This window comes from Cinclus cinclus, chromosome 3 (assembly GCF_963662255.1).
Source record: "Cinclus cinclus chromosome 3, bCinCin1.1, whole genome shotgun sequence".
Lineage (NCBI taxonomy): Eukaryota > Metazoa > Chordata > Aves > Passeriformes > Cinclidae > Cinclus > Cinclus cinclus.
Window position 1 is genome coordinate 96552883 of NC_085048.1, and position 144179 is coordinate 96697061.

Consider the following 144179-nt stretch of genomic DNA (forward strand, 5'->3'; position numbering starts at 1 on the left):
TACCACGCTGCTGCCATGTCACCTCTCTCAGCTGTGATTCCTGATTTCCCATCACTGGGTTCACTGGAATGTTTCACTGGGATGTACCAGTCTTACCATGATCTCTTTGATCTCTTCCAAAATGCAATGTGGCCTTTCCCCTGGGAGACATCGTTGCCAAGGTTGGCTGGCGAAACCAGCTGGGAGCTAATCCCAACCAAAGCACAAGCTTCCCACATTGAGTCTGAACACTTCTGAAAATTTGGGTATTTAAAGGCAGATCAGACTGAGATTTGCCCTGGACAGAGAGCTGCATCAATATCCCTGCATGATCCATCCCTCCCTTCAGATCTTCTCTACCTGTGGTCAGGTTGGCACCCAAATTGCCCCATGGACGCCTACCTCCTCACACTCAGCTGACCAATGGCTGGTAGTCCTCCTGATCTGGCAACATCCTCCCTCAGGGTCTGTGCTACAGAGATTAAAAATGAATTAAGGAAAAGGATTATTTAAATTGTGTCTCGGAATATGAAATTGCACAGGCCATAATCCACTTTTCCATCTCAATAACCCCCTGTAAAGAACCATTATTATTGTTTGTCCTCATGAATTCTGGCAGGGCTGGGATAAACTCAGTCCTTGCAGCCATCTGCCCCCACGTTGCAGTAGAAATGCACAAACTCATCATTCCTTTGGGCTCCTGATAGCCCTTCTCCCCACCCCACAGGGAGAAGACCCCCCCATGTTTTTCAGCCACAGGGAGCTAGGACCAGCTGTGGGCACGCCAGGTATCCGGATCTCCCTTGCTTTTGGGGCCTGTCAGATTCACTTGATGATCAGTGGTTATTTCATGAGGGTATGCGGAGCTGCTGGGACTGCAGGCAAATGATAAAGGTAGGGGTTTTGTGTCCCGGGGTTTAAAAATGAAAAGCAATTTCAGCAACCACTGCAGGAGAAGGATGTGCCTTGTGAGCCTTGTCAGGAGATGTGGGGCCAGGGGAGGAGGAGTTGCTGTGGCAGCTGAGTTATCAGCAGAGAGGACGGATGGGAGCAGAAAAATGTACTTAAACATCTCTGCCAGGACCAACTCTTTCAAATAAATTAGCTTGCTCAGGAAATATGCAGTGGGCAGACCAGCCTCATGGCTATGTTTGAACCATTCCTTTTCTTTGTTTGCTGTGAGGCAGAGCCTGATCCCAGAGAGGCCAGGGATGCTGGCCAGTGCATTCATGTGGTGTTGGGTTGGGTCTCTGAGCCTCAGCTAGTGACATTGCTGGGAACAGAGAGGAGGTGGCACCCCTGTGCCACTCCTGTCTCACTCCAAGTGAGAGCCCAGAAGGACTGATCCAGTGGCATGGGTGGACTTTGCAGTGACCACAGAGACCTCACAAACAAGAAGTAAGAGTGTGATGGGAGAACATCCTCCTGTGGTTTATGTTAAACACACCAAAGTTTTACACTGAAGGTGGGAATGAGAGTATGCACAACACAGATGAATGCCTTACCAGTGTCCTGGGCCCAAATCACAGATCTGACCACTGGTGTTCACCTCCTGGTCCTTCTCCAGGAGCCTGTGCTCACAGTCAGGGCTGCCAGCATCTCCAGACTGTGCCTGACTGCAGAGCTCCACTTGGGGCACCAACACAGCGACTGCTCCTGCCTGAGTTCCTCCATCCCTGGAACTCTTCTCTCTGACCTCTTTCTTCACTGCCCCCAAGACACTGCTGCTCCTCAGAGCTTGGTAGGATCCTCCTCTTAAGGCTTGGTTTATACCAGCTGGAGCAGATGGGAAGTTGTATTGCTCCTGTAGGTAACCTCTACCTGACTTCCATGGGGGAAAGCTGTTCTTCAGAATCACAGAAAAATACCAATGAGAAAGCACTTTCTGACCAAGCTTTTCCAAACCATAATAAAACATGGAGGCTCCAGGAGGATCAGAGGGTGCAGCTTTGATAAATCTAATTATATAAATGATATAGAGTGGTAAATCTACCCCTCTACAGTTTTAGTATCTTCCAAGTGGTAGGCAGGGCTTAGAGCTCTGAATCATGTGAAGCCAAGGACCAAAACATTACTGGGGATGTGGCAGGAATGCACAGCCATTGGGGTCATGGCCAGCCTCAGGGAACGGGCTGAGTGTTCAGTCTCTGCTCTCTGCCCTGGGCAGGCAGGTCCACCAACACATCTACAAGAAGGCAGAATTTGGCCTAGGTGATGCCTGGAAAGGCTGACTTGCAACAGAGACTAGACAGAGCAAAAGGAATAAAATGGGTATTTATTGAAAGGATACTCCTTGGGCAGTGCAAGAGCCTGGCTGGGGCTACACCCAAATCAAATCCAAGATGGATCCCAGTCACAAGTTTTTACACTTTTATAAGTTTTGGTTCATCCACACACCGGGGTCAATTGTCCAACCACAGCCCCAGGTTATGAAGTCTCAGCCCCCTGGCTTGCCCCCTTTCCCTCTCTATTGTTTATGTTTTTTTGGGTAAGGGGTGTCCTTGATTCTCTAGCTGGGAAGGGATTGTTTTGTTTAACCACCCTGTGAGGAGAACTTACCAACACCTACCATGAAGTTTCTGAGTTACACACCAAGCAGCAGAGAATCTGAAAAATATAAAAGCTAAACCCCAAGGCATCACAGGGCACAGTATTCAGGATCTTAAAATGGTAAATGATGGTGTGGACACGAACACAGCATGGGGTAAAGGGCCACTGTTTGCCCACTCTGTCCTGAGCTTCCTGGCACCACAGGCAAACAAATTCACTTACAATTTGTTATTATAGCATAAACCAAGAAAACAAAGAGTATCTGCTATTCACTTCCACCCTCTCCAGTTCCCTAAAAATAACTCTCACTAACCATCTTTATCCATGCAAAGCAGCAGAAACACCCCTCCAGCTGTCGGCTCACCTCAGTGTCTCCAGTCTGACGCGGGGTGACTGTGGGCCACTGCTGATGAGCTGCAGCTTCCCCACTGTGGTGACAGCTGGGGGACTCTGGGGTGGCACAGCTGCTCCTGAAGGCTGGGCACAGAGCATGACAAAGAAGAGCCTGGCCCGAGTTTCCCCAGCGCTGAGAAGCAGGCACAAAGCTCACGTCTGACCAGCACCCATAGCAGGGCTCTGCACGGGGAATGCAAAACAGCCTCCATGTCTGGGACCAGCCAAGGACTACCCTGACCCTGAAGGCAATCAAGCATTTTTAGTGGTTCTCTGCCCTAAAGAGGAGGATAGATCCCATGAGTGTTGAGATTTTAGGCTCAGAGGGAAAAATGATGAAAAAAGGAGGCTGACTTGACAGTAGAGTGGTTATGGCATGGATTGGGGGTCTCCCTCCTCCTTTAGGCAAAACTCAGTATCCAACACCACAGCCAAAGTTTGAAAGGATTTTGTGTTTTCTGAGGAAATGACCATCTGAACACAGCATCACCACATCAGCCAGAGCTGGAAAGGCACATCAGGGCCTCCTGACCTTGGCTCCCCGAGCTGCCCGATGATGTCCTTCTGCAGCTGAGTCATATTTTTAGGTCCTTGTCCCTGCTGATTCATTAGTGGAGCTAATGTTCTCCAAACTGCTGGGCTTCTGACCCTCGAGGTGTGTACGCCATGCTCTCCTGATAAATATAGACCACTTCAATTACATAACCTGTCTAATAAGCAGCACCCGTCCTCCCTGCGGGCAGGCGGGAGTGGGAACACAAATGCCTCTGCCAAGGGTGTGAATGGATGCCTCTTTCTTCATTTTATTTCCATTGTCTTCTGTTTTCAATGACTCCCTGCTGCATCATCTTAATGAGTGACTCAGTGAGGGTCGATGGCCCTGGAAGTACTCCAGGTTCAGGGCGACCTCTCCACTCCGCCCGTCACTGCTGGTGTGTGGGGCAAGGTGCCCCTTTCTAATTCTCCCCTCTGCTCAGAGAGACATGGTAGAGTGGTAGGATTAGGATTTGGAGACACCTAAAAAGTTGGCTTCTTTTCCTGACTGGATGTGTCAGAGCATTTGGCAGACGAGGTGTAACCAGAGGGGTGAAATGGTCTGTCACTGGAAAAGGCACCTGGTTTAGCTAACAGAGCAGCAAAAACCTGCCTGTGGTGCTGTGTCAAGGTTGAAAAGTCCATGTGCTTGGCAATAAAGATGACTGGGTACCAAGGAATGAGACATCAGCAGAGTTGGGCTTGTGATCATACAAGATGAACCTCTGATAACTTTAGGACTTAGATGTGACTGCAATGGCTGAGTGGCAAAATGCAGAGTAATCATTAAAAAGAGCATTCAACGTACAGTGTGAAGCACATTATTAATAGACTTGACAAATGCATGCACAAGTGGGATGATTTCTTTTTGGGTCGTTGTTTTTAAATCCTGGCCTCTGGTTCCTCATGGAACCAGCAAGATCCCCATGGAGAGGACCCTGGGAAAGGAGGTCTGCCCCACAGCAGGAGGTTTCTTTCCTTGAGCATGCAAGCCTTGCATCATTTAGAGAGAGGAGTTGTTCCCATCAGCTGCACCCATGGTTTGGCATTGCTCAGCCAGGCTGGCTGCAAGCAGTGTCATGATGGCAGAGGGATGTCAAGACAGCTTGAGTGATATTTATGACAAGGACCACTCTACCTATATTTGCTGTTCCTGCTGTGCCAGCATCCAGCATGTCCTGTAAATAACTTTAATAGCTTTTATGCAACAGCAAGGAATGATGAAGCTAATTCAAGATAAGGTGTTTAACCTCCCTGGTTTTATTCCTGTCTTTATCTGATCTTTTCCAGCTTCCCTCACTGTTGGATTCAGGCTGATGCAGGGCAGAAGGCTCATCCCAAAGCGGTGGAATCTGGTCTGACCTTCCCATAAGAAATAGCTCTGCTTTTGCACCTGGACTGTGCCTCTCCTGACATGCTGTGGCTGCCACTGGGCGCCACCTGAGGAGATGTCTCCAGCCCTGCTGAACCAGCTGGGATGCAGGAGGTGTGTGACATGTGCCACTGGGCAGTGGCAGAGCCAACAGTAGAGCCCAAGGTCCACAGGCCCCCCCGTGGGGCCACAGACCTGGGGCTGTCCCAGCCTGCAGCAAAGGACACCAAGCCTCATCACTCCTTGTCTGCAGTGCCCTCATCTACCTCCCATCATTAAATGATGCAGAAAGTCTGCTAAGGACTTTTGTGCTAGAAGGACTCAGCAGGAAGCAGCTAATACAACCTCTCTTGTTCATCCATGGGACTGATGTCCAACGGGTAATAAAACCACAGGCTCCTTTCTCATTAATTCCTAATTATGCTCTCTCTCACTCACAAAGCACTTTCTGTCATTAGCAATGGAAAGCTGAGAGCCTGGTTTTAACCTTCACATGTTGTGAGGAGGCAGACCTGAACACCTTGCTGTGATCTTGCATAAAACATCTCCTTGTGCTGCCTCTCAGGGGCTCCTGGAAAAGAATCTCCTTTTCCCCAGTGCAGGCAGAAAGCAAAACCTCTAGAGGAGCACAGCATCTGTAGAGAGAGGCTGGAGATGGGGGTGGCACTTGACCACAGAGTGACCACAGGATCAGGCTTGCCTTTGCCCTGCTGCAAGAGCTCTGTGATGGACCACAGAGGCCTGAGCCAGCTGCCCTGCCCCTGGTCACTCATCCCAGTGTGGGAGTAGAGAAGGAGACCAGACTATTGCGAGAGCTTCAACACCTTAATTTAAAGCCAGGCTGGGCATGAAGACTGAGGCATGTTCTAAGACCATGCAACATCCTTCACATGGTGCAGGTGCAGGAGCAGGAACAGTGAGAGAGCAGAGACCACAGATGAATACCAGCCCCACTTCCAGTTGTGCCAGACAAAACCCCACCAAATCAGTAGGATTAACTCCTGGGGGGTGGATGTGGCCCAGGCAGGCAGCTGTGTTACTGCAGCTGGAATATCTGAGCCAGTCCTCACTGCTGCTGGCAATGTGGAGTTTGCTGCCATTATCCTGCTGCATCTTGCACTGTCCTGCCCACAATGGGGGGACTTGCTCCCAGCCAAGGCCTCGAGGGCCAGGAATAATACCTGGCCCAGATGGATACGCAGCATCAAACCCACAGGTGAGTGTTAGAGCCTGATGCCAGACACAGCTCTGGCTCATAGTAAGGGTGTCTGTGCTCTGTCCCTACCCTTGGCCCATATCACTCACAGCATCTCTGATGAGAGCACCAAGGTCACCTGAGGGCTGTTGGTCAGCAAGTCCTTTCACAAGTGCTCCTCTCCAGCTTCCCAGCTGCTGGCTTAAGCTCTGGGATCTTGTGGGATGATGTTCCATGTCCCTTTGTCCTTGTGTTGGCCATGAGGATCTCACATTCTTTGTCCAGATGAACCAGGTGGCAGGTGCTCACACAAGAGCCCAGGGTGGATGAGGAACTGGATCCAGTCCCTCTCCTTGTGTGTCTCCAGGGACAGACAAGTGCAAGGAGCTTGTAGTGTCAAGCAGTCCTTGACTCCTGCTTTGTGAACTTGGCCAGCACAGCCTGATCTATGTAGGACACACACAGGACAGTGGCTCCAGGACCATTATTCTCCTGCTTCAAGCAACAGAGAGTATCCTAAAACCTTCTTCTCTCTTGCTCCTGGGAGGGAGAGAGAAGGAAGGCATAGAGCCATAAAGGAATCAGAAAAGTTTTGTTTGCTGCCAAAAGAGGTTGTTTAGAGCATTTCCTTTAAATGCGGGTTCTGCTCCTTCAGGAATTGTTGTTAAGGTGTGTGAGAAGCAGCACAAATTCAGATCCTGACCTGCTCATGTCCAGGACTGTGCATATTTGTCTGATCCTCAAGTGCTGGAAGGTGTCCCTGCTGTGACCTTGAGACCAACCCACTGACAGATGATTTGTGCCCATCACAAAACGCCAAGGAAAGCCCTGGGAAAGTGGGGACCTTTGTTTCGGTAGCTATAAAAAGGGTACTTGAGTGAAGTGAGTTCAGAGCTGAGCTTCAGAGAGCTCTTTGAACAGCACTGGCAGGGGGTGCAAAGCTGTAGGAAGCAAACCTCGGGACCTACCAGCAGGCAGAACAACTGCACTTGAATAATTTCAGTGGATAGTCAGGAAGGGAAACTAACTGTGCCAGTGGGGAAGGGGATGATGAGGCAGCTTCTTGCCAGGAAGGTGAGGGAGCACCTGGCTACCAGGCAAAACATGGATTGCATAAGGCAGCACTGTTACAAGTGATTTTGCAAGCTTCCCTGGAAAGGTGGGTATCTTCCCAGCATGGCAGTGGGAATCTGACTGACAGTGAGAGATTATTCAATCCTTAAAGAACTCAGGGTCTTGCACAACTGCTCGGAAGAGAAGCAGGAGGAGGAATTTGCAGGTCCTTAAACACAGGACATCAAGTGAGAAATGTGAGCACAGAGAGGAGACAGGACCCTGAGCAGCCAACAGGGACACACTGTTTTGTTGGCAATGCTGACGCTAGTGGGCAGTCAGGTAAGAACAGAGACAGGCTCCTGCTGGGGCAGTCCTATAGTCCTGCTGGGAACATCACCCTATGGTAGATGTTCTTTCTCCCCTCACTTTCTCAGAAGATGCTGAAGTAAAGAAGTATTTCAACACAGACCTTTTCCTTCAGCCTCTAAGACAGGATGACATGCTCCCAACACCTTCCCTAGCACCCCTACCCTGTTATCCTTAACATTTCTCCCCTCTTTGGGTTCAGTGTAAATATACATCCATTCCTTTGGCTCACTGGACACCCAGAAGTTCAAAGAGCAGAGCAAGCCTTGAAGGTAGGGAAGTAGTGCAGAGGGACAGAGGGCAAGACTCAGCAGTGATGTTAGTCCCAGGTTACAGCTCTGCAGAAAGCTGTGCTTCCTGCTCCTCGCACAGCATCTCCTGGTGCTCTTACACCATACAGCAGCTAATCCTCCTCTGCCACCTGCCCTGGGGATGCAGAAGCAGTGCTGAGTCCTGAGCCTCTTTAGCTCTTCTCTCTGGTTAGGCTGAAGGTGCTTCTCTGCTGCCTGAAGCTGTGGGTGAAGGGGCCCTTGCCTCCTCCCTCAGACAAGCAAGATGGAAAGAAATGCAGGGAAGAGGCTGCTGACCACCAGAACCATTACACTTAGTGTGCTTGCACATCTGCCTCTTCCATGCAGCCCAGCACTAGGCATCTCAAATGCAGCAAACACTCTCCCCTCTTCTACTGAGGGCAGCAATGCCCACCAGAGAAACAGTCCTCCCAGACGAAGACCTCCAGAAAAGGGGATGACAAACCATCTGGAGGCCCTACTGTAATAGAACAAAGACATCTACTTAAAAACTCATGCACTGATAGCCACTTCTGATAAAACTGCTTGGCCAGCAAGGACAGAGGCAAACTCTCTCCCCTCCACATGCCTCAGCCCAAACCCTCTAAGTTGAGAGTCACCCAACCATATTATATATAAACACAAACCGTGCTCACTGCTCCCAGGAGCATTTTCTGGTTAAGCCTGCTTACAGTGTAATTCAAAGTTCTTATTTCCTCAGGAAATAAGACCACCTTTTCCCCATTGTATAGAACTGCAAAGGAGGGGTTTGAGGCAGCTGGAGGGTGCAAGCTTTTTTCCATTAACAATGTTATCTGTAAGTACAGGTAAAACAGAAATACATTTTTTCATTGCGTATTTGTGAGGAAACCAAGAGGAAGAGACAAACACCTTTCCAGAGTGACAAGCCATTCATTTTGACTTTGGAGAAATGATCTGAATGCTCTGAGCATACACAGACATGGCCAATATATTTTCCAGCTGCAGAAACTGCTATCAGGGTTTCTGTTTCCTCTTTCTGCCATAGCATACCTGCTGGAGATGTGGGTAATTCCCTAGGGCTAGCACAGCAAGGCTATTCTCACTGGGTAATAATGAGGAGGTGAGAAACACAGCCCTTCTGCCTCCACACTGTATTAGCAATTAAGCAATGGAGAGAGAATCAAGGGACCTGTGACCTGAAGTTACATTAAAGAAAGGTCCTCTAAGAATGTGAACCTTGCCATAGATTGTTTCTTGTGTCAGTAATTACATGGGAGGTAACAGGATACAGCTAAAATGGAGGACTTAACCACCTACCACTACCTAAGACAGGTTATTCTTCAGCAAACCTGGTTAAGCAGCACAGCAAGACTAAAGCTGAGCTGTAGTTCTTGAACACTCAAAGGTTTCCGTGTCTCTTTACATAAAGAAGCTGGAAGGGAGAATAGAGCCAGCCGCTCCTTTCTAGCCTCCCATGGAGAGTTGGGGGGTTCTCCCCCCTCAATAGCCACAATCCATGAATCTAGCATGGAAATAGACACCAGTCTGCCCAAGCCAGCCAGCCATACGGTTGAAGACAAGGTTTGTTTCTTACAGGTGCAGTAAAAAGAAAAAAGCAAAATTAAACACATGCAATGCTTCAGGTCTTTATTGTTGCTGTAGAGTAACTGGTACATGGTTAAAACATTCTAATAATATCATCAGTGAAATCTGAAAACTAAGGCTTTCTGTAGGTTTGTAGTGTCCTGGTGTTTCCTTTCACACAGTGCACATATAAAATCAAGTTATTAAAATACAGATCTTTTTTAACAACACTGATTGATGCAATGCAGAAAACTAGGAACTACATTTCCTATGATCAAGACAACACCTTACAGACCAGCTTTGGGCCTTGCAGCTTTGAAGTCAAGAGAAAAATGTCTTGGTCTGACATCCTGCTACCCAGATGAGCCCGATGACACACACACGGCAGTATTTCAACCTTCTGTTCTGAGCAGAGAGACAGAAACCCCCTGATGCTGATGATGAAATAGTTGATTGAGCAAAGGGGAGCAGCATCCTTAAAGCACAGAGCCTTGATCCCAAACAATGTATGCAAGACCCAGCAAAACCTGTAGGCCCTACAGGCAGAGTTCAGAGGGGCAGCTGCTGGGACTACAAGAGAAGCTGAACTGGGACAAACCTGCTGCTGAGTGAGATGAGACCCAGCGCCAATCCATGTCCCATGGAAGAGGGCTATGTGATTCCTGGCATATTAGCACCTTCATCCCAACAGCATTGAAAAAAATTCCCAAGTGATTTACCCAGCACAGAATCACAGAATGATTTAGGTGAGAAAAGATCACTGAGTCTAACTGTAAACCCAGCACTGCCAAAACCACCATTAAACCATGTCCCTAAATGCCACCTAAAGTGATCTTTGAAGATGGGGTAGGAAGGAAGTAGTCTCCAAAAAATATAAGAATCAGAACCTTTTGATTAAAAAGCTACATTTTCACCAAAGGGAAAAAAACACATTCACAGAAAAATTTTCCCCCAGTTCCTTAATCACTTTTTAAACAAAGAAGCTTCTCTATCCACAAAACTTTCAGTTTTCATTCAACATTTTTCCTATCTTGCATTTCTAATTGACCTGGAAAATGATGCATACAATCTAAACGTTTATATCAGACACAAAGCCAACACCCCTCCCTGTGAGAGGAGGAATCTTCACTTACCACTCACTCTGCATCATGGAGTTGGGAATTGCAAACACATTACCAGCTGACAAGTAGATTATTCTTTCTCTTTGATTCAAACATATGAGAGAGGAAGATGAATTACAGATTTTGCAGGATGTTTTTACCACATTACAGTAGGTTACATGTTTGGCTGCTGCTGGGAAAAAATCCCTTGTAAGGCTAAATGATGGATTGCATTGACTTCACTTTCAGAGCCCAACTTTAATTACACAGAGACATAAATCCAGTACCGTGCCATGACCAAGACTCACACTGATGTTCCCAGAGTATTTGATGACACCACAAAGTTCTCTGACCGACCGAGAAAAATGCAGCTGGTAGTTTATGGCACCCACACATGGAACCTGTCCTCTGAAGTCATTCCTGAAGATGATGTTAAGGCTATTGGAATAGGCTGGCTATGGTTACTCCTGGTATGAAAGCACAGCCGTGGCTCAGGACAGACTGGAAGAAGCTGGAAAGTCTCCTCTGCATTAACCACAAATGAGGTTTTTAGTTTTTCCCTTGCAGTGGGTTACCTGAATGTGCAGGATATTAGCTGAAGAAACAACAGGCTATGGAGGTTTAAGCTGAAACCATGCCTGTGATATCACAGAATTACTTTAAAAAAAGACCTCAAGGCGCAGAAATTACATCCTTCACTCATGACAATGCAACACCAGTTGTCAGGTACACAAATACAAACATGAAAAATCATTAAGAAACATAACCCTAAATAGAAGCCTACTTTTATTTATTTTTAAGAAAAAAGGGATTAAAAAAACTGGAGTAAACCAGATGGCTTCAAGTACTTTGCGCATAATAAACAATTAGATATTATAAGCATAGATTAAAAAAGACTTGTCACCTTGCAAAGGACAGTTGAATAGAGGCTGGTGATTCATTCAAAAAATGGTCTTTGAAACAAACACATTAGACAGCACGCTCAGTGTTGTAACTTAGAAGCAAACAGATGTGTCCACCATGCTGACCCAGCACTTGGGATACACAGCACAGTACGAGATACATTCTGCACGCTGGACTTCCACATTTCACAGCAACACCACTCAACAAATGGAGCCAGCCATCTGGGTCCAGCTCAAACAAGCCCTCATGCAATAAAAAACAAATATTTAGTAAGTCAGGAAGGTTTTGCAGCAATAAAATTGATCGAGTTGTCTAAAATTTTGGAGGTTGCAACAATTTAACCTGAAGTGTCTCTGAAGTGCTGGCAATGTTTTTGTCTTTTTCAACATGAGCTTGAGCATTACTTTTACTATATATGACAAGGGGTACACTTGAAAGTGCCATGTCTGAGTTTAAGTGTTCAGGTTTTCTGAATGTCATGAAAATAAGGGAAAGTACCAAAAGTTGTGAAGAAGGTTGAAAAAGTAACGATGTCATCAGGCAAACAAAGCCAGTGTGCAAAGGGAAGATGCAGCTCTTCCCTGTGCTAAGTCTAAAACTCAAATCCATCTCTTGGAGAGAACCAAGGAGAGAACCATTGCATTTCAACAGGTCTGTCTGACATGCATAGGACAAGCAGTCTTCCTGCTTAGGTACATGGGCACGTGAAATGCCAAAGGAACCAAAATTAATACTAAAAAAAAAAAAATTAAAAGAGGAGGAAAGAAAAGGTATTTAGCCTACTCTGAAAACTAAAAAAAAATGTTTTCAACCAAAGAATGTCTACAAGGATACCTTTTTGAAAAACATTTTCCAGTTACTCAGGGACAAACGGCTATTTTTGCCTCCGTGAGAAAAAAATACCAGTAAACCAATAAAAAACCAGCTCCCCTATCCTGTAGCTCTACATACTACAGTAGGAACAAGTCTCCCACAGCTAACAGGGAGACTAGAACAATATGAAACAGTGAGATATAAAACTTAAGTCTATTAAATAACCAGCAAACACTTAAATGGAGGCAGAGTGAGCACTGTACTGCTTTCTGTACTATGACACAAGACTGCAAGGCTTAAAAATCCTCCTGAGTGACCAAGCCAGAATAGCTGAATACTTGGTAGATTCAGTAGTGTTTGGAAAAGCTTATGCAAAAATATTACTTTGAAATAAGTTTGAGTATTTGAAATAGAAAAAAGAAACAACAATCTCTCCTTCAACTTTCACCTACCATCAAAACTTAGCAGTTTTCCAAATTTGTTGCTTACTTCACACAATGTGACTGTAAAGAAATCCTACATCTGTCTCTCTTCGCTGAACTGTTTGGGGTTCTACATGAAACTTCAGTGCATGTCACGTTTATTAACGTCCTTATGATTGTTCAGCAATCCAGCAATTTGTTTCTTAATGACAGCAGAATGCAGCTGCTAGCTGCTTGTGAGAGCAATGTCGAAATTACATTCAGAGATTAAAAACTACCATTTTCACGTGTAGCAATAACTAACATTTTTCTTTCTCTTCACAGAATCATGTGCAAATGTCTAACAATGGCGATAGTAAAAGACAACTGTCATGCAAAAATTGTTCCCTGTGCATAAAATTTGCAGGGCATCTCAAAACCACCCTTCCTCTACCCCGGAACTAATTGACTTTTACTTTCGTGTCATGAAATTTCTGTTGCTTTTTAAAATACTGGTGGCAAGCGAGTTCAATGAGTTCCAGCCCACCAAATATCTTTTGCTGCACAACGAAAAAGACGATCATGGCTGCAAAGTACCACTGTGCAAAGCTGTAGAGGTACAGCAGCACGAGCATTCCCACTGGGAACACAGTCCAGTACAGGAGCGAGGCGCACTTCACCGCCAGGACCCTGAGCTCGGATTTGCAGGGCGGGACAATGCTCTGCCCTGCTGCACTGAAGCATTTTCCACCTTCGTAGAAGTGTCGCAGTCTCTCTTCTTTCTCTTCCCAGCGCTTCCGGCACCAAAGCTCCAGCTCCTCCTTAGAAGTGGGCACTGTCTCTATGGGGTATCTCTGGACATGGAAGTGAATCTCCCTTGGGAAGTTTCCTTTCAAAAGGTGCTTCTCTGTCTGAGGAATGTTTTGGGGGTACGCCACAGTTATGTCATGAATGGCATCGAGATTGTCGCCTAGAAGAAAGGTTTGGAGGAAACAAGATCAATACAGATCATGCAACAGTCAGAATACTAATCTGCTTCAAGACACGATTGAAAACTGTCAAAATTATGGCAGAAAACCCAGAGACACATTAACTATGCAGACTGTGTTGCATCTGCTAGAATATCTAAAGGCTGAAAGGTCAAATTTTCCCAATCACTGCCTGTTCTGAATCTGAACAAAAAGCTTTGGGAACAAGATTATACACAGTGCAAACTAATGCAGAATTACAATAGTAAGAGAATTAAGTCAAATGTAAAGGAGAGAAGAGGCACATCTGGTCTTGGATAAAGAATGCTGTATGTGAATTTGATGTTCAGCTGTTTGGGTAAAGGAAGCATAGCTAACCATTCAAACAGAAATTGCAGATTAGAAATTCAAGGGGGGCTACTGATGAAAAATGCCCTACTCTTCATTAGCATGCCTGATTGAGCCAAAATTTTTGAAATTTTGAAGGGATGTCAGTACTACCAAAGCAGGGCTTGCTAGAGCATCCTTGTACTAAATGTTTTTACATTTTGCACTTTCTAAATACCATCTTTATCCCCCAGCGTCCAAACAGACATTCTTTTTAGATTTCATAAAGTAAATTCTGCTAGTGTAAAACTGATCTAAAAATAGGCAAGTGGTGCACTGGATGTTGCATAACTGTTAAGTTCTGCCAGCAGTGATTTATGTTGCTGTTTTTATTTGGCTGGCTGGCTCAGGGCAAAATAGAATTGGAGACTAAAAGCTGTCTCCAGTTGCAGCAATTTAAGACTTTTGTTCTCACAGATGATGCCACTTCTTGCAAAGATGATCAAAACCTACTCTTTAGTCCCACTCTTCATTTTAATTTCCCTTCCTTCCCTGGCATTTTGGTTTTCCTTTACAGCCCTAAAAATGACAGGGCCAGAATAGAAAGTTACTTTAAAAGGCCATGCTCAAAATGATGTATCTAAAGTTCAACTCCAAATATCACAAGAGGGGGAAAAACCCTATTCAGCCTTTCAGAGAATTTTATAATTGTGCTGTCTTGAAGCAATCTGTCTCGGACAGTTTTGCGGCAGGTTACTTGGGGTTTTAAAGAGATTTATATGGCTCTCTGGAGGTCTATCAGAGAAAAACTCAATATTCCATATTTTGTCTAGCTCTGGGATCACCTCCAAACTGAGTAGAGAATCCCTGTTCTATTCGTTCTGCACATGTAAAACCTTTCAGATCTCTTTCAAAGAGATGCCAAAATTGATCATGTCTTAGAATCTCAGCCCTTACAAAAGGAAATAATTGCCAGCCTGTTGCCCCTTAACACAAAACATTTTACTTTTGAGAACAGCTTGCATTTGAACTCCCTTATTCCAAATATTTCTACTATCAGATTTAGAATCATCCTGCAGGACAGACATCTATCCCTTAGTTCCTGGCCCAACTAGGGGAAGGGCTTCTACAGAAACCTCCAAGACATTTCCATCTCTTCCAATCTCCTTCCTCCTAATCCTCCATAGCTCCCCAGGTCTAGTGGAACATAAAACCTACACCCTTACCCCAAAAGGGAGGCTAGAAAAGTCCAGCCTTCCTGATATCCTTGCATCAAAAAAGACTTACATGAAATGAGTTTTTGGCCAGATGAGTTTCTTGCACATTTTGGAGTAATTCATGTCTGGGCAGCTAAACTATCAGTCTGCCAACTACATGAACTACTAGAAAAATCAAGCTTTACACTTAAGGGCCACTGGCATACAGACCACAAGTAATAAATCATCAGATCTGCTTAAGACAAAGATTTTCTGACTCTGGGCAAGCAGGACTGCACTTACATAGCTGGTCTGTTCTCTTTAGCAATGCAGGTTTATTTCTCCCCATGAATTCCTGATCAGAAATAGGAAAGCTTCTACTCCTTGCCTAGGGATCCATAGCATCCCCAGACAAGATACCTTCAAGGAGAGCCTCCCACCAGACTGTAGATGGTCTAGACTACATTATGGCTTCTTAGTAACTCAGAACAAAGCTCAAAGAGATGCACAGAGGAGGGTGGGCATTACTGTTTTGACACTATGTGTGGGGAAATCGAGGGAAAGAATGATTACATGGCCTACTCTGTGTGTCCACCTGGAACCAGTGTCTTCTAATTCCAGCTGCAAGGGTCACCTATGAAAGCATTTTACACAAGAAGAAAAGAAACTTTAAAAGTGTAATTAGCATATCTGAAAGAATAGAAGTATCAGAAAGAGAGAAGACCACGATACCAGGTTTCACATGCAAGAGGCCTCCTTGCTTGGGTCATCCATATTTAACAGCTCCACACAAATGGCAGACTGCAGCTTTAATTCCCTGACAAGGCAAGCTATGAGACAATCTGCTAGAAAGAAGAAAAGTCACCAGAGCAGACAAAGGTAGACCATTCATGAGACGGGACAAAATTCCCTTAGGCTAGGTTTAATCAGGCAACTCTGAACCTGCATTCTTTGAGCATCTTTACTGACTCTTTCCCTGTGAAGTTAGACTGTTGTCTCTGAAATCTGGAGATATTTAAAAACGTGTGTTTCAGATCCATAGCAAAGTGTCAGTCAACCAGGAAATTGAGAAATCATAAGTAAAGAAGACACTGGGCAGTCACTGACTTAAGGATGTTTTCTCCACCTGAATTTGAAGATCTCCTTCAACAACCTGTTTCTGCTCATTTTGGAAAAAAACAACAAACAAAAAACCCAAAACAAACCAACAAACAAAACCAAACAAAAAACCACCCAAAACCGTGGGAAACCACACCATTCTATGTCTCTAGTGGGTCAAAAAAGAAGTAAGAAAACACGTCTGTTAACAACTCAGACAAGCTGCGGAGGACAAAACACTTCTGGCAATGTTTTCAGAGACATCTAAGGGATCATCTTTATCCTCTGAGTATCCATGACCCCTTGAGGAAGGAATGAAGGACAAAGGAAATCAAATAATGTTCAGGGATTTGCATCTGAAATCTAATTAAGCTAAGAAACTACCATTTAGGCTAAAATGTCAGGCAGATAGCCCAGCTCCTCGGGACAGATGGAAACACCAATTTCAGTACCTTTACAGTCCTGTGACTATCTTCCTGCAGTAGTAGAACTATGTATCCTTCATACTCAAGAATAATATTTTGTCCAGTGCTTTATAAGAGCACCTCAGAAAAGGAAAGCTTACTGCAGTGCCCAGGAGTGAATATAAAGTTTATTTCTAAATATTGTTAAGCAGCTGTAAACTGTACAACATGCAGACGATGATTAATCCATGTGGCAGACTCCATTTTGGGATGACAAAATGCCTCAAAAGCACTATTCTTTAACTTACTGAACTTTCTGTGCCCAAATCAAAGTTATTTGTATTTCAGCTCTGTTGATACATGACATTACTTCAGGCGACTACAATGCACAACTGGCTGCTTTGGGCACTGGACTCAGAGGTGGCACAGAGAGAACTTGACCAGGCTCACAACCAAAATATCAGCATCAGAGAAAGACACTTTAAAGAAAAAAATAAACCACTTCCAAGGAAAAATGAGGATGTTTTCTTTCACTACACCAGTTGCTCCATCAGAATTTTTAACCTGCAGCATCTGGTAGCCCCGTATAGATCAGTTTCTGCAACTCCCTGTCCCAGCAAACCTGAGCACACATTCCCAGTATGCTCACACACAATACATGTGCACTATACACGGGCACAGCCAGCCAACATCTTTTACCTCATCATCTATTATAAAACTTTACAACCAAGAGCCTCTTTCTAGGTTCAAAATAAAGATGTTACACGTAAACTGAGAATTACTTTTAATTCTGTGTTCAGTAATAGCATGCCAGCACAGTATTTTAACTCTAGGGGAAAGAACACATCCTGAATGTAAAAGGTAGGATAAAGTGATTTTCAGCTCCTTCAAACACATTCAAAAAGAGAATATTGCAGTTTAGCTAGAATTGGAGACAACTGTCAGAGGTGAAGCTCAGCCCTAAAGCACAATCACAAGTAAGCTGGATGGACCCAGCCCCTGGTCTGGTCCTGGATGGATGGATCCATTCCCTGTGCTAAAGCCTTGCTTTTGAGCTCAAGCATAGCCTGTTCCTCAGTTCTGACTCACACCAACCAGAGCGTTGCTTGCTCCTACCCAGCGATGCTGAGCAAGCTCACTGTGGGACAAAGGGGTCTGTACAAACAGGGACTGGAGGGCCAAAATAATGACTCAGGACAGGAGCTCTGAAAGCCAAAATGACCACCAGTGAGCTAAAAAAGAGGATGGCCCCATGCAATGAGCTGCTCAGACTCTCAGCAGCCTCAAAGGTGAATTTAAGTCTCATTGGCATTAACAGGGGTGACTATTATCCATTTCCATCCCTATCAAGGATCTCAGCAGTCCTAATTTATCCTACTTTGGTTATAACTGACATTCTTTTAAACCACACAAAGATTATCCTGGCTCTTTCACTGCCCTGATTCAGCAAAGAGGATGGTTAAGAATAGTTCTTAACCAGGGTACATCACAGAACAGCATCTGATGAGCCACCACGGGGAGAGGCACATGGAGATGCTCTCACAAGAGAATAATCATTCTTAAATTAAGCTGCTCTGTTGAAAGTGGGACCTACATGTGAGGCCCTTGTCCATTCCACCTCCTAGCTTAATATAACTGCTTTCTGCTGCAAAGTGACATATGTGTCCCTTCATTGCACAGCTCCAGATATTTCATACATTTCCAGGCTTCCATTAAACACTGGCTGTCACTTGCCCACCTATGCCTTAATATCCTCCACCCTATTCACATTTTCTTATGAAACCCGACAGGAGGAGGCCTGGCATTTCTGTAAATAAACTGATCAGCAAGGTAATGAAAGAAAAGATGGAAACATGTAGAAGAAAACTTGTCAGGTTATACAATAGCTGAATACTGTATGTTAGCCTTAAACACAGATACACCTTTGGACATTTAAACAAAAGCCACCTAAAACTGCCTGCTGAGAAATATTACTGTCTTGGCTCACGAGATTGGAGTGATTTTTCTTTGAGAACACAGTATCAGGAGGGAGCAGCTTCAAGGATTTACAGCTCCTCCTGGGAAGTATCATGCTTGTGAGGATTTAAAACTTCAGGCAGCCCTCTTTAAAGCAGCGGTGTCAGCTGGGGTTAATCTAAATCACTTTCAACTCAGTAAGTATTGGAAATCTTTTTTAGGTAAGTGTAGCAATCAAATAAGCAAACAAAAGAAGACAGAATGATAATGCTGCTTTGATTAACAGAGAAGAGTGATCCTGCATACCAATTCTTTCTATACCTATGTGGTTTTCCACTGGCATTGTGATACAAGGAGGGAGGGAGATCTTCTACCTGCTGACACTAAGGAGTTAAGGACACTGCACCTCTGGGTCCTGAGGGTGGGAGCCAGGGGAAAGGACAGCTCTGTCCGCTTTCTGCCACTCAGCAGGAAGGAAATGTGCTCTGGATGCTGCATACAGGAGTAAAGGACTACTGGAATCCCATACCAGGTGCCTCCAGCCCAGACAATACAAACATCAAGAGATATAAGGGTATCCTCACAGCTATCAGCAACCATTACATGTGCTTAATTCTTTTGCTAAATACATTTAAATCACATCGTTTTGCAGCCTGATGCTACATCTCATTAATATGTCAACAATACCACTAACTGAAGCTGCTGAGAGGGTGGTGGTGGGGAGGGAGATCTGCTTTGACTTTGAAATCTCTGTAAATACCTCATTTAATTATTTTAAGACCAGATGGAATGTTATAATCATCTAATCTCCCAAATGACATAGGAGCTTATGCAGAATACTTTAGGTTTTGCAATGGGATATGGTGAGAGAGGCATCCTTAAAGCTTTTACCATGAGACAAACAATTCCCCTAATTAATCAGGGGGAGTGTATGTGTCTGTGTGCATTATTTTTGTATTTCTACTTCCTTACCATGTAACTTGGCTAAATTAGAGAGCTATCTGCTCACAGAGGTAAGTGGTGGTATGATCTGTCAAACTCGTAAGTTGCTCCTGAACAAGCTAAATCTACTTAGTTGCTGAAATCTCAATATGAAACATGGCTTTTAAAGCTCAAATCCCTTTAGTAGAATATCTTCTAATATTTCAATATTCTTTTCAAAGCATGGGTGCTATGACCAGTAGAATTTTCAAAAATGGCCTCATTAAGTCCATACACAGGCATCTAGTACTAACATTCCTACTTGCTTCTTGTTTTTCCACTCTTACCTGTGACAGAGCCCGAGACTCTTGCACCCCAGGCTGGTGTCTGCTAATTGGCTCCACCAACTGCATCCTGGGCTGCATCTGAAGCAGCATGGCCAGCAGGTCAAGGGAGGTGATTCTCCCTCTGCTCCACTCTAGTGAGACCCCCGCCTGGAGTGTCGCAACCAGCTCTGGGAACCCCAGCATTAGAAGTACATGGATCTGTTGGAATAAGGCCAACAGAGACTGTGAAGGTGCTCAGAGTGCTGGAGCATCTCTGCTACAGAGAGGCTGAAAGTGCTGGAGCTGTTCAGACTGGTTGTTCACCCTGTGGAGGCCTTAGAGAACCTTCCAGTAGCTGAAGGGGGTTACAAGAGAGCTGGAGAGGCACTTCTTACAAGGCATGCAGCGACAGGACAAACAGGAATGGCTTTAAAGTGAAGGAGGGTAGGGTTAGATTAGATACTAAGAAGAAATTCCTTACTGTGGGGGTGGTAAGGCACTGGTACACGTTGTCTCAAAAGAAGCTGTGGATGCCCCATCACCTGAAGTGTTCAAGGCCAGGTTGGATGGGAATTGGAGAAACCTGATCTAGTGGAAGGTGTCCCTGCACATGGCAGAGGTCTTGGAACTGAATGATCCTTAAGGTCCTTTCCAACCTAAAGCATTCTATGATTTTATGATTCACATTTATTGCTTGAACATGTCTCTCCCCTTGGCCTTTCCATTGACCAATTAATAAGGAGGACTGCAGTTAAGCGTGCCACCTCCCTTCCTGCTCTCCAGACCAAATCAGATGATTTCATATGGAGTAGTCCAGTTATGTTATGAGAGGTCAGTACTGTGGGAGACCTGCCATCTGATGAAGAAGTATCTTATACTGATCTGCAAGTTAAGATGTATCAAGTGCTAAACTGATCCTTAGTTTGTGGATTAAACTGGACAAAAACGCTGGGCACGGGAGTTAAAGCAGAACACATCAGATTTAGCTCAGAATTACTGCAAGCATTGTTTGTACAGCTGCGCTTTACAGGATACATACAAGTATGGGTTGTGGTGGTGGATTTCATGCATTTCAAAAAGCTTACAACCTCCATTAAGGTTTTACAGCCTTGCCACCTCTCCAGACCTGGGGTCTCTGACCCTGCTGCTGTCAAAATTCACAGCCAACTGGTCTGAAACATCTCACGTGGTTCCTGTCAACATAGGCTGCCTGTTTAAAAGAGGAATCTCTGTGCAGATGTGGGAAGAATGTGCATGGTAAAGGGGGGATCCAGCCACAGCAACAGGGAATGATCTAGTGGCTCCATCCACAAGACTGCCCAGGAGCTGCTGCTCCTCAGTCTTCCTGACTCTGAAGGGTTATTTTACAAATTGCAAATGAAAAGCTAGTTGAGCTATAAATAAGACACAAAAATATGTGAGAGAAAGAAATGAAGGGATAAAAGGGTTGGAATAACAAGTTATTTTCAGTCACTGGAGATGACCAGGCAAAACTGACTCACCACTCTTTACTCTATCATTCCCAAACTATATTTATCAAATCCAGATAACAAAAATGCCATGTTTATTCCCTTGCCTGCATATCTGCTCTCTTCCAGCCTCCCCTGCTACAAGTCTTCTCTACACATACATAAGGGATTTGGTTTTCATAGGTGTGTTACAAGTTAGGTAGAAGAAGACATTGCTGTTTCTAGGCTTATATTACACCACTGGTTTTTCAAACAGAAAAATGATGTTTCATGTAACAGAGAGACACTGTCACACTGGTATGCAACTTTTCAACTCTTCTGAGCTCAAACATGCATTTCCTGGCAAACAGCCAACTAGCTCAGATGAGAATCACAATTATGCTTGAAATGAAGATAATTGCTACACTTCAGTGAAATCTTTTCAAAAAACATCATGTGTACTCTACCTTGTCACAGTAAGATGTCTTGTTAGGTAGGCAAATGTACCTAAATTAGGAAATGGCTGAGTTATTTTTATTTAAAAAAAAAAAAGCTAAACTAGTCATCCAGGTATTTCTGGAAAGCTAAGTATCATTGCAATGAAGCAAAAATAAGATACCCTTAAAATAAATCATACACAGACACACAGAGCTTATTCTTATCTTTAAAATAATGGACTATCCACCTAATTCTTCTGTTACTTGTTGGGCATTTCAAAACCATGGGAATCTGGGAAAGAAATAATCCATCCCTGTACATTTCTTTGCTGTTTACTTGAATGAACAATCTCTCTCCAATGCAGATGAAATTAAGCATCAATTTCTACAACAGAAAACACATTCCTCTTTGAGATTATCCAGTTCTACCAGAATCCAGCTGTTATATCTGCAATTTCCACTGCCATTTCTGACTGGTCTCACTGAGCTAACAGTAAAACAAAACACTCTGGAACAGTTTACATACACAGCTGTCATACCAATGATGCTCAACATTGCAGGATGTTACTGCTAGGTAAACAATGGAGCTGGCTTAAACCCTGGAATTTTTGGAGAAGAAAAGTACATTTTTAAAGATGCAAGCAGTAGCAGTATGTATGAACTGCCATGTTGTAGTACATCAGCATATGTACACTTTCAGGATCCCAATTAAAATACCAGGGTTAAAGAGGCTATACTTCCCAATCTCCCTGGTCTTCTTTATTAGATGTTATTTAATTCCCTCAATTCTTCCAGAAGCCTTGCTCATGCTCTTTTCAAATGCTTCTGTCTCTTTTCTATGGTTCTATGATTTGTCAGCATGTAAGGTAGGATTTTTCTCATAGTTTTCTCATCATTTTTAATAACTTTCACATTGCATTACATAAACATTTTGCCAAACCTGTAGACTGAGCATGCAACTTATTTTGAGCCTTGTCTTTGATAAAGTCATTACAAAAAAAATACTCACAGTGAGTCACTATGAGTAGAGGAAATGAGTCCACCACAGATACTCAGAAGGAAGCAGCTATGGCAGTTCTTGCTTGGGAATAGATCAAAGTGCACCCCATCTCCTCGGAAATGCCATGGATTCTTAATGTCCATCAGCCCTCACTTCAGGCCAGTGGAAGGACGGTGCTATCACTAGCATAACACCATCCACAGCTGCATTGCAACAGCAGCAATAAGCAAATAAATGATGACTATTAGAGAAAAGACATTTTATTCTTGGCTTCTAGCACATTACAAGTATTCTTATTTATAATTCAGATATAGAGGTCGGCTTCCTTTCCTCACATTGTTCTGTGTCTCTCCCTTTTCCCAGTCGCTACAGATGAGTACCCTTTGCTTAATTCAGTGCACTTTGCTCTCTGTCCTCACTACCCACATCCAACCGCTAGAGAGAACTCTTCAGCTGTGCACTGACCTGACACTGCCTCCAACCCTGCCCCTTCACACTGTCCCAGGCATCATCACTCTCGGGCCTTCAGCAGCACCAGGAAGAGCAATCTGGAATCAGCAAGTGACTCTGAATCCATGCAATACGACAGACTGGCCAGATGATATATCCAGTACCATTACATTTGGGATATACGACACTGAAAACGCATTTTGAGATATTTGATGTTACAAATACGGCCCATCCCAAACCAAAAACACTAGATGAAAATGTGCCCTGCACCAAAAATAGTCTGAACTGGATATTGAAAAAAACACCTGCTAGCTGCCACCTCAAATATTTGGATGGAGTGCTTCTGCAGATGTCCTGAGTCGATCTCTTGCACGCCTCACCAATTTGCGCTATTGCCATTCTTGGTCACAGTGGTTTGTTTTCACTTCTGTGTACAAAGCAGGAGGAATGCAGAACTGCACCAGCAGCCCCACAAGATGGGATAATTTCAGCACGCAGAAAATAGTGATGCTTATAAGCTCTCTCCAATGGATATATACACTATATATATATACACTATATATATATAGCCATATCACGCTTTAGTTTAATCTTGATTTTGAAATCCAGGACAAGAATTTTGCTCTGAAAACATTTCATTCTCTGCTGTTAGAAGAACTTTTGTCAGGAACATCTGTTTTATTATCTGAATTTTCAGCTGAGGCATATTTACATAGAAATGAAGTCATCTATACATCTCAGGAACAGAAAACGGTTTGGGGTAGAAAAGCACTCAAGTTTCAACTCAGCAGCAAAGCCCTAGTCATGAAAGAGTCAAGAAAACAGAGCCTCTAACATACTTTCATCTTCCCTTCTTTATTGTAACCCTCTAGATGTAACTCAGCCCTTTGAAATTCAACTCTAACACTGCTAATTCAATTTCCATGTTTTTTTCCCACCGCTGGCTGGCCACACAAACCATAGAGCCCCCTGAAACAAATGCCTGCACAAAACAGGCATTTAGACCCATGGCTGCCTGCACCAAGGTATGAACTTATAGCTCCCAATCCTCTGGTGCTAAAACAGTTCCCACCAGACCATGATACACACAAGTGAACAAATCTTATTAAATTTAATCATCCCAGTACTTGGGGGGAGCCATCTTAATCAGAAAGGGATTTAATGAAAAGCTGCAATGCCAATGAATACTCTTTAATTATGACTGACTAATATTTATCCAGAAAGAGGAATTTGTTTCAGGATTAGTCTGAGACCTGGAAGAAGCCAAAGACATCAATTTAATAATGGAATGCCTAATTAAAGTATAATGGAAGCCTAATTGTGATATACTGCTTTGTAGCGCAGATGATTTATTTAGGACAATTGCTTTTCACTGGGCTCATTAGGGAAAGTTAAACAAAACATGATAGTAAAAAAGAAGAGAGGAAAACAAACACGCTGGAACTTCCAAGATGATTATAATCAACTGCTGAAAGACTGTGACATATTTGTCAGATAAAACAGTGCCAACCTTCCGTAGGCTGTGATCAAACTTTCTAAACAGGATAATGATGATATAGCTTCTTTCCTCCCTAATGACACAGGATCAGACCCAAACTCTACTGCAGCTACTTGGTGGAGCTCCTCTGATGGAAATGAGCCATAAAGTTGAAGGGTCTGATGGCCTTTTGGATCCTCCTCATGCAGAAAAACCTCACATAACAAAAGCACTCTCCCAGCTACTATGGAAGGAGAAAGGAAAACCAGTGCAGACCCCTACAGCCCTTCCTACCTGTAGGAACTGACTACAGGACTGATTGTTCCTGATCAGGATGCACTTCTTTAAGAAGGGATGGCCCTACAAGTACCCATGGCACATAACTGAATGTCTCCTATTTTTGTTTCCTAAATAAAAAATAAAAAGCCTCCCAACCCATTCTTGCAAAACCAAACATCCTCCTGATGGCATCCTGGTGGCACTGGCATGGTGGTCCCCACAGAATACTGGGCTCCCTTCACTCCAGCCAAGGTAAGGACATGAGCTGTTTATCCTGCAGAACATTTCTACTGTCAGAGCAGTGTTTCTTCCCTTCACTGGTAAAATTGTAGGAAAACTGAAGGAAGTGCTCCTCTACCCAGCAGTGCCCTGCAGAAAACATATAGAGAGGTCCAGAAGCAGATGAGCTTTCTCTGACAGTGACTGCTGGAAGCACTGAACAATCCCCTCAGCTCCAGCTCAGTTATGTTTAACTGGTAATGTGAGAATGGCTATACCAGCAGAAGCTGTCATGACAATACCATAGAAAAGAGAAAGGGATGCTACATACCATGGGATGTGTGAAAACACAGCACCATGGCCTTACAGATGCATGAGGGATTGCAGCAATTTTAAATGCACAGCAACAAAAAGATCTGTCTCCAGTGATAAAATAATTTGCTAATGTTTTTTCCTACTATTTCCTACTGCTATTCATAGAGATGCTTAGAAAAATTACAGTGAAGTCAATCCCTTAAATGAAAATGAATGAAGACTGCTAGGAGTGCCTGGACAGCCATTTCTGTGCCCAGACAGAAGCTGAATTTTGGGCACCCATCTTGTACTTCCATATATGTGATGCTGTCAGCCTGCCAGCCAGAGAAGTAAAAACTGAATTCCTTTTGCAAGGACAGCGAAAGAGTCAGATACAGGCCAGTGGTTCATCTACAGATCTGTTCTCAGTATCGCAAGAACACGGCTAAGAGAGACCATTTTTCCCAGTATGGCCCAACTGAGCCCACACTGAGCCAATGTGCTTCTCTGCTCAAGGCAGAGACAACCAGGTTTAGGGTCATTCTCTATGCCTTGTACCTTCATATTAAAGATGTGTACAGCAGCAGTCAGCTGGTTTCTATACTGATCAGAAGGCCAACCAATGCTGGCAGCTGAAGTCACAGATGAGAAATGTTGTAAACACTTCTTGTAGAGGCATCTTTGAACAGAAGTCTAAAACTGGTTTCCTGAAACATCTGCTATAAACTTCCATAGCTGAACTCCAGTGGAACATTTAACTCCAATGGCACTGCATGCTAGAAAGCTCTGAAAGCACTCATCACTAATGTTTTAAACATTGCCTTTTAACACAAATATGGGTATGTACATAAGTAAACCGCAATGAATAGAATCAACTTAGGCAGTTGAATTTATTTCATAGGAATTATAGAGACAAATGGCCTGCAATTTAAAAAGCCCATTGTTGTCACTACACAATTGTTTTCCTTAAATATTTTAACTCAAGGAAAAATGTAGCCCCCTAAATTTCACACAGTGCATGGAGAGGACAATGCTTAATTAAGGGGAGAAACTATGTGCCACAACAGAAAATCCTTCTGAGCAATGTTTTCCACAAATATATTTTGCTATCCCTAACACATTTGAGTTCAGAAACACATTCCCTGAAAACTACCTGAACGATTAATCTATCTGCATATTGCTCCCCTAAGGCTTACCACTGAAAGCACAAAAAGCATCACGAAGATTCTCATTCCACAGCCTCCTCCACTGGGAGATCCCAAGGTGTACAGAACAGCAAACAGATGGGAAAAACACTGGGAGGACATCCAAGAAAACTCCATGTTCCTCAGCAGAATGTTGCCATTTTCCCTCAAGTGCTCCTGAACATAACCCTGTTCACTGCAAACAACATTTAGCCTTGCTAAATTCTGCCTCAGTGCCCATGGACAAGCTATACACCATCTGCACAGCCTTCAGGGGAAGACTGCTATTCCCACTCATACTTGGCCTATGGACACAAACAGCTGTGGAGAGCTTCAGGCAGGAGGGAATGGTAAACAGACCTCCTGAACAGCACTAAACACACCAACACCTCTGCTCTGGAGGAATGAGAACCAAGGAAGAGATCCAGGCCAGGTCTGGTGTAAAACTCAACTGCCTGTAGGGAGGCTCTGCTGTGCAGACCTCTGCTGTTTGCACCAGCCAGGTGCAAATGAATGTCTACCATGTTCCATCCCAGAGGGAAGGGAAAAGGCTGTCTTTACAAACGGGAACAAAGACGTTGCCATTGGGTCACAAGACAGGTCAAAAAAGGTGGTGAGAGAGTTGAAGTTTATCTGAAGAGCATAATTTCTCTACTGAGGAACAGTCAAGCTTTTCAATAGCTGTTGAACAATAAACTGCTAGTTAGTCTTCCAAAAATAAGCAATGCGGTAGGTGATGAAAAATCCAGTGTAGCTGGGCTGAGCAAAGATAGTTTAGCTCTAAGAGGTAATTCTGGTCAAAACTCTTCTCTTTTTTGGACAAACACAAGACAAGGGGAACACCTTTTGAAACATGAAATACATGGAATGCTGAAATCTACGGTCCACCACTCAGTATATTTGCTGCCTAAGCAATGGTGACACAAACTACCTCCCACCAACTCTTCCATCCGCCCTGCTTCCAAGAGCACTAAATCAAATAAACACGCCAAACAATAAGCAATCACAGCATGAATATCTCTGGAACTACACACACTTGGTGACTGAGACAAAAGAAATGCAAACCAAACAGTAAAATCTCTCATTTTTATTCTCCCAATGCCATATCAATCCACAGTCATGAGCTCATGAAGTGATGACAGCAACATTAACTGTGTTGTTCTATCATGGAAATGGCCTTTCAAATATCCAGGCTACAACAAAATTTGTTTGACCATCTGATGACAACTGTCCAAGCACCTGCAGTAAGTCATGTTTAAGTGGCCTGCCACTTAAACCAAAGTGATAAATTCTTTGATTAGTTTATAAAAGACACTTTGTAAGACAAATCAAAACAGTGTTAGAAGAGTGAGTATGCTGCTGTAGTAACAGCTAATATCTCAGGTTACAAATGCAATATTTTTCTAGATCAGTCTATGATCTGAGTAGTTGTCATAGTATCACCAACTGCAGACATGAATGAATAATTCCATCCACAGAGTAAAACCCTGGCACATTTTGGCATTTTAAATTGACTAGTACATTGAGTTATGGCACTGCCTGCGATGAAATAACATTGTAGGCAAAAGACCCAAGATAGAAATGAACTGGCTACTGTCCATCTGCTTTCACAGACTTTTAAAAAACTTCTCCCTCAACACGAAGAGTGAAAAATTAGGTACCAGCATGTTTTTAGACTCATTGGTAAATCCTTTTACTTAATCTGAAATAGGAAACTTATAGAAGTCTGGAACGATAACTTTATTCACACCTTTTAAGCTATTTGGGCTACTTCTCATTTACAATTGCAGAGCATGGCTCTTTATTGCTCCCCATGCTACACATCTTCAGAGAAGTAGCAGAAATGTACACAGTAGTAGACTGATAAAGCTACATCTCCACTGCTCTCCTGGCAGTCTCAGGGCAGGCAGGAGGCCAAATTAACTACCTGCTCCTAGTCACTCATGGAGAGCACCTCCCTGGGGCAAGCTGCAGAGAAATCCCACTGAGACCCTCAGAAGGAAAACTTCGGATGTGTCCAGTGCTTAGCAAGGAAGCCCTCCTTAATTTGCTGTATTGGGAGCTGGTTGTCTTTGTCCTCTGCAGCCAGATTAACACCAGGCAGACCCTATACATCGTCCAAGGTCCTGCGCAGAAGGGCCTTGGCACCACATGCCAGCGGGGCCTCAGTGGGATTTGCACAGCATGTAAAGGGACAGATCTGCCAGGGCACAGCAGGAGGACCGTGCTGCTGAGTGTTGTCACCTGCCCAGACCCAAGAGTGCCATCAGAGCCCTCCGGCTGAGCACGGCATTTCTAAGCCGGCAGCTCCACCAGCGATGCGTCCTGAGAAGTCCAGGAAGGCTCCAAGGTTTGGATTTACCATCTTTAACAGGAGCAAACAGCTCATCCGTCCATAGATGCCACAGGCACACTAACACACAATAATCATTCACACAGCACTTTGAAAAATACCCAAGAGTGCTTGTACTCTTAAAAAAGAACTGCATGCAATAAAAGGGGAAAAGACCAGATGAACAATTACCTTCTCTTGTTTTCCTCCACTGAAAACACACTTCTACTGCCAACAGCTGAACTCAAACTATGTTGTACAAATTTGAAGCACACAACCAGAAATGTATCCCCTAAAGCAAGATGAAGAGGACTAAATGCTGAGGATGTACATATTATCAAGGAAGAATTTAAAAATTGAGATCATCATCATTTTGTTCTGTCTTAAGCAGGACCTCAACTAAAAATGTTGATACTATAGCTGATTTAGGTGGCTGCTTCTGATTTACCAACATCACTTTCCCTTCATGATCCACAGTCTGAAAATGTTAGCCAGTAACAATACCTGTCTCATTTTTAAATAGTGAAAAAGGGAACCAGTAAATGCATGATGCCCTGAATTCCTGACTCTTAAGTATACATTCTCAAAGGGCTGTTTTAAGAAAATATTTACTTTTTGGTTGTTATGGTGATCATCTTTTCACAGCAGTTCATAAAAATAGAGATGGCTAAAAATAAAAATCCAAAGGAACCTAAGGCACTAAAAAGGAATATGGCATGCAGATTTGTCTGCTTCAGAATAAATCTGCATATAGTGTCCTGCAGCAGCACGTTTTACAAAGGGAATTAAAGCCATGAAATTAACATTTTAATGAAGTAGAGGGACCATTGACGTCAGGACTACTCACTGATTGTTGCTTCCAGGTGGCCTAATGAGATGAAAATGAAGTTTATATCTTCAGCTAGTCTAAGCCAGCCTTGTTTTGTGACTGTGATTGAATTTAAATGAGAAGATGCTGCTGTGTGCAAACATGTCTAGGCTAGTAAGTAGCCTTATCAAATCTAGGCATAATAAATGCTTGATTTTAAATATTTTATGTTAAGAAAAGGGATTTCAGTCTTCCTTTCACAGTTCAACACAAATGCAAAGCCCAAGTCTTCATTAATTGTATAGAATGCCATAGCTTTCGTGCTGGCTGCTCCAGGAATTCCCCATATAAAATTTTTACTGCAATATGTGCTCATTTATCTATCCAGGCACAGAAAACATTCTGCTTACGAAGGTGAAATAGGAAATTGTAAATCCACCATAGCCTGTGGATAACCCACAGTGAGATGTTTTGGCACCAGAGGCATGTCAGGAATTAAGGCACACTGATGGAAATGTGAGACCACCATATACTGTGAAACAATAAACACAATAAACAAGGAACTGCAGCACATCATAAATTCTATGGTCCTAAATGCCACTGAAAGTGCTGCGTTTCATTTTCTGTCTTCACTATCCATAGTGAATATATGTGTATAAGTATTTTTCATTATTTTTTATTACAGGAATGAACTGACACTGGTTTTGCTTTACATAACGTATTTCTACCAAGAGAACAAGACAATTATTGTGCTGGGGACATACACTCACAATTTCTGTGAAATCCTGAATAGTTTAGTACTCTTTCACTTTTAACCCCTTGACACCATACAAAGAAATAAATAAAAAACCTATCCCAAAGCCAATTTTATGACTACACATATTACTTAGGTCTAATTCTCACTTAATTCCTGGGCTGAAACACCTGTGAAGCCATCTTCAACGGTTCTAATTTCTCACTTCCAAAGATGTCCTGACATGCAATCTGCTACTGCTGATATAATTGATCAGCAGTAGAGACTGGGGAAGGGCTAGAGAAACACAAAAAATAAATTGACTGGCCTTCCAACTCAGCTCTTCTCTGTAATCTAGAGTTAAAGAAGAGTTATGAGGGGATTAATTTTTGATATTCTCTATTATGTCCATTATAACATGTATAGTTTTAGGTTCATTGAAAGAATAAAGGTCACCATTAACAGCCCCGTGCTCTTTTTAAAATCTAAAAACCTCACAGAAAAGCCCCTTGTTTCTCTGTAAGATGGGACTACTAATATTTACTACTTTTAGCAGACTGTCTCTAAACCTTTTATGGAGTCATCTTGCTTTCCAGGCAAGATGCATCTCTGAATACAATATGTATTTTTACATTCCTATTTTTATTCCTTTCTTTTTTTGCTCTTCCCCCCCCCCCATGGGAACAAGAACGGTTGCACATGGGTTACATTTAAGGACTCTGCAACTAGGTTTAAAAAATGGCCCTAGTGGTAAGGTAAAAGTCATACCATGCCTGAGCTACCCCTAGCCCCCACACAGCACGGCCAAACAATCTTCCCACCCGGGAAGGTGAAAATTTCCAGAAATTTCTTCCCATTTGACATCTCCAAGAAAGCTGGTGAGGGCCTTTTTATAAGGTCATGTAGTGACACTAGGAAGACTGTTTTAAATTGAAAGAGGGTAGGTTTAAGTTAGGTACTAAGAAGAATTTTTTACTGTGATGGTGGTGAGGCACTGGGAAAGGTTGCCCAGAGAAGCTGTGGATGCTCCATCCCTGGAAGTGTTCAAGGCCAGGATGGATGGGGCTCTGAGCAACCTGAACTAGTGGGAGGTGTCCCTGTCCCTGGCAGGGGGTTGGAACTAGATGATCTTTTAAGGTCTCTTCCAACCCAAACCATTCTGTGATTCTGTGGTCTTACTAGGTATGAGGCACAGAGAGATTGTTTGGAAGGACTTCACGGAACATGCTCCATGCCCTGCAATAGGAAAGGGAAAGAGACTGCTGGGAGTAAGAGGTACAGCTGGCAGACACTATGGGTGATGCGCGTGCATCTTCAGCACAATGACCCATGTTCTCACAGGCAAATAAACACATCTGAGCTCAGGACTGCTCTCTGTCCCCTGGGAACACCTTGAATATGGATTTTCTGATCCTCTGCTTACGGTCCTTTAATTGTTGAGACAACTATCCTGGACAGAGGGCTAGAGAAGAACATGGATGTTCAGTACGCTACCAAAACAGAAGGGCAGCCTGCTCAGTCTAACAGCAAACACCCTTCCCTCCAAAAGGAGGTTTTAAGCCACTTTTATTCTTGGGATGCAAGTGATAACCAATCCAGTAATATCCCATCTCTGAAAGGAACTATCTTGCTGTCTCCTGCCCCACACTGGATGTTCCCTTTGCTTAATGAGATCCTGCACCGAGTCCTTTCGGCACATGGAGTCAGCAGAAGCCAGACCTGCCAAAGAACTGTACTGGGACTGCTGAGGAATTGGAAACCCTGACTACGGATAGAAGTGGGAAGCAGGTATTCCTATGGGTAGCCTGTGCAGCCGGGGAAGTTCATCAGGCTGGATGCTATAGGAACAGTAAGTTTTCTTATTAGAAACCCTTTCTTTCATCCACCAAAGAGAGTAAGTGCTGTTTCCCCCACTCATCCAAGATGTGGGTCCAGGCTTGTCTTCTCACAGCAGAAGACCCAACCTGCAGCTGACATCTGTTGTGTTGGTAAGATGCAAAAACAAGATTACACAGAACACAGTGTCCTCCTGCAATTCACATGAATTCTGGGCCAAGGGCTGGGACATTTTTTCTTCATTATTCTCCCATTGCCTAGAGTAGCATTTTCCTCTATTAGTTGCTATTGCCTAGAACAGCATCTGGAACAAGTTAGGTAGCCAGAGGAGAGTAACAGACATGAGCTCAGTGTGTTCCCAAGACCTGATTTTCAGAGATACAACACACCTGCAGCTTTCAGCAAATTCATCACCGAGCTAAAGGGCTCAAAGCTATTTGAAAAAAATCAAGCCCACGCTGATTAAGCCTTCTTGGGAAGTATGCCACTGCTTTGTACACACCAGTTAAATGCTCGGGAGACTTAGGAACATTTGCTCCAAGTATGGATTGCAGTGTTTCAGCCTGGGAGGTGACAAAGACATGAATAACCTCAGCAAGTTCCACATCCGAGGATGTTCACAAATTCCTGGCTAGCAACAGATGGAAAAACAAAGGAATGGAACCACAGCTGTTCCTTTTCTGAAATGGTGAAGTGCCCAAGAGGACCTCTGAGCTACAAACTCCAGCAGAAATGAGGGGCACACCCTCTCTCCTCCCTCCAGAGGTGTAGGCACTCACTCCATCCCTGCAGACAAACGTGCACATCACTGCTGCTCAAAACCCAATCTCTTAACCACTGACAAAACACAATAGAGACTGGATTGCAGAACAGGCACCTGCCTTGTGTGCTTTATCAGAAACATCCCCAAACTAGGTGAGAAGAAAACAGCAATGATGGACTCAAGTTGTCAAGAAACTGTGGGGTTTAGTACTTTTTAATTCATCCCCCAGTATCCTCATGCATTCATTTATCCAGAACAGCAAAAGTTGCTGCATATTCCTGAAGTTAAAGGTTTTCAGGGAGGAAGAAATCCATACTAAATATCAGCCTGTGCCACCAGTCAGTGCTCAGCTCTGACACGTTCGCACTAATGAAAAGGTTCCTGTTGTTAACAGGAGATACTCAAAACAGCAGTGACTCAAGAGAAGAGCTGAATGAAGATTGGGCTATGCCACTGCCTCCAGATGCATAGCCATGAACTCCTGGATATTGGAATTTTACAGATTCCATTTTAAAAGCAAAATAAAAGTTCAAACAGAAAAACAAGTGGAATAGTTTCTTAGGATTTTTTCTTTCCTTCTGCAGCAACAAAAAAAAAAAAAAGAGCCAGAACTGAATTCAATTTATAATTTTAGGTTTGGGGGTTGTTTCCTTTTCCAAACTGAGGGTCTGTGTTTCAATACAGCAATGTTTACAAGATGCTTCCTGCCTCCCATCAGTCATCCAGTTCTTGATCTTAACTGATGGGGAACTGACAAGACACACATATTCCTCATTACACCACAAGATGCTTAAAGCTCTCTCTACGACATATTGAGCTGATACTGTTTTAGTAAACAGTGCATTTCTGCCTTTCAGTGCTTTTCAGTTTCAACATAAGAATTCCTACTGAAGGCTTAATACATGCACTTGTAAACTGACAGATCAAACAGTGCTAACGCTTGATGCAACATAATTACTTCTGCTACAGAAAGCACTGTTGAAAATGAGTAACCATGTTTTTTATTAAAAAAAAGGAAAGAAAACAACCCCTGCTTTGCCTAGTCCTTTAGTCTTGCTTCCCTGAGTTTATTCTGCTTTCCAGCTGGCAAAGTGCTTCACCAAAAAATTAACTGCAGAGACAGAAACAGTAACCAAATCCCACCTAGGCTTGTTTATAAGAAACCAAGTGAGGCCTGAACACACCTAAACAGTAATAAAACTCTGAGTAAACGTCTGTAAAAAACCTGGTTCAGACAACAAAAAAGAGATTTGCCATCAAATGGGCATGGGAAAGAGAAGCCTGAACTAGACAAAGGCATTCTCCACCATGACTTTTGTATAGCTATGAAAAAGTAGTTATAAAATGATAGTTAATGCATTTTCTCAAAAACAGGTTGTAGTCTGTGTGCCTAACGCTTGGAATTTACAATGCTTTAGGAGACAGGAGCATTTTTTCCACACACAAGAACCATGCATGCTTAAACCTGTCTAATTTTATTTTCTGCCTTTATGGAACGCATCTAGAATTTCCATCCTCAATTACACCTAGGATTCTTTATTGCAAATGATGTGACTCACCCCTGTACAGGTAATCTGCCAAAAACTGCATGGCAGGCACATTACTGGCACCCCTGCACACGGATTACCTCAGTCCCTGCTCCCCCACCCAACAAAAAGTGATCTCCAAAGTGTTAAAGTTCAAAGATGCTTCATGCTGCTTTTTGGGAACGCTTCCACCATGTGCAAAATGACCAAAGTTCTGAATGGAAATAATTGTCTTCCAGGGAGGATCCGTATCTTTCTGTCTGCTTATCATGTGTTTTGTATCATGTATCCGTGCTTTGCATATATGAATCAAACCTTTGGGTCCTGGTTGAAACCTGCAGAACATTATTAAAATGCAATTCATTACAACTACTTTCAGCTTTATGGATAAATTTCAAAACAATCCTGTGGGTTCCAGGGAGGCTCTTACTAGAACAGAACACATAATTTATCTTTAAAACTACTCAGGCTGGTTGCTGAAAAGCTTGATTCAGGTTTTTAAATTGTTTCTATAATGTTTCCCTGCCTGTTTCTGAAAATTAGCTTCTAAGTGTAGTAGATTCACTTTCTCCTGTTGCTTAACTGAAGTAGTCAACAGTTCAAGGATGCCTCACTGAAATAGAACTTGAGTTTGTACTTTTCCATTTCTCAGGTGGAAACAAGAAACCACGCAGCTCTTCACTTCTTGCTTCATGCACAGAATTGCAATTAAATGTTAATTTTATACATTCAGAGATGAGATCAACCAAGGCTTCAGAAAAGATATTTTTATATTCCACTCCAAAATAGATAGGAAAGGGGCTATTTGGAAAAAATAATGCAGCCATTCTGAATCGAGGATGATTGCATTGCATTTGTTGAGGTAAAATCTGCATTCCTTCACCACTTCCTAGCACTGGATATCCTGTGTGTGAAAAAGACCCCAACCCAGGTACTACAAAAAAGACAGCCAATTTTGTTTTTGAGAGAAATGCAAAGCCAATTGTAACTTACTTTCACATTCTGTAAATGTATTTTCATATATCAAATCCTACTAAATGAGCCTTAAAAGGAATGCAGCTAGAGGTTTTTAGAATCTACTATTAAAAATATCAGCTGCTCATGTGGAAAATAACATATATATATATGCAGCTGTATTTGTTTATCTATATGTCTTTAAAAAGCAAGTTGAAGGGTTTTATTCCTGTGGTTTTAGAGTAAAAAATTATTCAAATTGGAGAGAAAGTGACTGCTGACAGCATTTAACAAAGTGTGCAAAATACATTTGGAGGAAAAACACAATAAAACAGAAATCGGGCCCGTTTTTTTTTTAGTTGATAGGGTAACTAATAAAAATATATTGTGTTTCAACATGTTTGAAAGAAAGAAGATGCCTGCAAAAGATGAATTACATAAGGAACGCTGTTTGAGCTTCATATAAATTGCTTTAATTTTATTTTCAGAAACCTAATGCACTAACAGTCCTGAAATCAGATGTGCATAACTTGCCCTATGTATTTGTGCAGTCCCTTGACCACAAATGAAATTGCTAGATTAGGATCTAAAATTTAAAAAAACTCCTTTCACCTCTTGCACCTGTTTATTCATACGCACGGCCACCAGTGCCTTGAACAGTTTACAAGCCCTCTGCTTATTAATTTTCCCTGTGCCAGCTCCTTCACATCTCCTTATTCCCTGCAATCCACAAACCACATTCTGTGCAGGCAGAGGAAGCCATGAAGTGGCCAAATGTACTTGCTTAGGCAGTGAACAGGAGAAGCAGAGAATTATATAATGTGTTATTCTCTCCTCACATACATGATTTGATTTTGTCAGACACACAGTTTTAGAAGGAGGAACACAGAGCCCATGGCACTCTGTTTGCACATGCAGTTGCTGTAACAGGACACAGGTGAGTACACACATGGTCATTCTGGAAAGTACCTTTGCATAACCCGACCTACAGAGTTTGCTGTAAGCCCACCTATCTTTAGTGCTGTAATTTTTAAAACCAGCACTAAAGGTTATTTTCACAGATTTGACTTAGCTCATGATTAAAAGTATTACCTCTAACATTTACCAAAAAAGACTCCTAAATCTTTGTTTTTTAAAATCTGCCAGTGAACCTCGGAAAACCTTGACTTTTTTACAGTTCTGCACTGAAAAGATTTAAAGGAAGATAATACTTTTTAAGTTGCATCTCACAGACCCTTAGTCCTCACTGGAAAATGTTTACATAACATTTCCAAGTTATTCTATGTTGATATATAGACCCTGAATTTTATTAACAGAATTTAGTGTGATCAAAATCCCAGTAGGGTATGCTGACATTGCTATCCCTCCAGCTGCTCTTCACCATCTGAAATGTTCTCCAGTCCATAAACAGGAAAAACTACTAAGAAGCCGACAGCATTATATGCTGCAGACACATGGGTCCCTGCAAATGTGCAGTTTACAATATCAGCAGCTGTATGGAAAAAACCACCCAGAAAACAAAAAAGAACATTTCATAACAAGATTAAACAACAACAAAAAAAACCCCTCTTAACAATTAAGCAGTTTTTCACCGAAGAGCTGAAGCTTATTACAAATGTCCTGTCTAAAAGTATCAGGTTGTCCAGATGCAGAACCAAAAATAATATAAAAAGACAGATGTCATTCTGAAGATGGTGCTGCATGCAAAAATGTCCATTTTCAACAACCAGTAAAACACAACAGAGGGTGTGCAGGAGGTGGAATCCTTCTGCCAAATGGACAGGGGAAAAAAAATACTTCAATATGGGATCTGTCCAGAGAAAGAGGTCAAAGAGAAGAGAAAGGAGAAAAGGTCACATTCAAGCTTTTAATAGGCAATAACATTTTCTGGAGGATATAATTCCAAAACTATTTGGCAAAACTTCAGGACATCCATCAGTACAAGCAAAGTGAGGGTCAGTTGGCTATTCTGTGAAATATTGAGCATTTTATGAGTCATAAATTTAATAAAACGTGGATGTGCTAAATTTACTCCACTCCCAAGTCACACACACCCTTTTTTGGTAACCTCTGTCCATGATATTCTTTAATGCATCAATAACTGGAGCCCTCCAAAAAAGCTAAACTCAAAGGAATTAAGACTGAATAAAACCAGACAATACATGAAAACTTAAGTCCCATTTAAGGTTACAAAACAATAGCGTAAAACACACACACAAAAAAAACCCCAGATATGCAATTTTTGCTACAGGGTTGTAATTAGTGATGGAAGAACCAACATTTCACTAGGCTTCCATGGTTGAAGAGCAGAATCTAGTGAATAGTTTTGCTAGCATCTGGTAGATGTTTTGCATCTATTTTACTGAAAATCTCATTTTTTAAGCTAAGCCATTTCCTCACACACCTGGAACATGACACTGCAGAGCTGCTGAATGTGTCCCTTCAGTCTGTCTGCTCACTGTCACAGCTCACCAAAGCAAATTTTGCTAGACACAGATTTATTGCATGTACAAACCCATGTTCCTCTCGGCAGTAAACCAGCAATGATCTAGGTGGCAGACTCAGAGCATTTACATATTTAGGTGAATCCTAGACAGGCTGGTTATTACACAATTTGTTTCTTGTATCTCTTCCCAAAGCAACTGCTGAAGGACTCTGGAAACGAGCTACTTTATTTTTCTTTCCTTTAAAAGACCTTTCCTACTGCACTATAATGTCTGCTCAAACCCCATCCTCTCAACCACAATTTCAGTGGAGAGGGCTCTGTTTCCTGAAGTCTTCGAAGGGAGAATTGCTGCTACACCACCCCTTCACAGTGTTCTGCCTGATATCCTTTTTGATTTTGACTGTGAGTTCCTTGGTTTAGAATTTAAAATTACAGTGAAATGAAGAAAGAATTATTGCTACATTAAAAACAATAAAACAACAACAAGAACAACAAAAAGCTCTGAGCAGCATATCCCAAATAAGCCAGACTTTACATGAGTTACTACGAGGTAGAGACACAGGCACAATTTGCAAAGGGCTTCACAGATATGCTCTGTTACAGTTTTAAATAATTCCCGGAAGAAAGTCAGGAGTGGCAAAGGGACAATCTGTAGATCCCAATACTTTTTGTACCTACAAATTAGTGTGAGTCATGAAGAAAATTCTGGGTGGAATGGGAGGGCCAGGGAAGCAAGGCCTCATTCAAGAAACCACCAAATGGAAGCTTTAAGTCAACCAACACTTATATGTTCCCTTTTCAGGAAAACAAGAGAAAGAGGACAGGGGGCTAAATAGACCTGAAACTGGCAAAAAGTCAGGTTACTGAACAAATCTTCATGTAGAAACAATATGAAAACCACTGATAGATTAATAGACCTTTAAAGACACTGTTTTAAGGAAATCCTTCTGTGGCTGAAGCTTTGAATTTCAAGCTCCAGCCAAGAAATTAAAACAAGAAAGTATCTCTTATTCTTGAAAATTCAGAGAAGAAAATAGGTTATCACTGTTGTACAAGCATGACGTAGCCTGTATTTTGGTGTCTTTCAAAAAACACATTTGTTTTTATATTCACTTATCTGACTGAATATTTCCTTAGGAGTTCCAATTCACCAGATGTTCTTGGAGAAGCTACAGTGGTCAGCAGAAAATGAACTGATTTCTTACACCGCTGGAACAACAGTCACCACAGGTGACAAATTTTTACTGATTACACATATTAGATACATGTAATTACTCTTCAAATCTCCAAAACAATCCTCTGAAAATACTCCTGCTTCGGTAAAACTCCTAGGATGCTGAAGAAGAAAGGCATTTATTCCTAAGGCTGTGCCTGCAGACAGGTTGATCTCATTGTTACCCTAAAGTTGGCTCAACCCAGAGGTTCAGCTTTTACAGCTCCTTTTGAAGTACTCACCTGTTAAATTTAAATTATGCACTCTCATGCAAAACCACTAAAACTGCAACTGCTGGTAAGGCTACCAAACAAGCTCATTAAAGTACAAAAAAGTTGTTTTGTTTCTGTCTAGGTGTTTTTGTTTATTCGTCTAGAGTGAGGAGGATATTTGCTCCTTTTGGAATGATGCTGTCTCATACGAAGTATAGCAGGCCATGTCATGATTTTATCAAAATCATTTCTTTATTATGGTCACTACAACACACAAGCCACAGCTGGCTTATAATTTAAAGTTAAGTATCTTTAAATACAGGATAATAGCCACATTTAGTGGAACATTTAATTTCTTTTGTTATGACTCCTGCTGTTTAAAAAGCAAAACCAATAATTAAATCCAACAATACCTGCAGTATTTGTATGAGAAAGAACATACATTAAACAAAAAATGAGTGATGAACCTGTATAAATTCTGTTAAATATATTTTATCTTCTGGCATTTCAAACACATTCATTTTCAAAGGGAGATTAATCGGAATATAGAGACTACCAGTGTTTTACTAATTATTTTATACCAAGCACAGTGGATTTTTTAAGCTTTAAAAAAGATTAAAATATCAAAAGATTCCCACAACCTAAAAGATATTCTCGAAAATAAAAATGTTTAACGGTTCCTTGTTAAGTATTTATAAAGAATTGCTTTGCCAGGTAGGATAGGGCTTTGAGCAAGTTGGTGTAGTGGAAAGTGGACCTGCCCATAGCAGGGGATGGAACAAGATGATCTTTAAGGTCTCTTCCAACCCAAACATCCCTATGTGTCTGACATTCACTGTTTTTTGGTACCCAACATGGGGCTCAAAGAGCTTAATATAATAACAGATTGACCAGAGAGTATTAGAAGGCATTTACACTTGTTAATAGCCTTGGGTTATATTTTTGATTCATCTTTATCAACAAGACATGAGCAATTTAAAAACAGCAATGTCAATACCTAATATCAAGCTGACTACTAATGAATTTGTGTTTTTTCCTTGATCGATAGAAATAAAGCATTGAATTCTCAGCAACCTCTGCTCATATACAAGAGAAGACAGCAAATACTAAATTTTGGAAGATGACAGTCAATTTGAGAAAAATAGAACAGTATCCCAGAAAATGTCCAATGTACCAGCTTCACCAATTTATTCTGTAATCCAGCAAACACTTGAGTGTGAAGAGGAGAGATCTGGACCTGTCATGTGCCCATCCCCCACAAAAGTAAAACCATTCAGTACCCCACGGTCTTTCCAGATGTATCAAACTGAGCCATGTGCCTATTCACACATGTAAGATTCAATGATTTTCTTTTGCCAGCCAGTCTGGTTGCCCTGCTGCTTTAGATGAAGCGCAGCACTTGAGGTGTCATTCTCCACTGTCATAAAAATGAAACAGCTTCATCCACCTCCCTTGCTTTCTAGCTGTGGCATTGTAGGTTTGCTCCTTCCCCCTACAAACCACTGCTTGTGACATCAGGATTTGCAGGCCAGATGGTGAATCATATAAGAAAAATTCTCCTCTTGTAAAACAATCCTTCTCCTGTATTTTTCCCCAGTGGCAGTCACTAAAACTACACAGTTGGTTACTGTGGACTAAGCATTTGGGTGGACTAATAATCCCCCCATCCCCTCCACCCTAGTTGTGTAACTTGCTGAAAACCAATGCGACTTACGAATGGTTTCCCAGTTTACCTTTACTAAAATTTAGCTGAGAAATAAAAACCTAAGCTTCCAAGTGCAAATCCACACATTCTAGCTAAAAGAAATCCAAATACTTGACTGGATGTACAGTGACAAATTATATTTCAAGAGAGCTGAACTAATTCACCTCAGACTTGCAAGAGAAAGGCAGAAAAGCAGTGAGAGCTGGATTCAACTTGGAAGGCAGCAAAGTAACTTTACCCATAAAGGGCAAGACGCTGTTAGGAACAAAATTCTTCACATTCTTGTCACAAAAAAGATGTTTCCTATTGCAAGACCATATCCTAACAAACTAGCCTTAGATGGCTGGACTGAGTCTGCACAGTGGCAATGCCAACATAGCACGCGTTCTCCCAGCCAAACAAGAACTGAAGTAGGACAGATTGTCCAGTCCAGACTGGGCTATTTCATCTAAAACCAAAAGTTTTTTAACACCAATTTTATGCTAGTATAAAACAACTCAGATGACAACAGCCAATTTATTTTACCATAAAGCAGGCTTAGTACCTCCACATTACAATTTTCCAACTCTTTCGTTACAAGAACCTACTGTAATTGCTATGTGCAACAACAAGTTTAAACCTCTTGGACTGAAGCAGTTTAAATTTCCAGGCTCTTTCAGACTGAGTCTTTCTTTTTTTTTTTTCTTTTTTTTCTTTTTAAAGGGAAGAAGAAGCACCACGATCTCTCAGTTAAACCAATTCAGCTGTATCAAAGATTGAGGCTATGGAAAAAATGTTTTTGTTACTTAAAAAGTCACAAAGAATTTCAGATGGTTTGTTTTTTGGAAATTAATAACATCCCCAAGCCTTGGAACTGGGACTTGAAGTTTGGCAGGAGATGGTATTTGTGTCAGTAAAATGCCCTTTGCCAACTTTCAAGAAAACATCCCAAATTTGGCCAACAACTATAAGCCTTTGAAGAATCAGAATTCTGCACATGCTCAGCAAACATTTTGTAGAGTTCATGGCAGAAATTTAAAAATAATCTGTCCTTACTGAGTATTCTCAGCTTCTGGTCCTCAATTCATGCACCATTCCTTCTGAGTAAAGGACCACACTATATCCCTATCCTCTTGTGGCTCTGGCATGTGACCACCCATGCAGCACGGGGAAGAAAGCCATCTGATTCAAATGCAAAGGGGACAACTATTTAACAACTCTTGAAGGGAATTTGGCAACCAAAGCAGAGACCCATCCAGTAGAGGGATGGTGGCAGTATCTGTTGTGTGATCGGCAGCTGATTTAGTGTTTGAAAACATCATTAGTTAGAACATTAGGTTATAAAGTTTATTTCTCAGATATAGGAGAAATGCCAGATCTAAGGTTGCCTCTGCCTATACAATGGATATTATCTTTACTTCTGTGGTGATATAGTACTTTTCCCCAGGACCTGAACCTGCAGTGAATCAGGGCTGTCTAACAGCCCAATGTAGGAGCTTTGCTTCATCCTCTGCATAAAGGTCTGCAATAAACAAAACAGAGGGAAGAGGCAGCAAACAGGCCAAGTTCAACCCTAGGCAGCTGAGTCTCAAACCAGTCTTCATGCTAAATGAAACACAAGAGAAGTGCATGCTATTTCTGCCTTTTTCATAAACAGACTTGAATTTCTCATCTTCTGGCTGGCTGAGCGGATGTTTCTGGGGTCAGTTTTGCAGTGCTGCTGAGCAGGCTGAGGTGCAAGGGGCATGGAAAGCACCACGGATGGAAAACACCCCCACAGGTGGCTGAAACCACGCAGCAGACCTGACCTTAGTGTTGCTGCACACTTCTATTTCCCATAAACGTGAGAAATACAGGCATTGTGAAAATAAATTCTTTCAAAATCAGGAAGCACTCTAGTACTAGAGCAGCAAAGATGCTTGGATAGAAATTCTGTTTTCAGAGAAGAGTTTGAATAATGCAGTCCATAAGCCCCAGGGCCACACACTGGAGAAGAGAGGAAAACAAAATATTTAGAAGTTGCTCCTTCAGTGAGTGCTCAATGAGGCAGAGGATGTGTGTGTGGAGAGAATGGCATGCAATCATTTAGCTAAAGACCAAATCACCTCATATACACATGTAAGAAAACCAAATTAAGATTCCACAAATAGCTTTATGATGCTTGTCAACTTCTGAGTGTCAAATTTTCCAAACATTGTAATTTTTTTCTCTCTCCCTTTTTAATTTTGCTTTCATTGTTGATTTCATCCAATTAAAATTATCAGTTCTGCAACTAATGGAATAAAATAATCTTGTAAGATTTAATGATACTGGATGCAGAAATGTGTTAAAGAAATCTAGCCTCAGTCCTAAAAAATATGTTAAACCTTCAAATATTCAGTTTTACACCAGCTTTGAAATTCAAAGCTTAAACCTGATCTGTGAAGGAAGACTCAAATTTTAGAATGCCACTGACTAAGTCTTAGCACTTTCCACGTAAAAAACAGTGCTCATTAGCAACTATAAAGCTAATTCACTGTGTTTTTTCTGATTCTGTTTCTCAGACATTTATAAATAAAATTATTCATTTATTTTAGACTGCAAATCCACAAGAAAGCTGTAGATTTGGAAACAAGCTAAGGAAAAAAATTAGAATTTTGTCAGTTTGATTTTCAGCTCAATTGCTAAAGCCTCATCCACAAACTTTGCACATATAAACTGTTTGCAATATATATTGTCTATATTTATTTTGGCCATTATAATATGAACTCAGATGATGCTTCTAATTTTTGTTCATTATCCCTAGTACAAACACTTGTGCTCAGCCCTCCCAAAGTTATTCAAACCTTTGTAACACACAGCACTGTGTAACACAGAGGTAAAACACTGTGCCCTGCATGCCTCTGGCAGTTTATTTGCTGATGGACTCCTGTCTTACAGGAAGCTGAGTGGTGGCTCAACTAATTAAATTCAACAGTAGATTAGAAAGAAGGGACAGCACCAAATTTGCAGCTTCAAGCTGAACTCTCTGTCATGACAAACTATTTGACAGTCACTGATCTAAATGCCTTGGGATTTGTACTGCAAACTTGAATAGCCATATGCTTACCACTGAAACGTGCCAAAGGCAGCTGTTCTTTCACAGGGCTTGAAGTTTGTTTACCAGTACATATTAATTACAATACATTTCATAATGGCTTTAATACCTTCCTCCCTGACCCTCAGCAGACTAACAGCTCCAAGAGAGTTTTAAAAGGTATATATATCTCCATCTGAACTTTTTGCGTATCCATGGACAACTCTGAGATGAAGTAATATGAGCAGCATAAATAAACCATGTATAAAGTCTTTATAAACACTGACATCGATCGAGCAATCTACAGTAGAATGGTAAAGACAAATGCACCTTCTTTTTGAACTTTCTTTTCCTCCGCAATGCTCCTTAGTTTTTATTCTCCACTAAGTCATCACAAGTGAGTTTTCTTTCTTTCAGATAGCAGGCTTGAGTTGAATTTGTGCTGGAGCTGTTCCCCAAGGAAACAGCATGGTGCAGCTGAGCCCACCCTCAGAGCATCTCCACCTCTGCCAGACCAGACTACACCCAACACTCTTCCTTGGGAGGGAGCACCCCTTTTCATTACTTCCACAAGGTTTTGGAAATAAGCTAATCCTTACACAATCCTGGAATTAACTATGCTTTCTTATCACACTGATTCAACAAGAATCCTTTTAATAATTTTAAGAGAGAACAACAGACATGAAACCCACTAAAGAATTAAATTAGCTTTTAAAAGCTTAAACTGTCTGATTGTTTCTGGACAAGATTTTACCTATGAGGACCACATTTTTTACGGTGAATAAAGCAGACATTAAACATCTAGCCAGGAAAAGAGAGTTTAAAAAGAAAGGCTCTATTTCAAGTGTGAATTTGCTGCTTTGTTCTATTCAAATGCAAAACAGTGTTGCTGCTTATTATATTGCCACTTTCAATGTTGCTTAATTTACATAAAAATTAACTAGACTCTTCTTATGCATGCATCAGGTATTCATGGTTAGCTATCTATGTATATTTAATATATTTCCATGTCATCATCCATTGCTAGGTAATTAGTTCCTGGAACTCTTACTGTGTTTCCAATGGTGAAACATAAGAAGATCTTATTTAACATCAAGTTTCCATTCAACAGATGAGTAGCAATTTCCCACTCATCTTCACCTCTTCTGTGTTTTGATTATTTTTTTCTGATGTTTTACACTTAAAGGAGATGCGCATTTCAGTTTCACTCAACTGAGTTCAAACACACATCTAAAGCTCTCCCCTCCTTTGTATTGCCCCTTCTCAAAGTCATTCTACCTATTCCAACATACTGACATACAAGATATGTAGAGAAAACCTCATTGAAATTTAGAATAAACACATCAATACCTGTATGACACACTGGGATTTTAAAAATTGCTGTATATAGACATTATACATTTTTTGTCACATGCAAGAACACACACAACTGCCTTTCTAGTACAGTGAATATGAAATTTTCTACTAACTTCACCAAGGGAGGGAATCTGCAAAGATCTGGTGGTCAAAACAGACGCCTAAAATTATCTTAATGCAATCATGCACTAAAAGCCACTGAAATTTCTGCAAAGGAATTTCTGGATTATGACTATCCTTTAAAAAAGCCCCAAATTTTGACAGTACACTAAGACTGAGCAGTACTGAGGTATTACAATAGCTGGGGAACAGGTTTGACAAAAACAACTTTGCTACTTCCCTCCCTCTTAAGATACTTAAAACAGTTTGCAGTTCTGGGATTAGGCTCCACTCATATGGGCTATTCTTGGGCTAGACACTTTGCACCAAATTTCACCTACACTTAACAAGGTGACTACCTGCTGTTTGTTTGCTAGCAGAGGCTTAATTTCTTTTCCTTTCCAGACTTGGCATTCCAGGCATTTATTTTCAAGCCCAGTCAAAAATTTATGGCAAACCTACAGCTGGCTATCTTCCCCCCCAAGTCTCTGCCTTCTGCTCAGAGCATCATTGAGGTTCTGGTACAGACCCTCCTGTCCCTTGGCAGAGCTTTACTCACACATCCTCTGGGAACTTTTCTCAACATGGATCTGCCTTCCAATCTGATAGATAAGATCATCCAAACACATCACCTGCTAGAAGCAAATTCCTTTGAGAGTGACCAGCTGGCTGGCTGTCATCTAAAACACAAGTCTGGGGGACTCTACTGTTCATGACTGCTCATAAAAGACAGCTAATTGAATTTCACTCAGAATGTCATATATGGGGTGCATTATTTACATCAAACAAAAAAAAAAAAAGAGGAACCAAATATATCTCAGCTGCGTTGAGTAAGGAATTCTACTATCACAAGTGTCTGTTATGTGGCAAGAAATTCTATCCATTGTATGATGGATTAAAACATTACTGCACTGGGCAACTTTGAGGCACCACCACAACCAGGGCTGCCTTGGATGGAGGTATGCAGAGCACAAGTCTTACAGAGACTACAGAAAGGTCCCTCTGATAAACACCTGATCTGGAGTGACTTTATTGAAGAAAATTAGCAAAGCATCATGTTTTTCATGCTTAAGAGAGGGGCCTATCCAAATTATGGCTTCTTTCAAGAGAACAAGCTGAGCATAACACATGGAAATTACCAGCAATTAATTGCACTGTTGTCAGTTCCAGAGCAAGATTATGGTAGTGGGTGCACAGAGAAGAAGAAATGTCCAACAGCTAAAATCTGGAATGCTTCAGATTTCTTAATTCTCTTGTATTTGAGAGTTTCCTCCCTGTGCTCTCAGATGAAGACAGAAAAAAACCAGGTGGTCTAAGAGAAAAAGAACACTGAATGATGAACTGTCTTCTGCAGAACTGTGATGCCACTTAGGACACTCTTGCAGGCCTGTCTGAGGCAGGGGCGTTGGGACATGTAGAGGACAGACCCATAATGACTTTAAAGTATGATATGGAAGTGTATTTGGAGTGTTTAGAGCAGGGAAGTGTAGGAAGAGTGCCTTCCTAAAAATCCTGCTAGTGTTCTAACCAAGTTTGTGGAAAAGACTGAGAATTTGGATGACTCTGAGCTATTGTGTAATAGCACACATGGTAGGTAATTCACCTCGAAGATCTTACTGGCTGATAAAGAGGTAGCTGGCCATCAGGCTAAAATCTAAGCATGCTGCCATTCAGGATGGGCTACACTGGCAAAGGCTCCAAATTCCAAAGATGCTGTAGGCTGCCAGGCCAGCTCTATTTTAGCAGAATTGCACACTATGGTATTAAGGCTGGACCAATTTGACCACTGGGACAAACACAAGTGTCCTGTGGAGATCACAGTTACGGAAAGGCACTCTGCTTCCTCTTATACTCCTTCCCTGTCAGCAACTTGCATCAGATGGCTTCCAATTAATCTATTTCTGCTCCTCTGGACCAGATTGCTTCAATCTCATTTTACCTTGGATGATAAATCAGAATGTTTGTGATATTCATGTAAGTTTGAACCACAAATATGCAAATATATTACTTACTGCTCTTTGGTTTTGACCAAAAAAACCAACAAAAACAACAGAAAGAAAAATTTATCTCATCTATGTCAGCATGTTGTTTCCCTTGTAACTTTAAGTAACTCCTTTGGTTTATTCCTATTTAACCAGGTTCCTTAGTATATTTATCTGGTTCTGAACATTCTTTTGTATAATAAACACTGCTGAAAATAATATCTTCTGAATTACAATAACAACCTGAGACAGACACTTTATCCTTCCACTATTCTAATACCATTTTCTGATAATAGTCACATTTAGATATGCTCCAAGATTCACCCAACATTTTCAAACACAAAATTTGTTTCTCCAAATCTTATTTCCCATGAGTAAGAATACCTGGTTCTCAGAGTTCATTGTAATGCTAATGAAAACCTTTTTTCATACTGACTTAGTTGAAGGATATCCTGTCCTTCTGCATTATTAATACTGCCAAACCACTGGAAAACTAATTGCAAATGCCAATTCACTTAGTGCTATCCTTCGGCTCTACAGAATTTTCCATTTTAGCTACAGTGTGTGCAAAGTAGCAGACAAAATATATTTTACGTGCAGGTCTCAACAGTCTCTGTTTATTTTGTGACAAAAGCCTGACCAGCATATTGCTCATGTTCCTATTCATTTATAATTGGTTTCTTAGCGTGTTTAAAATTTTTCAGGGAATGATTATTGTGAAGTGTCATACTTCTGGGATTAAAACTATGCTGGTGCTCCTTTTCAAGATAGCTCTTGATTTTTTTCCACATCAGGTATACATAGCAAATTCCAGGGAAGAAAAAGCAACCTGACACTTCTGCTCCACAAAGCAGAAGTAAAATTTTGTAATGAAAGTTAACAAAGAAATGTATCACTTGAAAATTAGAAAAACTTTTGTGTGGTCTTTTATTTCTTTTCTTATTTGGGGGGCTTTTGTCCTTATTTTTTTTTTTTTTACGATAACTAAATCTGAGAGCTAGATGCCTATTATGTAACCATGCGCAAGTATCTCTTGAACAGACCACTATTACCCAAAGTGTAGTCTGGATTACTCATGGATAAACCCTATTATTGTATTTACAAGATGTGGATGTATGTGCTGCTGTAGAAGTATGAATCTTCAAGCCCCTAACTTCTTTCATCTTTTTTATATTTGCCACTACTCTTCTACTAAAATAATGATAATATCTTAGGAATGTGTTTCTGGATAGCAAAATATTTTGAGAAAACAATGCTGAAATAACAGCTGCAAAAGAGTTACTATAGAGTATTTGAAAATGAAGGCAACATTTCTGGAGTTACAACCAGATACTCCCGAATTCCACCTTTCCCCTAGGAAGAAACTGCATTTCCTCAGGTTCACAGCTCTTGGCTCTTCTAGAGAATGCTACAGATTATGGAATTTGCTTTATTCTTTCATGGCTTCTCAGACAGCAGATCAGCTTCAAAGTCCTGACAGCAAAAGCTCTCCATTCTGACTTTAGTTTTACTGTCATTTGAAATGAAAAAGCATGAAATACATTGTTAGAAGCTTGTCATTCTAAGCAAAGAAAATACCAAACTGGCAAAACATGTTCATTCTCTTGTTCCAAAGTGAACACCACAAGAGGGCTGCATTCAATCTCCCTTTCTGAAATTCCCATTGCTCAGTATTTAGTTATGCAATCTGAATGCTTGGCACTTTCCTCCTGTGTTACTTTGAAAAGAAGCGGAGCCCTATGAGGCTGTTTCACTTGTAGATCAGGACAGGGCATGCTGATAGCAAATGCTGGAATAGTTTCCAAGCAATGTGTACCTACTCAATTGAGTTTCTCCCCTCACCCAGCTCAGAAGCAGTAATGGGCCTTCAGCAAGAGGCCAGTGAAACTCATTCTGAACAACAATCTCTTCGGTTTGGGTATAAAGCAGCTCTGGGCTGCTCACGGTGCTCTCAGTCAGCTGAGAGGGAGTGGCAAAGTAAAACCATTTTGTCTGTAAAAATCATGGGGCATATATCATTATGCATAAATTCACACAGGGTAAGTTTGTTTTTTGTAAAATTTGTTTTCCGTAATTGTGTTAATGGGGGTTTTACAATATGATCCTCATCTTAAGACAGTTTGCAAAGGAAGATGGATATCAGACACCAAAACTCCTCTATATACATACACACAGTTCTGTATGTACACAATATACCACACCTTACAAGAATAAAACCCACCATTTAAGTCACAGGCACATTATATTCTATCAGCATTTTGGCTGTTCAGTTATAATGAATTCTGTGCTGTCCACTACTGTTCAAACAAGAAGACATGAAAAAGAATATGCTGCTGGTTGATTATATGTGCCGGAATACAGAAAGGCACAAGACTGAAAGTCAAGAGAATTTATCCCTTCAAGGAGGAGAATAATCCTTTGAAAACAGTCTCTCCTAATGAACAACACTGCTATTACAAATCAGAAATTATGTATATATTGGATCACTGAGTGCATGCTTACGTGTGTGTCTCGGTGTGTAATGTCAACTGAACTTGCTGGCACTGCAGGTAGCATAAATCCTGATGAATCTCCATAGCCTCTATGGTTTGGAATGTATTATTAACAGGTTTATTAAATATTTGCAATGCTGTGGGCATGCAGAGTGCACTGTTTGAAACAGCTGTGGCTTAACTGCTACCTGCTCCAACAAAGCTTATACACCAATGAGATGCGTGTTTCAGGCACAACGAAACAAAATACCTGCCTCGAAAAGACACAGGCCTCACAGACAGGGTGTGAGCAATGGGGAGGAAAGAAGGAGCCACAGGGCTGCTGAGCATATGTTTCATTTAATTCTCTCTTATAAGCTACAAGGAAAGCAAAGAGGCTGATAAAGGAAGTCGGGGAGCTTTCAGGTCTGTTGGAAGGAATGCTTTTTGCGTAAGTGAAGGCAGAAGTCAACTGGTTAAATCACACTGGTGCTGCTGACAGGATGAACCTGCAGAGCACTTAGACAAAGAATCCTTTTGAGGGATGATTTTTCAAAAGCATCCAAGCAAATTTAAAAGAACACTAATTCTTACAGGATCTTAAATGGGACTTATGTCCCTAAGGTCTGCCCTCTGTGTTTGGCTTTTAAATGCCAGTACCCATAGAAACTTCCAGGCAACGCAAATGTGCCATTGCTCACAAATTCCAAAGTCTCTGAAGCATTTTGAAAACGTCTCTCTCCTTTTATTTACTGTGCATGCTCTTCTTTTCTCCTAATAGATGTCCTTACTGTCTGCCATGCCAAAATCCATCAGGTCATGATGGCTCCTTTCACAGCAGTGCATTGAAGGATTGGTGATCAGGACAAGCCCTGCTCAGGTCCCTGCTTCTGGAATTATTTTACAATCATCAGGAGTGTTTATCTTTTATTGCTAGACTGCAAGGGCAACAATGACTATTGAGCAAACAAAATGACAGCTTTGTGTAAGCCTAAATATAGATGATAGGCATTTCAGAGATGCTTAAGATAATAGTTGTTTTTAATGGTATGAAATAAAGCTAGAGAGACATTACTGACTTGAATTCATATTAAAAGAGTTTTCCAGCTGTTAACTGGTAGCCATTCTACAAATAAATTAATTTATGGGAACATGCATTCAAACCCTATAGCTGTAATATACTTCATTAGAACACTTAATACATGTTGCACTTCAAGTTACTGGCACAGCACACAGGCAGTAAAGGGAAACCTTTCCTGTACCCCACTAGCATTTACTGAGAACGCAGAGAGCCAAGACCTTATTTCCTGCCCTCCAAAATCCTGCAGTTCAGAAGAAGGTTGACAAAATAAGTCCCAAAGACAGGAATATTTCAGATTACACATAAAGTGATGAATGAGGCGTAGAGTTGAATTTATGGTGAACTTTATGTTTTGATAAAAAGCTATTTTAAAAAGCATTTATGCTCTACTACAATTTTTCCCAAGCTCCCCTGCCCTCTGATGTTTTCCGTTTTTCAGCATCAGTCCCATAGCAACATCCAGGATTCATGGCTGTGGCACTGCTCACAACATCTCTGGAGCAGAGCCTTGCAAATGATTGCTAAACTCAGGGATCTGAGTCAGTTTGGAGAAGTCTGGTGCTGGGCTCACTTTTTATATCCTGAAAATAGTGGCAGGGGACTGGGAGGAGGGCAAAGGGAAGGAGAGCTGAAGCTGCAACAGCAGAATGGAATGAAAGAAACAAACTACTTAAGGTTTAATGATACATAAGCAGCATATTTTGCAAGTAGATGAGATTGAAAGTTTTATTGCTATCTTACAGATTTGGACGCTATATCTGAACAGTTTGAGGATTCCAACATTTCCAGTAACTGAAATGATACTCCATGGACCTTCTCCCTTGCCAGTAATTACTCATACAGAAAAGTGGTTATCAAGAATACACAAAACACATTTACAGCAACCTTAATGCAGCTGAAAATAAAAATAACTAGCATCTGCAAAAAGTGGAAGAGCGGAGAATCCAAAAAAATGACTGAGAATCTCCTGTACAATAGGACTCTTGATTTGGGATTAGTCTATTCAGCCTGTAGATGCTGCTATTTTTCTAATAACACTCATCAGGAAACATCATCTCCTAACGGAAACTAAAGCAGTTAAAAAAAAAAAAGTAGAAAAGAGAGTATGGAAAAAGTATGTTTAGGTTCCTCTCCATTCAAGACTGCTTGAAGCAATTATCTGCCTTACTAATAAACAGAGCTGAGAAATGGGTAAGCCATGTAAAGCATCTGGTAATAACATGTGAAACATATAGATGCCAATGCTATTCCTCTGTTTATAGGAATTAATTTCAACTTCAGCAATAATTAAATATGCTACCGATCCAACCAAGATCACCTGCAAATCCTTGGATCATTGACTGACATGAATGAGCAGCAATGAATGAACTTGTATTTTACCTCAGGTTCACCTATTGTCTGTGGTAAATCTTTAAAAACAACCATAAAGATCAGTACTCAAAACACTCAAACTGATGTTTCAAACCTTTCAAAACATACACCCAGAGAGATGCTGACCCAGTCTAGACCAGCACATACACCTTGTTACTCACACTTCTGGTCCTCCACCTAGTCAAAGCACATTAACTATAGAAAAACCTTTCTTAAAAATATCTTCAAGAGGAGATAAACATTAGATTAAAATCAAAGGATGGGAACATTTACATAATTTTGAAGAAAATAATTCTATTTTTTCCTAAAAAGCCATTTTCCCTGAACTCATCTGTGGCCAAGCTTCGTTTTTACACATGCAATCTGATGAGTTAACATAGTTCCAGGCCTCCAGTTGAAGCAATTAAAAAAGTCCACCCTCGCCAAACATTACCACATCGTTACCACAGATACTGTGTATTCTGAGTCGAGGGAAAACAGTGGAAACCTCTAATATCACTGTGGGGTAACTGCTGGCAAATGATAACTTTTTAGTATGGTTACCACTGCAACTATTAATAACCTGTGAGGAGGTAAATGGAAAATGAACCACATCATGGTGTATCTGCTTGTCACCGGCCATGACTCACACGTGAGAGACTGCAAGGGAATTACTGCAGTAGGTGGATGCTGATAGGTTTGAGAACGTAAAACCTGAAATATTTCCAATGAATATCACAGATGTGTGGTGACACAAATAGCAACATGTCACCCTGCAAACACTAAAGGGACAGTGATTCTTACACCATAGACCCTTCAGTGAAAGGCTGTGCTCTCTTCTCAGTAGCAGTGGGGGGTGGAAAGAGGAAAGGATGAGAGCTGGCAGAAAAGAGTGGTTCAGAAAAGCAAATCCTTCCCAGGAGAAATAAAACAATAGACTGTTTTCCACAGAGGTGGGGCGAGCAGTGTAGAATGTTGCTCCAGTAAGACATGAAAGAAGAGAAACAGAAACTTCAACGTGTACCAAAGGGCAGAAAATATCCAGCAGAAAGCTGGTGCTCATTCTGAGAAGTACATCACAGCCAACACACGCAGATGTTTGCAAGACATGGTAACCATCAGCAGTTAACATGATTCTGGAAAAAGTTGAGCTGCCCTTTCCCATGTTCCAGAGTACAGAGACAACTGTCAGCATTTGCAATAAAGCACAACAGCAGCCTGCATCCGATTTTCTGCTCTGCAGAATTTCACAGACATGCCCAGTGATAAAAGCGTGCTTTTGAACAAGGTCTCTGCTTTTTTTTATGTAACCAATGTTATGAATTTTTTACTGACACACAAAAGGCATAAAAAATATGCCAGTTTCAATTTACATATTGATATTTCTGTATTAAAGGTTATGCTATTTAATGCACAGGATCCAATTCTCATAAAAGCAGAAGATCAATTACAAGCAGCCAGTGAAGCTCTAATACTGCATTTGCAGCTAAAAACTTGCTCAAAGCTCTTTCACAATAGCTCAGTAATTTCAGAGTATCAGTCCACTTAGTAACATGACTCTGGGAGGAACGCATGCACAGAGGAAAAAGAAATTGTGAAGAAAGAATTTTCTTGCATTAAGGAATGATGGTTTAGAGCTGCTGTTTAATCTCTGCAAATCTGATGGACATATGGGTGAAATTAGTTGATTGAGGACCCAAAGCTAAGGCTGATGTGGACACTTATGTTTTCCTCTTTTGAAAACAGACTGGTTTTCGTTTACACAACCAAGCAACCAGCACAAACAGGCAAGAGCTGCTCTGAGAGACGGCAGTGCTGGTCAGTCTGCAAGCTCTGGCCTCGCCAAAACCCACAGAAATTTTGGCAGTGGCTCAACATATAATTCTAGGAGTCAGAAATCTGTTCAGTCATAAAGGGGGAGGCTAAATTTCATTGAAACAACAAATCTAACCTTTCCTGTCATTTGATGTGAGGCCTTTCTATGTCCTGTACATTTGTTACACACAAGACAAATTATGCACAAACCTGGAAGCTGCTGCAGTCCTGCTACTTAGTTTTGTTTGAGAATATAAAACCTCTGCAGGTAATTCAGCAGACACTTCTGTGATCAAGACCCACATGCCTCAGCCAACATATATGTGAAGAGTAAAGAAACTATGTAAGCAAAAAAAAAAAAAGCCATTTATTTAACATGTATATTTATTCATTCATACACTTCACCATAGCCTGAACATTTCAGTTGATGAAGAGATGTGATTTTCACACTTGCATCAGTTTTCTCTTTTAAAAACCTTAGAAAGTCTATTACTTTGATTTATGTTTGAAAGAATGAATGGCATCTGTCTTGTAAGCTGTAGGTGCTTTGGACATAAGTGTCCTCAACACCAGAAGACAAGCTTTTGGCAGTCTCCTGGTAGCACTGGTCACTGACATTTCATCAAGTCATACAAGCAACCTCCTACCTGTCTTTCAGAGTAAGAAAAAAGCTGTGGGTGCTCATAAACTCTGGCTACTTCAAGCTGAAGGGCTTAATTAATAAATATTCCTAGTGCACACCAAGGACATCGAGGCACTGCTCACAAAGACCTAACCCTGGCTACTTCACACCTCAGCAGAGGGCAGCCAAACCATGTGCCAGCTTTCAGGAACTGGTAAAAATCATCTCCTATTGACTGCCTTCTACATAAATCTGCAAATCACAAACTGTCTCCCTACACTATTAGCTCAAAAGTGTCGTGTAAACAAATTGCACCAGAACCCAAATAAATGCCATGATGAGTTCAGTACATAAATATGCATATCTGGATACTCCAGATTACTCCCAGAAAATCTAAATTTACACTACTACTGAATCTACATAATAGTCACTAAGCACCCCAAGATTAAAACATTTACATAGTTTTATATAGAGGTAACCTGGACTGAACATCTAAAGAAAACTTCCCTGTCCTTGCAATGAATCAGGTTGGAATACTTCCTACAAAAAAAATGTAATTACTGAAGCAACTGTTAAACCCAGGTATGAACATTAGAAGATTCAGATTAGTTTCAACTGTGTGTGTATAAACATTAATTTTAGGGCAAAACTATGAATTCTGAACAATCATGGAAAAAAGAGGAGAATCACAGTTTATTTCCATCAGTAAGGATGTACAATGAAGGCAAGCATGTTAAATTCCTATCTTTCTTTATTTTGGGATGCTGCAGTTGGCAGACGTTATCTGCAAAATATTTTTTACAGTTGGTTAATTATGAACCAGAAATAAATTCAAAGCTGAAATACAACAATAAGACAACTAATTCTGACTAGTCATTATACCATAGAACCAGTAAAATATAAACCCCATAATGAAAATATCCAGTCCAATGTATCCAGCTATTAAGGACTGTTGATGGCTGTAGAGGAAGTGTCAAAAAGAGGTCAGTTTAAATTTAATGCTGGCAGAAATGATTGTCTACAAAAGCATAAATAATCTACTAATGATGCTTTAAAGCATTAGCTCTCTCTTAACACTTACTATTCATTTAGTCCTGAGAAAATGCTTAAAAGCCATGAAGCAATTTCAAGGAAACATTTGTAAACAGTTATTTTCCCTTGACAGACTATTTGGCTACAATTAGAGATATTATGCCAAGATAATATATGTAATTCAATGAATCCAGACAGTATTGAATTAAATCAAACAAGTATTATTTTCCATCTCTTTGAAACTGAGCATTCAAGTCAGCTGAACTTTCAATGTCATTTGGCACTTCAGAAAAAACTTTATAAAATACAAACAGGTCTGAAAACCTATATGCCATTTCTGAGTAACCTCCTGACCTCGTATTGAAGGATCTCACAAACTGGATCTTCAAGAACATTTTATAAACCACAAATGTTTTCAATTAACATTGTTAAAGGTATGATTTTATAGAAGTCTTATTTAAATTTCTTCACATTTCAGCCCTTTTTGAAGACCTACATTTTGTAAAAGGAGATGAGTTGCCTTAACCCAAGTTCTGCCAAATATTACTCCATAAATAACATCTACTCAAAATTTCAGGCTTCAAAAAATAGGATTAAATATTATTTTAGGGGATGGTTAAAGAGAGGGATGAATTTAAAAAAGTAATGACCAATTCTCATTTTGGAGCCTGGAGTTCACTTTCTGTTGCTCATTCACATTTACTCTGTCTTTCAAAAGATGCTCACCTTTGTTCCCCAAAGAAATACAACAAAAATCTCTAGTAGTTTTTTACCAGGTGCTGATTGAAATCAGGATTCCTTACAGCTCAGACAAGACAAATTATTCACTTGATCATATGAACAGAATTAGAAAGAAGCAAATAGCCTATTTTATTTCTCTTAGCTTTCCATCAATAGTCAACCAACCAGGTATCTCTTGCTTGAAAACTAGAAATAGCTGCAGTCCTTATTCTCCTGAGTATTAATATATATTAATTTAATCTCCTAATATATATTATATAGTATATATATTTTAATATATATTATTAATGATACATCTAAAGCATGTTCATAGACTGTTTTCCCTGAAAGCAGGGTGATTCTATGGTTTCTAAGAATGAGAAAACAATAATGTGATCATTTAAAAATTAAACAGTATTTTCACCTGAGCATAATGAAAAGAAAAACCAGTCAGCTTCTACGTGGGTTTCTGTTTAGAAGAGTCAGCTTAGGGGGCAAGAGCTACCACTTGGAAGAACCAGAATGGGGAAAGAAAAGATATGACTCCAAAGCCAAGGAGATGTATTACCTAAACAACTTTTATTACTTTTTGGTGGACGTCATATAGATATTTTTTCCTAAGCATCCATAATCTCAGCAGTGACTTAGAAACCATCGTAGCAGTATCTATGGGCCAAAGAGACCACATGTTGAAATAATGACCATATAAGAGAGAGAAGCCAGCCAAAGGAGTTTGAGTGTTTTTTGCCACCTATGGAAAGCAAAGAACAGACAACTGCTTGGTTAATGCTGGCAGGCTGCAGACAGTGCTTCCTCCAGGAATAAACTCCTTTGCATAGATACAGGCAAAATTTTATTGAAGGTTACCTTCACCTAATTCTTCATTTCCTATTCAGAAGGGTCACTAATAGTTATTTTTATATAATAACAGGTAATTCTTTCATGCTACAGCTTGTGGTGCATATTAATCAAGCCTCTTGCCAAATTAAATTAGTTTCTTCAACATTTGAAAAGCAGTTAAACTTCTAATGGCATTTTCCCCCTTTTTTCATAAACCTATTTTTGAAGCAAAATAATGTACTCAGGCCTGAAGAAAAGACACTTAAGCCTCAGGAATGGAAAACAGCCACCAGCCAAAATGTATTCACAGGAGAGCTATAGGGCGATAAGGTTGTCATCTATACACAAAAATACTTTCAAAGATGTAAACATGATGTTAAAATCTCCACCACTCCCTCCTGCATATTAAAGTCACACACACTGCTTCTTTGTGCCTGCAGTTACGAGGAGCAAAAAAAGAAAATCTGTTTTTATGATTATTACTATGATTGTAGCATTAAGACAGTTCAGAAATGGGGACTCAGGTTAACACTATATCCCTTGACAGTTGTGGTTTTTATTTATTACTCCTAGTATCAGAAATTAGGATTGTAAAAAAATGCATTCAATCAGTTTAAGTTATAACTCAAACCAGAGCTGCACAATAACACCAAGTACAAACTCGGCCATCTGCATCTGAATAGCAACCTTGATATCTGTATTGTACAGATGAAAAGACAGACACAGATATAGATTTGCACATCTGTATAATATACTGAAGTATTTTAAAGTCCAGCAACTACAACTAGGTTGTATATATATATATATATATATATATTTAGAGAGACCCAAAACTTTTCAACACAAATGGTCCCCATTTTGCACACTTGGATGCGATTGAAAACCAATTCTCAAATTAACAAGTAATAACCAAATACTTTAAAATGCTACTTGAACTACCTCCTCACACATCATTTACTACATAATAGCATATAGTTATAACACATACATAACACATACTATGATGCCTATCAAAGTACCCAATATTTAGTAAAATGAACACGAAAGGGACATTAATATTTCACACAATATTTGACTGCCTTAAATAAAAAGGAGACATAAAACCACTCCAAAGGCTGGAATATTATTGTTTTTTCCCCAGCCTTCTACTACATAAAATCAGTTAATCAGCCACAAATATTTTCCTTTTTATAACCCAACAGCCTAATTTGTAAAGATTGCTCATAGAGCAGTGGAAGAGAAAAGCATTTTTATAAAATTAGAAAATTACTGTAAACCACAAAGCTTGTTCCTGCAGCAAAAACAGAAATTTTTTTAAAGTTATTAATATTGTGAGTGGAAAACATTTATTTAACTGAAAATTTATTCCAGGTTTGAAATACTGTTATGCACTAGGTTAACTTGATGCTGTGAAGTTTTAAGTAAAGCAAGCTTTTGAAATTGTGTATGTGGCAAATTTTTACTGCAGCAAACTGAGTAATAAACATTCAAGAGACATGAAAATCTAGAGGTGTCCAGCTCTGAATGTGCAATACATAGGGTCAAATAGATACATGGGATTGTCCAGCTGGACAAAATTACAAAGTCTTTGCAGTGATTTTAGGGTATCTGCCTAGGGGAAGCAGGTAAAATGCAAGCCATCTGCTTCAAAGATCCCAACAATAGGGGCCTGCTGGAATATTTATTTTGAATAATCTCAAACTTCTTTTGGCAGTCAAAATAACCAGCATGTGTTAAAAGATCTAGAATTGCTTTTCCCTGAAGAACCAGCCTATAAAAAAGTCACTTCATATCTACTGTACATGTTTATTTTCTTCGACCATATATCCTGCAAATATTCACTCATCTGTACCTGAATCCCTGCCATATTTATACCATTTAAAGGTTACATCCTGATGGCCTCAAACCTCATCAAAACACCCATTCCCAAAACAACTCCCAGACATCTCAATGTAACAATCATATCTTCATACTCTGTTCTCCTGATAAAAGGGACTCAATCGTGACGCCTAAATTAACATTGGGATGAGAAAACAATTCTGGGTAAAAAGCAAGTAACACACATTCTCTTCCCATCACTCTGCCAAGCAGCACAAGCTGTATTTCACACGACTTCTCCAGTTGTGAGTCACCATCACCCAAAACATTTGGCAGCATTGAGCAGCTCACTTGCTGTATTTCCATGCTGCTATGCATTGTCCTTGTCCATTTAAAGTAACAATTTGTTTACTCGGTTCTCAGACTTAAACCCCTGAAGCCTTTTCAGAGGGGGCAGTGACATATATGCCTGAGTGCTCAGCATCAACCACCCACTTGGGGTTCAGGATGGCACAGGCTGAACTTCCTTGGGATTTTTTCCACTAGTTTTCTGAGGTAAGACCGCTAAACAAGCTAAAACATTTAAAACAAAACAACATAGAAGTTGTTTTCATTCACTGCATACCTCCTGGTGATATCAGTTTCTATTACCAACTCTCTCAGATCTCTCCATGAAACAATCATTTTAAAGGAAAAACAAGAACAGAGCAGGATTACCTTCCCTTAGACGCTCAACCACAAAGGTGAATCCGGTCGTTCGCGGGTGTAAGACGTACTCGTATTTTTTAAGTCCATTCTTCTCAGCAAATTCATTACTGCGGGCTTTGGTATTGGCTGAAGAGAGAAGGGGAAGCACCACTTTGTGTTACTGTGCAAGCAGACCATGGATTAAATGGAATGATTACGTGACAGGAATGGTACAACAGCAGCTCACACAGTATGGATGTGGAGGCAGACACAAGTGTGCTTTCAGTCGGCCATACCATGGTATGAGGAAGAGCCATGTGGATTGCAAGAAAAGCCTTTTTACCCTGTCATTCATTTTTAGCAAACCATCAGCAAATCTTTCATACTTATCAAATGAAACCTGAAATTTATAAATTAATAGTCTGTTAATAGTTCTCTGTACACTTCATTAATCATTCTACAGTAAAACGTATTAATTGGCACAATTGTGCCTTTTTCAACTATCAAAAGGCACAACATATAGTAATGTAGGTTTGATATTATGAACAGAAATACCCTGAAGTCAGTGTTTAACCATATTACACTTATTCCAGAAAGAAAACATTAAAAAGAGGAAAGCAGTTAATCTAACAGCTTAAAAATGGTATTTTACATCTTCATTCTGAACTCACCACATTTTATTCATCAACCTGTGCTACACATACCTACCCCATTTTTACTTTTTGACCAAGCACCCCAGTGCCACAACATACGCCTGCCACTGTACACAGAGTACATGTAAGGCAGCTGGAAAACACCGTGGCTAAACCCCATGAGAAATGTATTTCAAACCTCTGGTAATCAAAAACCTCTCATGAGAAAACCAAAGGCCTTCCAGGGCTGCTGCTAGGAGAGGCCACTAAGCAAGGAAGACATGGACACCAAAGTAAAAACTTCTGGAGACAGGTGGAGAGAAGGGAATTTTTTTTCTCCTGTAATATGCAGGAGGCTCTTCCAAGCAGCCTCAGTCAACAGCCAAATGGACTTTGCTGGCTACACTCAGTTCTTTACTGTGGGTCCTGCTGTGCCTCCCCTGGGGCAAAAGGCAATAGACATATGTAGTGTTCCCTTGGCAACATGGCAAAAATCAATTTGATCAAATAACTTATTTAATAACTCATATTTATGAAGTTTTAGAGTTGCTTAAAAGACAAAAATCCCAGTAACAGATGTATGGACCACAATCACTGCTTAAGCAATTTTTTTTAAAGCAGAAAAATATCTTTTTTAAGGGTCCACAGTTAAGCTTAGCAGAGCTGGGACATAAAGTAATGGAAAATATATCATTGTTTAATCATTTAACAGAAGTGATACTTAGAGATAAATCCTTCCTTTTACAATCCTCATAATTTTTTCCTGTAAAAGCACAATAGCACAAGTGAACAAATCAACAGCAGTGAGAGATTTCCTTTTAGCTGTAATGCAACATTCCCCCATCTTTCTTTCTTCCCTAAATTATATGACTTCTTTATTTATCAAAAATGCTGGTGCCCCTCCTAAAGGTTTGTCTACCAATTAATAAATGCTATAACATATCACCACACTAAATATTTATTTAAATGCTGTTTCCATGCCTGAGTGCTGCTTTTCATATGTGCAAGCCTTAAGATTCACTGCACAGATTTCCTGACCATGTGATTTGGAGGAAAGGAAAGCTGTTGCACAGTAGCCAAGCAAGTGATTCAGCAAAAAGGATCCAAAGATTTAATTCTTGCCAAATTGCTAAAATGTACAAATACTTGAAAAATATTACAACTTCAAAAAGCATTGCTAAAATTACAGATTGTGTGAAATACTAAAATTACACTTGGCTATGTAAGTTTAGTTTATCTTCCCTTGGACATATACATTATGTCTTTAACCACATAGTCAGAATATCTATTTTTGTCCGCTCAACTACTACTCCATTCAATACTGCAAATGACTATTCTGAATCAGCAAAGAGGACTTGCCTTGCAGACTCCCACTGCAATGGCAGAACTCACAAAGTGAGCCATGAGCTAGGCGTGGAATGGCTGAAGAGGCAACAGCAACCTGGTAATTATTAAATGCCCCTCCAAAAAAACAGGTACTACCTCTTAGGTGCACCAGTATTAGCTTAAGAATTAAAACTATTTTCTAAGAAATTACACTGATGACCAAGCATGTTCCTATAAAAAAATACCCAAATCAAGAGTTTCTTTCCAGATCCTGGGATGATTCAAGTAAAATGTTTTAAGTTAATTTCTCACAAAAGTTCTTAAGGTAATGTATTGTTGTTTCCAAAGGACAGAAGTACCATCTTCTTCATTTTCTGCATATCCAACTTTGGATTTCACTTGAGAAAATTTGCAATCTGCAAATCAAGTCAATCAGAGCTTTGAGACAAGTGCCAGATAAATATACATAATGTTAAGAAGTCTGAAAAAAGAAATACTAAGTTTTAAGCATCTCAAACTACACACAGTTAATGAGCACTCAGAAAAGCTATCCCTGTGTGTCTGCTCACTAGCACTTTGCTTCAGAAGGAGCACGAAAATGAACTCCTTGGTGTTTGCAAAACACTCCTACTTGCACCAAAGGATAACCAAGGAGTGAAAGGGCATTTATGTTCTCTGAGTAAAATGGAATTGATGCTGCAAGAAAGATCTGGGACCTCCAGTGCCTATCGCCTTGAAGTAATCATCTTCCAACTTCTTCCAACTGCACCTCCCTCAACTTGGAAAGAACTCACTGTAAACATCTGCAAAACATCTTCCAAATTTCCCTTTACTACACTGCCTTTCTGAAAAGTGTGAACAGCTGCACATCGGCACACTGGCCAACACTATTCAGCTATTTCCTGATGTTTGTATGCCTGTCTTGCCTCTGGTCTGTAAGTTTTATATAACAGAGACTGTTCCCCTCCCCTTTTGCATGACCCTAGTGTAATGGGATTTTACAACTAGAATAATGCTCCCAGCTAATACAACGATCATTGTCATCTGGAAAAACCATCTCCCTCTCCCATTCCTAACAACTATAAAGCCACAGGTCTTTGCATTAAACATTATTTATTACAGCAAGTCAGGAAGGTCAATGTGATTTGATGATATACTGAAAGCAAGGGTAGGGTAAGCCTCCACTCTACATAAAAATAGGAATGAGGCCCTTCCTCCTCCTCCTGTAATCTTGGCATTGGAAAAAAAACAGTTCCTTACTCTTTTATTACTTATGACTAAATGCTCTGATTGTCATCTCATCCAATCTAAGAACACACTGCTGTTTGGGTTCCTTGTGCCAGACACCAGTGCCCAAACTTTTGGGGAAAGATTCAGAGCAAATTCTGTGCTCAGAACCAGAGCCAACAAAAGGCAGAACATGTGGTGCTTCCCATTCTATGAAACCTAGAGGTTAGGAAACAGATCCAGGAAAATTAGAAACCCATTTTAATATCCTCTGTAACTTGAGGGAATTCACACAACAAATGCCTCTTTAAAATCCCTTAATCAACAGACCAAGCTACGCTGTCAGTGCTGCAATATTTATGCAGATGTCTTACTGTTCCACGGGCAAGTTTATAACAGTCTTAGGTGGAAAAATAAAAAAAATATAAATAGTGAAAGATTTCTAAAAACTTCCTTTAAAAGAGGAAACATATGTTCTTTTCTTCCAAACTACCAGCACAAATAGAATCAAGCAGCTCTTGAATCAGGGCCTGGAAATGCACTTGGTTTGCTTCAGTCCCAAAAGGCCACTCACATAATTTGGTTGGCTACAGGTAATGTCCCCTAGCTGTAAACCCTCTGAAAAGTTGGGCAAGTGTTGCTTTCTAGGAACAAGTATTTTCTTTCTTACACTGTATTTAAGTCAAGGCCAATTTACTTCCCAAGTTTTTGCTCGTCATTCCTATTAGGAGTATTTGAACCCGTTGGTTCTATTCACTGTTATAAAAGAATAAGGAGAATAACTTAATTTTGTGGAAAGCGGCCAGTTTATCAATTGAGGGTGATGTGGGACATTCCCAGAGCTGCTGCATGCTCTGTCTCCTCAGGTCTCACACCAGCTTGCCTCTCCTCCCCCATCTCCTACAGCTAATGCATGCAGCCCCTCAGAGCATGTTCTTTGGGGTGGTGACAGGCACAACCATCCAGTTTATTTGGGTATTTCGACACTTCTGCAGAGCAGCTATCAAAGTACACAAAAATACAAGAATTTAAGGGTTCTGGCCAAGTGTTTTTGTGCTCCCATGCCACCTTTGGTAAATAATTTGATTATATTTTTTTCCATTTTTCTCCAAATTCCATTTGCCACACTCCAAAATTACTGGAAAAGCTCAAAGTCAGCACTTTCTAAAAGTACTACACTTCAAGATTTCATTTAAAGTTACTGAAGGAAGAAATTATGCTAACACATTTTCTTGATTTTAGAGTTACAGATTTTAAAGAAGGTAAATCGCTTTTGCTCCTAAAGAGCTATGCATAAAATGAACAAATTTATTTTTTTTTAGTAAAATGGTATTTTTAGTTTTGTGAGCTGAAATTTGATATTAAATACTACCTTTTCCTTTAATTTCACTTGTGATAAAAACATGCATATTCTTCTATGACTTCAAGGATTCTCAAACTATATTAGTGCCAGACAGTGAAAGAATAAATGAGTACTCCAAAAGTCTCTCTAAATAAATAAAAAATAAAACCCTTATTTACCTATCAGAGGTTTGCATGGAAATGATAAAGCTTTATTGGCTCACAGATAATATTTTAAGAAAAAAATGAAGTCATTTTTATTACTTGTGCTACTTTCAACTTATTCCATGTTACAGCAACTCCCACCAGCGTTTCTGATCAATATTTTCTTTGTAGTGCCAAAACACATCACATTTACTAGCAAAGTTAAAAATCCAACTGCAGTTCATTGTTACCTTCTGTCATCCACATCATTCCTGCCAAAATCTGAACTTGAGCAAGCTGTCCTACTTGATTTTTAGTTGTTCCTCAAGGAAAAAAGCTCTGTGCAATCACATTGTCGACCCATTTGTTCCCCTTAACTTTTGAAGCTATTGTCCCCTGTAAACAAAGTTTACCAGGGACAAGAGATTCAAAGATAATCGAGCCCAGCAGAAGCTTTAAAAAAACTGGGTAAAGGGAAGCTTCTGAGAGTAGAGATGTGAATAAAGGTGAATCCAGGGCAGGGTCCATGGCTGTTTGTGTGCCAGGGCTCTCAGCACAGCATGCAGAGTCCGTAGGGTGACACAGGCACTGGCCAGGGGCAGCCACAGCAACGATGCCTCTTGCCAAGGCCATGGCAAGAGCTTTTGGAGGAAATGTCACACGCAAGGGAACACACGGAAAAAGGAGCAGCTGGCATGAAGGAAGGACCACGTACAGGGATGCACACACAAATCCAGAGGAAATGAGGCTTTACCTGGCACAGAGCAACACGACAACTTTTTTTTTTTTTTTTGTCATTGCTTTCTGAAGAATTACTACAAACAATCTTGTAAGGAACACCAAGAGACACAAAAGAACAGGCAATATGGTGAGCTGTATTCTGCCTTTCTGGAAGCATGAGACACATGGTTGCTTTGTTTTCTTCAGGGCTTCAGAAAGTCTGGCTACATGTTTACCTGCTGAGGGCTTCTTTTTAAACAATTACAATAAAATACCTTTGAGCTCTAACCTTCAAGTACTCCAGAGTGAAAAGATGGCCAACCTATCAGAAATAAGTATACAATTATATAATTACTATCTCAGCCCCTATACAATCCAGTCTGCAAATACAATGTTCAGGGTTTATGACATTACTATTTTTTAAAATTATTCATGTAGCATCTTCCACAGCGAAGCACTTCACCACCTTAAAGTCAGGCAATGGCCCATATATAAATACAGTCTTATTTTAGAGTTCTTTGAAATCTCATTCTAGAACGCCTAAAAATTTTATAAAGAGGAGTAAATCTACCATTGTCATGTGCCCACTAGGAAGATAAAAAAATGACAGCAACACAGAGCTGAACAGCAATTCTGCTATTCAGTGATGTAGAGTGTTACTCTTCATTTTAAGCACCAGAGGAATTTTATTTTCAGAAGTAATTAGCAGTTTTGCCATCTGGTCAGAAAACAAGAGTCACTACCTCTATTTTTGCAAAATGTTCCTTAGAATTTTGAGCAACTGTTCAGGACACAGTTTATTTCTTATTTTAAAGGATGGAACATGAGGCTGCATCAGGTCCTAATATGTTAATAATGCAACAATAAGTTTTCTGGAAATAATTTCTTCAAAATGGTACATATGTTCCCGTATTCTCATATGTCATAAATTTACTGCTGGGTCAGGATTAGTTTGTCAAGGGATTTTTTTCCTGTCTCCTACAGTATTTTAAAATGTATATTAAGCAGTATTTCCTGTGAAGACAATCTGAGCAGGAAAGCTATTTACTTCCAGAGAAAAAAATCCCAGGGTTTTGTCCATCACTATTCATGCTTTTATGCACAAATGTAATATCCAAGTGGCATTCAATACTTGATGGCAATTTCAGAGTGATAAACACAGGACAGTTTAGCATGTCAGAAGCCAGCACAGCATCGCCCTACTGCCTTCCCTACCCATTACTCCATCCCTCCATCCTTCCCACCATTCTGCTTCCTCCTGGGCTGCTCACACCCACCTGTGGTGGCCTCAGCAGAACAGCACAGTTAGTGCATCTCCACTAGGCATTGTGAATTTAAAGAGAACATGTTACACAGGTATAAAGAAGGGGAATCAGAATAACAGAATTATCTTATCAAAGGGAAAAAAAAAACTATCAACAACATGTGTTCAAAAATTCAATTAGATTTTTTTTAATTAATTAAATAAATAAACTTGCCCCCATGAGTTTCTCAGTGGATGGTAACAACAGCATATACCCAGGTTTAGCCTAAGTAATTTATATCAGCAACTGCAGCACAGAAAAAACCCTGCGTTTCCTTAAGTAGCTTTACATTCAGGTGGGAGCATCCTCACCACTGTCTTTTGGACTCTGCAGCACAAATGATAACACACTGTGGCTGTCTCCGTCCTCAGCCAAATTTTTTTAAAGCTGCAGTATAAAGCTTCCTCAATTCTTTAAAAATCGGTTGTCTCTCAGGAGTATTAGATTCCTCTAGAGATTAGAAGGCATACATAATTTATGGAATAAATTCCAAACAATCCAATTCTTTCAGACATCTTGAGATGGAAACACCTGTTCAGAGAGTGTGAGTGCTCCAAGGAGGTGTTTCCTGACTCCATGAGTAAGATAAAGATTTTACCTCATAATTTAGGAGAGCATTCAAAGAAAAAAAGTTGAAGTGAGATAATTTCATAGAATAAAAAAATGGTTTGGGTTGGAAGGGACTTTAAAGATCATTCATTCCAACTCCTTGCCATGGGAAGGCACACCTCCCACCAGCATCCAGCCTGGCCTTGTATACCTTCTGGCATGGGACATCCACAGCTTCTCTGGGCACCCTGTACCAGTGCCTCTGGTAGTGAAGAAAATTCCATGCTTCTTCCTAACTTTAGATAAAAGATAACCAATTCAACAAGAGGTATCACCTGAAGCAGTCCAAGAAGGTTCAATGAATTTATCCTCTTTAAGTAAGGCTGATCAAGTGATGACAACTCCCTACAGTGTGATAGCATCTGAATATTACATACATACACATTTTAAGGATATTTGGAATACAGAAGAAACAATAGCACCATATGCTAGTTATTTTTATACCATATCTAGTACTTACTGACGTGACTTTGCAATAAAATGTAATTTGAGAATATCTGCAACGGAAAGTTTAGCAAAAATCTTTTTAATAAGTTAAAAGCTAGAAGCTTAATTGCAATTGATTTTCTATTTAAAGATAATGCTTATCAAATCAGGCATCATGTTGGAGGCATATTAACATAACATTCATATGATATTTCCTTTTATAGGCACTTGAGTTGTCTTCAGCATTAATTAACAGCTTCCTAATGATGCCACAAGATACCTGTATTAAGGTAGATACTTGATTAAAATTAATACTACAGGGTCAAACTCATTCCATTTACGCCCATGATAATCTTAGCATTTGTTTTACAGAGATATTTCCCTTATAGATGCAGATACAGACTGTTTACACTGCTAACATGCCCTAAGGAACAAGTATCTCCATGTTCTCCTCTTAAAACATTAGGCTAGAAATCAAATAGAATCATTAGTCCTTTTCAATCACTCTTTCATAGATATGAAATAATTTTGTCACAGTAATTCAGGAAATGGGAGCATGTGCGTGATATATTCCAGGTCTTGAAATCTGCTTTTGCTAATTCAGTTTATGTACAGTACTGACCAATAAAAAGCAGTGTCAATCATCAGATGCTTTGCAATGTAAGTTATTTCAGGAAGACTGCCAAAGTCTCTCAGTGGAACTATGTTTGTGCCTCTCATGTGAATCAGCACACTGTTTGATCATTTACTATCATTTCTACAACCCATGAGAATCAAGTCTTGCTCCTGCTTTGGACTTTCTTAAACTCTTTCCATAAGCAACAAAGAATTTCAGTGTTGAACGTTCCCTGAGAAGATGACAAATGCAGCCTACCTGTGAGATCTGTTCCCTCTGGAAAGATGAGGAGTTGTAGTGGTTCACGAATGTCACAGAAATAATCCAGCATTTTTTCAAAGTGACTCTTGTCATCTTCCCACTTTCTCTGAATGAAAACAAAGGCTGCAACCTGCATCGCCCAGCCTAAAGTTTAAAAAAATACACTTTTAGCAACATTTCACTCTGATACTTCCAGTGTCAGTTATTCCAAAGAATTTTATAAATTGTTAGACCCAATCTGCCACCCACCTGTCGTCAATCTGATTAAGAGCATTTGGTTACCTTGCAAAGAGACTTTTGGAATAGTAAAAAAAAAAAAGAATGAATAAATGCATTCAAAACCCAAAACTCAAGTTAGCAGACCAAGAACAGAGTCAATGCTGTCCTGAAACGAGATTGTAGTGAGGTGGGGGTTGGTCTCTTCTCCCAGGCAACATGCACCAGGACAAGTGGAAGTGGCTTTAAATTCCACTAGGTTTAGACTGGATATTAGGAGAAATTTCTTCACCAAAAGAGTTGTCAAGTTAGCCCTGGAAACAAGCTACCCAGAGAAGTGTTTGAGTCACTATCCCTGGGAATATTTAAAAGCTGTGTAGATGTGCTACTTAGGGATGCAGTGCTGAGGGATGTGCTCAGACTTGATAATCTTAAAGCTTTTTCCAACTGAAACAATGCCATGATCCACTGAGGTGAAGCATTAAAACCAGAAAGTATCTGATCCTTTGAGAGCCTTACCACACATACCTCCTTATAATTTTCATTACTCATAGAATTAAATATGAAATTTTTCTTTACACTTGATTATAGAATAAAAACCAGATTAGATATATTTGTTTGTATTAATACACACAAATATTTGCAGCCTGCCATCAAACTGACAATGTAATGCAGTGAAGTAAGTGCAACCACTGCTGAGCCTGCAGCTCAAGGGTCACACCCCATTATCTTCAGTAGGTATTCTCAGCTCTTTTTGGCACAAGTATATAGTGTACAACAAATGACATAATATTACAAGTTCTGTCCATTAGCTCAGACAGGAGGATGAAAAATCAGGGCTCCAGCTCCACCACATGCCTGAGATGCTCCCTTCCTGAACAGGGTTCAGAAGAGCATGACATTGCCTTGCCACTGTACTTGGTGAGCTTTTACCTCAACAGAAAACCATCAGAGAGATCCTGCACATCAAACAGAAAACATCACAGCTGCCCTTTCTCCTCTTTGCTCACCACCATTCTCAAAAGCCTGTTTTTCCTTTGCTGATAACTTACAGCATGTTATTTTTGCCCTTCATTTCAGGTCCTCTTTACAGGATTCCTTTATATTCTGTTCATAGCAGTATTTCATAAGGACCATATACTAGACAACTTATTATTAAAGTCACTCAGTTTTCAATCAACTTTGTAAGTCAGTCAGCCTGGAGAATACATTACTCTGCTTCATTATCTCTTCTGTATTTGTTAGAAACATTAATAGTTTTGTTAAAGAATATGTGACCTCTAACATGGGGTAAATACTTCTATATTTTTAAATCAGTTAAACAGATGGAACATGAATAACTAGCATGCTGTCTGCAATCTGGACCTAATGCATTTCAGATCATCAATGATATTCAGATAACTGAATAGCAGAAGTAGTTATATGACTTAAGAAATGACTGGAAAGCAGTCTCAGCAAATCTTTTCATATTTGCATACTATATTTGTGAAAAACCTTTTGTAAAGGAAACTCAACTTTGACCACCATATTTTATGTGCATTTATGCACTTATCACATTCCCATATCTGCAGTAGCAAGAAGTGTCAGTACAGATTTATTAACAGAGGCTATCCATGTTTAAACAAATTGTTTGCAGGAAAAAAATAAAGGTACATTTTACAGTAATTTTAAAATAACTGATGTAATTTAACTATGTTATCTTTTGGCATGTAATCATCTCCTACTATTACAATACATGGCACAAAAGTGGTGCCACACTAGCATTTGAAATTTAACTAATTAGGACTTGATTTCCGCACTAGTATTTATAGAGACGACGTCTTTTCATACTAAATGGTGCCCAAGCATTTGGTTCCTCTAGAAGATAGGTGGAGACTGAACAAAGCTGCATCAGGGGAAATTCAGACTGGATATTAGGAAAAGGGTGGTCAGTCACTAGAAAAGTCATCACAGCATCTCACCTGTCAGAGTTCAAAGTGCACCTGACTGATGCTCCTGATCATGGTTTGGCTTTAGGCAGTCCTGTGAGGAGCAGGGAGTTGGACTTGATGGTCCTTATGGGCCCCTTCCAACTTGAGATATTCTGTGATATTTCATTTGATATCAAATTCAAAAAAACGGACAACGCAAAGGACAAAATTCCTTTCAGCAGAAACAGAGATGCCTTGAACCATACCATTCACAACTGTGAGAATGCAGGTGCTCCACAAGACAGAGTGGAAAAATACACGGAGATTAGGAAAGTTCTGCTGTGGTTGCAGTATTTTCCAATTGTTCTTAGCCCTCAGCCCAAACCTTCTGTATGTTTTGTGTAGACAGGACACCACACCTAAGTTAGTGTGTATATATATATATATATATATATTTACTATACTATATAGAATATATATCTATATATATATAGAAACCTGTACTGTGCTAAACCATTTTATTGTGTGGTATCACACATCAGGCCTAAATTATTCAGTCCTTGTATTCTCATTGCAGCATAGTCTGTAGGCTGAAAGAATGGAAGCAGAAAGCAGAATAAATACACACTTCAGGAAGCCTGCTGATACTTTCCCAGATCAGCAGCTCCTTAGGAGCAATTCTGGTCCATAACAAAGGGAATATGGAAAAAGCCACCAGATCCCATCCTCTCTCCTACCCTTCTTCATGCAGCACAAGGCTTTAAATTATATCAAAACTTGCACATAAACTCACTCTAGCTATCACTTTTCAACAGCACTGTGAGCATCAAGCTATAAACACCTTTAGCTACTAATAAAAGATGCTGCTTGGGTGACTTGCACTTTACCTGACTAAACTGCATAAAGCAGAGGATGAAGTACAGTAGTTTCCCATTCCTTCACTAAGTGGTGGTGTTTTATATGGGCTATGAATAATTAAACAGAAGCAGTAATATAATGACAGTATGATGTCAGGGAGAAGGAGTGGGAAAGGAGTTGGGAGGCATCCAGTTTTTAAAATAAACAACAGGTTTGATTTTCTAAACTCCCCAATAAATAACATCCAGTGTTCTGGAAGAATGTGTCTATCTTTAAGTGTATATCTAATTAGATAAAACAGATCAGACTGTTCAAATAAGAAGAGATTATCTAACAGATAGATGACTAAGAGCAAAGGACCCAGGTTTCCTCCTGACTTACCTGAGCACAGCACAATGGGCCAAGCTATTTTACCATCTATTACAGTAGGAAAATTTCCACATTTGCCCTAGCTCCAAGGCCTCCAGGCAACAAAACCATGAATTCCTGATTTCTATAAAGCCCTGGCTCATGCACCAGTGGGGACAGTGCCTGTTCATGTGTCTCACCACCCCACCAGTGTCAAGTCAGAAAGGAAACCCCATTTTTGTCTGCTTTAGAGCAAAACAAAAGCATCTCTTGCTTTGATTTCCATCCCAGTGTGTCTGCGTTGTGCTGCTGCAGAAACAACACGTTACAAGTCCAAGACATGATGTGGGAGCCAAATGGGAATGTGTAAGGAAGCGGGAGGAATTCAGTAAATCAATGGGTAGGATGAAAAGTTTTGCTAATCAGCAATATTTATGAAAATGCAGCAGAAGGTGGTCCCTTCTCGTGTGCAGCCTGCAGTAAGACCTGCTATTCAGTTTAGGTCAACATATTGTTCAACAAAATTAAATATTTTCTGCTCTCTTTGCACAGCATTTCTGGTTGTCTAAAAACTCCTGGACAACAGGAATTTTCCTAGCAAAGGCAGCATTTACTTGACTGGAGAAAAATGGCTGCCTTTGGATTTCCAGATTCTTAAGAAATCATTGATGACAAAAACACAGCAGAGAAACAGCAAAGCTAAAGAAACCACAAGAATGCACATCCATTTCTTTGCTAAAATAATCTTCTTATCAGAGCCGACATTCTGGATGACTAACATTGCTTGGAAAGGCATACAAAAAGCATCACACTGCACAGCTCTTGTTCCAAATTGCCAAACAGCAGTGCAAAAACCTACCAGAGAGAATAGCTAGCCACATTGACCTTTAAATCAACATTTCAGTGAAAAAATAAACAAGTAGCTTAAAATCTCTAGGAACACAGACACGGTAATGATATGCATCCTATTAGGACGTAATTCTGTGCAGGAAAAAAAGCAATTGCACAAAAAGAAAAGCTGCTATTGAAATAGAGAGATGTGCTGTAAATAAGAATTTCCTAACTGCCTTGAGGACAAAGCAAACTACAGCTTATGCAGGTCGAGAATTTGCAGCATTGTATTAAAAATACTAGGTCCGAGTCTAAAGCTTTTTAAATTCCAAGACCCTGTACATTTCTTTTCCTCATCCCAAAATCCTTTAGAAGAAAACAATACCCAAAGTTGAAACTTCCTTAGTGTGTTTTCACTGCAAAGGTAACTTGGAAGTAAGCAGACACCAAAGATGAACGTTTCAATGACCAAAAGAGAGAAAGAGCTGAGTTGTGCCAAAGTCTTTGTTTGGTTTTGTACCACTATTTTATGTACATAACCTCAGTAATTAGATAATCCCCAAAATGTCACATCTCAAAGAGGGATATTATGGCTAATATTGAAAGCAAACATACACACACATGCCTCAAGAAAATGCTACTTATGTATGTTATCTGTAGCAACGTAACAGAACAATTAATAATACTAAACTGCCTGCAAACAAATTCAATAAATGATTCAAAATTACAGCAACAAGTACAAAGGTAAAAGGCCTAACTATGGTGTTTACTATTATATTCATTCATCCTCTCTCTTCAACAACTGGACTATACACTGCTTTTTTCATAGCACTATTTTGTCAAAAATAGAAGCCTTATTTAGTGTGCCTGCATTCAACAGGGATCTGGTCCTGATCAGGGCTTTTGAGGCATCAGGGAACCAGACATCCAGGCTTAATAAGGGAAATCACTCAGAAGCTCATGATCCCACTGAACACAAATAATTGGGCCCATTAACAGTTTGTTACTCCAAGTGTTTTACTGCATAAAATTACCACAAGTCAACAAGGATGCAGTTCTGAATGTCCCCTATTTCAAAGACCTGTGGGTATTGAAAACATGCTGGCACATAGAAAAATCACAAAAGAAGCCAGGGCGTAAAGTTGCTGTGCATATATACCATTGAGTTTTAATCAGTATAGACTCATAAGCACATTTCTGCAAATTCAATGAGAAGTGGGCATTTTGCTTTTGTTCCTATTTCCTAAATAGTTTTATGTCTAAAATCCCAGTGCAAATTAGTAATTTTTTTATATTTAATGTAATGGTTTGAGAGCAGAAACTAGGAACAAAAAGAATAAAATGCCTATTGAAACAATCTTGTAAAGTACAATCTCTGCCCCTGGCAGGTTTTCTCTAACCATGCTTATTTCCAATAATTTAGTTAATAGGAGAATAATGAATTGAATGACTACTATCTGATTGGGTGAATTCTTTAAGCAAATTACAATATAAACCAAGAGAGAAAATTCACAAATACAAATTCACAGTAGTGCTCCTGGTTTTACAGTGAATCATCTGATTTAGTCTACCTGTAAATTTTATTCAGTCTGTGAGGTGTCCATTTAAAAACCACCATGCTTTTGGTATTGCCTTGCCCTAACAGACCGAATATTAATCTACATCTGTTTCCAAATTACTTTTGCAGTCATGTCCAGTTTATGTTCAGATTGTGTATTTCATATATATATGTTTCCCTATGTAGTCTACCATGCATTCTACAGAATATCATCTCTTTCAATGTACGTTGAGCCTAATTAACCCTTTTTTCCTTACTGAAACAATTAACAAACAGCAATGCTAGAAACACAGATTTTCAAGGTAACTGAAAAAAACCCAAAAATATTCTGGTCTTGCTCTGATTAGTTAGTTTTATCTTTGACTTCCCCATAGTCCTCATGCATTTATTTCAGTACCAAATTATTCTAAATTTTATGTCATTTAAGTAAAAGTCAAGTATCAACGCTTTCTGCATTTCCTTTGCTCTGCTTCATTCTCTTGTGGAAGAATACAGGATGTACCAATACAGACCCCTGCTTTAGCTTACTGTTTACTTAGAACACAATTAGAAGCTTCTTCAAACGAGGATTGCAGTACAAGATTTCCTTGTTGGTGCAAGAACAATGTTGTCAACAAACCAGTCAGATACAGTGGCCTAGTCTCTCTCACCTGTCAAAAGATCACTTTGAAACCTTCTAGAAAGAATATTCCATTGAAGAATTGGTATCTCTCAGCCAAGGAACACACACAGAGCATGTAAAAGCATGTGGAAAAATCTCATTATAGTAGTAGCAAGATACATGTGTATACGAAGTACCCAGAGATACACCATCTTCTTGGAAAGTATTCTTTCAATATTCATTGCCTTAATCGTGGTTCAGAAGGATGTTATTTGAACACTTCACACTTGAAAATTCATTTCACTTCCTAAATTATGTCATTTTTATAGAATATGGTCAATTACATGATTAACTCTACCATTATACTGGTGTTACTTACAAAATGCCACAAATGTCATTATGGAATATTAAACCTCTTCAGTTATAGTATGCATATTAAATGTTATTTTGATTTTTATTTTCAAATTAAATTTTATTTAATTTGATGCACTGTGTAAAATCAGAATATCATAACAGAACATAACATCACTCAAAAGTAAAGCAAACTAAAGCAAAGGCTCTGAGATGGCTGGAAAGTAGCCTTTTCTGATGCATTTTAAAAATACATCAATGCAGTGAAACATCACATGAAAGCCTAAGTATTAAAACAGATGAGTCTTGCTCAATACATATTTGGAGAAAAGCCCCACGTCACTCCAAAATCTCCAAAGACATGAAGAAAACAACCTTCAGTTGTGAGACTCTGAGGAAGAATGGAGCAGGCTCCACCAAACAGTGTGAAACTCACCCACGGATGTGTCATCTGAACTGCCAGTCAGGCATGGGAAGAGGTTACAGTGAAATACCTCTTCCAAACGCCTGCATCCTCTTCAGATGCTTCATCTCCCTCATGAAGGACCACAAGAGGAACCCAGCCTGAAGAGCTGAGCTGTACAGATGCTGCATAACCCACTGCTAACAGCAAAGAATGCAAGTCGGGAAAACATGCCAACCTAATTCTGCTCATTTGTTCTGTGAGCTTAGAGAAAACCACCTCCACATCCATCACTTATTGTTTGCAGAATGGGCAGAATTTCTGAAAGATGTTAGCATCTGATCTCACACTTTTGATGTGCATTTTGGAGATGGAAAGGGGTAGAGAACAAATGGAGCCCTTATTATATAGAAAGGATAAGGAAAATTTAATGGAACACAGGCTTATTGGCTTCGCTTGTGGGACTTTTTTTCCCTCACAGGGGTGGGAGAAACCTATTATGCCTTTCCTGGATGAGACAAGCTGGGAAACAGGCCCCTAAGCTTTTCTTCCCTACAAAAGAAAAAAAAAAAAAGGGGAATATAAAGTCACAGCCAACTTAACCTGCATTTTTGCTGCAAAGTAATAACCACTCACACATAAAACTTCTTCAAGAGAGTCCTCACCAGGAATAACTGGTAGAATAACAATTGTGCTTGCCATTAGAGAGCATGCTTTTCAACTTCCACTTTCAAAATCACGTAGGATAACAACTCTGTGGTAATTAAGTCTGGTAGCTCATAATTGAATTGCTAGAAGACAAAACATCACAGCTCCTCAAAACCCTCAGCCTATTTTAATGTAAGATACTTGACACAGGAACTATACTAGAAAGTTGAGTAGGCTACAGTTTGAATTTTTTTAACGAATATGCCCTGTTGGTAAGAATTTTAATGTCAATCCAGCTATAGATTTGCTTTTGCCTGAGCAAAGAAGCTTTGTGCTGAAGCATTTCCATCCCTACATGTGGAAGTAGCTGTGGCAGCATGAACACTTCCATGCCAATATAAATGTGTACAGATCCTCCACAGTGTGCTGCTTTAGCTATACTCCAATTGAGTTAAGTGTTAAAATTTTCTAGGCTTAGTGACAACAATATTTTACTTCATGGTAGCTGATCCATCATAGCTGTCAGTGTGCATGCTCTTAGCCTGTGGCAAAGGCAGGATAATTTGAGTTGTTTTGCCCTGCTTCATTGAAAAGCAAGATGACTCAAATTACTTTGAGCTTGCTTCAGGCGAGGCTCGCACACTTGGACAGCTATAATGGATCAACTGACGTGTAGCAGAATATTGGTGGGGCTAAGCCCAGTGCTGAAATAGAGCAAGCATCCCTTTTTTTTTATCCCCTGGCATTTAACTTGAGCCTTTGAGAGCTACAACATGTGAGCGAACAGATGAGTGAAAAACAACTAAAAAGCTCCTACATCTTGCAATCTACTCTAAGAGCAATGTTAGCCATAGAATAACTTGAATCCAGAGATGAAGATCTGGACAAAGTTACTCAGTTATGTCCGCTCCTAAATACTCCAGGCTTGTCAGCTTTGCTTATTCTCCTCTTTTTTCTTTGTCATCTTGTCCTTTCCTTACCTGTTCCTGTCCCAGTCTGCTTCAACTATAATTCCCTCCTTTAGCAGCCTTAGTGAGCCTTTGCAAAACAGGGAAGCCTTCAAGATATGTCTATCAGTGGTGCCTGCAACACCTGCATACTTTACATTTTTACACTGAATTAGAATGGTATTTATCTTTTCCATCTGCACTAAGCAAAACTAAAATAATATCTCGTGTGGCAGCCATGTGCTGACATCAGTTCCTCTGGTTGCTCTCACTTTTCCATACATTTATCTGATAGTGCTCAAATTAAACTCAAATTTCAATTTATTTTTCCCATACACGTTGATGCATATTTAACCATTAAAATTCAAATATTACTGTAAGCTCATCCAACACATTCAAACTGTCCATCATTAAAACACATAACTCTTCTCAATGAAGTCTTACTGTCACAAGTAAGACTTTCACAGATGAAACTATTAAGAAAAATATTAAAACCATTTTCTTGTTGTTATCTGGTCATCTCACACTACCTTGTATGTTCCCTCATACCTACTGGAACAGTATGCGTTCCATAGCACATTCTGAACATGACTGCACCATAATCTGTATCCCTTCCCAAAATACTCCTAATTAATTGAGAATAGATGAGAATATTAATTGCTCCTATCTATTACAAGTACTGTAGAGAAATCCTATCATGTCAGACCATGCAGGAAACTGTCAATGCCATTAGAAATTCTCCTTGAAAACTGATACTGCAGAATGTGTCAGTAGCTTCTGATGATGTCAGATGAGAAACTGCAGCAACAGCCAGGAGCACAGCAGAGCTCACTCCAGACGCCAGCTTTGGCAAGATGTACTGAAATGCTGCAAGAATGTTTCTGAAATTGAGATTACTGAAACGTAATATCTCTTTTCAGAAACTTTACTGCACACAATTCATCAAGCCAAAGCTAAAGTTCCAGGAAGAAAGGACCATCTGTTTTCCTTTGGACTTTTTTTAAAGCTCACCTTTAACCAATTTTAAGGGCTTTTTTTCCATACACTGCAATGCAAGGAATTAATAACTTAAGAAATAGATAAATGACTCAATGTGCCTCCTTGAAATAGTGAATCTTCCAATTTTAATTATAATTAACTAGAAAATAACTGCCTACTTGTAACACAGACTCATTAAATCTGATACCTTTACACTTTTAACCTACAAAGGGGGCCACAAGAACTCTGGATCTATTTCCATTCCCAGCTTTGCCCTTCACCTATCATATACGCCACTGGAAAGAGCATAATCTCTCACAGACCTATTTTTACACCCAAATGGGAAACTACTTATAACAACAAAAGTGTTCTGCTGAATACAGCAGGCTTTCAGAAACACGGGTATGGAAGGTTTGCTTTGCAAACCTTATCTTAAACACAATTTTAAATTTAGTGCCTGTTTAGAAAAAAAGCATTTGAAAGATCACCAAAAATTGCACTGAAAGAAATATGATATATTCACTCATATATCTCTGAAACTCAAAGCATGATTATCACTAGGTTAAGATTTATTACAAGTTGCCAATTTAGGCAGTGTATCAAACTTCCTTAATCCTATACATCTAACTATGTACAACTAATCCATATAAGTATATAAAAAGATAAAACTGAAAGACGTTATGAAAGTAGCTCATTGAATTATCACAAATATTATACCTTAAATGATTAACATCTAAAATATCAATTACAGATGCAGTGCACTGAAATTATCTGGTTGATTACCAAGTGATTGTCTGGCTTTTACAAGCTCATATAATAAAATATTTAGTTAAAAACCACAGGACACAAAAAACAAACCCAAAACCTGAATAAACACTTATTAAGGGTCTATCATATAACACAGCATGGCCTAGAGCAATAAGTGGGAGAAATTCTACTGTCACTGATGAGATTTAGGATTTAGACACCATTCTCTGCAGTGATCCTGCCCCAGCAAACTTCATACAGATTCATCTTTTTCCATCAATCTTCATTAAATCCAAGAATCTCACTTTCCAAAAATCCTCTAACTATATAGATATACAGAATACTTTCAGGAACCAAATTTTAGCAAGCACAGGTTAGCATCCAAGCTCCTGGAGCTGACCTTTCAATTTTATTAAAAGCGTTAACAAGGACACATACAAATGTTTTTTGGTTGTTTTGTTTTGGGTTTTTTTTATAACAAACATATGTTATTTTTGAAGAACAAAATCTATGAATCTTCCCCATGATACTCCTGATTTTATCTTCCATCACTGCTATAAAAAATTGCACATGCAGCTGATTCCAAGATTTCTAACATCTCTGCTGCATAATGAAGATACCTAATATGCATTTTCTCATTTCCTGTCACATTGTAAGAGACTAGTCTTCTGTCAACTAAAATTTACCTTAATATGTGGCTGTTAGGGAAAAATAAGCACATTACCCTGTTGCTGCTGTTACTTAAAGAGCACTGAATGTGTCACAATGCAACAGTGAATGCAATCTAATGCAACAGTAGGAGAGACCCTCAGGATGGAATTCTGCCAAAATTATCTGCTCAGATAAATGGGCTGACAAAAAGCAACCATAAATAAGGTTACTCTTTCGACATCATAAAGTTGACGCATATCCTGCCCAAGCTAGTTTTGTATAAAACAGCAAATAAATCCAAGAGATAAATAAAATGCAGAGATGCTTTTATTTCTGATAAGTCTTGCCTATTTATTCAGAAACCATTTGTGCAACAATATTTGGACTATCTGAAACAAATTCTCTGAATACGTGCGACTCAGATGTCTTTCCATCCTACATCACTATAAATCCTGATGATTTCATATCCTGCACAGAATATTTTACATAGCCAAGTTCAATTTAAAATTAGTCATTAAAATGAACCATTAACTTTGTAATTGCCTACTGAGCTTTTTTTTTTTTTCGTTTTCACAATAGTATACATTGGATAATGAAGAAAGAAGCTTGATGAGAGTATTTGGAATGTGGGGTGAAATAGCACCCAAACCACAATGCTGAAAGAGACTTTGAAAAAACTGAAAATAATTTTTCATCATCCTGAAAAATGTTTTTGGCATGTAAAGCAGAAATATATCTCCTACAAGAAACAGCAGCACATGTAGTATCTTAAAAAAGACATGCTTAGGCATGTAGTCCAGGTGTCCTCAGGAGATTTATGGTTTAATTGCTCCACATGCCACATATTTTACACAAGTGCTTTTTTAAATACTGAAACAGAATTTAAACCAATGTCATTTAGCAGGTTATGAACTGTGCTGGACATAATTTAAACATACTTTCCTTTCAAATTAAAGGGTTTAGTGACATACCAAATCCCGGAATGCTTTTGAGACTGGATTTGAGACAGATTTTTTCAAGTCTGAGGTAGCTGTATCGCAGCAGGCAGTTCCACAGGAACATCCAGTCCATTCGTGTGCGATGGTTCATGATAATGACACTCCTTTCTCCAGGAACAAATCCATCTCCAGTGACAACCACCTTGGCACCACACACCATTTCCAGCAAGGCCTAGAAATAGTATTTCAGTATTATGGCTTTACTCCCAGAAGAAAAGCATCAGCCCATTAGCAATGAATATTAATTTGAATTATATAATTTCACTTATTCACTCACATTACAACTGGTAAACAAACTTCTATTTTCTAATAAAGCAGCCAGCTTTTCTGCAGGAATAGCTGTTTAATAGAAGAGGAAACAGCAACTGAGCAGCACTTCTTAAAAAGCACTCTATTCCCATCACTGCATTAAACTTACCTTTCCCTGGTTTTCCAGGAATACTATCATGAAGTAATAAAAATGAGTCAGTATGGATTATAACTTGGTAGGTAATCTAAGGAGAGACTGGCTGCACAAATATCTATTGCCTCTATGGTCAGGGTCACTGGCAGCACACTGTCCAACCCAGTCAGCACAGATAAAAAACCCCAGCAAAATACCATAGGACCTCTATAAGTCTCAATATAAAAATACCTTCAAATTACCTCCTTATCCTTTCTTCCCCATTCTTCTTCAAAAAAAAAAAAAAAAAGAACAAACACTGGGGATTTAAACACAGCTCTAGAAAGTGAAACAACTTCTGATCATATTTCTGCCAACTCTGTGTGTGCTTAGTACAAGCCAAATTGAACTGAAACAGTTAAGACCCACTTCACTGTCCCCTGCTGACTCTCCTAGAAAGGAAGTAAAATGTGATAGCAGAGTGAGGAAGGTGAAAATCTCTTACAACACAGAGTTCAGGGTCAGAGTTTCCCTGCTGGAGTCCAACTGGTACAAAAGAACTTTACTGTTTGGAGACACAAACCAAGAACCTGCTTCTCCTGACTGAGAATGCAGTGAGTGTAACGATAGAAAATTAAGACAAGGTCTGAGCCTCAAAATGGTTGGATGCAAAATCTTTTTGAGACTCCTTCCCTGAACCTAAGTCCCCAAGATTCTCAAAAGACAAAATCCTTCCCACAATGATATTAAAATTATTTTGGTCTAGCTCTAGTGTGGGCTAAAAATCAAACTTCTAGATTAAAAAAGTTATCACAAACTAGTTTTAATAACCCAGAATTAAAAAGCCCAGGTAACTAATTGAAGAAAAGACCGGTACTAGATTTTGGGGAGTTTGAAATTATAAAAAATTTGAAGACAAACATAGAGTTATTTTGTGACAGTATCAGTACTCAGTTAAATTTCATCATGACAAGAAATAACAATCTGTTTCCTTACTGGTGATTACATCGGCCTCCTAATTTCACTACATTTAGTCACGATAAAAACTACAAAAGTTTTAGAACAAGAAACAGCTGAGGTCCTTTTAAAACTCACAAGGCAAAAACAGCAAAAGCAGAAAGTATCTGATATGCAATAAGGATAAAACTTCTTTTACGCCACAAGATACAAACTTCTGTGCACCAATATGACATTTTACTTTAGAAGAAGTTAAACAAATCCCTAATGGCCTACAGGAACAAAGTCCCCCAGCTTTAGAGAACGGAAGAAGAGACAGATCCCATTCACATTGCCTTTCCTTTGGAACAATTCAGGGAAGAGCTTTGTTATTGATTTTCAGGCTCATATAGCTGTAAAGCTGATGCACTGTAAGTGAGGAATACCTCCTTTCTAGGGGAAGCGCTTCTTCTTTCACCCGAAAACATTTATCTCTAATTCAACTACAAGTGCTAAATTCTAAAAGGATTAAGTAACAGATCAGTGAAGGTTGACAACAATGTACCAGACAGTGGAAAATTTTCCTAATACAATACTTTGAGCACAGTCCAAAGAAACAGTTTACCAGACAACTCATTTAGGAAGTTTACAGTTTAACAGAACTTCCTTCTGTTTACTAGAGTTTCACCTACTCCTCTCTGCATCTGACTGACACTGGATGAATATATCACAAAAAGGCCTTTTCAAACATAAAATGAACACAGCATTAGCTGATACATAAATTAAACTGTGAAAGAAGAAGGGGACTGTGAAGAGGCACACTGAGCTAAACCCTAAGTCTCCACAGATAGTAAGTGCATAGGGCCTGTTCAGACAAAAGCATAAATAGCTTTAAAAACTCTAAAATAAAATCCAAAGTGCTGGTGAACAAGCTAAATTGTGGGATTATGTATAGTTGCTCAGACCTGGATTATGTGCCACTTACCACAGGGAGTGTGAGCCAAGTGGCCACAATGCAGTCGGTGATCCAGCGGTACCAGGCTGGCGAGATAAACATCAAAGGCAGAAAAGGGCCCAGCATGAATATACTTCCAAAGAAACTTCCCAAGAATAGTGCAAGTGCAAAGTACATCCCCTTCCATGACACCATGGTTCTGAAAAACAGGGTTGACATTACATTAGAGAGACAAACTGAAAGTAATTATGCAATTCTTCAAGTCCACAAGCCCAGTCTGAGGTTATGTTCCTCTTTTTTTCCACAGCTAACAACACAGGACAACAGTAAACACAACCAAAATGTTCTTCTTCCCCAGCAACAGTAAGAGAAGGACTTTATAAACACAGTGATTTGTAAGGTGAAATGGGATATTAAAGGGGCCATTAAACTATCACCTACATCATAATATTCTCCCATTACTACAATATGTAGTTCCACTCAAAAACCTTCAGCAAGCTATTTTTAATAACCAAAGGTACAAAAGGGCTATATAAGAGAACACCAGCTATATTAAACTTTTTGGCCATTATCTTTGTCTGTGGTGAAATACTAAATAACGTTACCATTTTATAAAGACAGGAAACTTTGCTCTTCTGTTTCTCCATCCCATTTCTTCTTGCTGAACATAGCATTGCAGAAATTCATCTTCCCCATCTAATAAGGCTCTATGTGTGACCTCCTTCACAAACCACTCAAACCTGCCAAGATTGACCAGCTATTTCAAACACCAGCTCCCTTTTCACACCAAAAAGGCAGGCAAGCAGTGGCTGAACTCTCCTGACCCATCCTGGCTTAGAAAAATTCATCACTTTTTGAAGTCTGCTGAACAAACTGCCCTTATCAGTTATTTTCCAACTTGCTGCACCAAAAAGGCAATAGTCTGTGTGTTTTAAGGCATAGTCTAGACTTGAAATATTTCAGTGTCAGTGCTATCAGCTACACTGTCTTATTATAAATTGAAATGTACAGTACACTGAGCTCCTTAGTGCATTATGGCACAACACTCAGCAATCCTCCAAGCATTCGTAACAGTTACAAGCTTTCACAATTTAGCTACTGCCAGCTATGACAAAGCAAATGTGGAAATATCAATTATCTAAATTAGGCCCTAAAAATAGACTGTTTTCATCTATTTAGGACTCAGCCAATTGTTTATAAAATCAAAGGTTAAGCAGAAGACACTTTTTTAGTCACTTTACTGAATTCCTTCTTGTGACAGGCTATTTTAGAAATTATAAGAGCTCAGATAGACAGGACTTCAGGACAAGAAAAACAGGAAGCTGCTGGGTTTAATTTTAAAATGAGCAATGGAAAAGCAATCCATTAAGCCTTGTGTATTGTAACATACACGATTTATCTCAAGCATTTTTTGTACATTGACCATAGCAATGATGTTTGCACAGCAAAGTATTTGACAGTCAAGAAATGGGAATGCTAGGGTTGCTAGGAGATGAAATTTGCTTCTGCTACTTCATGTTGACAAGTAACAAGAAAGTAGTTCTACTCTGAGATAATTCTAGGTTTAAACAATTTCCTAAACTGTATGGTATTTGGAGAAAGGCCAAGACAAGAGGCCATGCAAATTTTTAATGCAAGAAGGATATATAGGAATCTGTATTAACTCACTTCTGTAGCACAATAAAAGAAGTAACACTAAATAGAAATGTTTCCTGATAGCTGTATTGGAAAGATTTTGACACAGTGAAATTTGAATTTAAACAAACACATTACTTACATATGTAAAGATCTCTCTCCTTCCTGCCAAAAGCAGGAACTAAATAACCACGTTTGCACATATGCAATGCAAGGATCAATTCTGACACATTAAGGGACCCTTATGGCCCTTAGAGTAAGGTCTTGAAGGAAATGTTCTACCTGACTTTTTCTATTTGCTATTGCAAACTTCTGTAGGGGATGTCCAAGATAAAGGCAGAAGAGGACCAAAAAAAAAAAAACCCCAAAACAAAAAACCCAGAAAAAAACCAGGAACCAACAGAAAGGGGGGTTGGGGGGGGAATTATTAGTTGCAGCAAGACCAGAAGAAAAAGCCTTCTCTTGACATCAAGATTCAAGACCGACTGCAAAAGGCAGAAGACAGAATTAAAATTCTATGTGCTTCATCCGAACAGGCTTTTTTTTTTTTTTTTTGAGGAACAAATGTATCTAAACAACTGGGAACAGCTTTAAAACCCACTAGCGGACACAGAACAGGTATTTGTTAGGCTTTAGCCAGCTGCTCTGGTCCTCTGTGAGGTTCTCAGAGCCATCAGTCAGACAGTGACATTTGCCAGACAGACACTGTGGCTCAAAAAGGCTGCCAAGACAACAGGGATGGAGGACAAGCTCCAGTTCCAAACACCTGACTGCTGCACACAGGTACACCAGAGCTAATGAGAGGAGACTGCTTTGTCATCCTTCTAGACTCTCTGTAAAGCAATGTGGGTCTCTTATTTAGAGGCTGTCCTTTTCACAGTTTACACCAGTCCTTCCCTCAAGTTGTTATACACAACCAAAGATTTATGGAAAATAATCTTGCTGTATTTTCTGTGAAAGACTGTCTCATAAACGCGCTTTTTTTTTTGTTTGCTTCAGATGAAAGTATCTGAGCTATGGAAAAGACCTGAAGAAGTTCTGAATTTCCTTTTCTTCAACTGGCACCAAGCAGTACTTTCTTTTACATTCCAGTGTATACCTTATAAGTTATAGTGCATTCCACTGGGTTAAACATTGTGGTGCTTATTTCTAGACACAACTGTGTTTTCAGTCGATGCCATTTATCACTCTTAAAGCCACATTTGTAGTGTGATAAATACCGCATTTTGCTTATTGCTTCTATATAACACATTATGTATCTTTACACATGTATTTATCTAGAGTGACAGATAGACTTGGTCTCTGAATTACCTCCACCACCATGAAGGAGAGAAAGGGAGAAAGTTTCAGCAGACCCAACTAGGAGTGCAGTGCACAAGTTTGTAAGGGTTGAGGATGCAGGGCTGGCACACAGCTGGGCCAGGCCAGGCTCTGCATACCTGGACTGTTCTACCCAGTTTACCACTCCAAACACCTACCACCAAAGACAGGAGGGAACTATTCTCAACCTTTTGCATTCCTCAGCCCTTAAATACCTACTTTAGAAACAAACTGTCTCTAAGATACGTCAGCCATCCCAAATCTAACACCTGCATTCAACAAGTAACAGCTACAAATCAATGCAAAACACATACCTGCAACCTCAGAACATGATTAAAAACCAGCCAGAGAAGGAATATTCAATGACGACTTGGAAAATTATCTAAAACAAACGTGAAAAATCTCAAAACAAAGAAAATTTGAGCTGACTCATGCTAGAGATGAGGGGCCCAAGAAATGAACTACAGGATTCAACAGGAATAGGATGCAAGCATTTCCAAAGTACAGAAGTATTTTCTTACTGCTGCTGACAACTCTCTAAGGCAACAATCTCCCTTAGCCTTTATGTATCTTAAAGAGACTTTCCACTAGTTGTGTGGGTCAGAGCTGGTAGAACACAGTCAAAACTACTTTATAATTCAGACTGAAAGCTGCAAACAGTGATAAAGACAGCACCCTCATACTGGGCCTGTAAATCTTCATCTATTTCATGGCAGAACTCCAAGTTATTGGGGTACTGTACTTCACATGTTCTTGTTGCCATAGCAGAAGGAAAACATGCTCTGTCTCCAGGTAACTGGAAACAATAATTCTTTAAATACAATTTTGCTTTCTATTTCAGTTAATTTGAAAAATTCTTGTCTACAAGGGGAGAAAATAGTTTCCCAAATTTTTTTAAATTTAATTTTTAGAATATTTACTTGAAATTATTTTGATATTCTATGCAAACAAAACATTTGCATAGTAACATCAAGCAAAGCTACCTTCCCATGATCAGATTTTGGCTTGTTTTCTTTAACATCTAAATGTTTTATTGAAGGTAAAACTGAAATGACAGACAAACCACAGCTTGTTGTGATGATGATTTCAAAAGGTTTTAAACAGACTGTTTTTACCACAAAACTTTTTTTCACAATTGCTTCTTTGGCTTGTAAATGGGCAAAGGATGCAGAATAGTTTATCTGATAAGAAACAAAAAAGTTCTGAACTTCAAGGTCTAGAAGTCTTAGCATAGTCAAGACTCAGCCACGTGATTCATATTTCCTTAACAGCTCCCAGCTAATATGAAGTGCTTGTACAAACAGGTTAATTCATCTTCCAGGCTCAATGTAAAACAAGATTTTAACCTCAGCATAACATTGAGCAACACTACATGACAAACAGAGCCAGCTGCCTGATGAGAGAAATTTTCAAGCACCTCGTACTATGAAGTGAGCAAATCAGGTTTTATTACACCATTGAAAAAAAATAAGAAATGCTCTTCAGTGCCAGTAAAACAACAGTGTATGATTACTGATCAGTATGTTTCCATTCAATAAGCATGGGCAATAAAACTGTTCAATAGTCTTCAAAACTGAATGGGAAATATTAAGCACTGAATTTAATGCTTCTTCCAGTCAATTACCAGTAGAAAAGGTAAACATCTTCAATTAAAATCAAGCAGAAAGTCACACAGATAAGTCAGTGATGCCTCTTCACTAGCAGTTCTGCTAAGAAAGCCAGCACTTAACTACAAACCCACTTCACTTCTGCATTTCCTCCAAGCAGGGCAGCTCTCAAGTTCAATTTTGCATTCGGAAACATAATTTCCAAATGAGAAGATACCATTTTTACAACAATTTTTAAAACCTTTGATCTGGGTGCCCTGAATTGAAGTTCCAGGAGGTGGGCAAGAGGACAGCTAAGTGTGACAACTACTGAGGTGTCCATTAAAGAAACCAGCAAATGAACGACCCAAACTTTCACTTGTTTATTGTTTTAGGTTACTAAACAAAATCATCTAGACCAAAGAACAGGCAGACTGACAACCCTTTTCAGCTTTAGTGAGATGCAAATGAGAGGTCTGAACAGGTGCCCAAGCAACAAAACATCAGAAAAGCAAAGTTGCACTGGAAATGACACATTCTAGCAGAATGTTTCAAGTCCAACAAAATCACCAGGCTTTTCTATTTGAACATTTTATGGCTTCCTTCCGTAACAGCATTTCAAAGGAAATTTTTATCAATTCTTGCACCCAGAGCAAGAAACTAGTTTCTACATAGCACCATATTTAAAAAGAAACTTGCTTGCAGCAAGTTAGTGTAGACTTACTCAGTTGTATTTCCAGATCTACAACTCATCCCATCCCTTTGATCACATAACTTCTCACTTGTGCCTCAGTTAAAAGAACTGCAGAAATAGAAGAGGTTCTAGGGGAAGGAATGGCAGGAAGAAGCTGAATTAGTAATTGTAGAGATAGTCATTCTAATCAGAAGTCCACGCAGCACAGGCAGGAAGCTCCATCAGTCTCCACAGAACTCTATGAATTACATTTTAATTCTGATCCTTCTCTTGGGTACTTCAGTATTTTAAGGAACATTCAAATATGGCAGAGATCCCTATCACTGAAAAAATATTTGATGAAACAGGCACTTGACCACTAAAACTACAATTCTTTAAATTGTATTATTGTATTCTTTAAATTCTTTAAATACAATTCTTGCATTTAAAAAACTTAAGACATACATGCATCATAAAAAAATATAGGATAGGGCAATAACTGGTAATTATCATCACAAGCCACACCCCTGACAGTATAGCATATACTAGCTTACACATGAACAAAATAAAAAGTACAAACCTTAATGAGCCCTTTCTATAAATATTATAAATAAAATATGATTATTACTGCATCTTACAATTTATTAACTTTTATTTGCCAAAATTTAATCTGACTATTGTAATTCAATAAAAATTTAACAGAACATTGAATTTGCTCTTCCAAGTAACTGTGTCTTCCCAAATGCAAAAATGCTGGCTGAGATTCTTCTTTAAAGGCTGTAGCCTTTAGAAACTGTAAGCAGGAAATTCAGTCAGGGTACAGACATCAAATCAGTCTGATGCTTTTTCACCCTTGTTTACCTGTTCTATTTCCACTGTTGCTCCAGACAACCATCAGACCAATAAAGCCTGAATGAAAGCATTAGCTAAGGTATTTGAAATAATTTGTAAGAGGGTGTCATGCAATAGCTACAACTGCTTCCTCAACAAAAAAAAAAAGAAAAACAAAAAGCAATGATTTATGGAAAAGTACCTTGCTTTTATTCCTTACTATAATCAGAAAATCTAGATGAATTGACAAATTTGCTGTAGGAAGAACTGCACAAGAGCTTTTACTCCCAAAAGCTACCTCATTTTTTTTTTTTTTTGTAATGCATATTGCACAGACACAAATAATTCTGAATTACTTCTTCATGGCTTTCCATGCATAGAGTTGTGTTCTGCACTATCCATCAAACTGCTGTGGCCTCACAAACCTGTATTAAACAACAAAGCAACCAATATAAATACAGTGCCCTGGCTGACAAGTCATCAAGAAAAGGTTTGGCAGATGACAAACAGCTGCTGTATTCCTCCCTTCCTATCTTTAAACAAAACAAACAAATAAAAAAACAACATAACCTTGCAACAAACATGGAGCAGTGTCAGTTTTAGGGGTTTATTAAGCACTTTATATAAAACCTGCAGGTCAGCTCGAGGCCCAGTCTTTTTTTCAAAAAGTTACTTGTGGTCAACAGCTGGCAAATCTGATTCCTTTGGTATCCAAAGTCTAGAGCAGTCCAAAAAGCTGACCAACATTGATGGATAACAAATCCAAATGAAAATTATGAAAAACAGATAAAATATTCCACTTTGTAATTGGAGATGTTACAAACAAACCAATAAATCAAATTCTCTTCCCCTGCATAAGAGCACCCCAACACTAGTTCAGGGCTATTCTTGGTGGGAAGGGGTGACATTTATAATTTCAGAAGTTATCTATTTCACAAGTGGGGAAACAGAAATGAAGGACCTCATGCTGAAGAACAGTTACTCAAATAGAAAACTAGTAATTTCAGAGGAGTATCTTTAAATCTCTATCACTGGCACTGAACTAAAAATCACTCTCAGAGAAGGAGATATCCATGAAACTTCTAATGGCTTTTTTGCCCTCATCAAGATAGAATTTTCTCATCAGGTCAATGACTCAGAAGAAATATAGGAAAGGCATATGAACAAAACTCAGGCAGCCTAGGAAACCCAGTGACTATCACCAGGACAGTAACAGCATCACAGCTTATGCTAACTCATATTGCTCAGAGAGTGCAATTTTGAAAATAAAGAGGGGGGATGTAAAAGCAGACTTTCAGAGGCCTTAAGCAAGGTATCCAACTTGGAAAAAGTTTCATTGAGAACTCTGTGTTTGTGACCATCCTCTACAAAAACCTCTCTCAGTTTTAAAACAGAATATATTAAACCAAATAATTTCTCCTTTTCCAGCTATAATATATGCTTCAAATGGATTTGACTCTGGACGGGTAATGGATGGGTAATATTGCAGTGTGGTTTGTTTTTCTTACCCAATGCAGCTTTGCTCTTTTTTAGCATCTTTTACACTGTGACAATCATCACCTATAGAGCAACAATAACTGCTAAATTACTTTATTCCTTTTCTCAGTAGCACATTATCTGCTGCAAAAGTTCAGCAGGCCCCATGCTAAAAATCCCAACAGCAAACTTACTGAAGCCAGTGAGTCTCCACCTAAAATCAGTTGCAAGATCAGATTATGGATTTTATCTACTCTCAGAATTATTAAATGACTGAAGACTAGACACTTATCTTCATTTGCCCACCACGTAAAGGATTCTGGCTCAACAGTACTTAGATGAGAGACAAATTTATGTCACTATTTTTTTAATAATAATAAAGATAAATTGGCATTATCAGTGGAATATAACTCTGCCAAGCCTCTGAGTCTCTGCAACCACCTCAGGCTTTTACAAAATCTATTTCCAAGACAAATGTCAAAGAAAAAAACCATTTGCAAATAACACTAAAATGTTCTAGCTGTTTAATTGGAAAATTCCATTTGAGAACTTGAAATTTTGCAGGGCTGCCTTTGTGTCAGGAGTACACAGCACTCTGAAGCATAGTTACACATCAGCAAGAATAACAAGTTTATAACAACTTCAAAAGTCACATAAATTCTAGTTTTCTAGTGAGCTGTGCTTACAGGCTGGCTGCTTTCCAAGGTAAGCATAGAACAAACAATAGATGGGTTACCTGGCAGGCTCCAAAGCAAAAGAAGAAAAATGCAGCAGTTCTGCAGAAAATTTATAAAAGTTTCATTCCCACTGAAAGCAGCAGAAAAGAGTTTACTTGCACTTGCTCTCTTTCTGGACATAAAATCCTGTTTTCAATCTATTATGTTTTGGTGTAGTTCAATATGCAAAGCATAGTCAAAACCCATGAGCTCCCAAACTACCATCCCACTATTAACTATTTCTGCTTCAGGACCTTACTGTCAGAGATGAAGATCTGCTGTGCTTTTCAGTCTTCTAGACAGCAGCCTTCATATCTTGTTTGTAAAGCTCACCAGTAGGATTAGTCAACAGCATATCTGGCTATTTCTAGGATTACATTACAAACCACTGCTAAGAAGGGTAGCTTTAATCCCATCTTCAGCTCTGTAATTTCCTCTTTCCATCAGTTACAATGGGAAGCTTTTCGCTTCTGACAGGACCCCAAAGGAATGTCCCCAGGGCTTCAGGTGGATTGAGGTCTTCAAAGCCATTTCTAGCACAGCATTTCAGGGTGTAAACCATCAGTATTGTGCTGTGCATGGACGTGAGCTGTGCCTGGGAAGATGCACAACTGAGTTTGCCCATCTGTACTTGTGCTAATGAAGCTCTGTGGCTCAGCAGGGATCCTCAAGGCAGCAGCTTGATGGAGATATGTTGCCTCTGCTTCCAGGGCTACTGAATCTGATTCTGTAAAACATTTTTCTTCAGACTTAAATGCTCTCAAAGCCAGAAAATGTCTCATCAGTACAGTACAATAAAGCAACTCATGTTTCTTCTTAAAGCTGAATGGCTTTGGTCCCTCAAACACCTACAAAGATAGAAGAGAACATTTGATCCTTTCTTGCAAATTTTTTGGCATTTAGATGCAAAGGATCCAGGGCTATAGACAAATGAGTAACAAAATGTTTTGCATGAACATTTATCAAGGTCATTTCAGCCTAAAACAAATTACCAGCATAAGAAGCTAAATAAAGTTATTCAGCGCTGAGACAACCAGGGAAGTTTATCTGCCAGTGCTTATGCAATACTTTACTAAGCTGCCAGAAGACAAACAGGAAAAAAAGCAACATCTAAGACCAAGATTTTTATTATTTTAGACTTTTATTATGAAAAATATTAGCTCATTTGAAACAGAAACTTGATTTCTCATAAAGTTTGCCAGAACTGAAAGGAGCTTATAAAAATAATTGGAAGTTGTTTAATAGGTGCTCCATTTCCCATCACAAAGACCAAGTCAATGTACACTAAGAATGAGCTTCAAGTCATCTGCAAACACATTTGGCAGACAAGCAGCAGCAGACACATAGATCCTAACCAATCCAAGAACTAAGTATCCATTAATTAATTACAGAACAGCAAGTGACCTAGTCAGGGAAATAACCCATTACAGCTACTCAGGGACTACTAGATTTTACACATGTGAGCAATGCTCTGGCTTAACAACAGCTAGTAGGAAAAAAGGGGGGAAGAAGGAAAGCCTGCAAGAGCTACAGATAAAGAGCCTCTCAACAACATCTGGGGCATCATTACAAACCAAGTGATCCCTTTCCGACTCGGACTTGGTACCACCAAAGTGCCTTAGAAGATGAAAAGTGATAGTGGAAAGAAACAAAAAGAACAACTTTTAAAAGGCCACTAAAGCAATAAAAGAAAAAAAATTCATTTGGATCATTCAGAAAACCACACTGCTCACACCTAGAGAATGAGAGGCCAAAAGATAAATAATACCCTGACCCACATCAAAGCTATCACGTGGAAGATAAAGGAAACAGGTGACAAGGCAGAAATGGTAATAGCCTGGAGAAGGTTATTTCTCGGTAACCCCTCTCCCCTGTAAAATAAATAACAATAAAAAAGGAATCAAAGAGGAAATGCAAGGAGTCAATCTTTGCACTAGATAAACCTCACCCAAAAAAAAGAAAGATACTGTCCAAATCTGTCTGTGCAGGTTATGCTACCAGAAATATCAAAATCAATAATCTTCTCACAGCAGCTCTTACATGACACATGTTTTATGACACACATTTAACATCAGCCATATCTAGACTTTTCTTTAGGGCCAGAAAGACTTAATGATCTACCAATCCATTTTAAGGATTTTTCTTCCTTTTTTCCTCCCCTCTTCTCTTTTGCTACCAGAATCTTGAAGACCTAGTATTGTCTCAGTTATTTCCAAGTGGGAACACACTCTGTTGTGTGCTTCCCCTTCTACCAAGGGCCCTGACCTTTCTGGATAAAGATTATACAAAAACACAGAATTCCTGGAAAGAATTTGCTCTTTCCAGTTAGCACAGTAATATCACTGAAACAAGTAAGAACTTACCTTCAAGGTATATAACATGCTCATTAGTAAGTAACTGGGCAACTACCTAAGGATGTATGTGAGAAAGCAAGCACATCTTTCCAGTTGCATTTGTAGAAGGATTCTCAAATGCAACCACAGCTCTTAAAAATGCTTTTAATGAACTCATTGCAATGCATATTGAAAAAGTTATATTTTTACTGCGGAAATTATAAATTATGGACTTGTCAAAAATAGTTGCTTACAACATTCCACTTCCCTCTCTTAATCATCAGGTTGAGGCTTCTCTCCCTGTGTTGTCTGAAAGTAAACATGATGCTGAAACTCTCAGAGTAGTTTCTAATAATCAAAGGAAAGTATGCTTTTATTTACTGGGACACTTTGCATTCAAACACAATAGTCTCAAGAAAATTACTCCACCTCAGGTATGACTGCAAGGCATGCTCAAGTTAAGAAAAAAACATCATAAACACAGGTACAAAGTTAAACAAAGAAATGCCAGCATTAAAAATAAGAGCATTGACTATGAAATATTCTTATGTTCCAGAGTTAAGTAACATTTTTCATCTGGGCAGGAAGAGACAACTACATTCTCCTACACTGAGATGTTCAGCTCTGAAATATTTTTGTTACCAGCAAGACCATCAAAAACAGCTTGATAAACAAGAGCAAGAAGAGTGATAGCAAATGATGTAACACAGAGATCAAAGACCTGAAATTACACACTGGGATGTATCACTGGGAGCCTATTAAAGGCATTAATTTATGTTAATGTAAGTAAATACATGGAAACTATTTAGAGAAACTGTAGTTACATAATCTTCATCAAACAAGGGACAGGACAATTGTTCCAACCTTTTACTAAAATGTTATGAATTAATTAACTGGCAGCTGGGTCAACCTGCTGTCTTTCCCCGAGGCACAAACCCAAGACAATACACAGGGATGCCACTTTCCAAGCTCATGGGCAGAATGGAGGCACCAAATGAAGCTAACTCATTCCTATGTCTTAACTCCTACTGAGTAGGGTTTTACACCTAATTCTCCACAATGGCACTGAAATAAGAGCTCCAGTGACAAGCAAGGTCTTGCTCTTCATAGTTCTGACTTGTCTCCTCAGCAGGCCCATCCTGAACAGTGGCTGAGGCAGTGGCATCTCTGAAAAGGTTAGCTGTGATTGTTAAACTAAAAAGTCCAACTTCCACAGGAGAATATATGTGGACACTTCTGAGTACTTCCACTCCTAACACTAAATATGAGTTCTTGTATATACTTCGATCTGAATTTATACAGGACCACAGGCTCCCGTTAGGGTAGCTCTTAATAAGTAGATAGCCTTAAAAGCTCTCCTTAGAAATGCACAAAGCACTGTATTGTTTTATTTAAAGATAAATAATGCATTTTTCACAGTTAAGTAAAAGATAAAGTTTGGTATCTACAAATGCGCTGTGAGAAAAGTCCCCGGCAGTTACAGCATCAGTTATATACTTGGACTAACACAAATAACTTAGAAGAAAGAAGGCTGCAATTTCTCAAGGCTAAAACATATAAATATTAATTTTATGTGAAGTTGCTTAACATTCAAAACATTTTTTTCTCACACAAATCATTTTCACCTGCTCCTGCTGTTGTTGCAGATGAACAGCCAGAGAGAGAGGACAGAAAGAACCAAAACAATGCAGCGCTGGGAATGAAGGAACACACTGTGTCAAAGGGGAAGCCTAGAGCTATTGGAAAGCCCTGTACTCCAGTTAAGCAAGGCAATACAACATGCCTTCTAACAAAGACAATTTGAAACCAATTACAACCCAGAGGATTAATGTACTGACTCGGGCATGGACGAGCCCGAGTTTTCCACTGCCCATATTTCCCAAGAATCCTTGTCTAACTTGTGGAAGGAGGGGTAGAGCTGCTTAGAATTTTCAAAATGCAGTAAGGAGAAAATTTGAAAACAACTTGAGGAAATGCAGATTCCTGCTGAGCACAGAGTTTTCAACAAGAGCCAAGATTTATTACACTGAATTTTTTTTCCAACACAGATACAAGCTACAACAGCGTGTGCTTCCTTCCAATTCAGCCACAGCTGAACATTTCATTGAACCATTACAGTAAGAAAATAAGCTTTCACAACAACTTTAAGAAGCTCTCTTCTTTTGGGATCAAACAGATATCTTATTAAAGCAATGCCCGTAAGAGGAATCAATCATTGGACTAAGTGATGTCAAAGACTGCTGGGCAATTAAATCCGATTATTAATTTTGACATATTGATGAGAACTTCAGAACAGACTATTGAGGGAAATAAATTGAAGACAAGTACTCATGAAATTATTCTTTGAGTCTTTAATTTCCCTCTGCCCTGGATCTGAATATTAAGAAATGCAAACAATCCTCTTAATCAATATTTCAAAAAGTTTTATGGGCAATGCATACAATAAATTCAGTTTTAAATAATGGTATTATTAGCATACTTACTAAGCAATCAAAGTTTTTGTTTGTTTGTTTGTGGGCTTTTACTATAGAGAAATGGGAACAGACCAAAAAAAGTGACACCTTTGAGAATTTCTGCTACAGAAGCCAAGCTAGCACTAGTCATCAAACCCAGCACTTTTAGATCTTTCCCTCACCTTCACTAGTGTAATGATATGACAATTTAACACCGTTTTCAAAGAGAAATACATAACCAATGCAATACAATCCTAGTGAAATAACACAGCCATATGAACTCTGTTTGGAAGCAGCTGACTGGTCAAACAGCACATGGGTAGCCCTCATTAGTCCCAGTGTGTGCTGCTCTCTGATTTATTTGCATCTGGCAAAGGACAACAATGTAAAGGCACAGCTGGTTCTTTGAAAGGAATATCATTAAGGAATAAAAATAAAAACCTCAAAGTATCAAGGTCTTATTATAGAACAACTCATTTTCTAACATCATCAGATGAACTTTCTCCATTTTTTCCTTACAGCAAGGAAAACACTTTTTGTAGAATACTAAGTATTTACAATCAAATACTCTTTATTATTTACATAAGTCACTTTTAAAACCTCTCTTTGTAAATCACATCTAATTCTATTACTTGGTTTTATTCTATCCTTTTCTCTTTTTTTTTAATTAAACTTTGCTCCACAGAAACATCAGCAATTATGCTTGGAAGAATGGGGTAAGAAGTTCACACAAATCTCTCTCACTGCACAGGCAGTGATGACAGCTTCTGTTAAATATGCATTTTCTCACCTTAAAGATATTTCCCTGGAAGAGCCTGAGCAGCAGAAGAAACAGTAATGGTCTCTTGGCAAGCACATATAAGCTGCCATTATTGTGATGAAACATTAAACCACAAGCAGCTTCCACAGCCAGACCTGCTTATGTAAAAGAGCACATTTCTTCAAGTGTTTTAGTTTAAATAGAAATTAAAGTACTAAAATTATTTAGTACTTCAGTATTAAAGTGTTAAGAATTGTCTTCTAACAGGGCTTTCAGCTCTTTTGTACGTATAATCATTACTGTGTTTTTAGAGTAAGGGTTTGGTTGTTTTTATTTTTTAAAGATCTTTGAGGAAAAGATTAAATTGAAAAAAAAATTAGCTGCCTTCTGCTTCCTACAGCAAAGTAGTACAGACTTTTTAAAATCCCGGATCAAAAACTACCTTACGCAATTTTGAATTTGCCAAGCCTAGTACCAATCCATCAAAGGATTTCCTTCATCTCATTTTGGGCATTTACATAAATAACTTAAGTTGGGTCACTGGAATTATTCTCCCTCATTCCCCATCCCATCCCATCCCATCCCATCCCATCCCATCCCATCCCATCCCATCCCATCCGCTCAGTCTATAATTCGGCAAAAGAAAACTGCACTTTCTCTTCCTGTGTAGTGGCAAATATACATACAACTTATTTTCATGGAGGCTTGACCTACAGAGGGTTAATATTTTACAACTCCTAGGTAGAATTTGCAATCACAGTAGGAAAAGCTAAAGAGACACTGAACCCCAGGAATGCCTCACATCTTTGTGACACTAGGACCCTGCAAATGCAAATTACTGTGCAGGCAATGTTTTCCCAAGGTTTTCGTCTGAGAAAAGTGGGGTGGAGGAAGAAGGTACAAGATGCCCTGGAAGAGCTTCTTGTTAGAAATAAAAGGTTTTTTTACAAGAACATGCTTATCTCTGTAGACGCACACAGCTTGGATTTCTAAACTGAATTTCAGAATGTTATGAAATTTACCCCTTTCAAGCTGTTTTGGAGATCAGTTCAAGAGCCAGGTCATCAGTCTCACTGAGATATGTAAAGGATAAAAAGTGACAATAAAATTGCCATTTTTTTTCTTTACATATAAAAATAAATGTGCAGAATCATAACAAACTTCAGTAACGAAGAAAACCTGTGTGCAAAATTAATTGCCTCTGCAAAATAGCTCCCACTTCAGCTTTCTTTCAGCTTGATCCTGCTGATTTGAACATACAAAAGATCCTTCAATCAATACCACCAGTTTGGAAAAACTGTGTTAGATTAAGGTGGCATTTTAATTATCATGGACTAGTCTTCCTCAATGCCAAAAGCCAGAAGATATCATTAATCAAACGTTTATGGAATGCTATTCCACAATATTCCACAAGAATTGGTCTGCAAAATGGTTTCCCCATAGTTTGATATGGTAATTTTAATCTATAAAGAGAATTGCAAGGCAACCACAAAATTCCAGTTTTCATTTAGATAAAGTAGACAAAGTTATAATATACCATAAACACCCAGTCTCCAGTCTAATTATTCCAAAAGAATAAACAGTGACCAAGCTCAGAAATTTAGTCTTCTTAGTATAACAAGGAACTTTCTGAGCATGTATACAATTTTGAAGAACTTGGCCTTTCAACAACTACTCCTTAGGTTTATTTGTATGTTCAGAGACAAGAACATAAAAATGAGATTGCAAAGCTTTTGCTCAGGGTTCCTATGTGGTTGAACAAACAGAGAACATGTATCTATATTTAGATGATTCATACACCAAAACAAGCTAAGAATTCACACTTTACACATGGAAATGCAGAATTGAAAGTGAGCTGCAACACAACTACTTATTCCTGGATGGAAAACTCATTTCATTTTAAAAAGGGGAACTAAGCACTGCCACAGGAAAATGCCACTTTCAGTATTTGCAAGATCCTACCAGGTATCAGCTGTAAGCTTATGCAGGGGATATTTTTCTAGTTTTACCAGGATAGGAAAGTGTATGTGGGTAGTTTTCCTTTTTTTATTAACTTACTTTAATCTTATTTTTATTTCAGTTTCCAATTTGTTCTTGAGACCTCTTTTTTGAGTATCCTGAACTTGTTTCAGATGTAGCAATTTCCCCAACTAGAAGAAATTATGTTATTAATGATGTAGACAGGGCCTAGATAAGAAGTCACTTAATTTCTCTACAAGATAAGCTCTTCTTTCATAAAGGATGAGGATGCTAAACCATGACATTTTCAACATTTAGGAAGACTGTACTGCTTAAGAGCAGAGCAGGTATTTCTAATTAAAGAGTAAGTGACATTCTTCTTCCAAGGTTCTCCTTTGACTGCTTATGTTTGCCAAAAGGGAACAGAAGTGGTTATGTGTTTATGTGAATTAAAGATATCTCTACCAATGTAGAGATCAAAATCTAATTAACCTCTGCAGGCAGTTTTCCTTATAGCATTTATGCTTTACTTTCCAGTAAATTAATGATTGGGAATTTAAATGATTTTGCTTCACTAGAGGGATCATATGATATTTTTAAGTACTCCCACTGATCTATCTGAGCCCTGTATGAGGTTAGGGAGAGGAGTAGCCTTAATTCACTGTGAGGAGCACTCAGATAGTTTGGTGAGCTGATCACACAAGCTTCTATGGAATCAGATATTCCAAGACACAGTGCCAAGGTCCTCAAGAGTTTACAATTCTTCAGATGCACTGAATTGTTTTACTAAAAACTAACTGCACAAGAGGAACACATTTTTGTGTATATGTCCACAAAAGAAGTCTTATCTTAGCAGTACAACAAGAACCTTGAGAGTATTTTTCCCTTGGAAGAGAAGTCAAAATGTAGAGCTTTAAGCATATGCAAGAGCTATGTCAGACTAGATGGATTCACAGTAAGTACAAGTATTTTTGAGTTCCATTTCTGAGCAGCAATGACTGTGTCTTGGTGAAAGACTGGCATTCTGTCAAGCTTTTGCATCTCCCACACTGGACAAGGAAAAGGAGTTAATGATACAAGTTTTCAATCCAGAAAAGAGCTGCCTTTATTACACTTAGGGGAATGAGCTCTAGAAAATTCTATATCCAGCAGGGAGTGTACATCAGCATGAATTGAAAACCAAGTCAAAAGCTATGAAACCATTACAAACTCCCTCAGTGACCTTCTTTGCACACAGGACCTTTGCAAGCATCAATCCACATCTGCTAAAATAAAACCTGCTTCACACCACCCCTTCCCTCACACAGCACACATAATTAATAACCATTTTCTGTGGAAGTGTATTCCTTGCTTCCTGTCTTTGCTCTGTGCTGAGAAATTAGAGACAAGAGGAGCATTGCCCCTGTGCAGAATAGATTGCAATGTCCATATGCAAAATATATACCCTTGCAAAATCAACAGCACACTGGGCCAGAAAAAGCTACCAACTTGTCTTTGAAAAGAAAAGAAAAAAAAAATTAAAAAGCCCAAACTACAGACCTAAAAAGGAATAAAAAGGAAATGAGTCATGGGGAAAATTTCAGGGAAGTTTCACATGAAAAGGAAACCCATAAGCAATTTCATAAAGTTTTCCATGCTGTTGTCCTCCCCCTCTTCCCCCCACCCTTTCTTTTTTCTTTCCCAGAAGCTTGATGGAAGAGGACAGGCCTCAAAATACTTTTATTAATCCTGCTATTAGAGGGAGAACAAAACAGAGAATAGGCCACAGTGTGCTCTGACACTCAGAAGATTTGTCTGCTGCATCTTTTTATTCATGGAATAAAAAAGTGCATTGCATCAAGAACTGGCAACTACAACCATTCAAAACTATGAATCAGATTGCCAAAACCCAAACACATTAAATTACCATTCCATCTCCAGTTTTCAGACATGCTGTCAGGAAATGAATGGTTTCTTTCTTCTCCTACGTCAAATGGGCAGGTGGAAAATTCCCAAGCACGTTCTTCTCATGGCTATGTTCTCAATCAGCTGGAAAGTAAATGTGTCAAAGTCCCAATAAGGTCATTTGATTTATATCTAAAGCCTGTCCCTTTCATCTTTGCTCCTGCACTAGAGAAACCAGAAACTTGGGAATGTTCAGATGTAGGAGGGGAAAAAAGATTCCAAGAGATAAAGATGGGTCCTCAACATCCCTATTATAAATTGGCTTTACTTAAGCAAATTATCTTCTTTCTTCTGTAAATATCTTAAGTCATCACCTAATTAAAGAAAGAAAAGCAAACTGCTTTGGGGTTCCAGGCCAACATACTTTTCTTATGGAGAGCACAATAGTTTGGAGAGCAGACAGAAACACCTGCTGGAAGCTCTAAAGAACACTGATCTTCCCAGCTGCTCAGAAGACTGAAGCACTCTGTTCTGCTTGATACATTGACCTGTTCACAAGCTTACAACATTTGCAGCTACTAAATATCACTCAGAGTCAGTCCTGACTCTAAACACAGCCCAAAAAAAGGCTTTCCTAAAAAAAGTTTACCACAAATACAGTCTTCAGGGCAATTTGTTTGAATTAATTCAGAAGGAGAAAAATTGAGTCCTCATGCAAAACATTTGTTTCCAGGAGGCTCACAAAGGGATTCTGCTACTGAAATGAAATAATGTTTGTCTTGAACAAGTGTGGTTTTCAGGAGTCTTCCAATGAGATGTTGTCTGGACTCAGTGAATCAAAATTTCTAGCTTTAGCACTTTCCAAAATAAACAAAAAAATAAACTATATTAGCAATCAAAATAGAAGCAAAAGCACAGGAATTGAGAAGCTCTTTTCCTACACAGACATGGTACTCAGATTCCAGACTATGTCTCAATTTGGATGGCTGTTCCCTTTGATTTTAAATTCTACTCTGACAACATTGACCTGGAAATATTTTAGAGATACTTAACTCTTGGGGAATGGTCACAATTAGGATCCAAGAAAAAAAAAATTAGGGAGGTCACAAGTCTCACCATGACTCACACACATAGAGATGGTTTCAAGGAATCAATTATTAGCTGCTTGAATATGTCATGGCACAGTTCACACACAGCCATTTCATTATACAGATCAATTGTGCAGATCTGACACATGAAAAGGCAGCAATCTCAACAGTTTGAGTTGATAAATTCGAACAGAATTTTTTCTAGTAAACCTGCTGATGAAAAAAAAAAATCTTTCTTACCACACATACGAACATGTTTAAGTTCAATGGTTTGTTGATAAAAAACACCTCTAGGGGAAAAATCTCTTAAAACTCTCATAATAATGAATTCATCGTAGCTGCAAGAATTTCAGTTACAGTAAGAACAACCTGTAGAAAAAGCAGCACATGTTACTCAAGACAAAAGTTGCAGCCAGCCTCCAGCATAACATGAGACAAAGAGATGACCTTGTGAACTCCATCAGTGGAGGTTGCCACACACCCCTGGTACAGAAGAAACCCAAACAGGGTTTATTCTGTAGCTAGAGATAACATCTTGATTACTGCTCTAAGAACGTGCTTCCTGTCCCTCTTGCTGCCCTTTGGTCTTAGGTTCTGATCCAGCAGTGCTCTTTGGCCCCTCAGTTGTATTAACTCATTCTGCCAGCACAGCCTTGGTTTCTAATCCCACCTCTGGTCTGCTTAACACTAATTCCTGGATCTCATTGCCTCCCACAACCCCTCCCCTTCCTTCTATTTTTAATCACTTCAATGACACTTGAGGAAGAACAAGCAAGCAGAACTTCTAGCCTAGAATCACTCTGGAGCTTGGACCCACCCATTTTCCACTTCTTTGTAACACAATTTCACTCCTGCCTGCTCTAAACTACAGATCTATCCACTCATGCCCCAGTTAAGATTCCTTGCAACCAATAAAAGAAAAGCAACTGGCACCAACCCAATTGATACCTAGAAACAAGAATAACACCTGAGCATCACCAAGGACCTATGCCCCAGAGTTTTCTGCAATCTTAACAGATGAGGAATTAAACCTTAACAGTCAGATAAACCATACACCCTTTACAGTACTTGTTCTCTATCATTTTCCTTATGGCATCTATTCTGAATTGGAGCAGAGGTTGAAAAAGAGTCTGGTTTATTTTGCGAATATTTTGGGAAGTTTTGCTATTATGCTGGGACAGGGAAGGAGAGAAACATTTACAAAATATTTGGCAAGAAATGGCAACACCCACTTTTCTTTTGTTATTTTGGCCCCCACTGCCAATATTTTTGGATTTTCATTCTGGAAAAAGGAGAAAGACAAGGGATTGTCTGAAGGAGTGTTTGCTTGGCTGCTTGCCCTCAAAAAACTGGAAAATTGCCAAGGCTGAAGAAAGAAAGTATTCTATAAACTCAGATCTGACTTGTGTTGAACAGAACAGCTTTTCCAGAAAATTAATATTTCCAGTGTCTTGACCTAGGAAACTTTATCTTGTATGATGTTCAAAGAAATGACCAGTGGAAAAAACACAGAAATGGACAAACAATCAGCAGTAGTGCAGCCAGTTGTCCTGTCAGACACCTTGGTAAGAAGGTGCAGGAAGAAAGCCTGCAAGAGAAAGAGATGGTGAGCTTACTCTTGGCTTCTCTTAACATTTATCTTATGCCATAAAATACTCAGGCTTACATTCTTTTCACTATTACTCATTCCTTAGCAGACTGATCTTGTCTTCTGTACAAAAATACCTAATCCTTCTGTTCCGTAAGCAATCTTTAAGCCTTCTTCACTCTTGCTGAGTACCCAACTTCAAGAAGGAAAAGGACTGACAGCAGCCAGACAACCTGCCCATTCAAGCAACAATGGTACAAATCACACCCTCGGGTTCACTCAGCTACCCGTAGCAGGTAATCAGTCAGAAACCCCACACTTAAAATCCTGTGACTTTAAAATAAAGTCTAAACGCTGTATCTTAAGTTCCCATTTTATGGAGTATCTTACTAGGAGACATTGTTAGTTGTGAATGGTGGCTCTGAGTATATCAACAGCTTCAAGGCTTCAGGGAGCACAGTATTAAAAAGGAATAAAGTAGTAAGGAGAAGATTAAATCTTACATCTGGGATTTGTTCAGTTATTACAGAGCAAGGGATGCTCTTGAGAAGCTGCCTCTCCAAGCCAGGGAGGTCTGGTTGGGCTGGCCAGCTGCCCACGGTGCCAACTACTAAGATTTAATCAACCTTTAACTGTTGGAGGGAATTCTCATTCTCCTGCAGCAACCCCAGGAGAGAAACTGGGCAAAGGAAGGACACAACCATACTAAAAGGCAGCCCTGGCACACCCTTTAAAGAACAGCTGGGAGCCACCAGCTCAGACAGCAGAACCAGCACAAGCAGTTGTATAAAAAGACCAAGTCTGCAATGACTCCTTGTAAAACAAGTATCTGTAATCCTACCCAGTCTACGTGGCTAAAAGCACAGGGGGTAAAGAGAAGGAAAGGTGCCAGCTGGAGAAGGCTGGTCTAAGAAAACAAAAAGATGAATTCCTGTTGCCTGCCTTATTTAGAGTGTAATTTATTCATCACCACACCAGACTGAAATGTCTGAGCAACTTCCAGAGCACTGAGAAGTTATTTTTGCCCTCCAAAATATAAGGAGTATAAGAAACACAACCAACAATCACTGTTTAATACAATAATAATGCAATACTATGATTCACTTGCATTAAGTCTGACTAAATATGTCATTATCTTTAAATAGCAATGGCAACTAACAATTTTAAAACTAAAAATAGAAAGATATGTGATGTGAATCCTATGTGACTTACTCCTAAAATTAATATATTATGCTGTCTTTCAAATGTTTTCCTAGGTGCTTTCAGCTTTGGTAATTTGTTTTTCACTCAATTTTGCTTTGTATTTCTTTTGTCTACCAAGATACCATCTAGTCACAGAAATGCATTTCTAGAATTTTGTACAAAAAAAGGACTGCATTATTTCACTACTACAGAAACCAAACTAATATGAAATGTAGATACCATTGTAACTAAAGATGTGGGAGCAAATACACAAATAAACCCTTTATAATGAAAGGAATACTAGAAGTCTTCTAAAAATGTCAGCTAGGGGAACTCAATAAAGGTCAAGACACTTTGAAAAGGAGAAGTTAATCAAAGACTTTCTGTATTTACTGTCTTTTGTTCCATAATATAGTACAGTGTACTCTAGGTTACTTTAAAGCTGTGACCTTTCTTGCCAGCATACACTGTTCACTAACAAAAAAGTCACGAGTTTTGCTTGAAGAAGCCAAACCTGTTGATGTGTAAATTGTGAGTCTCCAAAAGCACTACTACTTAAATGACAGAGCTTCACCAACATGATTACTTTTGACTGTTCTTGCATAAACCAAAATAAACAACAGGTGGGGAATGACCCCAGAACTCTCTTCATATATTTTAAACAGCCTTTAATGTTACCATTCTCACCACTAGCAAATGAAAATAGGTGGGGCAAATATCTTTGTGCCAATAAAAATGTTTCATTTAACAATAAAGCATGTGTTAAGAAGGCCAATTAAAACGTACAGGACCGTTTTGAAGTCACTGAATTTAGAGCTGTGGAAATAAACCAGCATTGTCAAAATAGAAGCATTACAGAAACAACAAACAGATTTCCATCACTTTAAGGAAAACCATGGTTTTCAAATAATTTTCTTTAATCTTTGTTACTATCAAAAAGAACACAAAAATCAAGAATGAGAGAGACTGTGATTACTATCAAAACCACTCTTGAAACTGATTTTTTGTGGCTCAACAACCACATTTTCCTGTGCATTTTAAAGTGCTTCTTTCCTTTCTTACAGGGCAAGACCATTAACACAAGAGGAGAAACAGCCTATAGCAAGACTACACAGCAAGTGCTTCTGTCCTTCTGTCCCTCAGGAAAGAGTATTATTTTCCTAGGGTGGCTTAGTTACAACATACATTTAAGTTGCTCTAACAGCAGCTAAAACTACACCTTCCATTTTCAATTCACACGATTCCCAAGAGGAAAGGAAATTTGTTTCCCAAATAACACCCCTTATTTTGCAGCTTATTTAAAGCTAAGTAGTTATTTCCTGCAAGAATTTTATGGGCATTAATAAGACCTCTTTTTTTTTTTTTTCTTTAAGAGAATTATCCTTGAGTCATCTCAAACCAATACAGACAATACCACTACAGACAACAGACCCACACAGAATGGCTGAGCTTGGAAGGGACCTCTAGAGGTCTTCTGGTCCTGCTCAGGCAGGACCAACTGCAGCCAGTGAGCTTATAAATGAATATCTGAGGGAGACTCCATAACCACCTTGGGCAACCTGTGCTGGTGCTCACTGACCCTCCCAGTCTCAGCTGGTGTCCATTGCCTCTGGTCCTGTCACTGGGCACCACTAAGAAGAGTCTTGTTCCATCCTCTCTGCACTCTCCTCCCTTCAGGTACTTGCACACACTGACAACACGTCCCTTCCCAAACCTTTCCTCCTCCTGAACAGACCCAGCTCCCACCCTCTCCTCACATGTCAGAGATGCTCCAGTCCCCTCACCACCTCTGTGGCCCTTCATTGAACTCTCTCCACGATATCGAGTATGTGTTTGTGCAGGGACTCAATCCTAAAAATTTCTGGAAGAATCTAAAATATCCTGACTAGCTGGGAAGTTAAACCTGAAGGGTTAAAAGTTTCACCTAAGCTGCTGTACAGGGTTTTACAAGAAGGCAAAGAGCCCTCCAAATTCACTATGAGGGGGTTTCTTCTTTAGCCACTACAATAATAGCTTTGGTCCTGGTCCTAACTCAGAGCAGAACAATTAAGGCCAACTTTCAGGAAACTGAATTCTGTCTGAAAGTATCTCCCTGCTAGCTGTAAAATAAGGGGACTATAAATTTGCTTAAAAATTCACCAGTCCTCAGCTTAATTTCAAACAGTTTAAGCTTCATGAAGCAAATAATAAAGCTGATGATGTTGTCGTGAAATATTGCAAGGCTGAGAGAAAAAACTGGCAGCTCTGTGTCACAGCATGAGTTACCAAAATAGTTCAAATTACTTTAGGAAACCATAAATATCTTCCAAAAAAAAAAGTTCGCTGATCTTCCAACTTTTCTCCCTCCACATTTTGGTAAGAGGACCAAGTACCTAGGCAGACTAGAAGACATGAGCAGCAACTGCAAGTTCCTTTACACTTATTTATATTAAGTCATTAATCTTACATAGTGCTTCCAGAGCAATTTACAGCAATCTGCAGTATGAAAAAGGGACATAACAGACGAAGAAAATGAGAAGTTCTGTGATGAGCACTTCTTAGGATGTCCGAATTTTTAATAACCAACACTGTAGTAAAAGAAAGAGATTAGTGGCAACAGAGAAGCAAAAAATGGGATTTTCGGTATGTTACGGAAAATAAAAATTGAAAGTGATCTACTGCATATTTATAAGTCTTTTTTACTGGTAACAGATTCCGAGCTTCAAATCAGGTTTGACTGCATTAGTCAGAAAGAAAAAATGTAATAATTTCCTGATACTTTGCTGAAATTCTTCAACCAAACTACAACAAAAATAAATAATAATCCCTTTCAGCAGAAATATTAGAGAAGGATTCTCTCCCAGTTGTTCAGGAACGTTAGGGATTTAAAGTATTTCAAAATGTCTGGCTGCAGTTCAATAGAACATGGCTAACGGGACTCAGTATGAACTCTCCCATAACACTTTATCTAGTCAAATAACTTCTCTTCATAACTTTCTGTCTCTAGCTTCCATACTGTCAGATAGACATATCAAGCATATAAATGGGAAACTATATTACGAGAGATAATAACTGACTCTTTTAAGCTGAAAGTACTTTTTTTTATATATTAAGAACCACCTCAAGTCAGCTGCAAGATACCCTATAAAATAACATCTGCAACCTGCCAATTCTGTAAAGTTGCTGCACATTTTGATAGTATAATTTAGTCACTTTCTATTATGCAGACAACATAACAGAACTACATTTTGAAATAGTAACACTTTTCCCCATCAAAGTTTACTTGGTTCATAAAGGAATTTTTTTACTACTAGCAGGGAGTTCAAGGCATTAATTGTAATTTGTTATCAGAGGTACCAATAAAGGCTATCACTGTCCTCCATCAAAAGCTGAAAAAGATTTAACTGATCACCAAATAAGGTAAACTGTGATAAATCTAAAACTGCAAGCTTCACACCTCATTTAAAATTGATCTCTCCAAGTTATCAACTGCAAAGATGTCTGCCAGTTTTGACATCGAGTCAGCTTCCTCTCATTCTGAATACCATTAAAGACTAAGGTACATTTATATCAAGTAGCTTCAAGTGTGCTGTTAGGAGGCTGAAATTCACTGTGAAAGCCAACGAAGATTAGGGAATGCTGTCCATCACCAATTAGACAGCAAAATTCAAAGCACAGAGGTTCAGTATTAATTCCTTGGGAGAAAGGCATCCCAATCAACATCCTTCACCTTGACTGCAGGGGTATTAGCCTGAAACTAGAAGAAGTGGTCCTGGAGGGCCAAGATAATCTTCTCAAGTTACTGTGAGGAAAACTTCAGAATGTGAGTTGAGAAATTACAACAGGCTATTTTACTTCCTGGAACAATAACCACATGATCAATCATGCATATGTAAACAGACAAGGAACTGTTTTGCTCTGGACCAAAGCAAGATTTAAGGGAGAGGCATAACGCACAATTCAGTCAAACTGCAGAACCATTTGCAATTGTGAATGGCTTTGCAGAAATAATTTGGAATACTGACAGATTTCTTTTTCAGGTAGTCTTGATCCTATATTCAAGCACTCAATCCAGTGACCTCTCTTTGGAGTCAGCACTGATCTCAGGTATCTATCATTTGCCTACAATAAAACACACTGCCAGGAAATCATAGTCTCAGACTACAGATGAAGTGATCCTGTGGAAATCTAAACCATAATGATTAGTTTCAGCCTAAACTTTGGTCAGATACTGCAACATCAGAATTTACTGGAGGGAGAACACATTTAGCAAGGGGCCATGCTCAGCAGAAGTACAATTTGCTACATTCACAGCTGAGATCAGGGGTTTCAGCACCACTCAAAAAAACATTTGTGATACTGAAGCTGCACAATGAAACAGAAATTACAGAGCACCAGATTTAAGGCTTTGCTCCCTAGCTAGTTTGTTTTTTTCCACACAGGAACCCCACCTTACCTAATGCACAGGCCTTGACAGCAGGGTGAAGAAAGAGAATTTACTCTGTATTTCTTTTTTTCCCCTTCCCATAATAGAGTGCTCAGATACTAAAATTCTAGGACAAAACCCTCATTTTTTCCCCTTTTTCCTCCACCTTAAGTTTATTATGCTGCTATCTGAAAGTGTTGCATTTCAGTGACTTATTTTCACAAAAGATCTTATTTATACTTTTACAACTCAAGGCCTACAGCACACAGCATATGAATTGTGTCTGCTTAATCTGGAATGTTTCCAGACTAATTTTTTTTCAGAATATTTGTCACTGTGCAGTACATCACAAGCACAATTCACAGTTGTTATCAACTTCAGTTGCAGCTGTTAAAGTTTTGCATTCTTTATTTTATAGACGTCCAATTTGGAACATTACTATTCAAATACAAGGATTACAAGTAGTTACTGTTAACAATGTTATATATCTTGCTTTTAAAACAAAAAGTAAAATCCAGGTCTTCAGTGGCATTTAACTGCAGAAACTTTCAGATTATCATCTCCAATCCTTTATTCAGTTCAGGATACAACATCAAGCACATGCAACAAGTAAAATAGGTTCTACAGACCACATTCTTTAAATCTTTAAGGCATTCTTAAAATACAAGCCAAGGTAAACAGCAAGTTTTTAAAGGGGGGGGGGGGGGGGAGGAAGAGAATGTGTCAATGGAAATACATCCTGTCAATTCAAATACGGAGATATGGGTGATATTAAAAAACTTAAGTCCATATTTCAGTTGTCACCAATGTTTCTGTTGGTATTTTAATGAAGTCTAAGATCATGAGCCTACTGTGAAGACAATCTGGGAGAGTAACAGCTGCTCATCTCTAATAGCAATCATGTAACTTAAGAAGTGTCATTTTAGTATTTTCAAGGAACAGAGGAAATGAAAACACTCCAATGGCAAGGTAGTATATCTTAAACAGAGGAAGACCCAACATTCCCACGTATAAAATGCATGCTTTCCTAAAAATCAAAATCTCAGCATTTAAGTTGACCAAAACCCATAAGTTCCAAACATTCCCTTCAAATTCTTTAGCTAAATTAAAAAACAAAACAAAACAAAAAAAACCCCAAACAAAAACAAAAAAAAACAGAACCAAAAAAAACCCCCCAAACAAAACAAACAAAAACAATAGATGTATTATCTAGAAAGGGATCAGACATAACTGTCTCTGTATTTGCTACATTTCAGGTAAGGTCCGATGGCACTACCAGGATGAAAGAGCAAAGTGCTAATTAAAGCAAAATTTTTATTTCAAGCCATTAGAGTAAATCTGTATAGTCAGTGTACAAGTCCTTAAAAGGCTTGACTGAGTTAAAGAGCAAATCCTATAATATTTAATATTATTAATATTTAATGTTTCTCATGCCTAATATATCTAATATAGGTACTTTTTATGAGTACTTCACTATTTTCCCCTACAGAAGCAAAATAACGTTTTCTAGTGCTTTAAATGCTCATAAAATTACTGATTTTCAAATAAAACATTAATACAAAAACATTAAAATGTAACCTATTTTCTTTTGAAATAAATTCTGTCCATCAGGAAAAAATCAACAAAAGAAGGCTTATAGAATTTGAAGGTAATAATTCCAAGTATTTTCTTTTCTTTTTCTTTTTTTCCTACTAGTTACATTGTAATCAGAAAATTTCTTTATTCTACATTAAGGAACAATGTATCCAAGTGAATTTCCTCCTGAAAAAATTGAGTTTTTTATAATGATTGCATTTAAAATGCTTATATAGAAATTTCTTAAGCTTTTTCCAGAGCAAAAACAGTTAATTTTTTTTAATTAAACCACTCTTCCTTGAGAAATATTTCCTTTACAATGTTTTTAATATAACTCAACATTGGCTGCATCTTTCTTGACAGATGGTATTTCCTTAACAGAGAATGTCTCAAATGGTTTATGTATAACATTCTTTCTAAAATTCATTTCCTTTCTGTGTAAGAAGTTAATACACCAAGAAGGAAAAAAAAAACAGGAATGTTTCATGCCATATAACAGTTCTAGAGCTTTGCTTTAAATTAGCCAAGTAATATTTTTGTAGAAATATTATTAATGTGGTTGAAGCTTAACATTTGGAAAATGGAAAAATACTTGCCCACAACACTGCTTCTCTCCAGATCCCAGTCCAGCATTAATTTCTCTCTTATGTTCTACTCCTCAGTCCCATGTCTAGTGGAAACCTGAGAGATCTTAGTAAGGCTCAGCTTAGGAGAGAGATGTTAACTGGGTGATTGTTTTCAAGAACAACAGACTGGTAGTTCTGTAACAAATAGCTCCCAAACCAGAAAGGAAAGTTCCTATAATTTCCCTCCAAAATAATTCAAAACACTGAAATCAGCAGAAAAGCACACCATAATCTTTCTCAGGAGGAAAACACACACTAAGGTCTCGCAGAAGTAGATGCAGGTCCTAAGGGTGGGCCACTCCTCCATATTAGCATCAAAAACTTAAGTTCTTAAGAGGGAGACTTGTACCAGCTGGATGCAGAAGAACTGAAGTTCCAAAAGCAAGAATCCTGAGAAAATGGAATCTCTGCAGGATATTAAGGCCAAAGGTATTGGGTTTGCAGCTTGTAATATATACTCCCTATAAAGGTTGTAAACCTTTGGCTAAATGGGTGGAGAGCAACAGCAGTAAGAGCAGTCTTTAAGTGATAAAGAAATACTTGTTGGCAATTTCTTTTTCCTCTTGTTATGCTATAACCATTCATTAAAATATTACTTTTCTAACTGATCAAATAATTTTCTGTACAGCCATATTTTTTTATTCTAAAATATTCTACAGCCTGTGGAACTATATTTACAACAATGTTTTGTAATTACTACTTTCCATTTTTGGGCATCTCTTAGCCAATAAGCCATTTTGTGATAAAACTGGTGCCTGGAGAGGCTGACCTGGAACAGAGACCAGACAGAGCAAAAGGAGTAAAATGGGTATTTATTGAAAGGATACTCCTTGGGCAGTGCAAGAGCCTGGCTGGGGCTACACCCAAATCAAATCCAAGATGGATCCCAGTCACGAGTTTTTACACTTTTATAAGTTTTGGTTCATCCACACACCGGGGTCAATTGTCCAACCACAGCCCCAGGTTATGAAGTCTCAGCCCCCTGGCTTGCCCCCTTTCCCTCTCCATTGTTTATGTTTTTTTGGGTACTGAGTGTCCTTGATTCTCTAACTGCGAAGGGATTGTTTTGTCTAACCACCCTGTGAGAATTTACCAACATCTAATATGAAGTTTCTGAGTTACACACCAAGCAGCAGAGAATTTTAAAAATAAAAAAGCTACAACCCAAGGCATCATTTCCAGTAAACATTATCATCTGTATTAATACTGTGTACACTGAGAATATCTTGCACTGAAATCCAAAGCTACCAGACACTTTCCCTAAATTTTAAGCTTTGCCTATATTATATTTATGAAGAAATTAAACATTTTTAAACTTCAGCAAAAGCCTGCCCTAAATATGCCTTTTCCAGCTACTTTTGTACTTCAAAACTCAGTGAGCGATCATGGAGACTGGGAATATAATCTTTCTTTCTAGTATGCAAACACATTTTAGCTTTCTGCTCACAGCAGTGCTACCTTCAGCTCTGAAGGCAAGCTGAATGCCCAGAGCTCATAACAAAGCTTTGGGCAATATGTGCAGTTTGCCTAAAAGATTTCTATGGATGCCTTATATAAAGTTAAAAAAAACCAAACCATAAACAGCTGTACCTAGCATCTCTATTAGCCACTGATGGCATATAAATTGAACAAGGACCTGAAGGAACTTGGGGCCACAGACACCATGGGAATAACTTATAGCTTCCCTTTAAAAATGGGAAGGATTTCCTATAGCCACTTCAGGGGCCTTGCTGCTGTTGCAGGAGGGTGAAGGTCTGCCAAGCTGCAAAGGCACAGACAGAAGGCAGACCATCAGAAGACCAGCATACCACAATTACTTCAACAAAACCCTCATAAATTCAGCTATTTTTTCCCTTTAGACAGAAGATAATATGTATTTCTGTGCCTTCAACAACCATTTCAGTAATACCCCTCTTGTAGCCACATTTGCTTCTGCCTAAACTTAATTTTCATACTTCTATAACTACAGAGTCATTGTCTCAATTCAGCAGGTCAGTCATCTCTCAAGGTCCTTTGATGGCCTGCTGTAATTAGAGCACACAAAAAAATAGCTGTTTGACCTTTGACAACTTTGCATCTATTTGTCTTTCAAAAAGTATTAAGGTGGCAGACAAGATAAACATGCAGCTTTTTTACCCACTGTGTCATAAACTAAATGAGCTGTGCTGTTCAATTCAAGCATTGTTTTAAAGTGTGGGGTTTTTATTGCTTAGTGAAGTTGACACATTCAACATCTAGCACTGTATTCAAGAGAGGTGAAAAACTAAATGCTTCTCAATATTTACCAAAAAGACTAAGATTCATTTTCACAGTAGAACTGAGATACGATACAAACAATGCCTATCTTTATTGCAACACAAGTAAAAATATTCTGTGAGATACATTTTTATAGAAATTATTATTCTAAGTAAATTTTTGAAATTGGCATCTCAAGATAGAATAATTTATGGAAAAAGAAGTATTCATTCTGTAATGAATGGTAGTGCTCGAAATAGCGGATAAGGATTTAATTTAAAACTTGGTATTCAAGAGAAAATTTAAACCTGATGTTCCTAATAAAAGAACACACTTCTCTGAGCAAAGCCATAATTTTGGGAGAGACACACCCTTTGTCACTTCCAATGGTTAGAAATAGATGAGTCTGCAAAACATTTATTGTAAATCACATTGAGACATGAGTATTTTTTTAAGGAAACTCTAGTGCAAGACCTATCCATCTTGGGGAGGCAGCACAAAATGCAGCAAGACCAATCCTTTCCACAAACAGTCTATCACCTACGTTTAGAAAGATCAAATATAGCCAGAACTCTACATTCCATCTTCCTAGACAGTCTGTAATTATTTAAGAGAGATTCGAACAAACAAAATGCCCCCTTTCCAAATGTGACATGCATGCCAATTCCTAGGACATTAACTAGGAATTCCACTATCTCATGATGAATTACACATAAATAGCCCACTGGCAGCCCATTTTGAGGGCAAATCTACTGACCTGGGCAAGAGATCCTAAAATAAAGGATCCTAAAGCTGTTTTCTTTTTAAAGGAATTCACGAGGTAAGTTGACAGACTGAAGAGGGAGGACCAGAAGAAAGCTACTGTCTGTTTAGAAGGCTGAAAGGAAATTAGCCTCCCCTTACCAGACTACAGGTTGTCTCAATATCCTTGGCATAAGTTTATTACCTCACACTTTCTAAACTGTTGGACTCAAGAAAACAGGATTTCCATGAGTTAAGAGTTAAAAAAAAAAAATGGACTGGCTCCCAACAGACTTTTACTTGTTTTGCTCTTTAAGAAACCTTTTGCAGTTTTCCTTGGCTTTGGTAAAGAACCAAGCAATGACTTCCTTGGAGCACATGGCCCCCAGCTCCAGGTACTACTACACAACCTCAAAAATTTATCTAGCAGAACCAGAAACAAGTTCCAAGTTCTGACCATAACCTGAAAGCCCATTTGCATCTTGGCTCACTTTGAAAAGATGTTACCTTCCATGGATCAGCATGTGGTCACTACTGTCTCCTGGCTTATCATACCAGAAGAGTTAAAAGTTGTTTTTCAATGAGGACAAAACATGTAACTGCTACTCAGTGGGCAGAATGCTCAAGAAATTCTCACTGTACCACAAGAATTCTGAGGAGAAAAAACAATTGAGTGAAATTAAAAGTGCTTCATCATGTAACTTTCTTAAAATTAATGGCACAAGCTGCAACAATTAGAGAAAAAATAAAAGCTTTAGTAGTTATTATTGTTTATTCTTGCTAAAGTACCATCAGCTTTTTCAAAAGCAATGCTCTTTACACTCAAGCAGATCACAAACATGATCTTGTTAGTAAATGAAATTGATCAGCTGAACAAATGCATGATTAATGTATGGTTTTTAGTACCAGAATGATCTAGTCCTTCAAGCATCTAGCAAAATAAAACATCTAAAAAACTGAATTAGCTTTCTCACAATTCCATGTCCAAACTAGGACAGAATTTTTTTTCACTAAAGAAACAGTTTATCAAAGCTAACCAGCACATCTCATATAAAGACACATAATGGAAATCCAGAGGACTCATCATTCTCTTACATTTGTCCTCACACTTAGGGAAAGGAATTCACTCTACCTGTGATCAGAAGAAATGACTCCATCTCTGAACACTCGGCCAGCTGGAAAACTTTCTCAGTATAGCCAAGACCTCTTTTTCTGCATTCAGGTAAAAAACAGTGATACAAGATTGGTAACAGTTTTTCGGGTCTTTTAACTTGAGGGTTTTTCCCATTCTGTTCTAGAAACCGAAACCAGCCAGCGTATAGCAGCAACTCGGAGGATTGTAACAGTCATCTGAGAGATGCATTCAGATTCCTTCCCATTTCTGTATGGGAATATATAAAATGCTGAATATCCTCTACCCAGAGCTTTACACTTGCTATACATCTGTTTACAGCTTTAACTCACCAAGCGAAAATGGTAATTATACCCTGCTTAAGGACATACAAGACAACCAATGAAAACTTCAGCAATCTCCAAAACTTCACACACTGCTTAACAGGGAAGTCTGAAAAAACAGGGGCATTTTACTTTGTTTTGATGTTGCAATTTAGCTGCTTGATGAGTGGAATTTACACTTCCTGAACAGCTACCTTTCAAATTTCAGAAATAAAGTGTTATGAAGTGCTTTCAGTGGTATTTATTACAAAGAGACTACCAGCATCCTATTAGAGGCCATCTCTAAACAAATTGTAAAAACACTTCAAAAGCATTAATCAGCTTAAAAACATTAATTTCTGCATACATGTTTCTACATATGTTAAATCACATTAGGATAACATACTTTCTAAAATATGGCTTGAGCTAATTTTAAAGACGGTTGGAAAAGTCTGGCCTACACTGATTAAAATCTATACTTAAATGAAAGGAAAATTTAACCACAAAAACTGTGCTCATTTTAGAAAAACAAGCATATCACTGCCAAAGTGCTGTCCTAAGTTTAGATTGCTGTCTGACTAAAACATTATAATTATGAGAAACTGAAATGGATTTCTAAATGTTTCAAGATGAAACAGCCATTGGGTAATTTGCAAGATATGCAATTATCTTCTGAATTCAAACACATAATACTCGATCTGAACAAATGCAGGCTGTTTGTGTGAAGACTCAGGAAATCAGTATTAAACATCAATACCAACACAAGATAGGAGCAACCGTAACAAAATCTAAGAGGAGAATTACCAAGTGATATGAAATTAATTACTTCAAGAATTTTCTTTGAAGAGGGAAAAAAAAAAAAAGGCTTGGCATCCCTCTCTGTTGCTTCTGTCTCTCCAAGAGCTGCCCAAGCTGAACAGAGGATCCTCAGCCCTTTCATCCCCATTAAAATTGCATCAGGAGGCATTACACCGCAGCTCTCATGTGCAGCAAGACAGCAACACTTTTACCTTCAAACACCAGAGAGGGTCTTCAAATAGATTTGAAGGGTCATATAACACATATTCTGTTACTTCACAATTAACATTGATATCCGTATGGGATCATTATCATACTGGCAAAAGTTAAAAGGAAACAAAAATGAAACATAATCACATGCTGACCACAGATCTGTTTGTCCATTTCATGTATAACCACTGTAAATTCCAGTTACTTTGAAAAGTTAGTGAAATCTTGATCTGCAACAATCATTAACAGTTTGATGCAATTAGCAGGATTGCAAGAAATTCAAAGTAACTTCATTCTTGTTTCAAAATCATGACTGCATGTGCTTTCAGTACCTGCACTGCCTTTTATTGTCTGTCTTTGACTTAGGAAGAAAAATTAATTACTCGGTTGTGGTCTATTTCTTGGTCTTCTTTGAAAGCCTGAGTGTTCAGTTATCTTTTGGCTCTTCTGACTACAGCCCAGTCTGCTGTTTCACTGATTTGGTAAAAGGAATACAAAAATCTGTGATTTATATATGAAAACACACACAGGAACTGTGAGCATGTCTGGGACACAGCAGTTCACAGGACCACCATCATTCAAACAGTAATTTTATAAAGGACCAGAGAAACTTTTCAGCAAAAATTAATTCTCTTTCTACCAGCAATGTGAGGTGATCCACACAACTGCTTCATAGAGACTTGCAAGGCAGTCTTCATTTAGCCTTCATGGCACCACTGGAGCTGCCACCAAAGCACAAGAGCAAAGAGAGAACAATTTCTCTCAATGGTAAGAGACGCTCAGTGCCTTAAAAATAATAAAACCACTGTAAGATCAATGAAAAAGCACCTGAGATTTAAGAAATATCTTTCAGAAACACTGGACTGAAAGCAATAACTGCTCCCTTAATACCTAAAATAGCATCAATAGCAGGTTTTATACCAAAGGATACCTGAAACAAGCTCCTTAAGAGTCAGGGGAGTTTTAGTATCACATATGCAACATCTTGGAAAAGCAAGGTGAAAAAAAGCAGTTCTGTTCTCAAGGGGAAATCACCTTAAGCCTATTATCAGATTAAAAGCAAATTAATTTTCTCAAACTCAAGAAAGTATAGTATGTGAACCCAGTGAAGCCACTAATTTTGCACTGGCAAGTAAAGACTCTCCCAGTTTTTAACCCCTAAGCATCCAAGAGCTCTAATACAAACAAATGCAATTTTGTAAATTAAATTAAAGTTCACAAGTAAACTAGCTCAGCTAGGAGAAAAAAAATAGGAAAACAAAGAGACATTTTGGGTATGTTTGAAGAATTCTGCTAACATAGCTCCATCACATCTTACTGTGCCCTGCTACAGCAAATATTTGGACAATTCACAACGCAGAATTGTCTTTCAGGAGTAATTTACTTGTTAGGCCAAGGCAACAACTAGTAAAATCAAACTGTGAGCCTTTGCCCACAGTTGACAGGGACCCATTCCAAAAATTCAACTCTCCAAAGGTTCCATCTCCCCCTCACTTAGCCCTAAGTGCTGACCAAGCACCACACACATGACACAAACAAACCAGCTCTCCTCAGCCCAGTGCCAATAAAACATTTAATCAGACTATGGAGCTCACTGCCTCATGTCTGCATGTTCCCAGCACCACGACGTGAAGAAACAAGGGAACAAGGAAGGGACAGCCTTGAACAAGACTGCAAGTGGAGAAGAGGAGAATGAAATAAGGAAAGAAGGAGAGAGGAAAACACTGATTATTTGTAAATAATAATGAGGTAGGAGAAAAGCATAAATTGAGACAAAGACTCTGCACATCCCAAGAAGCTGGAAGAAGCAGTCAACAAAGTAAAAAAGATGTGCTTTGGCAGAGTTGGGAGGAGTAAGGGGTAGCAGCACATTGAAGGATGGGACAAGTGACAGGAAAGAAAAGACATGTGGGAGACTGTCCAAACAAAAATCAAGATAAGGAAATTCTATGGGGAAAAGTCTTGGACAGAATCAGGTAGAAAGCCATCTGAAGGACAAGAGGATTTGCACCTACGGCAGTTCAGATTAAGAATCTAAGAATTAAAAATCTGGCTTTACTAAAAATAGCTGCTGACGGAGTAGAGACTCTGCAGGAACAGATGAAACACGTGACAGCCTCCCACATGAGCAACTGGAGAAAGGGTTACTTGATCCAGCAAATCCTAACACCACTAAAACCCCAGGTGGGTGTGAAGACGACACCTCATTCCACTTCCAATCTTCTTTCCAGATTGCTTTTGTGGGGAGGGCAGGCAACTCCATGAAAGCAAAACTCATTAAGACTGAGGAGCTGGACCATAACAGAATTGAAGTTTCCCTGCAGAATCTCAGTCTGGCTTTCACAGTAGGGTACAAAATTATCTTTCCTTCAAGATTCTGCCTCACTGAGTACACATGATGGACCAGCCACTGATGTCTAAATAAAGGTTTTTAAGAGACTTCGCTCTTTTAGCACAGAAACACTTGGGCAAGCAGTGAATGGAGAAAAAACTCTGGAAAGATGAGAAAGTTCTTGCACAGGCTTACACTCTCCTCACTCTTACCACATATTCCCTACACAAACTTTTTTTTTTCCCTACGCAAACTTTTCTCTTTTTTTTTAATCAAAACTTTTCAGAAGTTTGAGGTATAGTTCTGATTTTCTGAATGACCAATTTGAGATCCGGTTTCTCGAGGTAAAATTTCACATTATGGTTGACCCACAGCTGGGTTAGATTAGTGCAGAAGAAGAAACAGCTTTCATTCATATCAGAGCAAGCACTCACTGGAATAACTTCCATCCCCATAAAACTGTTAGATCAACTGTCCCTGAAATCACCCAACCACTAAATCCACTACAAAGAGAGTAACAAGAACCCACAGCCAGCAGTGGAAAGGAGTGAGACCACACTCTTCAGCTGCAGCCCACACACTGACCAAACTATGAATTCACACTGGTAAAGGGTACCTTGATTTGCTGAGGTACAGCTTCCACTGCAGCTTTGCATTTGGACTATTAGATAATACTGTAAAACGTGATTGCAAATTCAACCAACTCATTTTTGATTCCTGTGTTCAAATTAAGACATATTTTGGCTTTTTAAAAATCCTAATTTCCACATCATCTAAGTAAGAAGCAGGATGGAGTGGGACCCATCCATTAATCTCTGTTTTACAGTAGAATAAGTTCATGCTTGAGAAACATTAAAATGTTACCATTCTATCTACAACTGAAAAACCCAATGGCCCAAAAATGAAATAGGTGAGATATGGCGATGCTTTCAATCCAGAAGTAAAATACACTACTCATTAAAGAACTGCAGTGACCAAGAACTGTAGTGCAATGAATACACACAAGCACCAGTGTGAAGCTGCGTACCCGGTTTTAACTCCAGTATTTTTTTTAGTGTGCAGCTTCTTGCAGCCGCAGCTCTGCACTGAACAGTCCGGTCGTGCAAAGCTGCGAGCCTTGTTGCAGCACTCACCCTACATTTACTGCACAAGAGATCATCCAGGTCAAAGTTTAGCTTTGCCAGAGGGCACGTCCAGCCCAGACGGCAGCACACAAAGAACAAACGAGAGCCAATACTAACGGGAAAAGTGACAACAGACACAATAACCAAGGAAAATCACCCAGTTTCATCTGGGGAAAAAAAAAAAAAACTGACTGGCTTCTGTGTATGCACAAGTCAAAACAAGACACGCTGTTTTTTTTCCCAAAAGGAACGATACTAAGGATGAGATCACTACAACAGGCCTCCGGCTATTTATTCCTCCAGGTGCAACAAAAACAGCACTGAAACCGAGGTTTCGGGTACCGTACACGTCTCACACACGCGGAACGCCTCCGCAGACAAACTCAAGCGCTCTCCTCCATCGCCTCGGCTCCCGGCCCTCCTACAGCGCGGCGACCATGCCTGGGGAGAAACGGGAGGCGGGTGAGAGCCAGGCGGGCGAGAAGGAACCGGCGAGGCACGGGGATCTGCGGAGCCCCGGCGCCGCTTTTACCGCCAGCACCGCGGCCCGGCCAGCTCTCCTCTCCGGCCGTCGCTCACCTGGGACGGGGCAGCGCCGCGGGGGGAGGAGCTCAAGGAGCCGCCGCACCGCCACCGCCGCCGCCCGCGGGCGCCAGGGCCGCCGCCATGTTCCCGCGGCCTCTGACCCCGCGCACTTCCGGTCACGGCGGTCACGCCGTTGCCATGGCAGCGCTCCCTTAAAGGGACCGCGCGGGAGAGAGGCCTGGAGGGGGCATGGCCGCCTCCTGAGCGGGCACAGCGGGATCGGGGGGGCAAAGCAAAGCAAAGCAAAGCAAAGCAAAGCACAGCACGGCTCTTAATTCGGGGATTAGCCGGAAAAGGACAGTGATTCATCCGCCCCACAGCGCTGCACGGAGGGGAAAGCCGTACTGCTGGTTAGCTGCGGAATTTGTCGTGAGATAACCTGTGAGGTGGGAAAGTAGTGGAAAACGACCGTGGCATGGTTTCCACTGCCGTGAGGAGATGGTTTCTCTTAACTTTCCCCAAGATGGGCTGTGTTTTCAGTTTTTATTGCCGCCGCTCACTGTTGATGGGGTTAACCTCTTTCTGCTCTTTCCACATGTATGTTTTTATAAGGTAAACAAACCTGGTGAAACCCCCGGACCAAGAAGGGAAACTCCAGGAGGTTTTGAATAAAGTTTTATGTTTGGGTGAAACCCAAGTGAGTCCATGCCCAGCTGACAAGAGCTGCTGGATCAGGACCAAAGCAGCCTGGGCTCTCCTGATTCCACATCAGTTCCTTCTGCAAAGACAAACACGTTCCTCTGCAAAACTCCTGTGAAGTACAAACGAAGGGCAGAGCCTGACCCCATACCCTATATCACTTAGGGATATATCCCCCCATAGCTACTCCCCCTCTGGGATCCTTCTTTCCCACTGCAGCTAGCTTTGAGGACATCGTTGTCTCTTCTGAAACCCCTATAGTGATCCAGTGAGAATTTATTGCCTTAGAGAACACCTTTGCGGACTTGAGAATTAGTCATCAATTTGGTCAACAGCTGAAATAAAAAATAATTAAATCAATAGGGAATGAGCATTTGGGGAATTGCATCCCAAAAGTCATAAAAATGTTGCAAATTCCACTGACATCACTTTTTGAGGGCTCTCATTTGTTCATTCAGCCTGGAGAAGTAGGAGCTAGGGGGTGGACTTAGATTTGCCTATAACAGCTGGAAGGTAATTGAGAAAGTGAAGCCAGACTCTTCTCTGAGGTGCACTGCAAGCAGATGAGAGGCATTGGTCCCACCTTGCAGAAAGAGAAACCCCAATTAGTTATTAGGATGGAATTATTCAAAATTAGAGCATTCAAGCACTGGAATGGATCTCCCAAAAACCTTGTGCAATCTCAAACCCAGAACTGACCGGGTCTTATGTAAAAGTATCAATAGCATCCCAAATCCATCAAGATGCCTTAGCTGAAGAGATAAAGCCAACTCCGTGTTGGAACACTGCCTCTTGTGTCGAGAGGCTCTTTGCTGTGTGATTTACCTCAGCTGACTTGTGCTAACCAGGAAACAGGCATTTAGTCAGACTTAAGTCACCAAGATTCCCTCCTCTAGGCAGCTCCAAAAAGTGACCAGTTCTATCCCAAACTGGATGTCTAAAACACATGGGGAGCTGAAATGGCTCACCTTGAGATCACTCTGGCTGATGACATGACTAAAGCCAGGTGAAGTGAATCTTCACTGATGTCTCCTGAAAATAAGGACAAGAGCAAGGTAAACTGCTGAATTTTTAAGTAGCAATAACTTAGCATGAAAGACATAGCATCAGCAGAATGTCCCCAAGGATAGACTTGTGGCCAGGATCCTGGGCAGCCTTAAAACTTCAAATAGAAACAGGGCAGTGATGGCATCTGCAATACCTGCAAAATTCCTGGTGCAACCCTGTAATGCTAAATGGAGAGCTGTCCCCAGATTATTATATTGCTGTGATCTAAGAAGGTGAGAGGAGCAAAACTGCAGTCGTGTCTACGTGTGGCTTTTGGTATTTGTACCGTAGGGCAGTCATGGCTCTTTCATTAGTCTGATAAACTGGGCAAAAATGCATATGGCTAATTGCCTCTTGGGTTGAAGCTCTCTGCATGGAAGAAATACATGCTAAAATGGGTTAATAAAATACTGAGAAAGATTTGTAAAAAGCTAAGTAATGAGCTTTGGCACTCTGTGCACCAAAATGTAGACCAGAACCTTACTGCATCCCACTTCCAGGATGAGCTTGGATAAATCATCTCACTTTCCTATCAGTGTAGTAGGAATAATGACATTTTCTTGCTGAGAGTGCTGTCAGAGATGATAAACAAAGTTTGTAATTTGATTAGAAAATGTGAAACATTATACAGCACTCCTCACAATGCCAACACCTCACTATATAAACTTTTGGTTCAGATATTTTACTTAAAGCTGTAGGGAAAACAAATTGGTAAGAAAAACAATAATGAGTAAGTTTGTTCCTGTTTTCCTAAAGAAACCCAGAGCCATTTTGTACCATTTGGAGATAAATCTCTTTGTCTATCACATTGACATGCAGGCAGCTGAAGGACATGACATCTTTTCAAGCATTCACCATAGCACTCTAGTAGAAAACACAAAAGCAAATTTAATTTTTGGTTGCAACTACACAGGCAAGGTAGATAAGCATCTTGTACTTTACACACATACACTGAAAGCTGAACTTTTGTGAAGTGAGTTAGTGTAGGCATTTTATTAGAAAGCAAGAAGTCTGCTCAAGAAAAATACAAGCATTCATAATGCCCCTACAGTTTTTGTGAAAGTGGAAAGTACAATTTCTACAGCCAAAGACAACAGTGAGGGGAAGAAAAGAATGTTCAGTATTCAGCAAAAAGGAAGAATCCATTTGACTGCAAATGTGTGTGCATTTCAGAAGGCTTTGTTAAAATAATATTAAGGTACTGGCTTTACGTCCACAAAAATAATGCCATTTGATGCCGAAGTCAAGCTTTCCACGTGTTTGAAATAAAACAATATAGGTTTAATTTAGCCACAAAACAATTCCTGTGGGGAGAGCTGGAAGCAGCAAGGCCTGATTCCCAACAGATGTGCTCCCTGTGCCACTCAGCCCATCTCCATTCCACTGCATTAATTTTGTCTCCTTCCCACTCCATGGACAGCATCCCTGCAAAGCAAGAAACAGTAGGTGCAGGTGGGCCAACGAGTACCAGCTGCCAAGAGAAACAATAATGTTTGCTCAGTCAGGGCATTAATTTAGTTCTCACTCCTCTATCATAATGTCTGTATTAACAGATCTTGTAAGAGCATGAATGTTTCTGAGAATTCTGCCTCTCTGCCCTTGCATTAAATGTGAGCAAAATTCATCAAGAAGGTTCAAAAGCTCTTGGTGAGGGACTTGCAGCCAGACTGAAAAGCCACATAAGCGAAGTTCACGTCAAAAAAACAGATTGAAAAACTAAGAAGTTGCCAACAGTGGAGGAAAAAAAACTCATAACAGTTAAAATCTTTTTGTAAGGGGGTGAAATTAAAAATGGTTGAGTCTTTCAGGTTGTGTTAGCACCTGAGAAATAGAAAGTGAAAACAGAAAATGATACAAGCTCCTATCTGTCCACTGACAGTACCTGGAAACATATGTCATGAAGAATTTAAGATCTTCATAGGAACACAAGAGAAAGGAATTTTTTTATTATAGCTGGGGTTAGCTTTACAAAACATTTTTTGGCTGTATGATCTGTAGTGGGACTCCTCCATTCACCTTGTGTTGGCATAGCTCAGCTGGATGACAAGTGGCATCATGGAGCTCATAACAAGGCTTCAAAGAGGGGACACAGAGAGGAGGGAAATAATTTGAAACCAGTGTTACTAACAGCAGCAGTATGCCTAAAACATTTTGGGTTTTAATCACTATTGCTTAGTTCTGTGTTTTATTTGCAGACTAAGTCCCCTTGGGGCCTATATCTGAGGGAATGATAGACCATGTGGCACTCAAAGGGAAGAAAAGATAAACAATATGGAAAATATCATTAGGCAGCCAGTCACGCCTCTCTATAACTGCCAAAGAGCAGCAGAAAGATAACTCATGTTCTCCTGTTCCTTGGAAAAGCCTCAGTCATTTGAACAGAGACTTTCCAGGAGTTCTTGTTGAGAAATGGCCTGGGCTATGCTTGCATCAAATGTTTCTCAAATTGAGACTCACAAGCTGCTTATGGATCTGCTGTTTACATGGCTATTTCCACCTCCTAAATCTCATCAAACTGTGTTAATTGCTTTCCTAATGATCCTATACCATGTAAAGAGTTGCAAAATTAGCCCCAGGGATGGTCTTAAGTGGTAAATTCAAGGAGTGGAAGAAGAGGAAAAGGAAAGGATTGCATGACTGAAAGGGCAAGATGAGAAGGGGTCATTAAATGCCCAAGGTGGGAGGTCATGAAATGCATTCCCCAAAGTCCTCTGCCCCAGAGAGCAGTGCAGGTGTGATCCTCAGGATTCCTACTGCCTTTACTCCAAGAACACTTTGGGATGGCTCTGCCATCACGCCTGTGCTCTCCCCTAACAGCCCTCGTGTAGCTCATTTGCTGAAACTGCCTTATTCCACATCTGATGCCTTAAGGTTTAGCTTTTATATTTTCCAGATTCTGTACTGCATTGGTGCGTAACTCTGAACTTCATATAAAGTGTTAGTTAGCAAGTTCTCTTCACGGTTTAGTCAGACAAAGCAATCCTTTTCCAGCCTGAGAGCCAAGGACACCGTTGCAGCTTCAGGCCCAAAATGTATAAAACATATAAAACAGCAAATTGAGGAAATCAGTTTGGGAGGATGGAACTTCATAACCTGAAGCTGTAATTGGACAATGAACCCCAATATGCAAATGGACCAAAACCTATAAAAGTTGAAAACTCGTGACTTGGGGTCCATCTTGGGTGGAACCACGGCTGGGTTCTTGTACTGTCCAGGGTGTATCTTTGAAGGCCTTTTAATAAATACCTACTTTATTCCTTTAACACTGTCTAGCCTCTGTTCTAGGTAGCCTCGCAAGGCATCACGTCCACCTGGGTTTTTCCTCTCTCCTGGGTTTTCTAAGCAAATTTCACTGCCTGTGAGAGGAGCTAAGTTACTTGATGTCTGGATAATTCACTGTCTCACCTCTGTTTGCCTACTTTTCTGGAGGGTTTGAGATAACGATATGTCAAGCCCACATAAGGATTTTCACCTCTCCATCTGCTTGCAAAGAAAATCAGATATCTGAGCCCACATACCTTCCTAGGTGTGGAAATTTGCTAACTGTTCATAACATGCCTAAGCTGCACTTGTTAATTTTTCTTCCAGAAACAGCAGAAGTAGAGAAGGGGCCTTGACTCAAAGGGTATCAGCACAGCAGTGAATAAAGATTACCAGCACCAAATCAAAACAAGGGAGGCAGTGACAGCATGGAAAGCTTGCACTGCTTTAAGCTGCTATAATATTTCTGGTGCCTGCAAGGTAGGTGTATATCTCTGGAGACAGACTAAGCTAGTTCCTATGCACAGCTCCATGAACAGCAAACAATAAAGGCCACTGTTTACTGCCCTACAAATATAGTAACTGGCACAGGTGATATAATGGATTTAGCTGATTTGGGAAACATTATGAGTTTAAATGTTTTTACTATCAAATTCAAAAGACATCTGTGGTACAACCATAAAAGGTGATTCAATAAATTACAGCGATTTTTAAACTCTCCAAAGCTAAAGAGAAGATGGAATTGATTCAGAAATGTTTATTTGATTTAGTTGCTGTTTGGTTCACAGGAGACTCCCCACAGGGGCAATAAAACCCAAGGCTGCCTTTTTTATAGTGCAGAGATTTTACTCTGCAGTCCTCTCCAGTCTGTTTAAACATGCCCCTCTCTTGCTTCAAATGCTAAGAAATTCCATTCATCACAACTCAGAAATTTCAGAGATGGAAACAATCTATTAAGCCCTATGATCCGTCTCGTGAAAAATGCAGGATTTCTCCTTATAGTGCATGTGCATTTTTAATGTTTTGTCCATCAAGTTTATAAGGTCACATTAATAAAGTGTACATTTCATTACATTTCATGTTTATATCAACAAATAATATGTGGTTGTTTAATTTCAGTGTAATTGGTCTTACGGATGTACCAGGGAAAGGAAGCAAGCAGTAGCCAGCACAAATGGCAGATGCCAGAATCAGGAGGGGTTGTTTTGTTGTTAAATGTGATCAGTGCTGTGCACAGTGGGCTTTCAACTATTCCTCTCTGGAGAATGGTCATTCTAATGTCAGTCATTAGCAATTTGCTGCTGGTTACTTGGGAACAGCATGTTTCCTACAAATTGCTTCTATTAGTCACCTGTTCTTGTCCAAATAATTGACTATAAGAGAGACAGCCTGTGTGAGATGGGCCTTAGCAGGGTGGCAGAGTGTAGGGACACATTGTTATAAGACACAGTTTACATTTTTTGAATGCCAAAAATTAGTGGAATGGGCTCAGAGCTCTTTTATGCTGGGGTCAGGCTGGAGCTGTACCACCAAAGTCCAATGGAGCCCTTTCAAAAGCCAAGGCTAACACACATGAGGTCAGCATCTGGCAGTAATACTGCAGCACATTTGCTTGTCTCTGAAATGCAGTCACCTCTGCCACGAAACCTGGCAGCTGTTTCAAATAAAATGGTCAGGATGTGGACCAATATTCTTCTGGAAAGGAGGAAGAGAAAGAGGAAGAAGAGCATGGAAGATTCTCACTAGTTTGTGCCCTTCATATTCCTGTCATCTGCCCCTTTAGTGAAAGCTCTTCTACACTGTGTTGTTAATTCAAGTACCTGCTCTTCTGACAGCCTTTTATCTCACTGAAAATAGGTATTTCGGCATGACAGAAAATACAAGGAACAAAAGAATTTAACTTACCTACTAAAAAGAAAAATGCCGTGGAAAAAAAAGCACGTCACAGTAGCACATCAGGAGTCAGCTCTTGTCAGGAGCTCCATTCCTCTCACCACACCATATGAATACATTCTGCTTTAGGTTATTGCTGGACTGCTCCTCTGGTCCTGCTATCTTGATTTGTGAAGGCTGAACCTGAGAGAATACGGGGCTAAGAGGTTACAAATGCCCTCCCAATAAAACTCAGGTCATAAGGAAGTGTCAAATATTGTTGTTGATAGGGCACTTCTGAGATGCTGGAAAAAGGGGCTTTAAGTTCATACTTTAAGTTTATAAGGTAATTCTGGAGCCTCTGAAAATATATCTTGTGACCCTAATGTAGGCAACAGAGGTGCAGAGAGAGGAGCAGCAGAGACCTTGAATCCAAAACTGCCCATCTCTGGACTAAGGTAGAGGGAACTGGATGCTAGCTCCCCAAAGTCTGGGTAGGAACCAAGGAGGGTACTGGGAAAGCAGAGCTTTTTATTCTTGCTGTTATGGGATAAGGCAGCAGCAGCAGTAGGACAATGGATGGGGGTCAGAGAGGGGATAGAGGAGCTGGTCTTACGTAAGCCATTTCTCAAAGTTACACAACGGAGTAAAGTAATAACACTAATGCACTTCTATAATGCATTCCTAGGGAGATTTAAAATGCTTTGAAAAGATAAGTAAATATTATATCATAAGATGGCAGATGGAGAAACCAGAGCAACGAGGAAATTAGTGGCTTCCTTGTAACTGTAGGGAGAGTCAGAGTTGTGGTGGGAAGCAAGAGAGCCCTCTGAGCACTTGGGCACAGTCTTCCAAATGCCCAGGTGTGCTGGACAGGAGGAAAACAGACAGGTTAGGAAGAAATTTTACCTAAATCTGGAAACAAATCAGAAACAAGAAATGCATTTTTCAAGCTGGAAAAAGATATTTGGTGAAAACAACAGAGAAACATTTTGGGTTCTGAGGATTTTATTACCTTTTCTGGTGTGAGCCAAAGGATTCTATCCAAGTTTCCAGAGATTATTTCTCACAGGAAATGCAAAGCTGTTATAAAGGACATAGCAATGGCACAGTAAAAACAACAACAATAATGAAAAGATGTCTTTTGTTTAATCACCTGGATAGATCCCATGTGATGCAAAAAAAAAGTGAGATAACAAGCTCCAAGAGACAGGTCACAGCTACAGGGGCTTGTCAGGCCAAAGCAGCAGAGTGAGACAGAGTGAGGTGCAGGTGAGGGGTGAGGAAGGGCAGTGCTCCCAGGAACACAGATCTGCCTGGGCTCTTTGTGATAGCTTCTCTTTGTCATCAGTGCCAGTGACCCTTAGGAGTTGTCTGCTCTCCCAAAAAACTTACTCAAACCACTTACTGATTTCCCACAGACAACAGACTCTCCACACCTCCTTACTACCTCCCTGGGTGGGACAAGTCCCTTTGGGGTTACTATGGGGGGAGTAACAACCTCGGGAGCAATCACTGGATGCAGAGGGACCTCCATCCTGCAGAGAATGTGTTCTGTGCCTTTGAGCATATTTGTCCCATGCAATAACGAGTAATGAGGTCACCCTGCTCATTCCTGACCATTAATTTCTTGTGCTGAGGACATTCCCTGACCATTAATTTCTGTGTGTTGAGGACATCCCCTGACTGCTGCTTTGCTGGTCTTACAGCTCTCAGTCCATTTCTGCTGCTCTGCGTCCACTCATGGGTGCAGCTGTACTCTTTCTCCCAGGACAGGCAGCTCCTGTGGCCTGTGTCCTCTCTGCTGCCTGTGACAGTGTTGTGGGCAAGACAGATCTTCCAGGAAACATTTGAGCTGGGGAGGTCAGATTATGTGGCTCAGGGCTTTTTCTGCAAGACAGAAATTAAGCCTTCACCAAAATATTCAGCTGTCACCCCTCCTGGACTGAGAGGAGGGCTCAGCCATGCAGCCAGAGGTAACGGTAAGACCAGTCCTCTGTTTTCTGTGTTAGTTCAACTTTTAGGGACTTAAGGAAAAATATATGTCCTGTCATAGGAAATGCAGTAACTAACAAATAATGATCTGCATTTCTGCACCATTTAGCAACTGCTCATGACTGCAGTATTGTAACAAGTCGGTGAGCAACCAGGTTTTGTCCCCATTTCTGGTTGAGAAGACGTGGAGCGCAGGACCATGGCTGAAGATGGTTTTCTTTTCCAGGAGGGGTGGTGCATAGCCTTCCTCCCTGTTATAGTCAATGCCATATTATGCCAATTCTGCTGCCAGGAAGAGCTGTAATCTCCCCTGGGTTGGCAAATGGCACAATAGGCACGTGTCCAGGTCACACTCACTGGCTCACTCATCCAGCAGGTTTATCTGCGGGTTCAGAGGGGAACAAGGTAATAAAGTGCCAGCCTTCTCTGCTGGAAAGTCTGTACCTGTGGCTGCCAGGAAGATTTTGGCCATGGTTACATGAAATCCAGTGCTGTTTGCTAGCTCATTCTGAAGCTAATACTCTCCTCTGCTCTGGCTCATCTGGACAGGATCCAACATTCTGGGCAGAAGTGAGCACAGCAGCTGAAGCTGGCAGAGGAGACTGAGCCGGCTTCAGAAAAAGCATGTAGCTTTCCAAATATCTTGCAGTCCAAAGCAAAACCAGCAATTCTGACATGCTGTGAGCAATAAACAATGAGCTTTGTCAGCATGTCTAGAGGAAATGATAATTCCCGGAGTGTGAATGATGAAATGTTAACCAAGATGGAGGCTTTGGGTAGCATTGTGGTCAGGAAAGCATATGTGCATCAGTGTGGAAGAGCTGACACTAACGCAAAGAGCCCTAACTAAGACATAAAGATCTTCCAGGTCTCTCAACTTACTGCCCACTGGTATTTTCTCCTGTTCCCTGTGTGAACTGTAAAGCATTGCTTGTGCTCGAAAGGGAGATTTGCAGTGCTGTAACCAGCACCCGACTCTGCCCCTCTGGCTGCACAGAGCCCCCCTGGCTCTTCATCATCCACAGTTCAGCACTGCCGTCAGCCCTCTGAGACACACAGGACTTGGTGCAGGGTAATTTACTGCTGTACCTGCATTACGAGATTGGCTGTCGCTCTTTTCTCTTCTTTAAGAGGCAGCTCACTTCAGTGTAATCAGAAACCTAATGAATCAGGGGGTGTGTTTTAAAGGTTACAGTGACCTTGACAGAGATCTGTTACCCCTGTGGTTAAATATTTTGCAAATTTGTTGCATGGTTTTGAGGCTAAAAAGAGTCAAAGTGGATTTTCCCACTTTGCTTGGAAAATGTTAAAAATGTTCTCTGCAAACCATGTGAAATGTTTCCAGTCACTCCAGCAACAAATGGTATTGACATGCATATATTAGCAGAAAACAAGAATAACTACAGTCAGAAAAAAATTATGCAATTATTCATGGTAATAATATTAATTTCACAATGTCATCGCTTTAGGACCCTGTTGCAATAAATAACCTTGAGAGTTATCTTAGTGTGTGTGACACAGGACATATGTGCAGCTGAGTTCAGATTGCACAATAACTTTTTCCCGATGTGCCCTATGAAACATGGAACCTTGATCTCACTCACTAGTCACCCATGCTGGGGTTGTTTTAAGAAAAATTACATTCAGGACCATTATTCAATGCTGGAGGGAAAAAAAAAAAGACTCAGCATTCTGCTATGGCTAGTGTTACCCTCAGGCATTTCTGGCATGTTTCCGTTGTAAGTTCATTTTACATGTGGCCAGGAAGTACAACAGCTTGTTGCATCTTGAAAAAAACCTACCATATTTCTTCCCTGTTGCTCATTTCCAATCTACAGAAGCATCTGGTGGGAGCATGTCAGAAGATCTGTCACTAAATGTAAGAAGTTCAGCCCCCAGTGCACTTTAATGCCTGAGGCTCATTTAAAAGAACAAGGTCAAATTATATTTTTCTCTTCTGCTTTTTAACTGTGACTTTTTTTCTCTCTCTTTTGAGTAGGACAATGCTTTTCTACTAAATACTGTTTTCACCACTGTCACTTCTGAGCAATTTGGTTGTGGATGGAGATAAAAATTAACACTGTTGCTTTCTAGGAAAATCCTAGAACCATCAGTTTCCACCAAAGCCTGGCCCACATATCCAAATTTTGAGACACCCTTAGCAAAAATACTACACAGGGAAAAGTGATAAAAGGCCTAATACTCCAGTTTGCCTGAGTGGTGCTGCAGGACTTGAGATGATGGCTGGCCATGCTGTGGCATTTCCCAGAGGGGCACAAATTTGTTGAAAAGTATGAAGGCTCACCTTTAGTGTCATAAACATGGCCTCTCTCCCACCTCTGGTTTCTTTCTATTCCTCCCTCTCTAGACCAAGCCAACATCTGCATCACTATTCCCACCATTGTTACAATGGCAACCTCAAAAAATGCCTGTTGATTGTTAGGAGGAAGATAAAGAGCCATTTGCACAGCATAGAAATTTCTTTCATTGCTCCAAGTTCCAAGCATCATAGCCTTGTGCACTTTCTACTGGCACAGTGCCTCTCCACTCCCTGCCCATGAGTATGGACCTGAAGCTCTGTGGTGACAGAATTGGATAATTTCTGCTATGCTCTTCTCCCATGACCCGCCTGTTTCTGTCCCCATACCTTACCTCCCATGAGGGTCACTGCCTCCTGGTTAATCTGGGAACTGAGTTGTTATTAAGACAGGTTGCATTTCCCAGTGGTCAGACTGGTTCCCCTGTCATAAGCCTCACACTTATAATAGAAGCAGGAAAATTTGAGAAAACACATCTGATGTAAGTAGTGTAACCTTTCTGCCAGGTGGTTAACAGCAGAGAAAAATGTTTGGATTTAATATACCCATGGCCCCTCGTGATAAAGGACTAAATTCCAATCTCCACTTAGAAACCTGAGAAAATTAAACATTCCCTCCCCAGGAGCTCTTAAAGAGATGGATTTCCACCACTCACTTGCATTCCCAGATCTTTATTAGGCAAGAGGGAGCACAGTCATAAAGCCAGGCAAAGCCAGCAATGGCAATATATATCCAGATAATGAGCAAAAGAACCCACTTTTTCAAATCTGCTGGCTGAGGTCCACCTCCCATCCCCCTGTCTAGCGAAAAGGTTCCCCAAAGAGAGCTCCATGGCTCCAGCACCTCAGCCAGGGTCAGGAGCAGGGAGCAGTCCCATCCATGGAGCAATGGAGGACCCCAGCTGCCAGTGCTATGGACAGAAGATCTCTCAGCTGCCTGCCCAACCACCCAAAGACCTAATGAGAATACACACTAATACAACTCAGGGTGAATCAGGCCACAGTGGCACAGAGTTGCAGGGCAGGAGTTCAGGCAGCAGGGTGCCATCAACTCGTGTCCTCCAATTTTCAACAAACTGCTGATGGAGTATAGTGTACCCACACTTCTACCTCCTTGTGGAGCCTACAGGAAGAAGTGGGGAAAGAAACACTATTCCAGCCCTTTGTGGCATGTCATGAAAGCAATCCAGGTGCGCAAAGGACAGACCACTTTCCCATGCAACTGTGATGCTGCTTCCTCCACGACACTATCATAAAAGTCATGTTTTCATTTCAGTGTGTCCTAAGCACAAGGGTCCTTAAGGCTTCCTTAAGGCTTCTGGGCCTCAGATGGCTGGAAAGGAAACCCTGTGTTCTCCAGAACTGTTTTATCTTCTCAGCTGTGCTTTACTGGGAGGTTGCATCATGCCAGTTTGGAGGTGGGAACCTCACCACTCCTGTCTATTGGGTTGCTGTAACCTGCTTTGCCCAGAATGTATAATTTCAAACTGTTTGGAGGCAGCTGCTTCATGCTAACTATACTGTGCCCAGGACAGTATTTACCATGAGAGGGATGTCTACATGGGTGCCATCATTTACAACTGCTTATGAATGATTTGGGGATGAAGTTGTAAATGCTGATATTCAGTCTGAAAGTCTTAGAGGATTTAACATGTTTAGTCTGTGTTAGGAGACTGACAGCTTTCTAATAAGAGAGTCTATTACTCTCCCCTTCCACTCTATGTTACTGGGTCTATTTGGAGTTTACTGAAATGCCCATGGGCTGGCTACCAATTCAGTGAGGTCTAGGATGGATTCTTCACCACGTTTAGCTAAAGCTAAGTTCAAAACTAAGCATCACTCTCAGAGCTGGAGCTGTGGAGTTAGAAATTATTGGGAAGGTGTATGTGAAAAGTCCTAAGTGTTGGGGTTTTTGCATGTTTTCCAGGTTTTGCATATTTCAACCTTTTGTCTGATGAGTTTATATATTACACCCATTCTAAACCTAGAAACATAATCAGAAGAGCTAAAATAATCCCTCTGAGACTGTGTAAACCTACCTTTCTGGAAGAAAAGGAAGGTGCTTTCTCCTTCCATGAAATCCCTCATCGCAAAAATATGTAACTTTGAATGCAGAGCAAGAAAGAGCAGGAGTCAGAAGTAAAGGAGTAGACTTACATGGAAAAGATAGGGATAGTCCAAGTAGAAGCAGAGAGGCAACGTGAATTGTCCATGGACATTTATCCAAGAAGATTTGTTCAACTCTGCCTCCATCAAACAGGGATGGTGCCCAGGAGAAGCTGTGTTGACTGGTCAGTGTCACAATGGAGCAGTGAAGAGAATTTTTGGTGTTTGGATAACATATCTGTTCTCTTGGCTTGCCAATACATCATGTGACATAGACACAGGTAAGAGAATCTGCCTGGGCAGCTTCAGCGAGGAACAGAACCCATTTGCTCACCCATATTCATGTGTTTCATTTCAGTTCTCTTCTCTCTTCCTTTTTTTTTTTTTCCCATTCCTTCCCCTCCCCTCCTCTTTTTTTTTTTTTTGTTCCAGAAGGACTCCATCCAAGTGGCCCCACGAGCTGCCTGTGTTGTAGAGCTGTTTTTCTGCAGAGCAGCCATCAGCTGGCAGAAGCTGGTAGGGGAGCTTGGCAACAGGAGCTGTGGTGACCTCTCTGCTGTGGGGCTTGCACAGTGCCATGGGAACTCCTGGAATGGATGGGAATTATATGATCAAGAGATATTCCTGGGGCCATTACACAGTGCTGGAAGAGGCTGGATTGCAGCAGTCCTATTAATGTCTTTCATTCATCTCCAGCGAAGTCAACAGTTGAAAACAATTTTAAGCACTTGGATCATACAGAATATATAAATACCTGTGTTCTGTCTAGCTGTAACAATTCAATGATAAGTATGACTCCCTGGTGAACGAACAGGATATCACAAGCTTATTTTTTCTTCCAAATGGGTCAGAGTTGAATCTTTCACTGAATTTCCACATTCATTTTCTCTTAACAGGTTAGATTTTCACTTGGAGAAGACATTGTTATAGTTCTCAAGCTCATGTTCACAACAGAAACACTTCCAGATCTTCTGAAGATAATTTAAACAAATTTTTTATAACCTGCAATTTGGTTCTACATTCTGACAAACACCTTCATTTTTATCTATATTAGTAGAGTTCAGGTTTATGTATTCCATATATATGTATCCCTTCATGACTACCTTAAGAGATATTAAATTCATTAACCTTTTTAGGCAATAATAACCTTTCCTGCGGTATCCTTGTTTTTCACCATTATCTGAAATAATGAAGTTACACCCATTGCTTCAGATGTATGATTTTCAAAAGCACTATTGGCTTTGTTAGAAATTATAAAAAATATTTATAGTAAAGAAGAACCATTTAGCATTTCTTTAAAATGGTGCAGTTATAGCATTTCTAAAAATTTCAACAGCCATTTACAATTGCTGAAAATTTCACCTGACAGCTGGTTGGAAATTATGGAAAATACCGAAGTGAGCTCAAGAATCAGCTTGTTTTGACTAGTGTGGGTATTTCTCTAGGCTGTAAAAATAAGGCAGTGAGATAAAACAAATTCTGATCTTAGCATTAGACTTTCAGGCAGACAGTAATAGTTGTGCTGTGCTTTTCAGTGTGTTTTGGCACTTGTACTCCATGTGCAACGTATATATCTATAGATACACACATGCTGCCCCATTTTATTCACTTGCATGTTCAGCTGAGCTGTGTTTGGGCTTCAGAGGTCATGAATGCAAATACACATTCATGTGCCTGCACAGAGAGATAAATCCAGCTCTGTATATTTGCATGCAATAAATGCAGAATCTGTGCTTATGTCATACCTGCTGCCTTGCAATCCAAGATCTCAAAGTATTTTGAAGTCGTTTAAATATCTTGACCTTTCTTCACACATTTTACTCAGTTCTGCGCTTCTCTCTGTCCACACTAGTTAGGTAACTAGTAAGCCTCTTGTCACTGTTGCAAAGCATGTTTATCTATTTAATAGATTCCTAGTGAAGTGAGCGGATTCCCCTAGGTCCTGGAATGTTAGCAGTGCTAGTTAGGAGCACATTGTCACTCTAAACCATGTACTCATCATCAGATCTGGTGATGTCTCCAGCATCTCTTTTTTGCCACTCTCTCCTCTTTTAGGTTTTCATGTCCTGCTCATCATCCTGAAACAGAAGGAGAGACATCTGAAGCATCCTCAGCTCTGAAAATGGTTTGTTCAGAACTTCCCAGCATTCATCCCGATTTTGTCAGAGGGAACACAACCATGGTTGTGGATTGTCAGCTGTGTGAATCCCAGGGGAGGACCACAGGATTCCTGTTAGACACGCCATGAGAAATTCCATCAAAGTTAATCTTTCAAAAGCCACAGTCCATCTGGGTGCCTTCTTCCTTGGTATTAATTACAAAGACTGTAATCCATAAGCAAAATATGAGCGAGATGTAAGCTTGCTGCCATTGTCTTTAATACTTTGCTCTCTAACAGGGCATCTAATCCACCATGAGCAGGAATTCATCAAACCTCAGGGGCTACCTAAAGTGCACAATCCCTCTAAATGAGCAATAATCTCCTCCATGGAATCTTCCATCTCATCAACTAATAAGTGATGCTAAAGGCTCATTTGCTCTCGGATCTCCAGGTAGTGGAGGGGATGACACCATACCCAGCTCCAGGAACAGCACAGCAGATCTCTGGGACAAGTGTGGGCAATGAGGCAGTTTTACTTTTACTTTTGTAAAAAGTACACTTTTGTAAAAGTACACCGACACTTTTACTTTTGTGGTAAAGAGCACTTCTTCCTTGGCACACGAGTGCTCTGCCAAAATTTGTGAGCATGAACACTGGACTGAAAAGATCCCACTAGTGGTTTCAAGCGGTGAGATCAATAATAATTTCCACACTCAGCTCTTTTACATAATGCTTCCCTCCCTGCTCCCCGTGGGATAAACAGTGGGACTCAAGGCTGACATTTTGCAGATGCTGGAAGTGCAGGCAGTTCTGGCCGTGGCAGCAGGAGAAGGAGGCAGCATGGGGGAGAGGCACAGGCAACTAAAATTCATTACTTGGAGAGGTCGCGAGGGTCAGTGACAGTGGCGCTGAATGGATTTTTCCAGCCGTTTTGAGATGAGATTTGCACTCTGTAATCTGAATGCTTTTATCTATTTCTGAAAATAGACAGGAATTTTTTCCACAGGCTGCTCCAATCTGGCCATGGAGATGCAGGGAAGGATTACAGGGATAAATTCAGGTTTTGTTAAGCAAGCTGAGAGAGCAGGAAAGCATAGCTTTTCCAAACCAAACATAGACAGCATTCTCACAGCACAAACATGTGTACAAGAGCTCTTTTGTCAGAAGGACATGTCCCCTTGTGCAAGAGATGAAAGTGCGAGGTGCCATGCACAGCTCTGGAGCCCTTAAGTCCTGTTTTGTATTCTGTTTGCCTCTCCAAGCCAGCTGTGCAAGAGCCAGCGAGGTTTCTCCAAAGCTGCAGAGAATGATCTAGATTTGTTTCCCCTGCTGAACCGACAAGTACTAGTTTATTCAGTGATTATTTTCATCTTCACTCACATTTTGCTACAGCTGAGTTTCCTCTCTTGCTTAGTCATGTCCTCTTCTGGCAGCGGTTTCTCTGAAAAGAGAGCTGATTCTAGAAATTAGCTAGGACAGAAACTGTCAAGTGGTGTATTACAGCACTTTGAGGGATAAGAAGCTGGCTTTATTTACTAACTTTTTCTATTCAGAATAGAAAATATGATTCTAGGGCTTGGTTTTAGCGTCACTAAAATGTTTTCAGCTAGAATCTAAAGGATGTGCTTAGGTATGGATATATTGTTGTCTTGGGACAAAATAGCATGGCATAGCAGGACCTTCTGTTGCACAGCATCCACTGTGTTCACAAGGCTTTACCACTTTCCTGGTGTCCCTCAGTGCCACCAGCCCCGTCTGCAAGCAGCGCCAGACTTGAGTCACACAGTCACTTTCCCGCCCAACTCCTTCGGAGTGCCAGTAATTTTCTCTTACCTGTGCTTTAGCACTCCCACTTTAAATACAAAAGAGGTGCTACGAAGCACAGATATACCATTTGTGGGTGGGAAGAGCTGGGTACTGAGCTGTAACCCTGCTCTCTCAGGCTGCAGGCTGGGGACGCGCCATTGATAGTAGCCAAAAGTTTGTGCAGTGGCAGGTGGTGGGCCAGCAGATCAGGAGCTTTCCTTTCTGTCCTGCCAGGAGGTGGCTCTGCCTAGCCATGCCCAGGTGGCCCATAAAGCTGCAAAGTAAACATTCAGGAGCAATGAGTCTTGGGAAAAGCAAGGGAAAGGAAAAGGTAATTCTATTAGGCACTGCAGTCATTGAATTGTAGCAAATAAAGCCTTTGAGGTGGGGGGTTATGCATCTGCATGGAAAACAGTACACATGGCCAGGGCAGAGAATGCAAGAGCTGGAAAACTGTGCCAAGAGCTGAGCTGCTTGAGCATCTTGACAGCTCTGAAAGAAGATGATGGTGAGTGACCATTCCTTGGAAGCCTCCTGGAGATTCAGAGCAGGGGAAAAGGTCTTTTAGGAGGCAGCCAGTTCCACTGAGCTTCAGCTGTTTGACAGAGGTTTAGATCAGCCCTTCTCAACCCAATGTGACACGTCCATCAAAACAAACAAACAAACAAACAAACAAACAAACAAACAAACAAACCAAACAAGTTAGCTAGTGCAAAAACCCTTTGGCATTCACCCATGCCCTTAACATTTACCAGCAGCCTTTCTCCACACTCCTGTCTGTGCATCCTGCCATTTGTCTGAGCTCAAAGCACAGTTTTATTCCAAGCCAACAGCAAGCACTGCCTGGGGTGGGGACAGACACCTTCAGATGCAGCCGTTCAGTGCCACAGAAGATGAGACATCAACCATCTCCCCGTGGCAAGCTGACACGAACAGAAAAATTAGTTGAATCCATAATTTGGAAATTGTTGCTATGATTTACCAACCCAGTCAGACTACGGCTCTAAAAAACACCTTCTGGACAAATAAAGATACTAAAAACATACCCTAAGGAAGTGTTCTGAGGAATTTTTCTTGGGGGACAGGATGTTTGTGCAGATGGCAACCTAATTTCAAGGATTTAAGATGGTGCTTGGGCTCAGCAGACTCTCCACATTTGCTCCTAATGGTCCCACCAGGTGCAGTTCCCCACATTCCAGCCTTCCCACACTGGTGCTAGATGGGCTCTGTGCTGTTAGACCTTCAGCTGGCTCTTCTGCCTCTCTCCCTGCCTCCTCCAGTAAACAAATAATGGCAGACTCCTGTTCAGCCTTGTCTATTTTGGGATCTCTAGCAGTACTACTGATAATCACTGTTATAAATGTTTACACTGATAGGAGACTGGCCCATATTGTACAGAGATAATAACAGTACAATTTGATATTCATGAGGTGCTGATGATCTCTAAATATAGAAACAGTAATTATTGCTGGCATTACAGGCTGGATTTCAAAAAGCAGATAAATGGAGAAATGGATATGCTATTTATTGCAGCTCCAACAGTAACAACAGGAAAGCTGTCTCCCTTGATTAGGCAAGGGCCAGACTGCAGAAGGCAGAGCTCATGGCAGAGGGTGAAGAGATGTGATAGCTACCAATGGAAGGGAAAAGCACAACTATAGAAAAGAAATCTGAAATGCACCCAAGGCCAAGTTCAAACCAATGAACTTGACTATGCAAAATGTCAGTGGAGCAGGTTTGGTGTACCAGGAAAACCCATTGTGACTGGACAAAAACATCACAAACCTTTCTACCAAAACCTCTTAAGGAAAGGCAAAGCCTTTGGCCACCTCAATCAATGCCTGTCTACAGCTGGAGCAGGTTGCCAGGGTGCAGTGAGAGCATGCTGGACCAAGATCCCATAAATTTCCATCCCCAGGCAGTGAGCTCTGGCCTCACTCTGCACCAGCTGCAGGGGCACTCAAGGCTTGCACACAAGGCTGAGCAGGGGAATGCCATCCCTGCATGCTGGCCACTGAAGCAAGTGCAAGCTCCTGCACCTGGCTCAGGGCTATGCCCAGTATCAATACAGGCTGGGGGATGAAGGGATTAAAGGCAGCCCTATCAAGAAGAGGCTTCTGATGGTTGAAAAATTGGACTTCAACCAGCAATGTGCAGTCCTAGCCCTCAAAACCAGCTGCATCCTGGGCTGCATCCAAAGTGTCGTGGCCAGCAGCTCAAGGAGGGTGATTGTCCCCATCTTCTCCCCTCTGATGAAACCCCACCTAGAGTGATGCAACCAGCTCCTGGGCCCCAACATAACAAGAACATGGACATGATGGAGTCAGTCCAGAGGAGGCTACGAAGATGATCAGAGGGTTGGAGTACCTCTCCTGTGAAGACAGGCTGAGAGAGCTGGGGTTGTTCAGCCTGGAGAAGAGAAGGCTCTGGGGAGACCTTACAGCAACTTCCAGTACCTAGTGAGTGCTTACAAGAAAGATGGGGACAGGCCTTTTAGTGGGGCCTGTTTCAAAATAATGCAGAGTAATGGTTTTAAACTAAAAGAGGGTCATTCAGTTTAGATCTAAGGAAGAAGAATTTTACAGTGAGAGTGGTGAACCATAGTAACAGGTTGTCCAGAGGTGTGGTAAAGGCCCCATCCCTGAGAACATTCAAGCACAGGCTGGATGGAACTCTGAGGAATCTGGTCTAGTTGAAGATATTTCTATTTAAGGCAGGAGGGTGAGAAGTGACCTTTAAAGATCTCTTCCAACCCCAAACCTTCGGTGATTCTATGGATGTGTGTGTTACATCTTTCCCTTTTCCTGACTTCCTTTGCTTCATTTTGGGATAATTTAGCTCTTATAAAGACAATAAAGACAATGGGCACTCAGTGTTTCTAATGAACACGCTGCTGGTTGACTACAGAGTCCTTCAATACAGGTGCAGGCACTTAGCTTCAGGCGTGCAACCTGATATTGCTAAGGAAATTCCTGGCAGCATCTCTGCTCTGTCAAATGCTCTGTATCTTGGGGTAAGTGTTTAGGACCATGTCCTACTCCCAGTCTCTAAAGGATGCGGACAAAATTAGTTACATAAAGACTGGGCAGGCCCCCATCTGTCTGGAAGCATGACCTTTGCAATTTCCATAGCAGTGGTACTCACAGTGCTGATCACTCTGCTGGCTAAACTGCCAGAGCCATCCAGGATCTGACAATGTTTTGTGCAGCCCTTCCCACCCACCCCTGTGAGGAACCTCACCCTTGGTTGGTGTTTCCACAATAGACAAAGCCATATTTGCTTCGACTTTGCCCTTTACCACTGCTGTGCTGAGCAAAGTGCTCACCAGCTTCTGTTGCTGTAGAGAAAAACACGTGGACTGTAGCCAGCCTGCTTCCCCAGAGAGATCAAAAGAAGTGAAACCTCCCAACAGAACAGGACAGGTGGAGTAGATTCACCTGGGATTTGGTTGTTGGTAACGACTCTTGACAACAATTTAGTGAAGTGAGATGAGGAAGGGATAAAAGTTACCCACCAGTAGCAGACTTTGGTCTGAAAGTTAATTGCAAAGAGGATGTTTCTTAGAACAGCAATTGCAGTACCAGCTCCTTATTAGGAGGTTCTCCACTCTCAATTTCTCCAAGGTTTAGGGAACTCATGCTTACATGTGAATTTCACATAGATCACCCAAGATGAAGAGCTAAAATTATTCACAGGCTCTGCTGCTACTCTTCTGCCCTCTCTATACCTTCTCTATGCTTACTACTGTAGAAAGGGGGATAGGAGAAAAGAAAAGAGAGAAGGAGGAGAAAAAAAAATCTAAATAATCTTGAGTATGAAAAAAAACTGCTGGTAAAACTTCATTGCATGCACACACTGTTTAATACATTCCTGTAGGTATACAAATATTGACTAAACTTTAAAACGTAGTATAGTTAACTGAAGTGGGTTATTCTGTGTTGGAGCAGAGGGAGTCAAAGTTCCCTTGACTTTTACCAGCTCTTTGTCAGAAAACACCTCAAAGTTTTTATTTAAGTTTTACAGTTGGAGAAACCAAATTGCTGAGAAGTTACATCATTAAGCCAAGAACTGTACCACGTCATTGGCTTTATTTCATGAGAGCTCAGTCTAGTTGTCGGTCACTAGCACTCCCAGACAAGAAAGGTCCTGGTTAAACTGGAAATGTGTGGAGTTTTAAACTAGCTGTTCCCAGCAGCAAGAGCTACCTGGCTTTGGGGGAATTCTCCTGTGCTGTGCTTGGCTCTGTGTCAGGGTAGTGCAGAGGAATGAGTGGCTGTGACCTATCTAGTGTCACAGTGACTCCACAAATGGGCCCTGAGCTCTCAGATGAGTTCCAGGCATATCTGCACCAAGTCAGCTCCCACACAGACAGATTCACTAGGCATTTTGCTTAAATAACTGGCAGGGGATGTTCTTGTTGTTGAACATGTGTTTCAGTTGGATAGAATCTGCTCACCCTGTAGGGAATCTGTGCTGTGGCAAAGGCAGATCAGAACAGTACTTTTTAATTAATAATAATAATTAAAAAAAGACATCTCAAGCCTAGATTGTACTCTGCCTGGGGAGGAGCTCTCTGCCTCCAGGGAGTTTTCAGGATGCTTAGCCATTACAGCAGCTGCTGCTTCCCTACTTGCTGCTCTTAAGCAATGTATTGCTCTCCTAGGCAGGTGATGATGGAGGCAGAGCACCACCTTCTCTAACATAATCCAAAATTCCATTTGTCAGTGCAGGGTACAGAAGAACCCTCAATCTGGGATGCTGCTTCAGAGCTGGAGGACAGAGCCATTCAGCCTGTCATTTGTAGGTCCCCAAGGCTCTTGGAGGAGCTCCAGGGGTCCAGTACAAGACACAGAAAATTGGGTGTGCTGGCGGGAGGACTAGATTAACTATGAGAGCAGTGCTGCTGGGAAATCTGTAGGCCCCACAAATCAAAATGCTCAAGAATGCAGCACTGAGGTCTGCTGCTCTAAGCTTTGTGAAGTAAAGACAAATCACTAGTCTCTAGGGACAACACTAAATTTTGTATAAAGGAAAAAGTGACATTCATTTGTAACTTCCAGGTTTTTCCAATTCCCATTTGGTCATGGTTCAAGGTTGTACTTTCCTATTGCAGCTCTTTATTGTTGGGCTTTTTCTTCCCCCCACAAAATATGAATTTTGAACTGGTGAGCTCAATGACTGGAATTTTCTATTCAAGCTTTTCTTCTCAGTCTCACATTGGCCACAGGCTGAGCAGCTACGCAAGTCTGAAGGTCACCAGCATCCTGTGGCAATGATCAGGGTTTCTTACCAATGTCATTTCGTCTGAGACCTGGTCCATCCCTGCATTAATCTGGTTGTGTGAAACCAAGGGGTAGAATGGAAATGGAATAGGGATGACACTGTTATGATGGGTCCTATGAGCTACTCTGGCAGCACTTTATTTGGTGCCATAATTAGTCTTGCTTTTATAGTTTTGGCTAAGTAGTGGTACCTTCTTGGAATAACTGTTTTGTAAACAGCTTCTTTGAAGTACAGAGCAGAGAAGAAGAGAGCCCAGAGAAGAAGGTTAGAATGGAGAAAAGGTGGGAATCCCAAATCTTTGCTTCTCACATGACTTGTCTTATGCACATTACAGAGAAGTAATGCAAAAAACATGTCTTCACAGGTAGCCACAGATCAGTCTACTGAGGGTGGGAACAATGAGAGTGTGACTGGGAGCATGGGAAGTGGAAATAATAATTGTTTTTAGCTCAAATCAACATGTCCAAATCAAACCTTCACAGCTATCTTTCCTCATAACTTTTTCCACTTCCTCTACCTGCAACTGTCCCTTTGGAATAAGTGGTGGAAACAGTCCTTGTGGGTCGTGAGAAAGGATCAGACCTCTAAACATGTTGTTATTCCTGTTTTCCAACTCTTGGCACTCACAAAAACAGATGATTAAATAGAGCAGGTAGCAGTCAACTGATCCAGCCGTCCCAGCAGGTACAGGGAGTTCTCTGTGAGGAACAAAACTGCTGGAGTAGATGTTTTCCCTATTGCATAGTCACTTGTTATGCTTTACAACCAAAGCAATGCAGATGCTGCAGAGACATCACCTCACTAGAACACCCTTTCCTGCATTTTCAGAGTTATTGCTGGATACCTTGTCTGCATTACCCTCTAACAAACAAACTGAGGAGCAAATCAGCATCTCTCATACTTTAAAAAGACCATCCAGGGTTTGTTTTACCCATGTAATTTTACAGGAGAGAAGAGAATGGGAATCTTTAACTTTGATCCAGGCTGCTTGTCATGAATAACAAAAAATAAACATCAATAACCACATAACACACATACACCCCTTATCTAGTATGGACAATTCTGAATTTATGATAGCCTTATACCTTAAAAAAAAAGTATCTGTCTTCCTGCAGCCTTCAGAGCTACAGGTTCTATTAGACACAGACACCGAAGTTCAACTATTGCTTATTCACCATCACCTCTCTCAGTGAGCTGACTGAAATTCTCCTCAAGCATTTAGAGCCATCATGGCAGAATGGGTTTCAAAGCACAAAGAAGTATTTTATGGAAAAGCATATGAAACAGGCCACACTCACTGGAAGCTGAGGAAATAACTTGCTGTGACCTTGCCATTCTCTGT

At 40.0% G+C, this 144179-nt stretch overlaps 1 protein-coding gene across 1 annotated transcript; it reads right to left on the minus strand.

Moving 5' to 3' along the window:
• Positions 1-12979: 12979 nt before the first annotated feature.
• Positions 12980-83567, minus strand: LCLAT1 (lysocardiolipin acyltransferase 1). Its single transcript, XM_062489351.1, has 6 exons — positions 83467-83567; positions 82892-83060; positions 80562-80760; positions 68541-68687; positions 59968-60084; positions 12980-13488 (listed from the first exon to the last, which is right to left on the minus strand). The coding sequence occupies exons 2-6, from the start codon at positions 83054-83056 to the stop codon at positions 12980-12982; spliced, it is 1137 nt and encodes a 378-aa protein (XP_062345335.1). The 5' UTR covers positions 83057-83060; positions 83467-83567.
• Positions 83568-144179: the final 60612 nt, after the last annotated feature.

What these genes read in the sequence shown, in the direction of transcription:
- LCLAT1 (XM_062489351.1), bottom strand. Translation starts at nt 83,056, where the DNA reads ATGGTGTCATGGAAGGGGATGTACTTTGCACTTGCACTATTCTTGGGA. An exon ending in CAAAAGCATTCCGGGATTTG is followed by an intron (nt 68,688 to 80,561) that starts GTATGTCACTAA and finishes TTTAAACTTTAG; the next exon opens with GCTGGGCGATGCAGGTTGCA. An exon ending in GGTTGAGCGTCTAAGGGAAG is followed by an intron (nt 13,489 to 59,967) that starts GTAATCCTGCTC and finishes CCTTTCTTCTAG; the next exon opens with GCGACAATCTCGATGCCATT.